A 133,197-nucleotide genomic window follows, 5' to 3' on the forward strand; every position below is an offset into this window, starting at 1 on the left:
GCTGGAGCTTAATCCATCAAAATTAGATCTTGTCATATGCCTGTCCTTTGCAAACGGGGGGAAATGAAAGTCAAAAGGAGCACCAAGAAATCATTTGCTGAAGAACAGAAAACATAAAGGCATCTGCACGTCTTTTTATGCGCTTTTATTTTTAAATTGCGGTAGGACAAATTAAAAATCTCAAGTCCACAGTTTAAAGACTTACAACTAGACTTAAGATTTTTAAAAAAGTCGTGAGAAAATTATTCAGGACACGTCTGGAAAGAAGTCGTTGGCGGATTCTTTTTATGTACTTTAGATCGCATGACTTATGGGGCCGATGTGATTATCGTTTTTTTTTTCACTTTCTACTTTGTTTTCTTCACTACTCTTCGCCCGTGACTTGACTTTTGTAAGAAGTCAAATGTTCGTAATTTTTTCAAATAAAAGAAATACCGTGCTTGGCAATCTTTTTGTTTTTCCTATTTGCATAGTTTTGAAATTAGAACTTAGAAGTATCATTTTAAATTTTAAATTTTGGAAGGAAAAATTACGATAATGTATCTATAAACGAAACATATAACTAAAATGACATTATCTTAACTATGTTAGCGCCATCTAAAATAGAGAAAATAATAAAAAAATCATATCCACATTATATGTCAATTAAATTGGATGAAAATAATGTAATGACTTGATTATATAAATTTGATAACTTTTAAGATTGAATTAAGTTTTATGATTTGGAATGTAGTTGAAAAAAAAAAAAAAAACAAGGAAAGAGAAAGAGGATTCGTACATAGGTTGCGAGAGGAAGGGGGCGTGGCAAATTTCACGGAATTTCAAATTTGCCCCAGCTAGACCCACCGTTCTGGGGGCGGCCGGCAATTAACCGGTTCAGCAGGGCCTCAGATTTGAAATAAAAAGTTCCAAGAAAATCCAAATCGCATTTTTTTTTGAATAGAATAACCAACCGGAGTAGGAGAAAAGCAAGAGAAGAAGAAGAAAGAAAGAAGCAAAAAAAAAAAAAAAAAAAGAGAGAGAGAGAGAGAGAGAGAGAGAGTGGGGCGAAGGATAAGCAGGCGAGCGAGCGAGCAAAAGGGGGTACCATCGGAGAAGAAAACGAAGATCACCGAACGTCGCTCTCGCCCGGAGAGAGACAGACGAAGAAGACGAAGACGAAGACGACGAAGGGGGAAGGAAGGAGGACGGCGGAGGGCGACGGAGGACGGCGGGGACTGGTGGTTTTCCGGTGCGGGGGATGACGATGGACAGGGAGAAGGAGAGAGAGATAGAGCTGGAGAGCGCAATGTACACTAATTGCCTGCTCCTGGGCCTCGATCCGTCCGTCATCGGCGTCGGCGCCTCCAACGGCGCCCCCCGCGTCGGCCTCTTCCGCCACTCCAACCCTAAACTCGGCGAGCAGCTCCTCTACTTCATCCTCTCCTCCCTCCGCGGCCCCGCTCAATCCGCCAAAGTAAATCTCTCTCTCTCTCTCTCTCCCTCTCCCAGTCTCCGTCGGACGCGCATTCGCGATTAGTCCCGATGTCCCCTGCTCGTGTGATCGGAAATCTCTTTAGTTTTCGTTTTGATCTCGCTGTTCCCGGCTCACTAACGGTCGGGATCTTCCCCCAGGATTTCGACAGGGTCTGGCCGATTTTCGATTCGGCCCAATCGCGGGACTTCCGGAAGGTGCGGTTCTCGTGAATGAATTGTGTTCCTCGTTCGCCTGTCGGCATTTTCGGATTTTTGGTTGATGGCTTTGCGGCTTGCGCTGATTTCACATGCTTAAACTATATTGCTGTGGTTAAGGTGGTGCAAAGTATAATCAGCGAGCTCGAATCGCAAGGGGCGCTTCCTAGGAGCAATTCCAGGGTTTCTTCGCTGGCTACATGTTGTGGGCCGAGGTAATTGCCTGGGTGTTTCGGATCTCCGTTCTCCATTTTTACCTGGGTACTTGGAGCACTAAGATTGGAGTTTGCATGGAATCTATGGAAATTGTTTAAAATTGCTTAGTTAAGCTTGCTTAGGTTGAGAATTTTAGTTTTCCCTTATTTCCTAGGAATTAAATTGACCTGCATGGTCATTTGGCTCACTTGAAATAAGTAAGTTAATCTCAAGGAGGAGTCTTAAATCTCATTCGAAAATATCCGTGGCATGTGTTTTGTTCGATGTAATTTTTTTTTTTTTTGGGTCAGATATTCACTATTAGTTAACTGGTGACGATTTATCAACAAAAGAAAGCTTAAAATCTAATCCAAATACTACCTCCATTATTTTGTAAAACGCATGCGAGTTTCTCCTAGACATGGGCTATTTTGTGTAAATATAAGCAGTACATCATTTTCATGACAATGAGTACGATATATGCTGATTATTCCATACGGTAGCGTTATAGATTGAAGCGAAAGATTATATTTAGTTTAGCAAAAACGAAGTAGTGGGTATGCTAGCTTTTGTGGTCATGCCATGTGGAACGATGACATGACACGTTCTCTACTTCTTTATTTTCTCATCACTGAGCAAGTGTTGATGATTGAAATTAAAGGACATGAATCGGAGTTTATGCACAGAAGTTATGTGCAAAAAGAAATGAGAGCAGTGGGGCTGCCTGGAGATTGGAAATTTGAAATTTTGCGATAGAATTGAGGATTTCCTTGTGAGTGGGCAGTTGACCCTTTGATAGCTTGGCATGACTGGGACGTGGTTTCTGGTGCTATTGTTGAGACCAGATCAGAGAACTATGATATTATGTGAATTTGCAAGGAGGGTTTTAGTGGTCATGGAAGATATGCATAGATGAAAGTTTGAACATTTGCTTCCCAAATGTAAATTTTGATGAACTTTTGGATCCCCTAAATTTTTTCGTATATTTAAGCCTATGTTGGGCCATAGACTTTTTTTTTTTTTTTGGGTTGTTGTGATAATTGACTATACAATTCTTATCTGGTGTTGCAGATTTGTCGAACTCTTATGGCAACTTTCTTTGCATGCTTTAAGAGAGGTTCATAGGCGGACATTTCCAGCCGATCTGGCTACTAATCCTTTACCAGCTTCATTGACGGATGTAGCTTTCTCCCATGCTGCCACCCTACTTCCAGTAACAAAGGTATAAATGGTTTTTGTGTATTACTTATTGGAGATACCTATTGTTGTTGCCATCATTGCTGGACTAAGGTTGTTATGATGTTAATAAGGCAGTTTAATTTAGCATTGGCCTTTTTGTATCCTTGTCTATGTGTCTCCATCTGTGTGCACTGGGCTATCTTTTGAAATATAGACACCACTTTACTCCAATTGACCCTCAAAGAGCAAAATAACAGTTAGGAAATGCATTTACTAGCATTGCCCTCCCCTGGTAATGTGAGTTGCTAAGGTTCCTTCCGGCTGTTTTTTTCTTGGTCGGTGCTTTTAAAAATATACAAGTAGATTTTTTTTACCAAAAAATAAAATAAAATATACAAGTAGATTTGGAGACGAGCAAACTCAAGTATGTATTAGAATGATGGACTCCATCGAAAAGAAGAATTAATGTTTTAGTTCTTTATCATGAGCCTTGGGTCTTATTCAAGATGTTCTACAATTTCCTTTGAAATGGCAACATCTGGCTTTTGTATTCCTCATGTGAATAGTTGGCAATAACTATGGGAGACAGCACGTATTGACAAATTTTGTGCTTGGTTTTGGTGAGATATGAATATTAATTTCAGGATGCAAGTGTTGAAATACATGCGATGGTCTCTGTAGGCTTTCATTTCTTGTTGCTATACGGTTGAGATTTTCCATTTTTACTATCTTAGACAAACATACTTTTACTTTGAGACTGATGAAATTGAATTTTAGGAGCTTGACTAAAATAATTAACTTTCCATAGGCTAGAATTGCGTTGGAAAGAAGAAAGTTCCTGAAAAATGCTGAAACAGCTGTACAGAGGCAGGCAATGTGGTCCAATTTGGCTCATGAAATGACTGCAGAGTTCCGAGGCTTGTGTGCTGAGGAGGTAAAACTCTAGCTCATGGACTAGTGACTCTCATGAATAAGCCATCATATGTAGGTCTTTAATGTGCTTAAGAACCTGGATCTCAGGCTTACTTGCAGCAAGAACTGGAAAAACTTCACGATTGGAGAAACAAAGTCAAGTTGGAAGGGGAGCTGTGGGATGATCTCGTATCTAGTTCCAGTCAGAATTCTCATTTAGTTTCAAAGGCCACACGCCTATGGGAGTCCATATTAGCAAGAAAGAGTATGTGCAACCACAAAGCTTTCTATGTAAAAGTTGTGATAATTTCTAATATTTAAATCTCTTGCCCAATTATTTAGGAGGTGGATTTCATGATTGAGATAAAACACTACAGAGATATTGCTTTGCATCATTCAATCTGAAAATACCTTCCCCAATTTTTTTTTTCTTTTTTGTTTTTGTCTAAGAATCCCATCCTCCATTTTCTTTTTAGTGTTGTTTGGCAGTTCGAATGTTGAGCCCATTATTGTGTAATTGATGTTGGTAGAAATCCTTGTTTTGGTATAGAAAGTACTTGCCAGTTTCTTCAAATCCTATGTAGACGCCTGCCATGGATATGTGGACTGAACCATTGATTGCATATGGCTCAGTTCTGTTGTTTTAGTTTTCCTTGCATGTTTGGCTTTTATTGAGAAGTTTTAATTCAGAGCTGCAAATGTTCTGTCACCTTTTGAAGACGCTGTTTGGTGTTAAAAATGGTGTATTTGGAATCGCTTTACTTGTTACTTTTTGCTTTTTGTTTTTTTAACTCATGCGATACACGTACTTTAACTAATACACTGGTCTTTGGGGAATTCTTCAAGCTTTAGTTGATGGGATCAAACTTATTTTCAAAGAGAATCTGACCCGAAACACACGAAACCTTTCAAACATTCAAATGTCGACGTGTAGATTCGTATCTAATGTTCTTTAGTTTCTGAAATTTGGATTATATTTTAGATTTTGGCATGAAAAGAAAAGAGTTAAGTTTTGCTTTTTTAGTTCCATGCAAATGCTCCTGTTGATATTCCTAAGCTTCTCATAGCTTTCACATTTCCAATATTAATGGTGTTTTTTCTATAATGTTCTTCTTGTCTCTCTATCATGATATTCATGAACTGTTCACAACCTAAGAGTTACAAGTTACAACCTTCAAGTGCAGGTCAACATGAAGTGCTCGCTTCAGGTCCCATTGAGGACTTGATAGCTCATCGGGAGCATAGGTATTGTTATCCCCCGTACTAGTTCTGGCTTACAATTATTTTCCATGGACTGGCTGATTTGAGATATAATTCTGCTCAGGTACCGGATCTCTGGATCATCGTTGCTTGCGGCAATGGATCAAAGTTCTCAGGTTCCTCATGCAGAGATCCTTTCCGTCCAGCCTAGTGATGTTGCTTCAGAACATTCTGATGACAAAGAACAAAATAATGGATCATTTGATAATATGGATAAAGAAAAGTGGAACAACAGCCTGGATGCATCCAATCCTGCAAATGATGAAACACATTTTCGGGTTGATGATAGAAGTGGAAGAATCCACCCGACTGTTGATGTAGCGGAAGTTATAAGACGCTGGACGCATGCTTTACAGCGGATTCATAAGCAGTCACTGCTTTTGGTATGCGATTCTTCATTTATGCTATGAAATCTTGCACCTTTCATTACATTGTTTGAGATTGAGATCCTTTTAACATAAAGATTGAGTTTGAGCCTTTAATGTTCATCACCAGTTGCCACTCATTAAATGTAAACCATGTTGCTTATCTTACCCAACACATGGTAAGATTTGCAATTTTCAATGCTGTCTCATTTAGAAAATAGACTACACTTGATGAACTTTGTCTTGTGAAAAGTGAGGTTTGAAGGGGGGGTGTTGTTACCTTGTTACCTTGGTAAGTTGCTCGTTCAGGATGTGACGGGCTTTGTTGAAGATCATTGGTTTCTGATCTTGGGGGAAGGAAGCACAGTAATTGTTGCTGGGTGCATTTTCTTTAGCAACCATGTGAAATTTCAAATGTGGGCCATATGTTCCAGGCTTCGGAGAACATTGTGGGGAATCTTTTGTTTAATCTTGTTTGCCCATTGAAGTTCACATGGAGAACATTACAGGGATAGAAAAAGATATAGTTTCTTATGCTCATAGAGAGGGTTTTTCAAAGTGTGATTCTTCCACCTATTCAACCTTTTGAATTGGTACATTAGGCTAAAGTCTACTATTGTAACACGAATTGTTTATTTTACACGAACCTGTATTTGTGGGTGCCGAAGTAAGGTATGATTTCTTAATTTCATTTAATGTTACTTCCCCCTACATATAAAGTCATAAAGTCTGAATGACTGGTCAATGCATATGAAGATAGATGCCCTTCCAGATTTTTAACTTAGGGTTTTACAGAAAGTTCAGGGTAAGAAACTTGTTCTTTTATGCTAGATATTTGACTGCCTTGAATATTTTTCTTGATTATCGCGAGAGGAATGTTTTTTTCACTCATGCTCATTAGAAAGGATCTATACTCTTCAAAAAGAGAAAACAAAATTCAGGCATTGACCTTATAAAGTGATATGAGCAGGCATTTATTTTGGGTGTGGTTGATTAAGAATATTTCAGTCAACTGATGTAAATTTATCTTTCAGTTTTAAAACTAATGCATTTGGCAACTTACAGTGTATTATTTCTCCAAGCCCTACAATATTGTCGAGTACATACTAGTTAGGCTGAGTGTATACAATATGCCAATAATTAATGTTGCATAACGTAAACTTGCTTCTTTGACATTGAACCTGCAAACATGTCTTCATTTTAACTTGAGGTTGAACTTTTGAGGTTTTCCTTTTCCTTTCTGTCTACATAACCCAAAATGTGGAATTGTCTCTTGCGTAGGCAAAAGCTAATGATGGGGAGGGTCCAGAAATATTACGAAGTGCAGACGATGGCAGTACAACTGGTCATGTGGAGTCATTAGCAGCAACTCTTGCAGAACATCAACAACACTTAGCTAGCTTTCAGGTGATTTTTTATTATTATTATTAGGATTATTAATTTGGATCGGGCCTTTCTGGTCCCTTTGCCTGCATACTATCGAAGATGAAACTGAAGATCATCTATTGTTATATTCACACATGTAGGTGCTTATTAACCAATTAAAAGAAGTAGCTCCTGCTATACAAAACTCAATCTCGGAATGCACGGATAATGTAAATAGTATATCTTCCAGTCTTCCTCCTATGATGAAACATCGTGCTCCATTGAACTCACCAAGCCAAACACAGAGCAGTGGAAGAGGAATAGTAAGTGTTCATGTAACACCCTGTCTTATGTGAGAACTGTAGGTGTGGCAACTGCCACATGTCTTCTTTATGATGTTGTATTTCATGAGCTAATTTGTTTTCCATTTGGATTTTTATAGGAAAGTAGTGCTGATGATATCAATGAGATCAGTTCAAAAATGTCCAGTGTTCAGCTAGACAAAGTTTCAGCTGCTCCTGCTTTGAAACTCCCACAGTTATTTACTTTGACACCAAATTCTTCTGGAAAAGCTGGAAACTTTCAAAAGAGACAAACTTTGGCTGCTCAGAATAATCAAGTGGAAAATGCATCTGAAAAAAAGTTGCCAAGCCAGATTTTTCCAAAAAATCATCCTGACCATCAAGCACAAGGTTTGTCTTTTTGATTGCCTTGCCTGTAAAGGGTTACCATAATTGGTGTGTGAATTTTTTTATTTTTATTTTATTTTTTATATAAATATAGAAAGGAATTTGAATAAAATCATTGGAGTTGTTCAAGTTTATTTCAATTTATGCAGATAGTGATGATTCTTACATTCAGAATTTGAAGAGATCTGTTCGAGAAGCAGCTCTGTCATCTCAATCCTGTAATTCGGAAGGGTCACGAGATAGCCATTCTGATGAAGGATCTGAGCATTTCTTTTTGCCTTTTCCTGTGACTGGTTTTTCTCATGTTGGCCCGGAAAAGAAGGATGCTTCGAGGAGCAATAGGTTGTTTAGATCTCATGTAGACACTTCCTCAAATGGCATTTCTGTGACTGATGATAACATTGGTAATAGGTTTGATGGATTACCCGATGTTATGAGTGATCTGGAATCCCTTAATGACTTTGATCAAGTAAACAGTTTTCTCTCGGCTTCTGTTTCTAAGCACACTCCTTCGGCTACACAAAGGTTGTTCTATGACATTGATGGGACTCAGGATCAGGTCTTTTCACCACCTTTGCTCATGGAAACGTCTCTGTTAGCTGATTCTTATGAGGACTTGCTTGGTAAGTTGTCATGCTATTATAATTTCAAAATTTAATTGCGATTTGTCTTAGATGCAACTGTTAGGGACCTTTGTTGTTCTGGTGGTTCTCTAGCAATGACAATTACTGGAGAGGATATTGTCAACCTTCATATTTTTTCACTGGAGATACTGAAAACAGGATCATATCTCCATTGAGAACACGAATTATGACTTCTTAAATTACAATATTTTCTTATCATGCAGCTCCATTATCCGAAACTGAAGCTGCTTTGATGGACCATTGAAGTTGCAGCGTTGCATTGGCCACCTTGCAACACACCTTAAGAAATGGGTTGGTAACTGTGATTAAGTCCCTTTAAATCCCAATTGGAATTCTCCCATATTGTGTTATTCTTCCACTGCCACGGTATTGTGCAATGCCTGCTTCCTTATTGTTGTATGCTCGGCCTATCTCACAAAGTCGACATCTCTGCTTGGAGGGCAATGACCATTAGGCAGAGTTTAACCACTACACAGGAGATGCATGGGACTTTGGGGAATATTAATCCGAAGAAGCTTCGATCTTGTATTTGGATGGCCGGTTAGCAATAGAAATGCTGTTTTGGCCTTCGGCGAGGTACTGAAAATTCTACTGACAAAGCATTCAGGACTCTGCTGTAAAATCTTTGGGCTTTTGTGGTTGTGCTTTGGGAAAAAAAATTTGTTCTCTTCCTCCAGATGTGTATTCTCATTGTTGACCATGTCATGATAGGATAGGAACGAGTTCGTGGAACTTCATGCTATTTGTATTCATCATCTGTCCACACACAGTTGTTGTCTTTCTTTTGCGTTAACTTAATGTATGGAAGCGAGTCCCCAGCGGCTACATGCACTGGCATCCTTCACATCTCCTTTTTCTTTGAATATTTAGCCTAGTCAATCCCAAGGGCTTCTTTGTAGACTTCTGGTTTTGTCTCTTCGGGGAAACGATCTCATGATATTGTGGAGATGTATCAATTGTTGCTTTTACTCGTTATTTTCTATTCTTAAATTGGCTGATGGAGTCTGGTTGATATAGTTGAGAAGAGTTGACATTGGATCGGAATTGGACCATTTCTTGGGTTGTTTTGTTTGGAGTCAGCTGACAGGAAAGTCACGAAGTCAGTCTATTTGGGAGGCCTAATAATTCAATCCAGCCGAAGTTGCCCGAGTCGAACCCTTCCGGACACGACTGTCTCTCCATGATTTGCAATCTTATCTTATAATATACTCTTCCCATACAGCTTGCTCTCTTTGACTCTCAAAATTGTTTATGTGCTAAGAAAAGGAATGGCCTAATCCTTAGGGGTCAAGTCACAAGGAGGCATTTCTCTAAAATCCCTTAATCTCGGGTGTTAAATGTCTCTTTTTGATCGGATTGGAGAGATGTATTCAGTACGATGCATCATCGAAATTCACCCACAAGCAAAGGGAAGAAAAGAAAAGATAATCAAAAGCTCCTATTGGCTATTCTTTTGTCAATGTAAAGATGATTATTTGAGAGGTGGGACATTGGGGTAAGACCAGGATTTGATTGAGTCTTATCTTGACCTGACATTGGTTCTTTGTTTATATTCTTTTGATTGGATGGAGCTTCCTTTCATCGGGACTGTAATGCTAATCACGCATTTCTGACTTTGCCTTGCTCTTCTTTTCCTCTTTTTTTTTTTTAATTATTATTATTATTATAAATTTTTTGGAACATTTTCTTCTCTTGCAACCTTGGACTACAAGTGCGCATGATGGGATCCCTTCACCTACTTCGAATTCCATTGATTAAACCCGAACTGAGCGTTTTATCCATACTCGGTTGACTAGCGGTCAAAAAATTTGAAGAAAGTCACACCTCCCATTATCGATTCTTGAAAAGCATCACGGGTTTTATCACAAGAGCCAAAGTAATTTTGTTGGTGGCAAAGAGATAATATAGAAATCGGCCAAGTAAAAAATGTGGGGAGTGAGCTGTGAAATTGATGGGAAAAGAAGACATTTTTTTTTTCACTGTATTCTTTTTATTATTATTATTATTTTGGGTAAGCTTGTAGGGCTTTTCATTTACGAGCTTAAAAAGCTCAAAGCTTCATATGGCCACACAAGGAGCAGGTGGGGATCCTCCTTTTGTCTTTTTTCATGGTTTGAACGTCGGCATTTCCTAGGACACCGTCGATTACGGGGTGGTCGTTTGTTGGTCGGACCGATTCATCAAACCTCTCGACAAAAAGGCCGTGCGCAAAACGGCATGAGGCCGCAGGTTTGAAAGTCGCAAGTACGTCTCGGCTTTGAAAAGAAAATGTGTTGAACTTCAGGTTTGCCCCACCCCACACTGTCTTAATTTCTGAAGGATGGGGTAGATTACAAAATTCATCTTTGGAAAAGCGATATTTTGAACTCTTATTTGAATATACTTTGAGTGTCATTATTTTAATAGTTAATTGTGATTTTTGATCACAGTACGCAATAACTTGACTTATAAAAGAGCTTGCTTACGTGATACTCGGAAAAGAAAAATAATAGTCAATGAGAAAACAAAAAATGCTTAATATCATAATCTCGATTAAAAATTTTAGTACAACATCCTCGTTCACTCGCATCGATGGTTCGGTGTCAAGCTTGATCGTTTCTAAAGAACTTAATTTTCTATTTTTCGGTTTAAAGCGACTAGGATTGCAAAAAAGCCCTAAAGAATTTTCAAGTCATGATGGAGTTGAATTTCAATTTTTTTTTTTGTAGGATGGTCGAACCATAAGTGGGGTCATTTTTGTAATTTTTCCGAAAACAAGGGTCGGAAATTGGAACTCTCGAGTTGCTGGTGCACCGCCGGCACGCGCGACTGGCGTGGCGCGTGAGATGCATAAAAAAAAACTTCCCCGAAATTCAGACAGGCACGGTTTACCGTTTTTAACCCCTTTCCATCGTCTCGAAGTTGGCGGAGGTGGTTCCTCGGGACAGCTCGAGGGGCAATCTCGTCAAATCGCGGGTTGAAAAAAATTGGAAATTCCCTTCGGATCGAGCGGAGGGGGAAGAAGAAGAAGGAGGAGGAGGAGAAGAAGCTGAACAAAAGTTTTTTCAAGAAAAGGAGATAAAACAAAAATTAATCGCAAATTCCAGTTAGAACGAAAACAGCAGCCAGAGACTGCTGTTCGTAAATACCCTTCTCTCTCTCTCTCTCTCTCTCTTCTTCTCTCTCTTGTCTCTCTTCTCTCGAAAGGAAAGGGAATATCGAGCTCGACTTTCTCTGTAAGCATGCGGAGGGGAGGAAAAAAATCCCATCTTTTTTCTATCTTATTGTGAATGAATTTCGACCCATCTCTTCCTTTCGATGCTGTGATTCTGGGTAGGTCGCTTTTTTCCGTTGTGGGTTTCGTTAGATCTGCTATCGTCTCGATTGTGGCTGGGTCGTCTGAGCTTCTCATCGATTCTTGGGTCGCCTGAGGGGAAGAGAGGGAGGGAGGGAGGGAGGGAGAAAGGTGTGGATTCTGTCTTCACGCCTTTCCCTTTCGAGCGGTGGGTGGCTGTACGGGGGGGCCGAAAGGCGAAGCGAGCTGGAAAAATTCGTTGTTTTGTCTCGTTCCTTTTTCTCGATTGAACCTTGCTGAATTGTGATGTTATCTCATTTGGAGTGCTTTTTGCTATATGGGTCGGTGTTGATAAGTCGAGAGGGCGTGTTCTCGCCGTCCTGGAGGAAAAAGAGGGAATACTCTGCTGGATTTTCCTGATGCGGGAAAAGTGAATTAGGGGCTTTGGTTGCTGATTCGATCGAGGGTTAGGTCGGTTGTGTGAAGTATTTGTCGCTAGGATGGCTTGGTGATCCTATTCCACACAAGGTAAAGCTGGCTTAAAGTACTTTTCTAGATAAAGAAGTTACTTTTCCTATCTGGATTGGAGTAGCTTTTCTCTCTGTATGTGGAGCTGGATGTGTAAAACTTGAAGCTTTGGGGTGGATTGTCTGTGGCGAAGAGAATTAGTCTCCTTTTTCAGATCATCATCAGAGGAGTTGTTGGGATTATATTGGCAATAGTACACCGGAAAGAGCTTCTTTCGTCATTTCAGCTATGATTAATAAGATATTGAATAGGCTGCCAAAGAAGCCATCTAAGTCTGCAGATAATCGTGAAGGTGGGGGAACCTCTACGTCCTCGTATGGTGCTTCTACAGTTTCAAGAAGCAATGATGGAGTGGGTAGCCAATACGGGAGTTTGAGTGGATCTTCTCATCCAGGTGTTAATTCCAATTCGGGATTGGGGTTGAACTATGGAAGTAAGCTCCCTCAGGTTTCGAACTTTAAGCTGAATGGCACATTTTCAGCTTCTTCATATGAGGCTCTGCCTAGTTTTAAAGATGTCGCCAACTCGGAGAAGCAAAATTTGTTAATCAGAAAGTTAAATTTGTGTTGTGTGAATTTTGATTTTACTGATCCTACAAAGCATATCAAGGAAAAAGAAATTAAGCGTCAGACCTTGGTGGAGCTGGTTGATTATGTTACTTCTGCAAATGGAAAATTTCCTGAAGTTGTGATGCAAGAAACTATAAGGATGGTGTCAATGAATCTGTTCAGGACATTAACTTCTCCTCCACGTGAGAACAAAGTCCTAGAAGCCTTCGATTTGGAAGAAGAGGAACCTTCAATGGACCCTGCTTGGCCTCACTTGCAAATTGTGTATGAATTCCTTCTCAGATTTGTGGCATCGCCAGAAACTGATGCCAAGCTGGCCAAGAGGTATGTGGACCACTCTTTTGTTCTCAGGCTATTGGATCTTTTTGACTCCGAGGACCCAAGAGAAAGAGAGTACTTGAAAACTATACTTCATCGCATCTATGGGAAATTCATGGTGCACCGACCATATATCCGGAAAGCTATCAACAACATCTTCTTTCGCTTTATATTTGAAACTGAGAAGCATAATGGAATTGCTGAACTTCTGGAAATTTTGGGAAGCATTATCAATGGTTTTGCTCTGCCACTGAAGGAAGAGCACAAGCTCTTTCTTGTTAGAGCACTCATTCCACTTCACAAACCAAAATGTATTCCGATGTACCACCAGCAGCTATCCTACTGCATTACACAATTCGTGGAGAAAGATTGCAAGCTTGCCGATACTGTTATAAGGGGTTTGCTAAAGTATTGGCCAATTACAAATAGTTCAAAGGAAGTCATGTTTCTTGGAGAGCTGGAGGAAGTTTTAGAAGCAACTCAAGCCCCAGAATTTCAGCGCTGTATGGTTCCTTTGTTTCGTCGGATAGCACATTGCTTAAGCAGCTCACATTTTCAGGTTCTCTCTCCCACTCTCTCTGATGAACTTCATCTTATTGCAAAGAATCTGGTTTTTAGGGTATTTATGTGTTTGCCCTTTTGTTTTTGGTCATCTTTGCGCACGCGTGCGTCCGACTGTGTAAAATGTTTCTTCCACCTCAAAGGAAAAAAGTATTATAATCTATAGAATTGAGGAGTATACCCTGTTTTCAAACTATAATAATAACTTGACCTATTAGCTAAAGGAAATCTGGATTATACTTGTGTTGTGTTATACGTATCTTACTTCTACTTGATTCCCCTTGAGCATATTGAGCTTTTGTAGTATTACATTGCCAGAAAGAGAATTCTACTATGTATTTGGTTCCAGCAGTTGTCCCTAATTATATTTTTAGACCGACGCTTGAACTTTTGCTTTATGGGTTTATGCACATGTGTTTGGTGCTTTATTGCCTCCTGTGATTATGCTCATGGGCACTAATTCTAAACTGATTGAGAAAGTGGTAGAATAATTCGTGAGGCTGTCTCTGATATTTACAGGCATTGATGGTACCAATGTTATTCCTATTGGACTGGTTGATCTTATAGGTTGAGGAAGTTGATAGACATTTTTACCTGATAGGTCCTCTAAAAGAATGCTAAAAGAATATTTCATCCGGTTGTCATGGCTCTCATAAGTTCTTAATAAAGTGCTCTTGTCAGGCTCTTGAACCTATCAGATTCATCTGGAAAGTGTGTGTTTGGAGAAGACAAGGGTTGCTGAAGTTTTATTTTGTTTTTTTGGGTTTGTGTTGGGGGGATGCTAAGCTTACATACTTGGTTGATTGTAGTTTGTGATGGAATCAAAGTACCCTTCCCCTTTAAAGTTCCCTTCACAACCATACTTTTGCATTCGGATGGAAATGTAACTGTCAAATTTGCTGAGCTTGCTTAGTTCCAATATGGATCCCTTTTCTAGGCCGTGCCGATTGTCTAAATGGTGGTTGATTTGATCTATTTTATGGGTGAAGAAGGACCTTTCTGTTATAGTCCCATTAGGCATAGGGATGGATATCGCCTAATTTGGAAAACAATATGGATTATTTGTGTATGTGGTCTTTTTCCAGACCAAACTGTACTACATTCTGTGTGAAATCAAATATAACCTAAGCAAGATGTTAGGTTGGTTTGGTTCCCTATTTGGTTGCTCATTGTTGCTTAAACTGTGATAAATATCTCTCTGAGGGGGAGTTCTTTGAGTGATGGTGTAAATACCATTGGCTTTGTCTTTTAACATGCAGTGTCTCCAACTGCCAAAAAATTAAAAAACCAAGTGAGAGGTTTTGGGTAACTAAATTAAACAGAATGATAATTTTTATCATTTTGGTGGTGTGATTACAAATGAGTCTTTTATGGCAGTCATTCCTGAAAATTTTAATCTGCAATGACATTTGTCTGGTATGTACTTTATGCCTGCATGATGTAAATTACTGGTTTCTAGCTGGTGCAGGAGATAGGGAGCAGCTACCAATAAACGCCTCATTGCATTAATAAGTAGTATTCAGGTTGCTGTTATAAAAATTTATGATATATCTGAGGTGGTTGGCTAGCAAAAAAAGAAATAAAAAGGTTGGATTTTCGGTTTGCTGTAGATGCCTATCTGTAGTTGTTTTAACTTAAGATTTAAATTCACAATAATTTGGTTTGGTTGTGAACTTGTGATAAATACTGTTGTTGCTGTCAGTTGCTATTTGAATGGTGAATGAAATTGACACTTGTGGTTTGAATGATGGGCATAGTGGGTATTACAGACTGGTTGGAAGTAACAGCTATGGATGTCAATTTTTGCATTCCAAACTAAAAAATCTCTATGTCCTTTGGTCCTCTGTTTCCTTTTTCATTTTTTCATTAATGAAATGAAGAGCACCTTGTTGACTTCCTACACCTATCAATTAATGGCATTCTTTCAAATTTTTATGGGATTGCATTGAGTTGGTCATCAAAACATGTTGTAGCTCATCAGAATAGGAACAGTAATCATCCCACTCATAGTCGTCGTATCATAATTAAATGCTTGGCTATTTGTAATGGTTCTTAGAATTCATCAATTATGAAAGTTTTATGCTTGAAATTAAGAATCTAGCTGTGTTTACATTCAATCTATTAAACTCATGTGTCATGGATTGTATTGGGAATGGCCATAGATTCCCCAGTTAGGCATCCAGTATGACTGACTGCTCCATAACACCTACAAAGCAACTGGTGCTGCAATTTAAGGAATTGGCTCTTAATATGCTTCTGTGAATCTCCAACTGATAGCCCTTGAGGGATCACTTCTGGTACTACAATCTCTGGAGTGAGTGCATGGGGGCATGCCCGTGCGCGCGAGAGAGCTAGTGTCCCATCCCATTTCTAATAGAAAATATCTGATGTAAACATGGCCAATGACATATCTTCTGTATAGTACGTAGCTAAATCATAATAGGGTAGAAAGGTCCCTTGGCTTCTCTGCCCTTGATAGTGTCAACCAATCTTTCATGTTCGGTCTTGGTAATTTTAACCTATATGGAATGCTGACAACGCTTGCATGTAATCAGTTATTCATTCTTCTTATTACATTATTTTCTGTGTGGGAAGGGCTTCTTTTTTAGTTAGGGTGCACGAAGGAAGAGTGAATGGGTCCTTGAGCCCAGTGGTAGCAGAGTGTATTATGCAGTAAATAAAAATAAGTAAATTTAAAAAAGATTGTAGGCTTTTCATCTTGACATTTGTATGCTTAATTTTTCTGGTTCTTTAGTAACTGCTTAACATAATGCACAATCGTGGGTATTCATGACACGTGGTAACAACAAATGAATGAGTTTAAATTTTGAAACAAAAGCATATTTTCACGCTGAATTGCTAGCATATGTGCATTCCAGCAAGAAAATATTCAAAACACATGGTAGATAAATTAAGCATTCTTGTTTGTGGTCTGTTGACTGTTATTGGCTGAATATCCCATATCTCCCTTGGTAAAAGATTTCTGTCTTTGCTTGTGGGTGAAAAATAGCACTGGTGATTTCGGATCAATTGGTGTTTTAAGGAATGCTGGAAATGCCAACATGGCTATTGGTTCAGCTTCATAAGGATGGTATCTACGCTATGGAACCAAACTTGAATGAACATGTGATTTAGTATCTTGAAATTCTGGTCCAGTTGATTGGTCTGATGAAATATGAAGATTTCTTTCTTTTAGTATTCGATGATGGTCGCTGGTTATCTTGAGCAGATGATGATGTTTTTGTCCCATTCTGAAAGCATGAGACGGACTACCTATCGTGCATTTAGAAATGCAGTCATTGAAACATTGTGATTATTTAGAGCAATTTTGGTACTCTTGTCCCGACAGTTCATCTTCACCATTGAGAGAACAACAATCTTGTGGCGTATCTGAGGTCATTTTGTTCTCCTCCCTTTAGTTTGATATATTTTCAAACTTCAAAGTAGAGGAGGAATAACCGTAATAGGAATTTGATAAAAATGCTGAATTTGGCACAATGATATCTTATTTGGCCGAAAAACAGAATGTCTTTCTGAGCATTGAAAGGGATCAAAGTTACCTAGGTATGAATGTCAGATTTGTTTTGTTTATATCTGCAGTTGTTCAGCTCAATCTTATTTGTTAAAAAATTGTTCTATTAGTGGATGATGTCTCGAATTGGTCATGGTAGGTAGTGAAAATTCGGTGTTCCAGGTTCGTCTTTGCAATGTCAACATTGTTGAGGTTTGACAATGTGAGCATTCCGTACCTGACCTTCTCCCTTTACAGGTTGCAGAGAGGGCTCTTTTCTTATGGAACAACGATCACATTGAGAATCTAATCAAGCAAAATCGCAAAGTGATACTGCCAATTATCTTCCCTGCCCTGGAAAGGAATGCTAGAAGCCACTGGAATCAAGCAGTTCAGAGCTTGACTCTGAATGTGCGCAAGATCTACTCTGACGTTGACCCGGAGCTCTTTGAGGAGTGTCTGGCCAAATTCCAGGAAGATGAGGCGCAAGAAAAGGATGTCAAGTTGCAGCGCGAAGCCACGTGGAAACGACTAGAAGAAATCGCTGCAATGAAAGCTGCCAGTAACGAACCTGTGCTTGTGCCCCGCAGATTAGCACATGCACCTTCTGGCTAGGATGGTCCATGATCTTTTCGAAGTTTCCGATGCAAGCTACTTCTGATCCTTGTGCGAGCCCCCTCTGTTTGGTCCCTGCAGCTTAACATGTGGAATACTCCCACACTGTTGCTAGATGCATGGATTCAGCAGCTCACGGTCCTCCTCTACATGCGATTTTGGCGGTCACTTATGGCCGTCAAATGAGGTGCGCAAAATGCCTCATTTTGAGCTTTGTATGCAGTTGCTGTACATAGCAGATTGGGTGGCCAAGACGAATGGGCTCACATGTTTGTGTGGTGCTCCCGTTAATAGTATTGGTAAGCTTGCTTCTTTTCCTCTCTTAAAGCTGTTATTAAAGATGACGATAGATAGCGCGTCGGAGATGATTGTTTGTATGTTGTTAAATTTGGTTCATTGGAGATTGGTCGCTCTCCGCTCAATTTTATGCCACCCTAAAGTTGTTGAGTTCGAGATGGGATTGCTGGTTGCTCCCATGTTTATGTATGAAGAAGCTTGGTTATTATTTTGGTGACATTACACTTTTCTACATTGTGAGAAACGTCTGATTGATTTCACTCTTGGTGATCAAGCTTTGGGCTAGTCGCAGTACGGACACGGTAGGCAAAGAGGTGCACTTGCTTATCCGGTGATATGCATTTGTGCACAAGTTATACCTATATCTTTGCTTGGTTATGCTTTGCCAAATGTTTAGCGCTCAGTGAGACTGAGCGACATGCGATTGATGAAACTGAGTTCCTTTCCTTGCAAATAAATCAGTATATCAAGTGTTGAATTGTTAAGCAGATTAAATCCTTTCAGGTACTTATCAGTCAAGAAATCTTTAAAGTAGTTTTCAGGAAAGGTGTTAACCTTACTTAACTTCACATTAAGCTCTGCGCCCCAAGGGATGCGATTGCCTGTGCTAGTTACTCATCTTTTGCTGCCTTTTCTGCTTGTGTACTCTACAGATAGAATGTCTTTGTATTTGAGCTGTTGATCCATCCTGTGCCGGATATGACAATCTTTCTCTTGCAACGCGCACTGTCGTGTTCATACCGCCTGGGTTAACCGAAGAAAGGATTAAGACAGGCACGTTCGAGCGTTTTGTTATGTTTGATGTTCATGTTATTTTTGCTTTTCTTGTTTGAAACTGAGTTGGGGGGTAGGTGAAAGAGTGAACCGTTCAACATGTTTCGTAATCGCATACTTGGTCTTGTCTTGTCTTGTCTTGTCTTGTCTTGTCTTGATTCTTATAGTTTGACAAATCTAACCTACTCATTTCCATTTTTATATAAAGCCTATTGCCGTGTTGCTTCTATCGATATTGCATGTCCGAGACGTGATGTCACTAGACAGGGGAAAAAACCAAATATTAAACCCAAAGCTATACATAGAAGACTATAGGGTGGCTCCATAATAGATGACCACCATAGTTAATTTAGCTTAAATTAGTAATTTATCGGTCACCCACGGCCCTATTGGCAAGTGCGTCGCTGTCATCTCGTCATAGTTATCCCGTGACATATGTGGATCATTTCGATTTCAATTAATATTTCGATAAATTCGAGCACCATGCAGTATGGTCAGTGGATCTATTGAATGAACCGAATTATAGGAGAATCAAAATCTTGTTTGTATATGCTCGTGCAATTTGTGATATGAGTTGTATAATAAGATGTGCCATCCAATCATGTCATGCCCCGTGTAAAATCCTAGGACGAATAATTTTAGTAAAGTTTCATTTGCTTCGAACACTAAATGGGACACAGGATGGGTTGATGCCCAATTACCAAAATCTAGATTTACGTGCGCAGCCTTTATTATATTACATATTCCAACTCAGCAAGCCTTGTCATAAAGAGAATTTATCACCAAATATACTCACTGACCTACCGACCAAAAAAAAAAAGAAGAAGAAAATACTCACTACCCTTAATAAATAATCTCGTGTCGTCAGAACACCTGCTCAACAAATACTTTAAAGTATCCACATTTAGTACCGAGTTATCAAGATCCAATTCATTCTAAAAAATATAGTAATTTAAAAATAGAGCGTTACCATAATGCCCTCGACATCATTTTATGTTTTTTTTACTAGATTGAAACAAATTTCATTATTCGAGTGAATATCACATCGCGAGTATTATAGATCTTCAAATTTTTTATCTCTTTCTAAATTGATATAACTCTGATTAACTAATTTTAAACTTAAAATTAGAATATGGGAATTACCAAAGACCTAATTCACCAGATCCTTGCCTTCTTCTCATCACTCGTACCTGGCACAGATTGGAATCCCACAATAGCCCCAATAATTAAACTAATTCGATAAAATAAACAAATATAAAAAACAGAAAAAGCGTAAATTTGAAAAAGAGATAAAGGCCCCTCACCAGTCACCACCCCCCCAAAAAGAAAAAAGAAAAAAAATCCCACCTTCAAGTTTCATTCACCTTCATGTTATGTCGCCATGCGATGCAACGCATCATCACCGCCATCATCATCATCACCACCGTCTTCATCACCTCCAACCTCTCCATCTCGCCATCTGAATCTCTCTCCCTCTCCCTCGTTGCAGACTCTCATGCCGTTGCAGCATTCCTCAGATTCGATCGATCCCGCAAGTGCCGTCGAGGAACCCTAATCTGGGCTCGCTTCTTCTTCGCTCCGCAGCTCGGAATCCGCATCAAAATGTGATTTTTGATCGGTCGCGAGCGCACGAACCGCCGAGAACTCCACGACCCACGATTCGATCGCGCCGCCGCATCCTCGTTCCCTGCGAATTCGTCCCTGTTTGAGAGAGATTGAGGCGGGAAGAGAGAGAGAGAGAGAGAGAGAGAGAGAGATTGGAAGGAGGTGGTGGGAGATGCCGAGTGTGACTGTGAAGCTCTACAGCGTCTTCTTCAAGCTGCTCCTGAAGCACCGGCTGCAGAACCGGATTCAGTCCCAACCCGACGATTCCGACCCGTTCGGCGTCACCTCCCGCCCCGAGGAGTCCGTCGCCGCCGTGAACCCCTCCTTCGCCGACGGCGTCGCCACCAAGGACATCCACATCGACCCCTTTACCTCCCTCTCCGTCCGCATCTTCCTCCCCGAATCCGCCCTCTCCCCGCCCGAGCCCGACCCCAAGTCCCAACCCCAACCCCGGCCTAGGGCTCGGATCCCGTCCAGGGCCGCCGATCTCAACGGCAATTCGCAGGGTAATCAACCTTCCCGCCGCCACAGCTACGGCACCCCGACCGCCGCCGCGAGAGATGATCCCGGGAAGCCCCCCAATCTTGAGGAGAGCTCGCAATTGAGCCTCGGGCGGCGCAATAGCTTCGGATCCTCCGCGACAGACCCGCACAATGCCAAGCTGAATGGTAATCATTTTAGAGGGTTTGGCAACGATGCAGAGAGCTTGAGTTTGAGATCGTCTGATGGCGGTGGTTTGCCATACCGAGGGTATTCGCCCTTGATGGGAAACGCGAGGAAATTGCCGGTGATGTTGCAGTTTCATGGTGGAGGTTGGGTGAGTGGTTCAAATGATTCGGTGGTGAATGATGTCTTCTGTCGGAGGATGGCGAAGTTGTGTGATGTGATTGTTGTTGCGGTCGGCTATCGGCTCGCGCCAGAAAATAAGTACCCAGCTGCATTTGAGGATGGGATGAAGGTATTGAATTGGTTGGCAAAGCAGGCAAATTTGGCAGAATGTAGTAAATCCATGGGTAGTTCACGTGGAGTTACCACCGAGTCTAAGAAATCTGACCTTCACAGGAATATTGTTGATACTTTTGGGGCACAGATGGTTGAGCCCTGGTTGGCAGCTCATGGAGATCTCTCCAGGTTACGTTTTTGATCCTCTTCTGATCTTCTTCCTTTGAATGATTTTTCAGTTTGTGAATTGGAGTCTGTGCATGGTATGTTTTTTATCCATCTCGATGTTATTATTGTACTGCTTCTTTTGCATATACATAGGGATCTGATTTGATGAATTTCATGGGCTTTATTTTTCAGTAATTGGCGAATGCAAAGAAAAAGAGAATTTAAAAGTTTGGTGATGCAGTGAGGAAGTAGGATGCAGATGATATTGAGAAAGAAAGCCAGTACCATAATTCCGTTGCCATGCCAAAAGCATATAAGTCATGTTCTCTTGAGGAATTTTGTAGATTTGATATTGTGATTATGACTCACTTTTGGAATGAACTAATTTCAAAAAAACTGACTCAAGCTTCTTACCTGGAGTGATTCCTAGTTACCAGTGTGAACGTGGAATATTGTAGATCGGGGAAGGACTTATTATTTTACACTAAAATCCGAAGACTCCATTTTCTGTAGCCAAAGTGTTTACGGAAATAGGCCTCGCTAGCTTCGTATTTGCTACCTTTGTGCAAGGACGGAAAATAACCTTATATCTGGCTCCAATTTGCTTGATTAGAGGGAATTTCCTATTTATATTACGAATTTCAATTGCAAGTCACGTTGCATAGAGCTGCTGTTTTAGATAATTGAATAGATTTATAGATGTACAAAGGCATCCTGATGGTTGTTGATTGGTGAGGTGGCAATGGCAACTGGAACCCCCATGAGCCTCCCCCTTATGCAAAACTTCATTCTTAAGCTAGTGAATTGCAAAGGGGAATTCAATTGCTTGTTGGAAAGGTGATATTGGTGCATTCTTTTCTGAATCTGCAAGATTAGCCTTTAGTGTCTGTTGCACTACTAGGAGGTTTAGTTACCATTTTGCCCTTATTTTTGCTTGAAGTTTGCAAGCTTGGAGCAGCTATAAAAAGTTCTGTTATCTGATTTATGGGCCAAACTGCCAGGTTCTGATATCCTTTGGCAGATATCTGAATTCCTGTTGTCTCCGTGAATCTTTGGTTGTTTAATATCTCAAGATCTGCTTTACTGGTGTTAAGGCCAAACTTGAACGGGAAAATCCTGTTACAGTGCCTGGGCACTGTAGCAAAACCTTTCTTTCTGCTTCTCTGCAACACTACTTTCTAGGTTAATGATGTCTTTGATGTATTTCTTAGAATTTGGATCTGTTGGAGAATGCAAGTTAGCATACGGTTCATTGAGTATGATCATAGAAATGTTGGATATGGATGAGTAGATTTTACTTTATTGGATCTTGATGAACTATCTTAGTCTGTTAATAGAGTCATGAGATGCATTTGAAGATATAGGGAGGTTTGAAGTGGTTTTTCCCCTTTTGGCGCTTTTCATAATGTTGCTAATAGAATCTTGCACTGTTAGCAACTTGGTCTTATTACACCAAGCTGAAGCATCCATACGCACACAAACAATGCAGCATATATTTGCTGCTTCACTTTGTATTTTAAGAGAAGCAGATTCCTTTCGTAGTTTTGCAGCCTTGTATTTCTTATATCCCCCCATTCTATTTGCAATGACAATATTTGCGGTGGAATGCTTCAAAATGTCCTACTCGCAGAATGGATCAGCAGTTGGCACCCTTTAATGCCATTAAAATGGAATCTCTTGCTCATCCTATAAAGTACACATACCATAGCTTTTGCTAACTTAACAAAACCTTCTAGAACGAATTCAGCAGCGCTGTGTTGTGTACAGTTATGCCTATTTTTGAAGTTAAGCAGCATAAGACATGATTGGGTCCAGTTGAGTTTTTCCCTTTTGCATGGCTTGCTATATGGTTATGTACACACACACACACACACACACAAATATATGTGTGTGTGTGTGTGTCATCTTTAATTTCCCTCACCCCAATAGATTACATCGATCCAATCTTTCTGCTGTTTTCTCACGTTGAATTAAAGCATTTGCAACAACAAATGTTGGATTTTACATGGGGGATGTCCTATTTTTATGAGATATGGCTTTTGCCTGTGGATGGCTTATGATACCTTTCAATGCGTTGTAGGTGACCAATTGTAACACTTATTAGGCCGTTGCATTGCCTATTCTATAGTTGTAGGTAAACTTCAGAGCTGGTGGCTTTTACATAATTATGATTTGGACATTTTTATGAGGTGTACATATTTTATAATTTTTGTTATAGTTTGTCCCTATTTGCAAGTGAGGTGAACCCTCCTTTGGAGCATGTTTTTGTTCGTGCATCAAGAACTCTAAATCTTTTTTTCCATCGTTGAAACAGATGTGTTCTCCTGGGCGTGAGTTGTGGTGCAAACATTGCGGACTATGTGGCACGGAAAGCTGTAGAGGCAGGTAGATTATTGGATCCTATCAAGGTTGTCGCTCAGGTTCTCTTATATCCATTTTTCATGGGAAGTGTCCCTACGCATTCCGAGATAAAGCTAGCAAATTCGTATTTCTACGACAAAGATACGTGCCTACTTGCCTGGAAACTCTTCTTACCCGAAGAAGAGTTCAGCCTGGACCATCCAGCTGCAAACCCACTCATCCCTGGCAGAGGACCACCCTTAAAGCTCATGCCTCCAACACTCACAGTGGTGGCAGAACACGACTGGATGAGAGATAGAGCCATTGCTTACTCAGAGGAACTTCGGAAGGTAAATGTCGATGCTCCTGTTTATGACTATAAGGATGCAGTTCATGAATTTGCGACACTTGATATGCTTATCAAGGCCCCCCAGGCTCAGGCGTGTGCAGAAGACATTGCTATTTGGGTCAAGAAGTACATCTCATTCCGGGGACACGAGTTTTCTTACTAGGCAGGAGATACAACTGGAATGACTTGTAACTGGACTCTTGGCAGTCTTGCTCGAGATGGCTGAAATAGCAAGTTCTTGCTGCCACCACCTCTGAATTTTGACACAGCAGTTGGGATGACAGCTCATCGATTTTAATACCTAACCCATATCGGGTTTATTTGTGAGAAATATGTAATGAGAGATTAGGATAGATTTGGGCGTGAGATGCATATGCTCCTGATATATAGCTAATATGCCTGATCAGAACATTGTCTTCGGCAACTTTTTTTTCCTGTGAATTAAGATGTACAATGCTTCATTTAATTCAGTTGGTACAATTAAGTACCTTGTACGATTTCTTTCCATCAACTCTCTTCATCTGCTGGCATTTCAGCGTGAGAGATTTATCTTAACTAGTCAAGGAAAGTGGTGAAATCTGAGTTCGATCTATTGTGAAATTTGAGATGCTCAATATTTGGTTCTAAATCGTTGCTGGCACCACATCTGTTAGGTATACGGATCCTGTTTTCTTGTCTATCTGGTGTTTGGCTGCACTTTACCCTGGCAAAAGGACATTCTGCCTCTTTATTAAAACTCATTTTGTGGAGACCATGAAACATCGTCATTTTACCTAGGTACCATAAAGTGGGTTGGCGGTGGCACTTCATAGCAACATTTCCATTGTCTTTATAACTTGGTAAACTTCTTATTTCCTTTCGACCAAGAAAAAAAAGACTTTCCTATTTCCTGCTAAATTCAGGGATAGTCTTTCCCGCTAAAACTGTCCTACAACTACCGTTCCTCTCGCATTTGGCTTTTCTTGGTGGTCCTTGCTGGTTAAGTCGTGATATAAATAATATGATGCTAGAGGTTGGTGAATCCGAAAAAGTTTTTCCACTCTCTTGAATGAGAAAGAATCAGAACAAATTTTTATTTAGTCGATGGAGAATTAATGATCTTACGCTCCATGACAAAATGATCCTTGCCATAAACCTCATGACAAAATTAGAAAAGCCTACGACGAAACCTTGAACCATAAGAAAAGCCAGCGGCTAGTCTCTAGATTTGCTGGCTTCTAGTCCTAATGTTGATGGCTCTGGAAGCCATGGCTCTTAAGTTTGCTCTGGCCGAGGATATTGAAGTCCTGGAACTCTCATTAATTCCCTGAAAAGCCTCCATGAACTCTTCTCTCTGCAACCTCAGAGCAAATGCGGCATCCTCATCCTGGCTCGGCAATCCTCTTCTCCTCCTTGGATACGCGTCTCTGCTTGTTGCAACTGATGGTCGAAGACTCCTGTCCAAATGGTTGCGACTCTCTCTTCTTTCTGGTTTTTGAGATTCAGGTTCTCGAGTTTCTGCTTCACTGGTTTTGGTGGTGGCCCTCCTTGTTTCGATCTCCTTCGGGAACAGAAGCTGTATTGTGTTCCACAGGACTGTGTTCACAGTGCAGGATCTTCCGTTGCTGCAAATTCAGAAACAATGTGTAACAGTGACAAGCCGTCCAAATCAATAGGTGAGCAATATCAGCCACTCTTTGGGGTTTAACTTGGGTGGTTTTAGTTCCATTTCAGTCCCCGTGAGTAATACGAAAAGCAGGTCAGCATTAAAATTATCATGCTGATTAAATCTGGCCAAATAGTCTCTTTGGAGATGTGGCTTCATTACCTGATTATCTGCCTGCACTTTGGGCATCGCTTCCCGCATTTGTCTGCAGCGGATCGCAGACATTTCTTGCAAAAACTACAGAAAAATATGAAGCATTCACTTAGCATCTGTTCATCCACCAAAAAATCAAGCTGAAGACACAAGCATTGTGAGCAAGCATTCTAAGCGAGTGGTCGAAGGCTGTTGCTTTGTTTACCTATGACCACAAGATGTGGTACTGGGTTCAAAGCAAACTTCCAGACAGATCTGCAAAATCAAGAACCACCCGATTAACACAAACAATTCCAGAATTTCGACTTGCAGGAATTAAGCAAAGAGTAACTTGATTTCCGCAGAAAACACGAGAAAGAAAGAGTTGGGTTACTTACTGCACATGAAAGTTCTTCCCTGAGTCGGTCCAAGCATGGAATGGCTGGACTCGGGTCACACGATCCTGGCTCGGGTATTTCGCCTTTCTCTTCGTTTTTTGCCGCTTCTTTCACTAAGGTTTCATTCTCCTTCCTCTCTGTCAATAAGGTTGATTCAAAAATAATTTTCCATAAGATTCAAAAAGCAAAACGGAAAATTTCAGTCTTTCCAATCAATCAACACGACAAATTTGACTGTGATAAGATACCGGTAGCTTTAGTTTCTTCATCATCTAGATCAAGAATGGTCGCGGGCAACGGAGCAGGACTCTTCCTCTGATCCCTTCGTTTCCTGAAACATACATAAAGATCATCAATCTAAGGATCTGTCTCTTTGGATTGATTAAATAAAAAACAAGGAATCAAAAGCCATAGAAAAGGAAAATCAAATGATCGTTCAGTACCTCCTCGAATTTGAAGGGGGAGTCTTGAAATTCAAATCCGACCGCTTCTTTTGCTTGAACTCACGAACTGGCGTGTCGTCAACAATGAGGCTCGCGATCATGAGCGTCTCCTCGTCCCAACCGGCCATGGCGGCCGCCGACTTGAGCCTGGGGCTGAACAAAGTTTCCTCCTTTGCGCCATTTTGGGACTGATTCGGATGTGCCCGCGGGTTCTTCGGGTCCTTGGGGCTTTGCTTTGGTTCCTCCATCACCATTTCTTGCGAGGGTTTTTCCTACTTTGTAGAATCGATTCGCTTCAAGATCGAGCAAGAGGACGAAATGGAGATGGGAAGGCGATCTCGTTGTTTTGATTATTTGGTCGCAAAGTGTCTCTGCCAAGACTCCAACGGTCGGATGTCATATTTAAAAAATGGTTTCCTCTAACGGCTATAATCTCGGGGATGGTGTACAACTGTGAAGGCGGGGGAGAGATAACGAGAAAACTTTCCTCAAAACAAAAGTCATAGTTTTATCTTAGTTAAAGAAAATCGTTAAAATAAAAAAATCAATCAACTTGAAATGCTAATATGCAGCAGTTTCCAAACGAGTTAATACCATGAAATTTTTTAAACTGATATACTTTGTCAAATTATTTGATTAAATAATATGTGACAATTAACATATATCTTAATTTAAGGTATTATTGTATAACAATTAGTGATTTCCCATTTTTACAAAAAAAAATTAGTGATTTCTCATAATATTAATTTAATTTAATGGAAACTAATAAAAGGTAAATTTATCATAAATATGCTAGTTTGAGGTTTTTGGTGGTTAAAAGATTAGTTTGAAATAAATTTGTGGCAGATGTACTAATTTGGGATTCTTTGTAATTAACCTTTTCCAAAAATTAAAAGTATTTGATATTTCATGAATACCCCATTACAATCCGTAAATACTAGTCGTACCAGCCAAAAATTTGAGTGAATGATCCTAACATTTGAACCAAAAAAAGAAAAAGAAAAAAGAATGGTCCTAACATATATTTTTTAAGATATGGAATTCTTCATAAAAATCACATGTATAAAATTGAGGTAAAACTAGAACACGCCCACCAAAATGTAACCACCGGTGTCGCTGAATTTTATTGCTCAATATCTACAAATCTAATCGAAGACCATCTCTAGAAGGAGGTACTCTACAACGTCAAAAAATGCACCAACCCACCAAAAATTGAGAAAGAGAGCCCAAAAAGAAAACCCAAAAAAAAATTCAGTGTCTCAACCCCGCCCGCTCATCCCACCTCCTCCTGCCACGGCAAGAGCCGCGTCCGCGGGTCGGCGAAGACGTGCAGCACCCGGTCCCTGAGGCCCGTGTCCTCGACCTCGCAGAACCGGCTCGGCCAGTCCGGGGGCTCCACGGCCTTGGTCCCAAGGCCCGGGGCCCGGTCCTTGGACCCGACGTTCTGCTCCTCCTTCCAGTCCGCGACGTAGGTGGCCACCCTCCGGTAGAACTTCTCCTTGAACACCTCCCAGACCTGGTACTTGTAGTGGTTGATCACCATCGCCCCTCGGTCCACGTTCGCGAAGTCGAACCCGCGCCTCAGGTGGAAATGGTGCACCACGTTGATGAGCGTGGAGTTCAGCGCCTCGGGCCGGACTATGCTCTTGTGCCGCTCTGGGGCCGCCAGCCTGCAGGTGTACCCCGCCATGACCCCTTGCCTCGGGGCGTGCTTGAGCCCCGACGGGCCGAAACTGTGGCATGAGACCCTCAGTTCGGCCACGTTCCTGGGCCTCGACTCGTTCCTCAGGATGTCATCCAGGAACAGACCTGTCGGCAAGTGAAAGAACTCATCCACGTCGATGAACCCGACCCACTCGCACGCGTCCCGTGCCCGCATCGCGCAATGGGCGAACCCGGCTTCCTGCGTCTTGATCCATGGCCACAAGTGCCTCGAGATGTTGTAATCGGAGCCGGCAAGGGACTCGATTACGTCGTCCGTGTCATCCTCGCTGTTGTTGTCGTAGATGAACCAGCGCTGCACCCCGATCCGGGCGTGGTACATGACCCATTCCCTGATGAACCGGCCCTGGTTCCTCACCATCGTGCAAATGCACATGTTATGAAGCTTCCTAGCGGTTGGCTTGAGCGCAGCCCGACAGCCCGGCCGGGCTATGGACCGCATCGTCCGGCCGCCCTTTACCCTGACCGAGACCTTGACGGCGGTGCCGTTCCTCTGCGGACTACTCAAGACACTAAGGGGAGTTTTACACCGCACGATCTCCTGCGCGATCGACTCGACCTCGGTTCGCAACAAGAACCTCGGCTTCCCGAAATCCCAGCCGAAGACGCACTCGAACCTCGATGCGTCGGAGACCCTCTCGGGCCGGAGATTGAGGCCCTTCACGAAGATGACCGTGGTGTTGTCGCGGTCGATCATGGCGTCGTACACCAGCGAGTCCCACCTATGGCTCGGCCCCGGCGGGACGTGCTCCTTCGACTCGAACGCAAGAGAGACCAAGGACCCGTTCTCGGCGAGCGGGCACCGCACGATCTGCTCGCCGGAGTCCTCGCCGTCCACTCCAGCCGGCGGCTGCCTGAGCCGCAGCTTGGTCGAGTCGGCGGCCTCTACGTAGACGCAGTGGATGTCCTCCTTCGTAAATAACCGGGACGACGGAGGGTACTCGAGGAAAATCACGGCCTGGTCGGGGAATATGACCATTTCCCTTATCGAGACCGACGGAGCGGGCTCGGAGTCGCCGGAGACGGCTCTCATCACCGGATTCCGCCATGAGGGGACGACCACCGGTTCAAAAGTTTCTGCACAGATATCGACGACGGCGATATCAACACATAAAACTTTCAATTGTGTAAAAGATGGATTTTTCTAAAGCACCGCGAGAATCGATTCCGACGAATTATTCAAATTAGAAGGTTATCCGCAACAGAAAATCGCGCAAAGCCCTCGATTTTACAGAAGAGTTCTGGTTACGCAAAATCCGCGCAAGAAGTGGGGAAACGGAATGGGCAAAATTTGGTTTTTGAGCTCGTTATCGCAGTCGACGATTACAAGAAATAGAAGGAAGAAGAAACCAGATAACTGGAATTGAACCACGAAATTCACACTCGAAAACAGAGCATCTCGTGGAATTCATTCGAGCATAAGAAATCCCACGCCAAACAAAGTCACAATCGGCGAAGTTAATCACCAATCAATCGGAGCTCGTAATGCAAGTTCTTAACTTTTTGCCCCACGTCGGCGATAATTGTCGATTCTGGATAGAAGTGATGAATTTTAAGGAAGGACGAGATGGAAGAGAGAGAGAGAGAGAGTTGATAACTAACCTCCGACGGAGAAGCGGAGGGTGGAGAAGGTGAAGACAGTGAAGAGAACGCAGGAGAGGACGGCGAAGATGGTGCACCAGAAGAACCTGCTCCACGAGACCGAGACGCCGTCCCCGCCGCCGCCGCCGAACCCCCGCCGCTGCCCCATCTCCGACGGTCCCTCGCCGCCATGGAAACAACCGCTTCCGCTTCCGGTCACGATGAGCGCACCGAACAAACCCCCCCGTCTCCGTTCTCATTCATGAAAACCACCTGAAAAATAAAGAAGATAAAAAAATCCCACCTTTCCCACCTTCTCTCTCCTGCCCCCTTTTTTTTCTAACTTCCACTCGAACCCTCCACGAATATCTTGGCTTTCGATAGAGAGAAAATCGCGGTTGAGATCGAGGGCAGGAGGAGAGAGGAGGTGGGAGGATCTGGTGTTTCGACCGTTCATGTCGGTTTACATGCGGTCGTTAGCTCGTCATCATGGTCGAGAGCTTGCCTTCGCCTTTGCTTTTTCATGCCTCCTTTTTGTAGCTGCGATGGAGAATCGTGCCCCAAATGGCGTCGCGCCACTGGTCGGTCGGTCGATGATGGCGACACTTGCTGTCGATTTACATTAAGCAATCTCGCGAACTTAGCATGCATGCATGCATGCATCAACATCGATTTCGATCGAGTCGATCCATCGGACAACTCCGTTCGATGTCATTACTAAGTTCGTGCAATGCATTTCTCTCGTTTTTCACTAGGTTTAATGTCTCTCTCCCACCCTAGTCGGCCAGATTAAGAAACTATGGAAAGTGTCGTGGTGCATAAAAGCACTTGAAAAAAGTTTTGATAGGACGGCCGAAAGCTTAATGTAGATTTTGCTAATTATCTGAGCCGATGGTCACCTTTGAGGAACGGTTTTTTCTTTTCCAAATTGAAGAATTGCCCTACCCAAGCCTTATAATCTAAACTGCTGTATAAGATAAGGAGGAGCTTCTAATTTTTAAAGCAGTTTCAATATTTTTCTTCTTCTCTAATCATCTTTAATTACTTGTTTTACAATTTTTCCATCATGGACAAATGGTAAGTTAGTAATTTTTCCATGCATGGACAAATGTCATGATATTAAAATATGAATATCTTCTATCTCACAACAATCTTCTTGAAAAAAAATTCAAATCTTAAAATATTTCTCTCTTTATACATGTACCGTATAATTTTTCTGTGTTGTTGTTTATCTTATCAACGATTTTTTCTCCTCGTTTAGCATTTTAATAAGTTATTTTTGCTCAACTTTTCAAGAGTCATTTGCACAAGCGTCACGTGTGCACATTTGCTAGTTAATAAGGACAGAAAGTAGAGCAAATAAGCTAGTAAAAGAAGATCAATTTCCGCAAATTAGGTAGCAAATATTTGACTACCTTGTATTATACTAGTTTTGTTAGCTCCATTATGCTCGTATTTCAAAAGACTAGATATGCAGAGAATATAAGGATTCATTTCGTATACTCTTCAAATTTGAAATATTTGATAGTCGTATGACAAAATAAGTGTTACATGAAACCTTAGATTAGCAGTCAATTGATTTAAAAAATAACTACGTGGGGTGCATCAACTTTAAAACTAAGATTTGTAGTATATTTTAGCCAAGAAAATATCGAATGGCCAACAAATATCGATCTAAAGTTTTTCCAGTCACTCAAGAAACGATTAATTAAAAAATGTATATTTTTAAAAATTATCAACATGTAACATAATTTTCAAGACACGAAGTGTTGTAAAGCGTAAAATTGATTTTTTTTTTCCTCCAATGGTTTAGAGCAATCGCCCCAGTTGGGCCAGTAATTAACAAAAATTAAAAAGGTAATATATTATAAAGTATGCGTACGGTACAAAAATTTTGACCATGCAAATCAATTGTTTTATTCTCTCGTCAATAAGATATGAGATCATTATGATATGTCAAACACATATAGGTGTTTCATTTATATATGAATTGCTCGAGTCTTCACTGAGGAAAAATCGGACGGAGGGTGGAAAATTTTGATTTGGAAACTAATCGATCATCTCATTGATGACGTCATATCTCCATGTGGTGTGGGACCCACCACTTTCTCCAATTTTACGAAAATTATAATAATAGAAAAAATATGAATGGAAAATCTATATTTTAATTATCAATAACGAAGGGGTCAATTTCTATGGACACGGGTGGCATGTGAGATGCGTGGCTTTGGCCGGGGCACGTCAAACTCATTTAGTCGCATTCGTGCGTCGCTCGAGCGCTTTCGATTTCGCTAGATCTCTCTTGAGATGTTAAGGTAAAACTTACTTATCTAATTCCTAGCTAAATCACACGTACATAATTTATACATATACATATCGTGGCAAAGAAGCAAAATCAATTACATAGTACATTTTGGATTATTTTGGAAAAAGGAGAGTAAATTGTTTAAGTCAAATAAAATATTATTTAAGTTTGGGATCTTGAGATAACATCGTTAGTATGCTTATCCTTTTAAATCAACATTCGTTTATTTGTAATACGTTATTATTATTATTATTATTTTTGTTGCATACTCGACATGAGCTTCATAGGAATTTTCTAATATAAGTTTCGAGGATGAACACTCACTTTGATTTCGACCCATGATTGGAAGAGATCTCGAGAGAGCTACTTATCATCGGGTTTATATTTACTCTAATTACTATATTTAGGAAAAATCATTTTCCAAATACCTATTTCGAATCTTTAAACATCCTCTCCCTCTCACGATTAAAATGCGCTTTTAGTTCCTTTTTCTTTATATGCAACCAAGTGTGTTAGTCGGCTAGTGATTATCAAGATTTTATTAAGAGAGCTACTTATCTTCTTTAAGATGGATATATGTCAACTTATATATCCACACAGATTTTATTCCAATAATCTTTTTTTTTTTAAATTGAATAATGCATTGTTTCCCATAGTTTTATTGACATCGATATGATGTGGTTGGCCATGTTTGCTTTTCCATCGATGAACAATGAAATCATCGATAAGTGCATTACTTTTATTGCAAACCATCATCCAAATTTTCCGTGACAGCACATTCAGAGTAAACGTAATTACATAAAGTAAAGAAAACCTTTTACTATTAAGGGATTATAAAGACATCATCAATTAATTATTTAATAAATGGTCTTCAATGGTTAAATGCATGAATTAATAATCCTATTGGATTAAATATTTATTATAATATAAAAATTCAATTTTTATCTATCTTATAAACAATCTTTGCACAAAAAAATAAATAAATTCAAACCTTGAAATAATTGTTTATTTTCACATATATGTGTGCAATTTCTTCGCGTCGTATCGGTAACTCTTTTGCATTCATTAATAGTTCAAAAATTTTGTAATAATTTTTTTTACGAAATCTCAAATTTTAAGAGCAATATTTGAAATTTTGTGACAAAATATGATGGGAAAATGACATAAATGATCTATGAACTATGAACCAATGTGTAATGTGTGACCTTTGAACTTTTAATTTGTTTAATTCGATGCCTTAAATTTAGCTCAATGTGCAATATTGTCTATGAACTTTTAATTTGTTCGATAAGATCCTTGAATTTTTTAGACATGTTCAAACCAATCCCTGAACTACATAAAATCGTTCAATATTGTCCCTAAACTTAAATTAATGTAAGGATGATATGAGGCATTTTCATATAGTTCATGAATTAGTTTGAACATTTTCAAAAAATCTAGGGATCATATTGAACCAATTAAAAGTTCAGGGAGCATATTACACATTTGGCTAAAATTCATGGATCATATTAACTAAATTAAAAATTTAAGGATCATATTTAATATTAATCTAAAATATAAAGATTATTTATGTTATTATCCCGGATATAATTTACAAAAACGGTTATCAACTCTAGTGACAAGGAAAAATACTGCTGTTGGGCTTATGCAACATCCGGGTCTTGTCATTTCAGGCCATACCCGGCCTGTTTTTTTTTTTTCCTGATGAAAAGAAGCAGCAGGTTCTGTCACATTTCTTTTGTGTTTTTAAGAATGCTTATGGTTTGTTCCATCCCATTTAATAAGATGTTCCGCTTCTAATTGATATGATACAAATATGATATTACTAGAGGTGTAAATGGGTCGGATATTCCGACCCGCGACAAATGAAACTTCCGATTGGATGCTCGAAACACATAGATCTCAAGTCGTTGGGTCGGGTTTCGGATTTCTTCTTCTTCTTCTTCTTTTTTGGGTAGAACTTATCTATAGTGCTCTGTGTTGTTTTTATCAAATAAAATACTAACTTCATCCATTTCTCACAATTCCTTTATTTATATTAGTCGACTTGATTGTCAAAGTCAATAATTTGGCTTAGTTTTTATTTTAACTTTTTAGCTTTATCTTTTGAAAAAAACGACTTAGTCTTTTATATTCAAAGATTTCTTTGATGGTTTGGTGGCCTCTATCATTTCCGACGAAATTGATTTGTCTTTGTAGTCGGTCGCATCATTGGTTGTATTGATCTCATGGATGAACTCGATATATCTAAAAGTACTCTTCTCTTTGCTTGCGTTAATGACACGAGTCTCTTGGTCATTCTTTACAAGATAATTTATATATTTTTTTTTGCACGCAACTTGTGAATAAATGAGTTGTGTATAAACAATAATGTTTGTGTGGCGTGTGCTTCAAAAAGATCACACAAGTGAGAAAGCGAGAAGAAAAAGAAAATAAAAGAAAAAAAGAAAATAAAACACGAAGCACGAAACCCGCCGAAGAACAACCCGAATTTTTTTACTTATTAACCGAACTGAAAATACCTGAAAAAAAATTGGTTCAGTTTGGGTTGGGTAATTTTGACACCTTTAGATATTACCCACTTTCAATTTCATTTAAACTTGCATGTGAATGATGTCCTTAACTTGTAATCCACCAATCAAAGATGGGTCTTAAGACATTTTCCTCTATTTTTATTGATTATTCGTTATGAATATAATGTTCGTATTCCTTAAAAAAGACTATCATTATGATATATATGAATCATGAGGGATTCGATAATTCTAAGGAAGCAATAACAAGAACAGCAACGTGGGAAGCATGGGGATGCAAGATTCTTCTACCGTAGAATTTGTCAATATCAATCTTTAATTTAAGTTATTGTTGGATTCGTCTGTTCATGAACTTGTCGGATCGACAAAGAACATGGAACGCTCATGTTGCCAGTTTCTCGATTCTGGAGGCGGAAGAGGTGCCAACTGAGGCAGCATTCATCTCCCTGCTCGTTTCACACTCATTCAAGGGAAATTTGATGGCGTGTTGATTTTGTCATTTAGTTCCAAAGCGGTATCTTTTATCTGCTGTGGTCATGAATGACATGGATCGGATCATCGTGATTCTCCTGATATATGATCTACTTCATCTACTCAACCGAGATTATGATGGATCACTATCGCCCGCTGTTGTCCGTTAAATCTACAGTCTACCATATGACGCAGAATTTTTTTAGTTGGTGGTTTGTTTAAACTAAATCACGATCCGAGAAAGTACACAAGATCGCATCAGTCCCGTATGGCTCTATTTATGACGACTTCGCATCAAGGAACAGATACACGGGGCTCACTCTCGTCATGTCCTTTTATTGAACATGAAGTGGCATTGGATTCTCCTTCCTTTCTTTGCTCTAATACTGTCAATTCTCTGTCACCCCTCTCTAATCGTAGTCATTATATTTTTCTCAAGTACTTAATCACACTTTGTCACTAATTGGTCCCTTCGTTTTCTGCCCTTAATTAAGCTTTTTCTAAATACATGAACTGGCCCACTGAATCATAGAGAATGCGCATAATGAGGCAGGCATGTTTCTTTCTGTAAGTTCATTGAATGAGAGACTTTTTTTTGGCTCTAAGGTCAAGATTGAATTATTTTCACATGACTTAAGTCAATGTCGTCCATCTTATTAAACTTTTCCAAAGGTCAAGTCATTCGTACGTTTCTCTGTCTCGCTGTTGAGTTGTTGTTTTGTCATGTTCCTAGTTCTGCAAGTCTTCTCAAATCTAGTCGCTCCAACTTCGAAGTAAATCCATTGATGGAATATTAACACGGGCATGAGAACTTGTTAAAAGCATCTCTCGTTTTCCTCGTTCATCACACGAGCAGTGACAACTGACAAGCCACCTCCAAACAGCAACAAAAAAAGAAGCAGAAAGAAACCCTAAATGCCAAGGAATCTCCTGCAATAAAGAATGCATGTCTTCTTGTCTTCAATAATTAAACCCAGTAAGAGAGGGCTTTGGTCTGCAAAAATAATGGACACACACACAAAGTGAAGATTGTCAATGGGAACACACCCACGTCTGGTTCGTCTTTACCATCACACATTAGGTCACTCGTTGAACCAAAAGGCGGTACCCAAATTGTTATCAATAATTTTGGAGTTATTGCCATTTCTTTATCATGCTTTGCCACTTAATCATGCTTCACCCCACTCGAGGAACATCCTAGTTTTATAATGCCGGGGTGATCTGTCGGAATCTTTGGTTGACTATAAATGATTTTGCAAGCTCTGGCTTGAATTTTTCAAACAAGCTCTGGCTTGATTTTTTCAAACTCAAGCTCGCTTGCAAACTCTTTTTCTCATTTCTGCAGTGCTTGAAGCATTGGAAAACCGAATAATGGGAAGGCAACCCTGTTGTGACAAGGTCGGGCTGAAGCGCGGTCCGTGGACTATCGAGGAAGACCATAAGCTCATAAGCTTCATCATGAATAATGGCATCCATTGCTGGAGGACGATTCCTAAACTTGCAGGTTAGTTTAGTCTCTCTCCAATTTTTTGTGAGAGTCAGATTAGTAGACACTGATTGGATGGTGTGATGAGTTTTATAGGTTTGCTGAGATGTGGCAAGAGTTGCAGATTGAGGTGGATCAATTACTTGAGGCCTGATGTTAAGAGAGGCGGTTTCACTGAGCCGGAGGAAGATCAAATCATTCAACTTCATTCACGTCTTGGCAACAGGTCGCTAATATACATTCAGTAATGCTAGAGTTACAAAGAAAAGTTCGTGATTTGAAATGAGCCACTTTTTAAAATATGCACTGCACGTTACTGTAGCAGCGTCCAGCAAGAAAGTTCTTGTATTTTTATCAAGTCCTGAAAGGTTTTGGAACTTCCTTTTTGCGGTTACAGATGGTCCAAGATTGCTTCGCATTTTCCGGGTCGCACCGACAATGAGATCAAGAACCATTGGAACACCAGAATCAAGAAGAAGCTGAAGCTTCTCGGGCTAGACCCAGTGACCCACCAGCCGATTCAAGAAGACGAAAACAATGCACAAGAGATCGTAAACGAGACAGACGTGGACCCGAATTCAATTACAGAAGGAAGCTCGCACAGTGATGATAAACCCACGGTATTAGAGGCTGATCAAGACAAGGTGGAGGCTTTTTCAATGGAGGATGAGATCGGACTAATGACGTTCGAAGAAACTGCCAACCTGCTGGAGAATTTCGAGTGGTTGTGTGGAAGCTTCAATGAAGATCAAGAAGGGTCACGGAGAAATCAGCAAGAAATGGACACCCATGTTTCGCAGAGTTCATCATCTTCTGTGGAAGATTCTCATTTGCTTCAGCAACATCAGCAACAACAGCAGCAACAATGGGTTGATAGCGGGGAGTCTGTAGTGTCATGGGATGGGCTTGATTACTTAGAACAAGAGCTTTTCTTCTTGGAAAATGGAGAGTTACCATGAACATACTACACACTTTTTTCCTTCTGTTTAGTGAACTTCGTAATTTTTCATCACGTCGTCGAAGATTGGAACACGTACCGATTGTGATAGCTACTAGTGTCTACTTTTTACTTCATTACGCTTCTTCATATCACGGGTCCTCTCTTTGTACTTGATTAAAATGCAAAATCTTTAGTTATGTACTCCAAGACTTTCGTTTTCTAATTTTATTACTTCAAAGCACTTGTTAAATCTTACTAAGTATACTTTGAAAATGTATAAATCCATCATGTTGATTTGTAAGAATATTAGTACTTTTAACTCGAATCAACGACTATAGGTTGAATGTACATACTTTGCTTGTTTTGCATTTGATGCACCAAATTCGCTCAATCTCACATGTGCAAAACTCTTATATCGAATTATGCAAGTAAACATGTACAAATAAAAAAAATCATGCCCAATACCAGTTCCCTTTGAATTGATAAGGAAAGATTAGATATTTAGTAATCAATCGACCAAATTAAATCCGCATCCATATCGAAGAAACAAGCAGTCTAAACCCTAACTAGAAGGGCAAACAATTCGTGAAACACCGCCTCCCCGGCATCTAAAACGGTCTCCCTCATGAACTGTCGTCGATCGATTTTTATGCAAGATTTGCACAATATCGTGAGGACATAACCATCCTCCAAATGGGTCAAAGTAAAAGGCGTGCCGAGCCGTGGAAAAAGATGTTGAGAGTCCATCTCTTCGCAAACGAAGGGCGATGTGGATTTGTCAACCACTAGTCTATAATTTTCTCAGGTACATTTCTCCGGCATCATAGTAAATGCAGCCGACTACGTAGATTTCCTCGAAGATATTACGCTTGCTTCGTTGGAGATTTGGAGCCGAAAAAATTCACGAAACACCGCCTCCCCGGCCGCCTCCCACATTTAAAACGGTCTCTCCTCATGAACTATCTTCGATCGACTTTTATGCAAGATTTGCACTATATCGCGAGGACTTAACCATCCTCCAAATGGGTCAAAGTAAAAGGCGTGCTGAGCCGTGGAAAAATATGTTGAGCGTCCACATCTTCGCAATCGAAGGACGATTTGGATTTGTCAACCACTAATCTATGATTTTCTCAGGCACATTTCTCCGGCATCATGGTAAATGCGGCCCACTACATAGATTCCCTCGACGATACACGCTTTGCTTGGTTGGAGATTTGGAGCCGAAACGGCAGGAGGAGTTAGGTCGTGCCTAGCACCTAGAAAATCGGAAGCCGCTCTCCCTTCTGAACGCAAAATGTCAATTCGCTCTTGATCACCTCCGCGTGCATGCACCTAAACCCTAGACAAGTAACATAGCGTCTCCAATAATTTGGCACGATCCCCCACCCCCGAAACCCCCGCGCAATCAGTCAGTCAGATTGAATGTACGTTAGAATACATAAAACCAAACAGCTTGTGCTGTTGTTATGCGCCATTGTTTAAAGAAGCACGGTGCCCATGTAGAAAAATGTTTTTGCAATGATTTTCCATCCTTAATAAGACGTACCAACTAATCCCAGGTTGTAACTGGACACGAGAAAAAAATAGAGGAAGAAATCAGTGAGCTGGTTCAGAATATTATCAACAGTTCAATTTTCCAATGGGCTCTCCTCGTCCCTCCAGATGCGACCGTTCAAGCAAATCTTCCGGTAGGTACTCCGGCTAATCATGTATGCGCAGCTTCCAGCTAATTTCACATATAGATGTATTTGACTTCTTTGCTTACATATATATTTTTTTCAGCTGAGCTATCTTTATTGTTCTTTCTACTTGGCTCCATATGGTTACAAACTTTAGGTTTTGTAGGATCATGTGAAATGGTCCCTTCCAATGAACAACTGACCGATTACACATGAACATTGTAAGCAATGCTTTCTATTTTACATGTGATGGGCTTTGTTTTGTGTTTTGTGCCGGTGTCGGCTGCTAAAGTGGTCATTAACCGTGGCTTTGGTAGCGTGAAGACTTGATGGCATCAAGTCAAGCATGCAATTAATCTAAAACACCCATGTGATAATAATCTACTATTGCCTGCAATTAATTTAAAATAAGGTAATGTTCAGGATAGTTGCATATTAACTAATATACACACCGACCCTAATGATAATTATTTCGATGTGGTTTTGGCTCTTTGCTAGCAGCAAGCAAGAGCAAACCCTAAATCAATGTATTGGACTATATATATATATATATATATTTCAGTTGAGCTATCTTTATTATTCTTTCTATTAGGCTCCATATGATTAGAAACTTTAGGTTTTGTAGGATCATGTATGATGGTCCCTTCCAATGAACAACTGACTGATTACACTTGAACATGTGAAGTAATGCTTTCTTTTTCACATGTTATGGGCTTCGTTTTGTATCGGTGTCAGCTGCTAAGGTGGTCATAACCGTGGCTTTGGTAGCGTGAAGACTTGATGGCATCAAGTCAAGCATGTGATAATAATCTACTATTGCCTGCAATAAATCTAAAACACCCATGTCAGGTTCAGGACAGTTGCATGTTAACAAATGTACACACCGACCCCAATCATAATTTTTTCGATGTGGTTTTGGCTCTTTGCTAGAAGCCAGCAAGGAAAGAGCCAACCCTAAACCAATGACAAAGCTCCTGCGAATGCGAAGATGCCAACTGCGAGATTAACAAGTGGTCCAAGAATAAGAAAGATAAGTGGGCAGGTCTTAATTTAACTTCCTTCCTTGTACTTGCTAGTGTTGTGATTACATAGTTCATTGCTGATGCAGATAATTTGACGTCACGGTGTGTAAGTAGATTTCGATATGACTGACATGATCATAACATGTGAGGGAACGACATCCTATCGAGTACCGGGTCATAGGTGAAGATCGTAATGGAATTCATTTTCGTTCGCATTAATTACTTGCACCGAAAATAGATTGTTTTCATCTGTACGCCTATCGACTACGAGGTCTAAGAGGAGGATTGATATTCCACTTAGGTCCAGTGTGTCTAATTTCCCGACAAATGCATTGTGGTATGATACGGGCATGATCGGTTCTTCAAACTCGACATAATTTCACCCGTTGGACGACAACAGACTATGCACCGACATACAACGAGGTCGACAAAGATATGGTTGATTTGATCCATCTATGGATTAAATTTGATTATTCTACTTGTTGAAGATGACTTATAAAAAATGAAAATAAAAAAGTTAGGGTAATCGTGACACATTTATTCTACACTTTTTTCTGTGGCACAAAAAATTTAAATTTATATGTGCATGACACATTTACACTACATTAAAGTTTTTTTTTTTAATGAAAACCGTCAAAAATCTGTCTACATAAATGCTAGAAAGCAAACGATATTGACATAGCGCTCATACGACTTAAGGAAAATAAAAAAACATTGTTTTAATTGAAAAATCATTTTAAACAAGATCTTGAAAGAAAGTAAATGTATTACATAAATACAAATTTGGAGTTTTTTATCATAAGAAAAATTTTAGAGTAATTGTGTCATGGTGAGCATAATTTAGGATTTTTGATATCACAATATAAAGTTTGGACAAATGCGTGATAGTAGGCATAATTTAAGATTTTTTATAACCTTTTCGCATACAAATTTAGCTGTTAGTAAATATGTTCGACGGCCTTTTAGGCTCTGTTTGGTAACGTTTCTATACCTCCCAATTTCTGTTCTTTTATTTTTCGGAACAAAAAAAGAATAGAAATCCATTTAGTAATGTCAATTAATTTTTCTACTCCTTGGAATAGAAAAGTGGATGGGGAATAGATTTGGAACAGAAATGAGATGTAAAAAAAAAATAGTTTCTTACTCTCGGAAATAATTTCTAGAAATAAGTTATTTTTTATTTTATTTTTTTTCTTTTCTTCTTCCTTGTTACCCCTCGCTTCTAGCCATTGCCCCTGTTATCTAGCCATCACTCCTACCGACCACCGGATGATTGCCGTCGGCTGACTGCCTATCGCCCTAGCCTATCGCCTTTGCCGTTCGCCGCTCGTTGGTCGATAGTCGACTGCCTCCTGCCACTCACCGATCGACCGTCAGCCACTGACCTCCCTTGTCGATCAATCGCTGTCGCCACCGCTCGCCATGGCCCACCGCCAATGACCATTGAGGCCACCGCTCACCAATTGGCTGACAACCAACCGTCGTCATTGTCAATTGCCGCCATCCACCGTCGATGATTGTTGATGCCACAACTGATTGTCACTGCCCACCACCAACCCCACCCGCGGATGACTCCCGACGATGCTGATCGCCGCCCATCATCATCGACAACTGTTGCCGATGTCGGCCTTTGGCCAGCCATGATCGGCAGTCGACTGAGACGGTTGGTGGCGGCAGGCGACAGTCGATGTCATTGGCAGCTGGGTTGGCGGCGGGTAGTGACAATCAACGATGGTGGCGGCAGCGGCGATAAGGAAGAATAAGAAAAATTTAAAAGAAAATCTACATTATAATTCATATAAAATACATTCTTATTATTTTTTCATTTCAAAAATATAAATTTTATATAGTTACAAAATGTGTTCTTTTATTGAGAAATTGTTATCGGAAATAAAAAAAATAAAAAATTATTTTTGTAAAGAAATTATTTCCTGAAATAGAAGCGTTATCAAACGGAGCCTTATTACTATGAGACACGCCTACATGAATTAATTGATCGGTCAGCAGACCTGCTGCTCTGTTCATGGGCCTGGGCCTTATGTTGGGCCCGAAGATTTGATATCGGGCATAGTAAAGTACTCTACACGTGTGGACCCGGCCCGTTCACTGTTTCGCCTGGTTCGACCCGATCGGGCTCGTTCGGTTCGGCCGCAGGTCACCAGGCAGCGTTCGCCGTTCAGCGTCCGCGTTCCTTGGTCCCTCCGACCGAATTCCGTCGTCGGGTCGTCTGCAATTTCGAAGCTTTTTCCAGTTTTAAGCTCGCCCATGTCGGAATCTTTCCTGCGCCGACACTGACATCGTAGAAACCGAACGCGGAACACGGTCTTCGAAGCGTGGAACTTTTGAGAGAGAGAGAGAGTCGTGACCGAGGAAAAGCAGTATGATATCCCTGCAGCGAGCGGCTAAATCCATCCACACGGCCGTCGCTGCCCCGCGCCTCTCTAAATTCTCTCTCCACGTTCCTAAATGCGTAAGCTTTTTTGCTCACCTCGTCCTCTCGAAATCTCGTTATTCTTGATCTCGCGTTCTTGGTTTTGAGCATGTCGTCTGATTGTTCCGAGTTCCATAGCTGTTGGGTCGATTCCATTGTGTGGTGGAGATGGGTTTGGGTTCATCCTTTGTGTTCCACAGAAACGTAAATGGGCCATAACGTGAATGTTGGTTGAGGGCAGATTTTATGTAGGGACCTTGGACCTTGATTTATAAGGTGGAATCTTGTGAAATGAGCAGTTGGTGGATTGGTGAACGGTTCGGGACTTTGTTAAGATCAGTGGGTTGCTCAAGTCATTGTCCTTCTCGGAGGGCACAAGTCATATAATCTCGGGTCGCCTTCATAATAGAGGATGTCAAAACTATAATAGTTTGGTGCCACATCGAGAGAAAGTGATAAGTAGTAAGCTATCATAGTTTTATTTCCCGGAAAGTTGTGGTTTAGGTTGTCTCTGCTGAATGATGAATAATAAGCATTTGAAGCGTGGTTTAAGCATTCATAAACTTCTCTAGGTGTTTCTGTGGAAAAAAAAACAGATAGCGATTTGCTAAGCTTTTATTGCTACACAAATGTCATACAAACCTGGACTGCAAGCTATCAGTAATCTGTCACTTATGGTTCAGTAGTTCGTGTTTTTTTTCCTGTTACCCCTGTATCATATCCTTAGACTTGTTGTAAGGTGTTGCACAACAATGCACAAGCAAGCTTCAGTTTATATGTTAACTAATGGTTGAGGATTGGCAGAAATGCATCCTATCAAGCTGCTTATCACATCAAGTAAACTTGCTTATACAAATTTTATGTAGTGTGTTTTCACTTCAAATATGCTTGTCCTATTTCAGGTGGAGGTGGAATTCACTAATGGTAGCACATTTAGGTTGTCTGCTGAATTTCTCAGAATTTGCAGTCCTGCTGCAGATGGCAAGATGAGGTCTATAGGAGGTGAAAAGGTTGATATTCAAAATATATGCATTAATCTCTTGTGTATTCAGCAATGCAACAATCTACTTTCGTTTACAAAAAGAGAAGAATACATGCATGCATTCTCTTAACATGAGAAACTTTTTTTTTTGCTTGCCACGTGAAGGGTTACTGCAAAATTAAAGTGAACAACTTAGCCATATCTACCTCTATGATGGTTGTTCATCTCGTAGCCTTAGTTCGTGTTCACATTTGTGGGGTCAAATTAACTTCATCACGAGGACTAGAATGATGGATTCAAATATTCTGTCTTGTGGATCAGATAAGTTTGTTGATAAATATTACAATCGTTTACTCGGCAGATGCTAGTATTGGAATAAGTTCTACTGTTCAGTATGTTCTCTGTTCAGATCTGCACTGGAAAAATTGAACTTGATGGGAAAGGCTATCCTGTGTTGCTTGCACTTTTCTTATAATAAAAAAAAACCGGCAGTGCTACTCTGGAGTCAACAGGAACTTGTTCTGATGTCTCTCAACTGAGTTAACTGAACCAAATCTGTTCTTCTCCTAAGATCATCTCACAATTTGGAAATTCCTGACCCTTTGGATAACTGATTTCTTTGTTCTCAGATTCTAGGTGTTTCCTGAGCCACCAATTCCTAAGATGGTGCTCATGTTAATGGGAAAAGTATGAAAGGCTTTGATTGCGTACATAGTTAGCTGATGGACCAGTATCCTGGGTTATGGCCTGCATGCAAGGATGGATTTAGTGGGAAGAAGGGTTTTTACCACTGTGCTAAGTGATGCACACACCTTTGGACTTCAGCAAAGTAGAGAGTCTTTGCAACCTAGGCATATCGAGTTGCTAATTTCAGTTAACTTCGATTAATTTCTGTACATATGTTGTGTTATACCATAGGGAAATTGGCTATCCTATTTGCCCATAAATAAACAAAGAAATGTCAAAAGTTAGCTAAGATTGTAGTAGGAGACCAACCCATAAAAGAAAAAGAAAAAAAAAAGATCACAGTAAGAAATCTTCCCTTATGTATTGGCCTCCTAAAGATCAGCATTGAATCTGTCCAGAGCTGAACTGATTTTGTTTTCTTTGATATCATCATTTCATTTAATGTGTTCCCTCTTGAGTCTCACAGTTGATATGATTCTTATGTGGCTAAAAAACATGCCTGTTGTTGTTCATGCTCTAATATTATTTGGCTCAAGCGCTTCATGTTCCTCATCAGGTAATATTTGGGCGTCGTCATGTTGGAATTATGAAAGTCGAACCTATAGGAAACTATGGGGTGAGGTAATTTCAGGATGGTTCCTCAAAAGGAAAAATTGTTACAGCTTGAACGTCTTGTGATTTTCCTACTAAACCTAGATTCTGTAATCTTAATGATGCAGGATAATTTTTGATGACTTGCATAAAACTGGGATCTATACATGGGACTATTTTTATCATCTTGGAAGCAACAAATTTACCCTCATGAGAGATTACATTAATACGCTCAAGAAGCATGGACTTAGCCGGGATCCTTCCAGAAGAAAATGATAGCGACTTTTCTTCCTTGGTTATAACTGGTAGTTTTCATGGAAGTGGTAATTTCAGCAAGGGATAAGGTCAACTCTTCGATTCAATTACTTGCATGCGCTGCTCAAGAGTAAGAGCTGATTGCTTGAAAATGGAAATGGAAATTTATTAAATAGACAAGTGAAGATTGTAATTTTAGGCATGTTGGGCTTCAGTCTGCACCGATGAGGTATCCGAAACAGGTTCTTTCAGCTTGTGCTTCTCTGGCCTCTTGGTTGGTGTGGTTTTGAAGATTTTTAAGTCTTCTCTTAGATTCAAGGGAAAATCTCCCAGTTCTGAATTTTGACAAGAAAGCTTGATAATTGTTCTGATTCAGTACAATTGGAATTAAAAATGGTAGTAGATGAAATTGGATCCCCTTGGAGCCATGGAAAATGTAAAGGGATTGCATTGGCAGAAAAGTTCAAGAAGATTGAAGCAGAGGTAATAAAAATGGTGTATTGTCTGTAATATCATAGAAAATTATGTCTACAATCAATGCAATTTGTGTACTATATTCTCAAATGCTAATATAGATTTTGCAAGAGAATGTTGTCGTCTAGTTTGTTAGAGCATTTGCTATGACTTTCCTTTTCTCAGAAGAATGTAGTGATAAACTAGCAGTTTGCACGGTTACATCACGTTTCAGTTCATGGTCTATGTTGTAGTGGAGGTAACGTAGTTTATATGTAGCATTCAACAGATTGATGCATTCCTTATGTTTCTTGGTGGAAGTTTACGCTTCAAGGAAAAGAAAATTTATGTGCTTAGGTCCAACTCACAGACTAAATCGGGAAAAAATAAAAAGAATCAAGTTTCCTTCTTAATGCATTGGCCGTTCAAGAATTTAAAGATGTTGGGTACGATAAATGCGTAACTTACTTCCAGATCTTTGGTAGTTGGTATAATCGCCAAAGGCCTTTACAGATTAAACTTGTGCAAATCCTCACGAACAGAATTAGCTCCAAAGTATAACAGTGGAGGATTGATGGTCCTTGTTCTGTTATGCGGAGGTTGACATTTCAACTGCTGGTGGTTCAGCCGTTGACATCTTTGTCCCCTGAATCAGCGGTGCTGGCCATGGCCATTGGGCACCCACATGACTTTAGCCCGCAAATGAGTGAGAAAAGTATCGCTTTAGACTAATCCTATAGATGATGCGGGCGGCGAATCGAGTTTAACCGGCGAATCGAGTTTAACCCTCGAGCAAGATGTGCATGCTTGCACGGGGAATGTGTTTTTTTGGGCGGGATCTCGCGTGGAGATCCCTCTGCTTCCTAATTCGAGCTAAATACATGCAAACTCTTCGACCGAGTTCTGGCGCGGACTGCCTGATCCTGGATTTATGTCTCTTTTTTTTTTTTCTTTTTTTTAAGCATTGTGAATGAGATAACAATTTCGTCAACTTGGGCAATGTTTGTAGTGTGGAACTGTCAAGCATTTGCTTCCCTGATCCGCTACTTTCTCCAACAGCATGACAAATACATTCGGTGGGGGCTCCAGAAAGATTAGCACCAGTCAAGCCAACAGCTTTTTTTTTCTTTTGCCTTGAAGGAAAATACTTGAAGATGTTTGATGATATTAATAAAGTTTCTAACGTTAACGTCAACTAAGCGGGGCCCAAGCAAGCCGAAAAAGAGAGAAGCACTTGAAAACTAACCGAAGCTTGTTGCAAATGAGACCCCACTTTTGTGGTGATATTAAAAAAGAGCACGCTTCACTTTCATCCCCATTGACAGTAGACACATGATGATGAGGTCTACATTGAGAACGTGGGCTGTGCACCTTTTGCTTTACTTTTGAATTTCAAATTCAATTCAAACAAAAAAAAAGGAAAAAAAAAATATCCGAAGAGAGGGGAAACGTCAATCTTGGTGTTTCCAGTTCCGAGTTTGTATCTTGTCTGAGGTTTTGCAGCATTGCTTAAGCCCCAGCCATGGGAGATTCAAGCTGTCTCATGATGCAGCCCCTGTCTCACCCTTCGGTCTTCACCAATGATGCCACTGAGGTAACTCCAGGAAACTGCACTGTGAATTTATCTTCCTCCTTTACGTTCTTTTTTTCTTCTTTTGTATTCAGATTGTTGTGTTTCATGTCTATGATCAACTTCATCTGATCATTGCATGATCAAGATAAACTTAGCTGGAGGGTTGGTGTAAAATGATGCTTTTTCTACTCATCACACATTATATAGATAATTCTTCGTGACTCGTGTTCGTTCGGGTAGTCTGCTAAAATTTTTGTCTGCTTGAAATGAATGAGCAGGTACTTGATATAGGAGAACTTTATGTATCTGTGGTTATTGGGAACATTTGGATCTGAACTTTGCATTAAATGTAGGAAATCTTCCTTGATGCAGGGGAACCCAATTCATGCTCTCGGGCAGTCCGTCTCATTTGGCAGGTTCGTGTCAGAAGAGTCCTTGTCATGGGAGAAGTGGTCAAGCTTCTCTCGGAAGCGCTATGTTGAAGAGGCTGAGAAGCATTCCCGGCCCGGATCAGTCGCAGAAAAGAAAGCCTTTTTTGAGGCTCACTACAAGAAATTGGCCGAGAAGAAAGCAGCAGCCTTGCTTGAGCAAGGGAATGCGGACTCAAGCGATGTTGCAGACTTGGAACGTGAAGGTGATGTCTTAGACTCTCAAGAAATTGTCAATCCTAACCAAGAGGTGAAGAATTTAAGGCAAGTGCATAATCTGGGTGGTGAGATGGAGAAAAATGATATCTGCGAGGATGGAGGATCACAGTTAACTGATAAATCCGTCGTGATTGTGGAAGATGCCAAGGATGAATCATTGAAAGAGCTTGGAACGGACTCTTCCCCAGCCAAATCCTCTGAGGTGAGCTTTGCTACTTCTAGCAGTGACGAATATGGAATGAGTGATTTAAATGAGAAGGGCCTCAATTCACAAATAAATTCTGTAAGTGACTGTCGCAACGGCTGGTCATAAGTGAACTCGAGGCTCATATGAAACTCTAAATATCAGCAGAGGCAGAAATTCTTGCGGGCACTTGCTCTAATTCTTATGATAAGTCGTGTCGATTTTTCTTATTGCCCTGTATCACAACAATGAATACCTTATTTGTGGACTGCAGGCAGTTAAAAGCACAACATCGGCATACCCTTCAGCCACTTCTTTGTCCAGGAAGAGGTACCCTGTTTATTTTTGTTTGCAGGGTGCAAATTCTGTTGTTTTGGTTTTAATGAATTCGATCATTAAAGCATGGCAATCTCCAAGATCCATTCAACATTTTCGAGTTGTATTGCAGGATACTGGGGGATCACTTAGCCACTAGAAAGAAAACCGGCCAAAAAAGGGGCTCTCTTGCTGCCAAGTAAGAAGTCTTGACTCTCATTCCAAATTTTCACGATCACATAGCATTTCATTTCACCTCAGGTTCTGCAGAATAGGATTATTGGAGAATTTAACTGTGTTGACCGTACTTGGGTGGAGTCAGATATTGGAATGTCATCTCAAGTCTCAGCTTGTCTTACTGAGTTCTGTATATAAAATACTATGATGGCAAAAGTAATAGTTTCCGCTAATTGCATCCTCACAGATGTTCTGCGACCAAATTTTCCTTTTCTTTTGCGAAGTTGGAGGCCAAAAACATGTTCAAATTGGTGCTCATGTTTCCATATAGGCTAAATATTGTGAGACAGGATCAATTCTCCTGTTGTGCACATTGGAATTCTTAATCATTAGCGAAAATATATAAGGCTATATTAAGATCATCTTAGTCACATTTTTTTCTTATAGAAGCATCAACTGCTTGGGGCACATCCCCATCCGAGTCCCTGTTAAAGTAGAACACAGTTATATTGACTCTCTTATTCTTTTTACCAGGTTTTCAAAGTTTCTGTCTGCATGCAAAAGCAATTCACAATCATTAAAGTCATCTCCACCCAGATCGAGCACCAAAGGAAAAACTGCAAAAGGCAAGGAGGTAACGCAGCATCTGTCTCTGTCTCTCTGTCTCTGTCTCTGTCTCTGTCTCTCTCGTGCCATTTCTAGAAGGTGGAGAGCAGGGCAAAATCATGTAGGCTAGGAAAATAATGAAAAGATGTAGCAAGATTAGAGGTCATCTTCTCTAAAATGAGACTTTATTAATCTTGAACATTTTGTATGAAAATCATGCGTAGTAACTTGATTGCATAAAAAAGCCAAGCTAAAAATATCCCATTCTCAAGTAGTAGAACTTGCCTTGGCCTTTCTTTTCATATTTTTTCTCATCTAAAGCAACTCGGCTCGGCTTGCGACACTTACATTTACTTACACAGGACAAAGCAATTAAAGAACCAAGTAAATGGAGTCCTGGCTTTTGTTTTTGCGCGGGGAACTCTTCAAGTATTCACAAAGGCAAAGAAAGAGCAGAGCATCAGATGAAAAGTGTATGTTCCCAGTTCATGTCGAACGATTTTCCTTACTCCAGTCTAGACAGTAGACAGATCTATTTGGAGCTACATTTTTCCTTTTCCTCTTCATATCTAATTTTGCAGGTCCAACACTCCTTCCCAATCCAGCAGGATAGGAAGAAAGCTCATGACAACAACGATGATGCAAAGCACGATCTCTCCATCTCCTCAAAGATCTTTGATGAATGATGATCACCCAAGACATGTCAAGGGAAGGAAGGGTCAAGCGCCAACCAAGTCCCGATGCTTTGGAGGCTTGTTAATATACTATGTCCTAAAAAATATTCAAGTGTAAAGATGTGTAGCTACAACTACTGCCAGAGGAATTGCACCGAACGCTGTTCAGGAGGCTAAATTTCTGTCGAACAGATAGAAGAACAATCTCTTATTGTCGTGAAGCAAATATCAACCCGAGGAAAATGCATGGGCATGGACTGGATTGATTTGGAGAGCTCACTGTATGCATAGCCTCATTTTGTTAGTAGTCAGTAAGCTGTAAAGATTTGGATTTTTCTGTTCCCAAAACCTTGTGATTCGTATGAGAATTGTCATCCCTAGTGATTCAATCAGAAATAAAGAGAGAATGAAAGAGTACAAAGCAAAAATGCGCACTTACTCTTGCCATGTTCGGATCGATTGAGGGAAGTGAACAGAAGCAATTACTAAGATTAATATCAAGACTATAATCCAAGTAACGCAGTCGGATATTTTCGTGGGTATCCAGCATGACCTGCTCCCTTATTACATTCACTCACAGTCCACCGCATCGTTTTGCGAATTAGTTCCTCTGAGCACAAGAGCTGACTCAGTAGATCAAAAAGACTTCTGCAGAATTTAGGAGAAGAAGATCAAGGTGTCTGCCGAGAAGTCAACAGGCAGACACAAAACTTATGGGCAAGTGTTGTTTGTTTCATTCTCCTGCCCATGGCCAATGGGCTTCAGCCAAACCAAACTCGAAACTTGAAAGATTCTTGCAGATCCAGGCCCGGCCTCATGCTCTCCCGGTCCTGCTCTCTCCTTTCTGTCTCTGCTCAGTGCCGGATGCGTGCTACTGCGCAGGTCCCAAACCCCCCGTTAAAACCTTTCGCTGCTTCACATAGCAATCTTGCGGTTGTTCTTGGTGCACCCCGATAATCCATCCATGGCTAATCCGTCGCTGCTGATGCGCAAGACCCTGAAATCGCTTCGAAATCCCTCCATCTTGGCATCCCTGTCGACCTCCCATTCTCGGCGGCTCAGCTCCGCCGCCCCCGCCCCCTCTCCCGCCCAGACCCAAGCCGACGGCGGCCCGTCTTCGTCCTCCTTCGAGTTCTCCGGCGGCGGCGGCGGTGACAAGGCTGACGACGCGATATACGTCAGGGCCCCGAGCCCGAAGCCCGCGTCCGCCTCCGACCCTTCTTCGGTGACGATGCCGATGGCGTTCATGACGGGGTCCATCGTGGGGAAGCGGTTCTACAAGCAGGTGACGACGAGGGAGGCTGACGACGGGAACGGCTGGACCGTGATGCTCGATTACCGGACCCTGAAGACGCCTTCCAAGAGGCCCCTCAAGCTTCCGACCCTCGCTCTCGCCAAGGCCATCGCTGCTGAGTGGGAATATCAGGTGCTTAAGACCCATCATTTGTCTCAGCTCAAGTTCATTCCTTTCCATGGATTTTCTTGAATTTGAAATGATTAGGGGGTGTTTAGCTCGTTTCGTCTGTGCAAAGTTGATCTGGCGTTGATTCCTTGTATAGAAGTCTCTAGTTCTGAGAGTGTGCTTCAAGCTCATATGGTTGGGGCTGTGTAATGAAATGTTGATCATTGTAGCAAACAGATGGGATAAGGCCTTTCACGATGCCTCTGATGAAACTCGCTTGCACGGCACTGGAGAGAGTTCCGCTCACTCGGCCGAAGATCATCGAGCACCTGATGAAGAAATTCAATCAGGACCTGGTCTTCTGCCGTGCGCCAGAGGACAATGTCTTGACGAGTGATGTTCACGGTATGTTATTAGTGAATGAGGCTTGTGAGGTCTGATTTGCTCTTGAGTATGTTTTTCAGTTGTTCGATTTTGAGTTGGCAATTACATATGGAACTTCATGAGTTTATGTTCCTCTTTTAACCAAAACTAACATCGTGCTGGAGCTCGGTGAAATCTCTGCTGATGCATTTCAACCAAAATGAATCCATAGGCCTCGTCCGATGTTTCAGGGATAATATGCAGACTGTATCTCTCTGAACTCTTGAGCGACATATTCTGCAATTTTTTGTTTGTTTAATGTATTTTTCATGTTAACTTAGCACAACCCAATTAGCTTTGGCTTTCCATAGCTATGGTGACTGACTAATCTGTTGCATAAATTTATTAGATAGACAGGTGGAGAAAATCGATCCTTTGCTCAATTGGTTGAAGTCAGAATTTGGATTTCAGCCTGTTCTGTACTCGAGCTTTTTCGGCGGCAAGCAGGACGAGGGATTGATAAAGGCCATAGAGAACCTTTTGAAGAACACTGATGACTGTGAACTGGCGGCGATTGATGCAATGGCTGCAGCAGCACACTCTCTGGTTATTGCTCTTGGAATTTTTCGTGGGAGGTTGCAGATAGAGGGAGCTATTGAGTTAATCAGACTTGAAGAAGACTTCCAGGTACTTCTATTTGATTTTTTCTTTGTCATTGCCCTGTAACTCTCTCGTTGTCTCTCTACCCATATACTACCCATCCTCGCCCACTTTCATATACTACTCATATGGAGGCATCGCATATAATGACCGACATATGCCTCAGATTGAGGATCGCACAGTGAGCCAGACAGCGGCACTTCAGTTCATGGTGATATATAGCTTTCGAGAGTTAAGTCATCTTATATGTCCTTGCAGGTGGACAGGTGGGGTCTAGTTGAAGGCGGGCACGACGTTGATATTGCAGATCTCAAGGTGCAGATATCATCTGCAGCTGTTTTTCTTGCACTCTCGAGAAGGATCTAGTTCTCGTACTCCCAATCCTTGCCCTCTCGGATTTTGTTATAACTTTGTAGTGTGAGGCACAGCATTTGTCGGTTTAGTTTTTTATACTTGTTCTGTTTATACGTCCATGGGCAGCCAAATAATTTGTAACAATAATTTTTTTGCCTGGTTTGCGAATTGAGATATTATGCTCAAATGGTCAAATCTCCCTGATCACATTGGCGCATGCTTAAGACTCCTATTGACGTAAAGCACTTGTGCAAGAGACTTCTTTTTGTATCTAACGACTGTTCTCTCTGTTGATGGAACTAGAGTCCTGAAAATCCAAAATGAGGAAGAATTTGAAGGAAAAGAATCGGCATTCTGCCGTTATACACTTAATTTAACTATACTCGCCTGCTGTTATGAGATATCCATTAGAATTATGTAACCTTGAATTCTCTCCCATTCAGCATTTGGTGAGTCTATAAGCTAGGAATTCTGTATATAGAGGATTCCCTGCCTTTGGCGAGGGAAGAAGTTGAGCTCTAGATTTAATTCTCAACTTTTCTGGCTATAAGGACTTCTGCTACACGACTCAGCTGACCAGAAGTGCCGACTGCCTCGAGTTGAGGCGCAAAAAAGAATCATCCAAAAGAAAATGAGAAGGCGGGGAGCGTTGTAATTCAGGGCTCCTCTTTACAGCACTTGACGCATACAGGTGGCTGCTTCGCGATGTCACAGTCACAGCATGCTGTATCACAGTTATTGTTGCATCCTGTCAAAGGACAGAAATTTGAGGATCAGAGATTGCAGTCCGTGCTTCAAATATGGCTCATCTTAATTAATGAAAGTGCATGCACGAATTGGAAACTCAACATGGAAGTGTAATGGACAAGAACTGGTGCATTACCTGTTACAGTGACATATCGAGTTGTCTCATAGTCCTGGTAATTCACGAATAATTGGAGCCGAGGACTCGACTGGACAAGATTCGTTCTGAAATAGACGGAGATCAAGAGAACCGCAAAACAGGATCTTATGACATTCATGATTTTGAAGATTGTAATCTATTAGCCTGATGTGAGTTAGCAATTTGGTGGGTGAAGTTGCCGTCATTCTCAGAGTTTATATAGCACATAAGAGGTGTAGACATTATATTCAAACATTCTCTTTTACATCCATCTGCAATGTCATCCTAAATCTGTGTGATCAGAAATAATTCGGATGATGCTCTTTCATATTATTTTAATCCTAACTGGAGCTCAGAAACAGGATCATTACAAGGATGTGAACGGCCTTGCTTACTAAGTTTTGGATAGATAATGCCCTTTCGTGTGCTTTTATATAAGAATCTGCTTTAATATATTGTGAATGCTCTTCATTGCATTCCTCCATTTCATCATATACTAGAGATGGTTGAGCAACTTCTCTACTAACCAAGCATTCCAGAATGATCCTAACAACTTTCTCGAAAAGGTTTCCATTCCCTAATGCAGAAGAAATGAGATACTGAATTGATACTCAAAACTTCCATGAAAGGTAACGAGGAGATAAAAGTACCAAGTAAAACAGAGGCTCATTCTTCTCATCATCATATTTTGTGGCTTAATGATAATCATCCATTACCGAGAGATCCAAGATTCAAGAAGTTATGACTTATATTCCTAACAGGTAAAAACAAGAATTATGATGAGGCCATTCATATGCCCATACAATGCCAAAACTGGTTTAGTTTCTATAGGGAAACATTTGAATCTAAAGAATGATCAGTCCAACTCTTGCTTCCACTTCCGAATCACTGGATAAAAGCCGATGACCACGTAAACACTGCTTGCCACAACTCGGTGAAAATAATCCCAACAAAGTCTAAAACAAGTAAAAGAAAAGCGCAAGGGGCTTGAGTAGTTTGCAGAGTCCCAGGAAAATGCAGAGATATAGCACCAATGTCCCTGCCATATCCAGGGGAGTTAGAACCATGCAGGTGGATCTTCAAGAGGATTTATTCCAAAAGAAGAGGAGCCAGAATCTTCTGGAACTGGATGATCGAACAAGCAAGCGCTTCCATATTTACAGAGCCCAAACTGTGCATAATTCCTACAAGTTCTCCTATCCTGCAAAAATGACCGCATAGTGCTAAGCAATCAATTTTTCAGAGCACGGCACAAGAATGAAACTTAAGTTTGATGGGAATAGTTAGATCAGAATATATAAAAATGTCAAAGTTCTGGTAAAGTCATTTGATTGTGGTCCACTGGAGATGAAAAATCAGAAGAGATTTTAGCCTAAATAGATAAAATCAATGCATGAAAACCGAAAACCTTTTAACTTTAAATAACAAGTCGCACAGTTCTTTTGGGCAATGCAGTGACTTACTGATCTCGAAGGAAGCGCCTTATCAGTTTGATAATAGGAGGGTACCATCGAAACTCGATCCTTTGGATGGTGAAATTTACAAGTATGTCTGTATTTGCAATAACCTGTCTTCATGAAATAAGCACACTCAGGTTGACCGGGTCGTTGAGGGTATTCTTCAGGAGGTAGCAGCCCTTTGCTGTGCCCTGCCCTTTCTTGTGGATAAGCCAAAGCCTATAAAACAACAATTGGTGCAAAATTACTCATTTTGCAGATAATTCAATCCTTCTTTCCCAAGTTATAGCACTTCGAAACATTCTTGAGGTAGCAATGGCGATAGCATACACTCAGAAAGATGGAAAGCAGGAATATATATATAAAGTAGCAATTACAGGACCAACAAGAAAGAAGATGCAGAAATGGAAAAATGGATCAACACTCATTAAAAAATATACAAGAACACAAAAGCATAAACTAATCAAATAGATTTGTGAACTCTTCTGTGTGTAGAAAAATGCACCTTTTGGGAACTTTGAGAAATCCCAGGGACATGGGACAGTCCATTATCCCAGTAAGGCTGGGTCCCAGAAGCCGTGTTCAAAGACCGGGATGCTAAATATTCCTGTAGAATTCCATTGTATCTCAGATAATCAGAGTCTTCCATAGGACCCTCCTTAGGATACTTCGGTTCCCTTCCAACTGGTGCAAGATTGGCTGAGGTCTTATCAGGACTGAAGTCCCCAACCGTTGTAGGATCAGGATGGTGAAACCTGCAATCAATTCCATATCGACACGTGCCATGCTGCATGTAGAAGGGGCACTCTGCTCTTCCCTGAAGTGAACCATGAAAATCATGTAAGTCGCACAAATTACTATTTATGTGTGCTTCAAATGGAGCTCATAAATCAATTAGTCAATGGAGGGAGAAAAAGGCCTAACAAGTCAACAAAATTGAACTTGTGAATTTGTAGCATGAAAGAATGTACTCTTTACCAATCGTATTGGCAGGCCAACGAAATTAAGTTGTGGTTGGTCTGTGATTTCATTTCTTTCTTTGGAATGGCTATATCTGCAAGCTTCTCCAAACTTGCACCCTCCAGCAATCGAGTAATACTACAAATTAAGCAGATAACTCAATTTTCAGGACAACACATGTGCATACATGTGTGTGCACAAAAGAAAGAAAGAAAGAAGCAATCAGACGTCATTTTGAGCCTTTGAGGTAAATGTAGGAGGCTGCTATATTGCACAAAGCCAAAAGGCAAGTAATTGCTGTCACTATCAGATATATGAAGCGCATTTCTAATCTAGCCCTCATATGCCTAGACAGATAAACTGAAAAGGATCTTATATGAAGGCCATTTGTCACGAAATACATCTCCAGTTGTGGGTGAACGTCACAGCATCATTAGGACATAAACCGCATAACTACATATCTAGGGAACAAGCAAACATTGACTAGTGATTATCAAGAAAGTCCAGCCCCAAAAGGAGTAGTCATTAAGCAGCCATTCAGATGTCGCTAACACCTGCACAATGCTGTGAGTTTTGCAAGTAAAACCGGTACATTTCCTATTTAAATTTCCTTGAACTCCTTACCTACTACATCATCGATTTATCATGCCTCGGCTTGACTGAACTAAAGACAGAGCAACACAACACCGTTAAAACGAGTGGCACAAATCCTGACCTTGCACTCAATCTGCTTGGTAGGCTCCAAGAACTCTCCTCTTTCCCGCTTCTCCTCGAAAACCTTCAAGAATCACGCCCACAGGTCAACCGGTTCATACATCAACCCACCGTAAATTCCCAAGAACGCAAAACACACACACACACACACAAAGGAAAACGAACGAAACTGACGAAAAGCCCAAGAACACATACCGTCCTCTTGACAGGGTGACCGAACCTGCAATTCGCGCCGAACTTGCACCACCCGTTCCGGAGATAAAACTGGCAATCCCGCGCGTAAATCCCAAAAGGGTAGTGCGATTTCGGCCCCCGATCGTCGAAATTCCCGTCTTTCTCTTCGCCCGTCCCGTCTCCCGCCTCCCCCAAGGCCACATTCCGCATACCCTCCACGAGCGCAGATTCCACGGCCGGGCCGACGGCGGGCGGCGGAGAGGGAAAGAACGGCGGCGGCTGCTCATCCGGGTCGGGCCGCGCCGGCCGGTGCCGCTGGAGGAGCTCGAGGGAGGAGGGAAAGATTTCGGCCTCGCCCTCGAAAGTTGCCATCTTTCGTCCCCTGTTCAGAAGAACAAGACGCAGAGTGAGCGAGCGAAAGCGAACGTGCTTCTCCTCACTTCCGCTCGCGCTTGGTACGGTCTCGCCTCGTCAAGCAATCGCCGTCATACATTCACTCATCAATGCGAATGCAAAAAGTAATCTTTTTTTTTTTTCTTTTTTTTTTCTTGTAATTCTTTTTGCTTGACGACGCAAGAGAATTCCCAAGAATCGAGAAAAGACGCACTAAATTTCAAGCTGCAAACGTGCACGGCGAGGAGAGCACCTGATTGAAAAGAAGGCTGCAACTTCCGAGAGATTGAATTCACAAAATATGATTCGAAGACGACATGACTTGATATGTTTTCGTCTAAAATATATGATATGATGCAATACAAGTTTGTTGGTTTTACCTCAATTTCACGAATTTCCGACGAGTGGCGGAGTACATGAGTTAATGTTTCTGAGATTACTCCAGAATAATATATAGGAATGGTGATTCAAATCCGAGCTTTGAATAGAGAAGTCTCACACCGAGGACATTTGCAATTTGTTCAGTATAAGTACTAGTCTCCTAAGTCTCGAGAAAAGGAAGGATATCATTATCGAATCTCTTACTTTTGCAACTTGATTGACTTCCTTTAAATTTTATATTGAGATTTAGATTTACTTCGATATTTAGAATCAATCATTTATCGCATGATACTAAAACGGAAATGGTAAAACTTTTAATACAATGGTGACATGGCATTTGTGTTGAAATCGTTAATTTATATTAACCGTGTTTAAATTATATGTTAAGGTTCAGAGTTTTTTCGATATTTGGAATCGACCCTTTGATCGCATTGTACTTAAATGGAAATAGCAAAAAAAAATTTAACATGGTGGTGGTGTGGCATTCATGTTAAAATCACTAATTTATATTAAGCATGTTTAAACTTAAACCGGGGATAATTCAATATAATTCAATTGATGTACTGTTGTACGTGTTGAATTGTAATCGAGGTCAATCTAATGAGATCATTGACCAAGTTGAAATTTTATAAGCTACTAATCGCAAGAACAGACCAGAAAATAGGCGCATAACCCCCTCGGCCAGGCCACAGGTGAGAGCTTGAGAAGTGAGAGGTCGTATCTTATAACGAACGAGTCGAGTGTCGAGTTTAGAAAGCCTTCTCATAAAGATAAGTTAGGTGCAAGGAGGCTTGGCAGATCGAGCGGGCGATCGGAACCCTGACTAGCTCTGCAGATGACAAAGTCGATGTTGGCTTAGTTCAATCGTTTAATGCAGTCACAACTCCAGGAACAGTTATAACTATGCATCTCTTTAATGTTACCTCTTCATTGGCATCTTGCTGCATAATTTTTCATGAGGTTACAATTACAAGCTCTGATCTGTCATCAGAATTCGTCTATTTCCAATCTCTTTGAGAAACAAAGAATAGACTCACTCTACAGAAAACTAGAAACTACACTTGATCCTAACTGAAATGGGCCGGGGAAGAAGGTAGGGAAATATTACACTCGTGAAGGGTAAACATCGACCAGTCGCATGGTCATCATGCAATATCAACGTCTCTGGGAGCGTGTCGTGACTCTTGAACGGACCCGTCATTAGACTTTTCAACCTTGAAAGATTTTTGGCTGAATATTCGTACAATGGCGCTCTTCGATCTTGAAGTGCTAATGCTTCGGCTCCCGCCATTGGATTTGTTTCCAATATTCTTCTTGGCAAGATCCTCCAACAATATCTTTATGAGAGCATCGAATCGACGCCTGAATGTTGGATACCTCGATATGGACTTGGTGATCCCTCGGAGCCTTCATTATAACATCAAATTTATGGAACATGCAAACAGACTTAAGTGGGAAAAGTATTGAAATCCAAATATAAACATTGCAGGCAAGTGATCTCATTCTGCTTACCTTCGAGCTAAAGCTTCGAGCTCAGCTCTTTTACGCTCGGGTTCAGGAGGTGGGCCTATATATGAATTCTTGAACCTCTCGGGGTCAGCACCTAGCAAAACAAGCTTACAAAGATAGTCCTCCTCGGCCACATTGAGGTTCTCTGCTTTAATCTGCTCCTTGATAATCAAAAGGGGATTAAGGAACCATTCAAATATTGCATTTTTAGGTCTATTGGTGCTTGTTACTTCAGTATTATCACCTGCATTTTCACAACATGATTCCAGCAAATATTCAAATACCTCAGATTATAGCATGCAAAGGAAAAAAAATTAAAAAGAAAATTGCGGAAAATCGTAAAAATCCTATCCTTTTAGGAAAGAACTTACGCAGTAAGATGCCCATAGAATTGGCTTTTACTGAACGCAAGAGCACTTGTAGCAGGCAATAAGTTGGCAAGCCTATGCTTATCACTCCACTACCTCTGCTTGCTTTGGCATCTTCAATGTCTCGAGGGGTTATCAATCCCTCAGATACCATGCTTTCTCCATGGCGTTGACACTCGTCAAACAAGCCGTCAAGTAACTACACGAACACAATTTTCTATTCGCTTGGTGAAAGCAATTAAAAGAGAGTGAGAGAAAACAGCGTACAGAGTTTATTCAACATGGATCTATGGAGGCAGCAGATGTGGATGCCCATTTCTTGATGCACACATGAATGCTGCAGACATTCATTCCCCAAATATGAGGTCCTTGAAGCAAAGAGGGATATGACAAGCTACCTGAATTGGTTTTAACTCGATAATGGTGTCTTTTATTGAATCTGCACGAGCTGGGGGCCTTTTAAAAGAAGCAGCACGAGAGGAAGTCTTTGACAGCTCGGCCTTTTGTCTCCTGTAGTTTGGCCTGATGGACCAAGATTTCAATAAGCATGTATGGAATCCACGATTCCATCAAATTGGATCTCAAATCAGAAAAAAAAAAAAAAGGTAAGTACCTAGGAAAGCAGGACCCTTCTCGCATGTCAAGAATGTCATTGCTGTATTCGTCATAGATCGACAAGGATGCCATAACATAACAGAGCCCCAACCAGAAGGAGGACTCCTGTAATGTAATTCCATCACCAGATGAGTTTGACCACACAGTACATACAAAACAGTTGTTACCGATCTCCAGATTTGCTTTTCTTAAGGTGTTCCTTGAGAACCCCCAAATGACTCTTTATTCTAGTCAAGATGTCCTCTTGACTGGGCATACTATGAAGAATTTAGGGAAAGACATGCTACATTTAAGTTGAACCACTGAGCTGCAATATCAATACCATGACATCCAACTTTCCTCATGCTATATGTATTCAGAAGATCTACCTTGACAACTCTTAAGACTCCATTTTGGTCATATTCAACATTAGTTTCACTGTTAACCGAGCAGAAGAACCTCGTAATCCTGGTTCTGCCAACTGATGAGGTGCATAAACAGGACATACTCCAGAGGCCAGAATGGAGGAATTTAATAGTAGAAAGAAAGAGGAATTTAACCTGATAAACAACAACTCCTGCAAAGGTGCCAAGGAAGATGCTGGATAGCATGGAGGCCAATACGGCTCCAACCACCGCCAAAGGCCAGAGTATAATGGCAAGACCCGCGAATGGAACACAAATCGTCTCCAGGAATGGGCCTTCACGACCAATGAGATCGTGAAACAAACGGTGCCATCCCCTGAAGAGCATGTAAGGACTTTTGTATAGGGCAATGAGTGAGATCATAAGCATGTCAACCATAAATCCAAACACTCCAATTATAACAGTACCCGGAAGATATAGCAACCTGCAAAGAAATTTCGCATAAATAAATAAAAATAAGTAAAAATAATTTTAGGAAAAACTTGCTAATGATGTAAAGTGGAAAACTCCAACTTAGAGAACAAGTTGTGTGCATTATATTTACGTGGATGGGTGACCACATGCTTTTTTCAGCTGCTCAGGGCTTATATCAAAGGGACTCGTTCTAGGCAATGATCTCTCAATAGTGAGTTCAGAGTTCAATGGGATCCACACGAGCTCAAAACTCCTGAAACGCACTATGTATCTTCATCCTAGGAGATATTTGTACTTCAGAGAAATTATCACTGTATAAATTGTCATTCTTGACCCGAAATTAGAGCCTTTGATCTGCACACTGTTTATTTACACTCTTAAATCTTGGAATACCCAAGTGTAGATGCTGAATATATTGGTTGATGTCTTACTTAATAAAGCTAAACATTCAGTGAGAACAAGCTCAATGTGCCTACCTGTAAGAGTTGTAACAGAGACTGAAACATTGGCTCTAGGCAAGCACTATTTATGTGCACCCAGGATATATATATATAATTTTTTTGGCCTTTGTTGCTCAAGGAATTTGACTTAGCTCAAAATTGAAATACAGGAACAGGCACAAAGATCAGACCTAATCTCATAATATTTCCCTTCCGCAGGCCCCTGATGCCACAGGTCATTCATATAAGATAAGTAAGAGTGGAAGCAAAAATCCCCAAAATCCCGGACAATAGTGAAGCTCCCTTTGATTGTGCTCCAAGTTCCATCCTGGGAAACATTGGAAAATTGTCAATATTCTTGGTCCAGGCACAGGAATAGCAAAACAAAGACTTCATACATAGAAACAGTGGAAAAACTTATCGGTCTTCCCCTCTCCAACAGCATCAAAAGTGGCAAATATTGGTGAAAGAAACCCATACGCTATCCCACCAATGATGCTGCCAGCAATGCCAACCACTGGCCACAACACCAAGGGAATAGGCAGGCACAGTACAAGGACAAGCTTCAATCCAGGCCCTAATTGCTTTGATCTGCTAAATAGACAACAGTTAAAATAGAGGACCTCCAATTATGAATGAGGCAACTTTCAGTGATAGGTTCAAGGAATCACCTCAGGATACAATGACAAGTCCAGAAACAGTGAATGGGCCAAAGACCCAATATAATAGCAGAGTTGCCAATTGTTATGATAAGGCACGCGAAGGGACAAAATATGACACCTGAAATACAAGAGACATACATTCAACTTCCAGCACTAAATATCATATTCTTATGCATTGACAAGAGAACTTAGAAACCAGGGTTGGGGTTCATGACCTAGAAACTACGGTTGCCATCATCTAAATAAAAGGCTTCTTCACAGTTTAATCAGCCCAGGGAAACCAGGAAACACAAAACAATGAGTTGATGCAGGATGATTATTCAAGTGGTCTAGTTGGGGAAACACATTGCAAGGGGCTCCTGCCTCCAATCTTGTATTCAGCAAGTCACTGAGATGTCCCGTCAATTCACAAGAAAACGCCACTCAACAACGTCTAGCCAAAGAAGAGTTACGTACTTGCCAATTTAGCATGCCGAACTAAATCGAGACAACATTATCGCCAACATTCTATAATGATGAGAGTTGAAGTCGAAACATCAGCGAATTAATTGTTCTTTCCCGAACGACTGTTTCTGACATTCGGATCGGAAACAAACCCAGTGCACTCACATTCTTCAATATCACAGGAGAAAAACGGAAGCAAACAACAAGCAAAGGAGGCACGGATTTCTGACCTTTGAAATTGCCCAAGAGCAGCAGCCCAATGAAGTAAGGCAAGAAGCAAATGAAGTTCCATATCTTAGCCAGAGCCCCCCTCGGAGGCTCCATGATCTCTCCTCAATCCCACAAGATCTCCCTCAATCAATGCCCACCCACTTCACATCAAGTCCCAATGCCTCGTTCCGACCCAGAAAGACAACAAATTTCCAACCCCGCAAAACAATCAATTCACGTCGCGCAAGGAGGAGACGGAAAGAAAACCAGCAAACGAGACCCACAAAAGAAAGGCGAGCGGAATTCACACTACCTCTTCGATGCAGTCATCCCCTGACTTCTGGCGTTGGAATAAAGCAAAGGATTGAGTAAAGTTCGATATTTTGCAGCTCTCGGTACTGGGGAAATCGAAGCTCCGGATGAACAGAGAATGCGAAAACTTGGAGGGGCGGTCCTGGAGGATAGAACAGAAGGGAAGGAGAGCACGAAGCACGTTAGCAACCGTTGGAAGACTCCCAAAACCCGGAGCGACGAATTGCAGATAGAACAGTTACTGTCGGATTTCCGGAAAGGAAACAAATCTTCTACACCCTCCTCAAGCCAAATCTCTCTCTCTCTCTGTTATTTTGGCTGGAACCCTCGAATTTTTTATCTTCAAAAATCGGATCTTTCGCTTTGGAACCATTTCAACTATGTAAATAAACGCTAAACTCGAAACGACGCGCCTCGTCCGTGTCCCATTTCACTGTCGTCAAGCATTGAAACATTGCGTGGGAATCAGGGAAAAACCCCACTTTGAGGACGAGGAGGAGTTCAATGTTCATCAACCGATGTCGACAGCTCTCGTGTGGGTTTTCTTATTTGTTTCTTCTTTTTTGGCAATCTTTTTTTTCGGGGGTTTCTTGAGAAGATTTAAGGTGAATACATTAGTTTATAAAACAAATTCGTACGAAAAAACGTGATGAATTATGAATGGACCAAGTGAAACGTATTCAAAATAATAAGTACTCTGTAATGGCTCGATTTAAAACAATTCCGAATTTCTCTTTTATGTTCTAGGAAATGATGTCAAGTTTTGTTTAGTAACATGACAACCGATATAGGAACGTTTGATTTTTGTCGCCATTGATGACGATGAATGGTGGTTACTCAGTTGTTTTCAGCCTGCAAATGGGAATAGCAACTCATTCTTTTCATGTCATGCTTTATTTTGAGTTGCCAACTATAGTCATTTCTTGTATGTAGAGTCAGATCGGGTAGTCCTTCGTCTTTGTTTAAGAATAGGAAGTGATGAGAATTAGGTTAGAAAACGTAGGGCTAGACCACAAATACTTTGTCAAATCATAGCATAGACAAAAAGGGTTTCATCAAAAGCGACATTTCACCGCTCCATCAACGGAAGTGGAGCGTTATGCCGATGTATTCAATCATAAGCTTGGAAGATCCAACGATATTGAATTTTGAATCTAGTTTTTCCGATCACGGCAAAAGACGGAAACCAATAGGTCAAGTAGTACCCTACGCGGTGATGATGAGTCAATTCTAGCTAGTGTAAACCATTGTATATTTTTTATTGAAGCAGTCGTCAAATGAATTAGTAAGGACTACTCAAGATACGTGACCGTGTCGGCATCGTACTTGTTGACTGAGGTCTTCATCGCTGTCCAACTTTAGGAGATGAGTGCGGTAGGTGGAGCGTTATGCGGTAGTAGCTTGTCGGGCATTAATATAATAATAATCAACTTTGTTTTGCCAAGAGGTTTCAATTTAAGACAAGGGCGGTGGGGAAGATAACGAGCGGGTGGATCAAGATGCGAAAGGACTTATTTGCTCGAAAGAACAAGTGATTGAAATTATTTAAGAATATTTTTCAAGCCATTCATTTTCTATGAAACTAATTAAGCCTTCGGAAAAGATATTTTCCTTATTTTTTGGCATTCGAAATGCTTAGGAAATTGAGTTAATGGAAAATCTATACTTAAATACAAGAAAATGATTTTCTCTTTAAAAAACGAAAATCATTTTTTAAAATATGATTAGACATTAGTGCTTTAATTAAAAACTTTGTGTTTGGGCACGGGAACTCTAATGCTTGCTCTCAAGTCATTGGTAGCAAACCCGAGTCTAGAGAACACGGTTGGTTCCTTCGGGTTTCATCGAGATGAAGCCCGAGTTCTAAGTCCTAGTGCCTAAGCCGAGGTCCACAGAGGTTGGGCTAGAGACACTCACACTAGTGGCTAGGCCTAAGACTCTAGTACTATTGTTCGACTCCCTAGCGGCCCGGCCCAGGTCCACAAATGTTGGGTCCAAGACCTTGATGCTTGTGCTTGGGCCTCTAGTACCCAAGCAAGTGTCCTCAAGCTTAGGCCCGAGATCTTGCACTAGGTCCATCAAGATTATGCCTTGGATCCCAAATCCCATGCTTGGTCCATCAAGACTAGACCCAAGATCAATGCCCATATTCTTTTCTAAGACCCAAGTACTTGTGCCTGAGTCGAGGTTGATCAAGGCTGAACTTGAAGCCCTAATGCTCATGTATAATTTTTAAGCTGCCAATGCGCAAGTCACTAAAGCCCGAATAAGGTACTTCTATTTAGGAAAAAAATTAGATTTTTCTAAACAAACAACATAAACTATTTTCCAATTCATTTTCAGATTTGAGCTAAATACTATAAATTATTATCATTATTTTAGAAAATGACTTATTGGAATTTTTTTTTTTCAAAATCGTCACATTTTTCATGAAACAAATGAAGTCTAAATTTCAATTTTCCTTTATCTCCTTTCTTTTGAAAATTTTAAAATTTCCCTTTTTCTATCTAGATTTTCTTTCTCCCATTTCCTTTTATTTTCCACATGTAATTGAAGACAAGTGTTCATGCATTCTAAATGAATAATAACATAAATAACTCATAAACTTTAATCTAATATACAATTTGATCCTCGAACTTGAATTAATGAAAGAATAATATTAAATATTTAGGAACTACATTGAATACGTACCACACTTTAAGCGTATTTCTATTTGTATAAATATTGTAAATGATTTAGTAGTCTCTCCAACTAAAGTATCACTTTTCTTAAGAAAATGAAATTTTCCTATGATTTTTAAAATTTTTGTGAAGAGTTGATCAAATGTTGATTTTTCCATGATTTAACACTAAATAAGCCAATTGATTATTCAGACTTCGATTTTTTTTTCTTGAAAATACAAAGTGTAAATGACTAATTGTGAATGAAAATGTCAAATTGACACTTATTTAGGACTTTTTATGCAAAATGCCAATTTCTTCACTGAGGGTTGACCAGAGTTTGCTGAATTCGATATGACAAAGTCATGTGAGTACCATATGGGGAGAAAGGCCATTATACCGACAATTGTCTTGCCCTGAAGATCAAAGTGCAAAAACTTGCTTCACAAAGGAATTCTGTCTTCTAAAGACGTCGCTCCTAATGTGCAAAAACCCTTTACCAAATCATCTAAAAGCTATCAATCTAACTTTCGAGAAGGTTGATAAGAACTAGCAAGCCTTTTATGGTAGATGCCACGAAATTATCACAACCCAAATTGAATAAACTTGAGAATCAACGAGAATTAGTTGTTTGGTGTTAAGAACATAATGTTGATACAATAATAAGTATAGACATGTAATTTCTCAACTTATATTACTATTGGAAAGTGAGGAACTTGACTTTTCAACTTATTGGATTAGCGATTCCTCCGTCCGAGCCATTAAGATATCACTAAAACATATGATGAAAACATTTTGCACATAAAACCTAGAGAAATTTCAAATAAGGGCCTAAAGTGTCCTTATTTTCTTAAATGAGGACTTGATACAAAATATTCTAACCGATAGGTGTATTTTCATTGAACACATTTTTAATTTAAATATTAATTGAATAAGAAGAAGAAGAAAAAATATAAGCCACTGCCCCCATCAAGAAGGGAGAGGGCAATGACCCTCTCCGAGATTTGGTTGAGGATCACCTATCCTCACCTTGATTTGAGCAAGAGTTACCAGCCTTCACGCAAGTTTGGCTGCCCTCACCTCGCCCTTGCCCTCGTCTGGGGGCTCTTGCCGAGGTGCCAATGACCCCGCCAGCCATCGTAGCCACCACATTGGCGATGGGGCAATAGCCATAGGTGGGAGGGAGCCTTCCCCCTGTGCGTGTGGGTTTATTTATTTATTTATTTATTAAATATTAGTTTTATTTTAGTTTTTTTATGGAAAGAAAAGGCAAAAAAAAAAAAAAAAAAAAAAAAAAGGAAAGAACATATAAAAATACAAAATTACCCTTAACCAGATAAAGAGTTCGAGCCACTTTAAGTTCTTATTTAAAATAATGTTCATTTTGACCCTTATTTAAGCAAATCAACATCTACTTCATACATTTATTTGATAAAAAAAATATATTTCATGCCTTTATTTGAAGTTTTTCCTAAAACCTATAACTCATCTCTATAATACCACAATTTTTTTTTATTGTTGGGATTGAATCCTCTCAATGTTCTCGCGAGTGGATTCATTGGGCCATTGTGAAATTAAAGGGCTCACTTGTTAACAATTGATATAAGTTGAGGCCCCGCTGAAGGTACCGAACAAGCATCCCGATTGAGATGGGCGGTTCATCGACTGGGGTAGCGACTTGCTCATGTCGATGATGCGGCCCATAACACCCCGTCGAGCCATTCGTCATTGAGAAAAAAAGGAAATTCTCATGTTTGGACTGTCCAATTTCAACCCTAATCTTGTGATTCCATGTATGGAATCTCTCATGTTTTTGCAATATTATCCATGCCGTGCGATATTAATTTAGTCTTTATGAAAAGTAATGGAAGATTCAGAAAGCCAAACGACACACCACTTCACAAATTTTAATGCAGAAAGAAGAGCTGAACAAACTTATTGATAGCTTACATGCATCGACTCGTGCGAGTAAGGCTCACCAAAACACGACAGGAACGGAACACAGATTCAACAACTATTTCACACGCGCAGGCACAAGAGCAAAATACAGTAGATCGATCTCTCTCATCAGTGGATCTCAACCCTCTTGACCTCGGGCTTCTTCTCATCCGCCTTGGGCACGATCACGGTGAGCACCCCGTCCTCCATGCACGCCTTGATCCCCTCCCTCTTCGCGTTCCTCGGCAGCCTGAACCGCCTCGAGAACTTGCCCCGGAAGCGCTCCACCCTGTGCCACTTCTCGCCCTCGCCCTCGCCCTCCCCCTTCTTGCCCTCCCCGCCCTTGGCCTCTTTGTCCTCCGGCACCTTCCTCTCTCCGCTGATGATCAGGTACCCGTCGCCGTCGACCTCCACCTTCACCTCGTCCTTCTTCAGCCCCGGGAGGTCGACGATGAACATGTGGGCCTCCGGGGTCTCCTTCCAGTCGGTCGGCGCGTTGAGCACCGGGCACTTGTTGACCATCGACAGGAAGGGGTCCAGGATCTCGTTCCCCATGAGCTGAGAGATCACAGACATCGTCGGTAGCTGAAACTGGCGATGATTCAGACAATGATCGGGTTGGTTTGTGTGCGTGTGTGAGTGCGTGTGTGTGCTGGAGTGGTTTGGGCGAGGAGGCTTTGAGGGTTTTTAAGGGCGAGCTTGGATGCGTTCTTGAAGTTTCTTGTCTGTTCAGTTTGGTAGAAATTTTTTGTTTGTAGGTTGACGTGATTATTGGAAAAGATAAGGTCCCATCGAGGGTGGTTCTACGACCTTCCCGCAGGCTGTGCTGCTTGAACCTTCTCCTGCGTTCCACGCACTGTTTTAGCATCATTCCTTTTTTTTTTTTCACCCCGAATTAAGCTGTCGCCTATGTAATACAATACGAATCTATTTAGGTAATATGTGAAAGACCATAAATGATTTGAGTCTGTTTCTCGCTTAATCTCATGGGTCATTTTGGCAAGGATTTTCACAAGAGATGTTACTCATGCGCATCGACTGCAATCATGTGCATAAATATATATATATGTCACTTGATCACATGACATGCAATGAAGTTACATGTGACACTCACCCCAATTTAAAATACAAACGAACAAATTTGATAAATATGCACATTTGATTCATAGAAAAAGTACTAAAAAAGTCATAAACCTATTATATTAGTATCGATTCAATCTTAAACATCTTTGCATTTTGTTAGTTCAGTCCATCCGGTCAATTTTGACCAAGAACCGCTTACGTGGATGTTAGCTGTCTTACGTAATACGGTTGGTTTTGGCTTGGATAATTTGTACAATTTTTTTAAATGAATTTATTTTTTTCTCTCTTTTTTTCCCTTTGTGAAAGGAAAAAAATAATAATAAAAAGTCCATGGCAGTGCTAGTAGTGGTTTCTTGTCAAAATTGACTAGATTGACTCAATTGAAAATTGTGAAAATGTTTATAATTAAATTGACCAAATTAAAAAAGTGTAGGACTTAATTGATACTAATGTAATAAATTTAAGATTTTTTATGAACTATGTAATTTTTAAAGCATGTAGGTAGATAAAATATAATTAAGATTAGATGTGCCTTTATTTGTTATATGGAAGTATATGCGAAACATACCTTAAAATTGGATGGGTCAAAATTGGGAGAAACGTCTCCATGATCTATATTTACTATTTATTTATGCAATAAATATAAGGCACTTTTTCGGAGGCTGGTCATAATGACTTTGTTGATATTTATTTCAAGATTGTTTCAAAATTTAAGAGATGATGGCTACATTTGGTAGTCAGAATAAAATTTATCTTACCTTGTATCTTGTGTATGCTTGAGATAGGATAAAATTAGCTATCATAGAAATATAGCCTAGATAAAATTATTTCACTGGGGAGGTAGGAGAAATGTGGATATGAATTGTAATATCCATAATATAAAAGTTATTGTATTGAATAACAAACTTCTTAAATTAATAAAAAAAAAAAAAAATATTTGCTTATAAATAATATTTGAATTCTGATGTAAAAAAATTCAAAATAAAAAAATAACAACAATTTTGTTTTATTTATTCCTATTTTTATTTATATATTCGAATTTCTTTCAATCTTATAGTATAAATTCAATATATAAAAATAGATATAATATTTATATTTATTGCAAGTTTTAGGTATTTTAGTATATACTATTTAATAAAATTTTAGTAGAGAAAGATGGAAGGAGATAAAAGAATTAAAAAGAATTAAAAAAGAGGGAAAATAATAAAAAAATAAGCAAATAAAAATGAATTTGCCTAGAGTGTTATGAAAGATTCTTACTATCTCTATTTGTGCAATTTTTAGGCTCATTTATCATTTATATCATATAGAATGTAAAAATATCTGATTTTATTAGTGTAATTCACCAAACGGTGGATATGATTTAGCAGAATTTATAAATTTCATATCTTATTCAGTCAAATTCTATTATGAGTAGAAATTTAGATAGCCAAACATGTGTCAAATACGGATAAGGTTACATCAATGGCCATGGCGCATAATTTCCATTGCTTGAAATGCCCCTGAAGAATGCGGATTGAATTGCTACAATAGGACTAATTTCAATTGTCCATATCAGTAGCTGCGCGTCATCATCAATCATCATGGCATATGTGGGCCGCCCTTGAGCAAAGGTCTCCGACCCCAGCCAGCTCTACTGAAATTTGATGGAAACCCAGCACATTTGATGTCGCCTTGACATTACTTTACTTCGATATTTGTCCACAATATTAATGGCCTAGTTCAGAGTATACGTTGAGGAAGCTTAGGCTCGCCGAGTTAATTAGTATAAACTCTCTAGTTTGATCATAAATAAGATCATTTATCTCCAGTCAAAAAGATTTCCAGGAAATTAAACTGTCAGTCAAATATCAAAATGAGGTTCGCGTGTCGGGACGGGAATCAATTAAACCGTGGTTTATGGCAGACTGAAGCCAGAGCCAGTCACACTAGTAAATTGTACATTATAAACAGGCATATGGGATTAGGATTTAGCTCGCAACCTCTTTACCTTCGAGCTATGTAAAGGACTCGGAAACTTTTAATAATAATAATAAAAAGAAGCAAGAAACAAACGACGCACATCGAAACATTATTCTTCCCTTTATTGCTTATCGACTATTTGCTATACATAATCATATGCGCGAGCTTCGATTAATCTTCGCAATCTCTTCTCACAAATCGGCCCTGCAACATAAGAAGAAAAAACGTCACATTCCACCAGAAGCAGGAAAAACAATCTCGGGAAGAGGCCAAGAAAAGAGAGAAAAGAGAGGGGAAACGATGCGAACCTTGATACGGGGCCGTTTCTGGGCGTTGAGCTTCCTGACTTCGTATCGGATGCGCTTGGAGAAGAGCCTGCTGTGCCTCTTCTCCTTGTACCGCAGCACGCTCGCCTCTCTCTGCCTAATCTTGTCGCTGAACTCGCCGCCGTCCTCCGCGATCGCGTCCCTGTTGATGGCGGCGGCTTCGCTTTCTGCTGCTTTCTCCGGGACTCTCCACACGTTCTCCCATACATCCATCGGCCCCTGCTTGATTTGCAGAACCGATGAGCTATTATCGCCTTTGAATACCCATGGGCATGCTTCTAGTGCAGAAACAAACGATGCAACAAGAAGGAAACGTGGGATGATGGGAGTGCATCGGTGGGCATTGGGATTGGGATTGATCTTTTTCGAACCTAGATCAGCACATTCTCTTAAGAGTCTACAACATGAACACTTCTCATGTGGGTAAATTTACTCTGTCGAGACAGAGTAGCTAGACTCGTGTTACCGATGGAATGCAATGGACAGAGTTAATTTCAATGTACCGACTGCGTGAAAAGTCACATCTTTTCCATGACAATAATATTTTCCTGCAAACCTGGCTAAAGGAAGCTTCTTCCAACCATACCTCTTATTGAGGGTCACAACTGTCACTTACATGTAAATTTAACCAGAGTAACAGGTGATTTACATACTTGTATCTCACCGATCAAAATTATAGTTGAAATATAATTGGAAGGACTTTCCTTCAATTGCAATTATAGAAATACACGGACCCTTGTGGCATTTCTTTGGGCATAATCATAGGAATTCCACACTTGCAACGGAATATTTGATTGGGCTTTGCTAGAATAATAGTCATTAGAGTACCATGAGAATACCAATCTATTGTGAGTCATAAATTCTTGAAAAAGTAGGTTCCACAATAATTTATAATTATTTGTAATTTGATATTTTGTGGTCAAGAATAAACTGTTATTCTGATCAAACCTATGCTATAGACGAACCAAGGCCTTTTAAGGTCAAGGTTGGATTGAGGGGTTTCACATCAATGACCAAAAGGCCCCTAACTATTTGGGAGTAATCTCTACATAACGGGATCAACAATCGTGATCGTGCGCTCCTCAACCTCCTCAAAAACTTCAATAATATCACCGATCGATATCGTGCTACCATGGGTCCACGACAACGCTCGCTCGGTGAGCAAACGGTCCCCCCATTAAATGAAAGCATTGAAGAAAAAGGTGATAGAGCTTTTAGATTCCTGTGAACTCACCCATCGATCTGAAAAAGAAATGGGATAAAATCTCTCTGCATAATCCAAACCCGAAGCTCCCTACTTCGCATTTAACACGCGACAATCTCAAAAAAAAAATCTTTAGGAAGAATTTTTTTATTAATTTCCTTTGGCAATCACCGTAGTTCATGAAATAGATCAAGTAGAGAGAGATAAAGGGTTAACACATACAAACCTAAGCATCTCAACAATAGAGAAAATTCACTCGTAAGTTCTCAAATGCACGCTTTTCAGGATGCTAGTGGTGCCCAGAAGCCCCGGACTAATGGGGCTGAAATTAACTAATGGATTCATGTCAGTTCCGCTTTTCGACTCGACTAATTTTCATAGATATACGAATATCATAACGATGGGGTGCATCGACGCTAGGGCGAGGGTGTGACATGTGCCCGTCGGTGCAAATGTTAAGAAGTGATTAGGGATGATGAATGAAGATCGACTAAATGGAGGGATTGGCGAAGATGGTCTTACGCTGTCGACCCGCATCAAGTCGGGCACGGTCTGAGGCGTCTCGTGATTCGCGTCCCCGCCGTACACGAAGAGCGAGCCCTTGTCGGACCAGGCGTCCAGGATCTCCTGGTAATCGAGCTTCAGCGACAGCATCGTCGTCCCCTGCGGGTGCGCCCTCCGCCCTCCCCGCCACGCGTCGGCGGCGCAGCTGGTCACCTCCTCCATCTCCGCCTTCTTCTCCGCCTCGACGATGACCTCGCTGTAGCACACCCACCGCTCCTCGCTGCCCCCCCACTCCCTGCTGCTGCTCTTCATGGCGCACCGTATCAGCGACGACACCGCCGACTCCTCCTCCTTCGCCCCGGAGGAGGCGGCAGCCGCGCCGGAAACGGCGGGGGCGGGGGCAGCGGGGTCGAGGAGGTCGGTGAGGGTGGCGGTGTCGGCGGCGGCTGCGGAGTCGAACAGCAGGGCGACGTCGTTCTCGTCCTGGAGGTGGTGGTCTTGATCCCGACCGCCCGCGGCGTCGTCGCCGCTGGCCAAGTGGGCTCCCGGGCGGAGGGGGGACGAGCTCGGCCGGTGCTTCTGGCGGTGGCGGCGGACGGCTCTGCGGTGGTAGGTGAGGTTCATCGGGGCGGCGCCGGTTCGGGAGGTTTGAGGAGAGATCTGGAGGCCGAGGCTCAAGTACTTGGGCTTCCGGGTCTTGCTTCTTGATCTGCGAGACGGGGCGGCGAGAGACGACGGGGTTTGCTTCTTCGGCTTGCCGGGCGCGGAGGAGGACCTGGACATGGACCTGGACCTGGTCCTCATGTTTGCAGCAGGAGGAGGGCAGTTCTTGGGGCACATCTCCCGGCGATCGTCCCTCTCTCTCTCTCTCTCTCTCTAGGTTGCTTGAGCCAGTCATTGGTCCCTGCCTGAAAAAGCGAGAAAAAGTGCATGGGCTTTTTTCAGTGCGGGACCCGCTCTGGGGAGAGAGATGCTGACGCACACGAAGGGCGGAGGGAGGGAGGGGGGAGAGAGAGATGAGATGGTGATGGTATCGACACGCGGCGCTCTGCTACTGGAGGAGAAAGTGGATTGTGCTGTGTTATCCAGATTTCGCTTGGGTTCGGGTTGGATATTGCACGGATTCTTTGGTCGCAGCGGATGAGCCGTGAGCCTAATGACGCATTTACCCCTTAAAATCACGCAGGTCTCGTATTTTAGTTATCTACATGAAGGATTATTTAGGACATTTATTGAGCTCACGTGTACATAGGTCGACTGTATTTCTTTTCTAAATTTTGGACCGGTACAAAATTTGGAAAGTTGAAGACTTGTGGGTCGGTGAGACACTAAATTCTCGTTCAGGATAACAAAATCAAGTGAAATAGGCAACTGGAATGATAGCTCTAATGATTTTGTTTGGTGAATTTCGAGAATGGAAGAGAACAGTAGTTTGGGGAAAAATGTTGAATTGAATGGGAATGTTCTAAGAAAAGTCAATTTGCATTGAAGTTACAAAAATAATAATTAAAGTATATTAAAATACATACTTAAATTTATGTTATTTAAGGCATGATCAAGTGATGTTTCTTTTTTGTAGTACGATAGTATACCAATTGATTCTTTATAATTTGGAATTATTAGCCGTCTCGTGTATTATTGGTTCTTTATAATGGTGTTGTAACTTGCTAGCTACCATTAAAAGTTATTATTTGCAGTCCATCATAGATTCTTAGTTATATATAATATCAAACATTTTATGATATATTAAATATAACATAGAGTTATCAATTAGATTTATTGTAGAATGGTGATAGTTTAACGTAACTAAATATTCAATGTGAATCGGGATTTTCTTACTTATATTGAAAATTTTAATTTCTTTTAAATAAGTTATATTTCTTAATCGACTACTGTTAACTAATCAAATAACTATTTATTTATTTTGAAATAAGGAAAGCAATCGTGGAGAAATCGCGATTCCTTTGATTAGTAAATGGGAGAAGGGCAGCTTGTGCAGCTGGGGCACTACATGACTACGTGGGTCTCGTGTTGATTTCGTCAAATCTTATGATTAAAATTGATCTTAGCAATTGAGTTTATATCTTTCTTTCAAATTTGACAGAATAAAGAGAAGCATTTTAATTTACTGTGTTGAAATTTAAAAAGAATTATTTTGATTTACTATGTTTACATTTTACCTGCCATGCAATCAATGGACCCCACCGACGCTCCATTTCACCAGTACTTTAAAAACTAATAATTAGCCCAAAAGAAAAGCAAAACCGAAAAAATGAAAAATAAAAAGGAAAAAGGGGGCATTCCGAGAATTGAACTCGGGACCTCTCGCACCCTAAGCGAGAATCATACCACTAGACCAAATGCCCATGACTGCTAGCTTGCTCTAATTTTTATTATTTACTTATAATAAGCGGAAATCCTCTATAAATGCTCGTTAAGGAGATGTACCGGGAAGACGATGTCTATCATTTGCACAGGCCCGGATGCATCTCTTTCCTGTCGATCCTCGTCGCGCTTTGTAACGTGTAATCTATTTAATCTCAAATTTATATGAATTAATTAGGCATGCCTTTGAATTGCGTGTGGTTATATTATATTTCAGACAAGGTATATATAGGCTCACGATTGCTAAAATGAGGAGCTATTGTTTATGGCAACGGAACTGATAAGTTTTGCTTCCATCTTACAAATCACTCACCAAGTCAATTTTATCCTGGCCGAGTAGATTCTAAAATTCAACTTCAAGTGGATCAATGGTTGATTTGAAGGGCTTCCAAAATTTCCAAAGTAATCTATCATGCAGTCAATTCTCGTAATGGAAAATACGAAAGTTACGAATGTCGAAGGTGTGTAAGGACCTTGATTTCTATCTTTCTAAAAAGATAGAACGCGGCTTATCATCATTTCATGTGTTGTTTTTATGGCATCAGACGGGAAAGAGAAGGTCGGTATTTATATGAAGAATTATCAAACGACCAAGAAAATTTGAAAGGAAACTTAGATGAATGGACACATCGATCCAAGGAAAACAAGTTTTTTGAAAAAATATATGTTACACTAGAACAAATTATACCATGAGACTTAACTCACAAAACGAAAACGAAAAAGATCCAGAAAGAATCTTCTCTCGAAATGGACGCTTTTCTCTTAAGCCCTACAACTTAAAAGAAAAATAAGGCGGCGGCAGCGAGAGCAACCGGGGCCGAGATCTTGACGACGGTGGCACTGCCCTCGGCAGGAGCCTCGGCCGGCGATGACAAGTCAGAGGCATCGCCCGCTGGTGCAACGGAGGCCTCACTGGAGGGTGCGGGTGGGGACGACACATCGGCTACGGGAGACGACGCCGGTGTCTCGACAGTGGCATCATTGGATGGGGCGGCGGCAGGAGAGGTGGTGGACGAGGCTTGAGGCGCCTCGGAGACAGGTGGGGGTGTGGAAGCCTCGGGGGCGGTCGACGCGGCAGGGGACGATGCCTTGGGGGATGAGGCGGTCGGGGAGCTGGCGGAGGACGACGACGACGAGGAGCCTTGAGGGGCAGCAGCAGGCGTGGCAGCAGGCGCCTGGGCCGAGACTGACCCGACAACCGCCGCGATAGCTAGGGCAAGCACCACAAGTCGACTAGCCATTCTTTCCGCAGTATAGAACTCCCAAAAACGAAACGAAAAGAAGAACTTCTTCTCGTCTTTTCTTGTTTCGAGGTTTGATTGCAGAGGACGCAGCTTTCTCTAGGGAACGTAGAGAAACACTGCGAAAGCTTTGAAGATCTGAGAGGGGAAGATTTACGACGAGAAGGAGAGGATTTAAATAGGGATCCGAAGGGTAGATTAAAAATAGTAAGAGCCAATTTGGAATTTTGAGGTGTTTTGGAGGAACGAACGTGCGTGTTTTGAGAAGTGATCGAGTTCTTACATGCAAGCCAACGTGCGTGGTGGGGAGGGATTTGGTTTATTTTTGGCAGGTCCTTAATTAGAGAGAGTGAGAGATTTTCTTGGTGTTTGAGGTTATGATTGAATATTTATATTAAGCGATGATCATCACTTCTTATCTAGACATAAAAATAGGTTTGATCTCACGTTAATTTTGTATGCCTTTTGACAAAACAGAGCGAACAGAGACAATACTCGATAAGACTCTCTTTAATCTCTCTTTCCTACACTTTTAGTAATCTGCTAGCAAGAGAATTTGGGGAATGTCCTCTCATTTTTGGGGGACAGGTTCAATCACAATCCGACAATTTTAGTCTTCGTTATAATCCCCGTCGTTATATCCAAACCATACCAATTTGCAAAGCTCTCTTATTCTCTCCGTGACAATTCAAACCCTTTTATCTGGCTCAAACATCCACGCCGTTCCACTTATTTAGTGGTAATAATGTCATTTCAATAACTTCAAGGTATTCCGTCCAATGAGAAATGATGTCATTTTCATTAAATATGGTAGAATGCATTATTTTGATTGATTAATAAAGTCACATCCACTGACATAGAATTTGCCATTTGCCGGGCCGTCATTTTCATTAAATATGCCTTGTGTCCTGAAGTTATCCTCAATGCGATAAAAGTCCCATCGACATATATTTTGGGAAAAATTATACAGCGTCTAAAATTATTTCTAGATAAGCCATTCTTTTCACGTGAAAAGATGGACAATTCGACTCTTTAAATTCTCAGAGATTTGAGGTGTAATGAAGATGTTTAGGACGTGTATGATAATCATTTTATTTCTATTAAAAAATTATTTTTTATTATAGATTTATTTTTAGAACATAAATCCGCTTAGCAAAATTATTATTATTATTATTATTATTTTATGTTTGGAATAGAGTTTTACTCCAAAAATAGATTTGGAATTAAAATAAGAAGTAAAATTTTTTTCTTTATATATTTTCAGAATAAAAATAAGAAATAAAAACTCTTTTTTATTATTTGTCCTTGTTACTAGCCGGCTGCCCATTTGTCAGTTCATTTTTCAAATGAAAAGCTTTTGTGACAACCCGATTTTTCAGGGACTTTTTACGTTCGAAACTTTTCAATTGAAGAAGTCGGGCTTTTCATCGATGCGCCTATAGTCTTTTTCTCTGAACTGATCACTCAAGAGATAACTAGTCTATTTGATGAAGACATTAAGGGATTTTAACGCAATAGACTTGAGAATTCGATCAGAAATCGACTGCTTGACCGTGCTAATCTACAAGTGTCATTACGGCACAGTTAAAAATTGATTAGAAACCGGAGATAGGTTGATTCAACAGAGCCATGTGATTAAGGGTGGGTGATTCCACCTAATTGTAAAATTGTCGTCGATCGATACTAGACCAATTTTTTTGTCGTTTTGGTATCTTGTGTTTGTATTTGAAATCTTGAGATTTTCACGACAACTGAGAGTCGTCAATGTGTCGAAAATATACAATGTGGCTCGAAAATAATCGAGTACGGGTCAATTGCATTAAAAATTCCTAAAAATTACCCGGTAGGTTAGGTCACGCTAAAATCGCGTCTAGTTGAAATTAATTGCAAATTAAACCCGATTTCAGAAATTGAAAGTTCTGTTATGTCATAATTCATTTTAGAAATAATGATGAGATTTTTTTTGCAAACTGTGATTTTCGGCGAAAATTCAAAATAAGGTTATTTTGGACTGGGAAAATTAGATGATTGTTTTTTGTCGCATTTTTTAAATTCAAGTTGGTTCAATTGATGAGGAAAAATGTTGAATTTGACGGGGACACTTTGGTTGGATTTATGGACATCAAATTGGGTTCAATTTGAGGGGAATTGAAGTGGATTTCGTCTAAAATTTGTAGGCCAAGGGGGAGACAATATTTTGGACCACTTGGGGAAGCTTCTAGGGGAATTTTGGTGTAGCAAAATTGGCTGAGGATAGGGCTAAAGTGGTGGGGGCATGTGTGATGAGTAGAAGAGGATATGCGAGGACTTGGGGTCAAAGGGGACCCTCCAAGCTACAACTGGCTTCATCTTCTTTAGCAGGCCCACTTTATCTATTGTTGATCAATCTTTAAGCTTCAAAAATCAGAGAGAAACCAGAGAGAGCCCCTGGCCCGTCGACCACAGCTGGAGCCCCCTGTCGCCATCGCATGCCCGTCGCTTGCCGTTGCACCGTGCGCCAGCCTGCGAGATTGTCCTGCTTGCCTCGCTCCTCCTCACTGTCTCTCGAGCTGCCCAAGCCATCGTCGAAGTCCCCTAGCCACTGTCCAAGCCGCCGAAACCGCCACTATCGTCCTCCTGACCCCACAACAGTCTCACCATCTCGCCGTGCCCCTTTCCTGAGTCGAGCAGCTCTCTCAGCCTGTTTCAAGGCCCATCCGGACCTTCGTTGGTGTCGCCGCAAGCTTGGTTGTCGCCCTCCTTCACGTCGCCGTCGCTGTGAACTCATCGGAACACTAAACTTGTGAATTTACTTGCTAAACTCTGCTTAGGGAGTCATGATGCTTAAGGGGTGATTAGTTTATGCTAATTAGGGATTATGTGGTTAGTTAGAATGGATTAGTGATTTAATCGCTTAATTATACATGTTAGGTGGTTAGAATAGACTAATTAAGGGTTAAATAGATTGTACTATTTATCTAGATAGATTTAGAAATTTTCTAGGTCCATTTAGGTGGTTAGATTAGCATTTCCGGCCTAAGTTTGCATTTATTGGATTTGTTGGTATTTATTTAATTATTTAATTTTTTCGAAAATTATATTGGGATAACCTGAGATAAGAATTTCGTGATAATTGCAATGGTGTATTTAGTTTATTCAATTGAATGCTAAATTGTGCAAATTGAGTAGTAATTGTAATTTTGGATATTTATTCCAAAATTGTGAAATTTGGATATTTAATTAGAAAAATCCTGAATGTCAGGTTTTGACACCGAAAATGGTTTTAAAGATTGTATCAGCTTGTGTAAGTAATAATCTATGTCAGCTTGTGTAAATAATAATATATATTAGCTTGTGTGAGCTTGCCAAGACATTGTCTCACCCCATCATTGGCTCATTCTTTACAGGGCAGCCCCACCAGTTTGTTACAGTCAACCTCGAAGGGTTACTGAGTAGGTGATTGATTTCCCTGTTCTCGTAGGCCATGGGGTTTGGGTCTACGAGCTCGTAATGACTATTGTTTGGGTCAATGAGGGCTTACTTGAGAGGGTACCTCATCGATTTAGGGCGTGATTTCGCTGCAGGCTCAATAAATACAGAGTTGGTCCCCTCCAGGGTTTTGAGGTCCCAATTATGTTAGTAGACACCGCTTTTGGAGAGGTTACAGCTAACCATCCCGATGGTGTTGTTGTGGACCCACCGCCCCAAGAGCCTGCGGAGTCCGAAGGATATGTGAACGTGTCCTTAGTGGACCATTAGACAGTTTCCTTTTTTTGAGGGCATAGGGTGCGTTTGGATGGGCATTTAAAAAGCCCATTCAGCCCCCAAAGCCCCTTTAGCCCAAATATGGGTGTTTGGCAACCAATCTCAATGAGCTTTCAAATGAAAGCCAGTCCTTGGGAACGCTGAAAACATTTTTTCTCTTCCTAAACTACCATAATTAATTTTTCATATTTTCGTTATTGCCCCCGTATTTATTTATTTTTAATTGAAAAAATGAGCGTCCCTTTGCCGACCGGTGAAGGGCAACGGCCGCCGACGCAGCCGGCTCGCCGGCGAAGGGCCAACCCTTAAAAAAAAAGAATATATATAGGACCGGCGAAGGGTTTAGCTGAATTTAAAAAAAAAAGAATATATATTATACCCACCAAAGCCCTTTGCGAAAGTTTTCTTTACCAAACGCACATTCAACTCAAAGTTCATTTGCAATTTTTTTTTACCAAACACAATTGCATACCAAACACAATTGCATTTTCCCCAAGTAGCTTTGGGTTTTCGGCATTTGCATTGGACTCAAAGCCCATTACAAATCTTTGAACCAAACGCAGCCATAGACTTTTGGTTGTGGATCTCTGTATATAAACCGATGTGTATATAAAAGTGTTTTGGTTGTGAAATTGTTCCTGCCTTTCTATCCCGTGTTGGTTGTTGTCAGGAGTATTGTTTCACTTTCACATATGCATTAAAATGAATGGGTTGGTGACGTGTCATGGAATGTCGCAATTTTATTAACCACCGAGAGATGTGCGTGCACTCGATGATTTGGGGTGTGACAATAGTCGTTGCTCGCCATCGTCCGCCACCACCATTGGCGACTATGTGAGGAGATAAATTTTGTATCACTATCAAACGAATTTATAAACGAATTTCTATTATCGAAATAAAAATTTTGTATTCTCATTAAATATGTATTTTTGCTTAAAAACTCATCTACTAATAGAATTAGAAAAATCTATTTCTTTTATAGAAATCAATTTTCTAGTCAGAATGTTATTATTCGCATCCTTAGCTTTCAATTTTGGGGTCCGACTCTTATGCTTTACAGAGAGGTAGGTAAAAATTTAAAAGTGAATTGACCATTAGAATTGGACAGATAAAAAAAAAAAAATACTTCGGGTCAAAGTTAACTACCGGATGACCGTTGATATTTTGTTATGCGACACTTGAAAATTGGGGCCAATGTTCTTCCGGACAACAATTTCGGACCTGCAAATTTCTCGTTTTCTCCTTTTTTATCTGATAAAAAAAAAAAAAAAAAAAACCCGTCAAATAGCACATAGCAAATTTCGGACCTGCAAGTTGACCCGAACACAAGAGGCGAGAGAGACAGAGGATGGCCGAGGAGCCTCCGCCGGCAGGTTCCTCCTCCTCTGCCGCCGCCGCCGCCGCCGCCGACGGCGGCCGAGCTGTGAAGGAGTGCGAGAAGATGATCCAGAGGAGCCTTCGAAGTAACGATCCATCCCCATGCAAATTTGCCATTTCCCACGCCTCGTTTGCATCTCTTCATTTTCGCGCGTCGGGATAAAAATCCCACCTTTATGCGCCGAGTAGGGTTTAGGGTTTTAGGGATTTCGCCTGTCTCGTTCCTTCGCCTTGATTGCTCGAGATTTGACGCATTGTGAAATAGGGAAGACAGCGTCCTATTGCCATGTTTTGTGTGTTCCATTTCCCTTTTATCGATCCTTGTCCGTTTCGAAGTTGGGAGCTTGAGGTCTATGGAATTGCCTTGTCGTCTTTGGATCTACCGTTTGAATTTCTCTCCTTGTCGTTGAGCAGCTCCAATGGTGAGATTCCTGAAGGAGCAGCTGGAGAAGGCGGGGTGTGCGTTGGGGGACAACTTCATCAAGGCCGTTAACTGCGACGGGCAAGTCAGCGGCGGCTACATGCCGGGCCTAGGGGTATGAATTTGAATTACCTGCATACATCATTTGGAAATGAACTCGATCCGTGTGTGTACGCCTGTGCTGTTTTCTTGCTACTTTCATTTGATGGGTCTAATGCTAAACTCTCAAAGTTCTGTTCGCATATGATTCGGTGGATCTGTTAGATAATCACCTTGGTGGTAAGAGCAGAGGAGTAAAGAGGCTGTTGTTGTTTGAGTTGGTCAAGCTTATAGCTTGTATCATATTTCAAGCTTTTGAAGTCTGATGAGCTTGTCGGGTGAAATTTGGTTTTCAGTTTTCATCCTCGCGTGTTTCTTTGACCCTGTTCATCGGAATCTCTTTTTTCTTTTTCAATTTTTTGTATTCCTTTGTTTGATGTAAAGAGCTGTCATTCATGAGTGCCACACTGCTTTCTAGATAGTCGTGTGTAGTAACCACATGGAACTCCAAGATGATGTAAATCAAGTAGTCATACACGAACTCATTCATGCATATGATGAGTGCCGAGCTGCAAATTTGGACTGGAGTAATTGTGCCCATCATGCCTGTAGCGAGGTACGATAATCAATTCTTGTAACTGCCATTTGATTTTTGGGAGATGGAGTCTTTAAACAGGACTGTTTATATCTTTGGCGAATATGTCCGATGATTAGATACGTGCCGGCCATTTAAGTGGTGATTGTCACTATAAACGGGAACTATTGCGGGGTTACATGAAGATACGTGGTCATGAGCAGGTAAATTGAAATTTACTTGTCTTTCCCCAAAAATCCATTTCCTGATATAAAAAAGCCTGAAATAGGGAGTACAATGTGCTCTTTGTCAGTTTTTAAGCATTTGGAATGTGTATGTGTACCTGGATGCAAATTGCTGTATAGGGCCTAATTGCCTTTCATTCTAGTGAAGTGAAGGCCCTTGGATTCTCTACTAGTTGCAGTGAATCTCAGGCATCTGAGCAACTTACCTAGGCCTATACGTCTCCACACTCTATCATTGAAGGACTGCTGTCTGTCAAGTCTTACAATATCTAAGTGTGCCATATGCGTTTACAGTATACTTGTGTGGTTTTATTTGACGGTTGTGTAACAAAACATTCTTTCTCGTTTGTTTCTCTGATTGGAGAACTTCTTATGGAGCTTTACTTCAGAATTTTTTGCAATTAGGAAACATTATGGTCCAGGCCATGACAACGGTGATGCTATCAAATATTTAAGCAGAGGCAGCATAAAAGGAATTTAGATGATCAAGGAGGCTTGCATTTTCTTAGTTCAATTTGGGACTAGCAGTCAGGAAAGTCTGTAGAGAATCAGATCACATGAAAAATATAAGCAGTGGGGATCTTTCAATTAGTTGCCTATGGACCAACAAAAATGCTGTTCATAATCTGAGTCCAGCTCTCATGTTCAAACCCAAAAGGAAAAAGCAAAGCAAATCCTCATACTGAAACTTGTGCAGTAAATTTTCCTAGCCTATTTACTTCATTGAAATCTAGAAATCCATTTGACTCGGGTCAGGTCGTGACCATTATTTTCTCGTTAGTTACTGTCTTCTTAGACAGCTACTGAATGGTTAGCAAACTATGCTTTGCAGTTTAGTTTTTCAGCACTTTGCACAGTGCTCTTTCAGATATGATCTTCCCTTTCCATACTGACTACATGAGCAATGCTTTGTACTTTTTGAGCGTTTGATTGATTATGTTTGGTCATGCTCATCTTGTCTTGATATTTCTAAGGAATGTGTGAGGAGAAGAGTAATGAAGTCGGTTACTGCAAACCCTCACTGCTCAGAAGCCGCTGCAAAGGATGCGATGGAAGCTGTGTGGGATGTCTGTTACAATGATACAAAGCCATTTGACAGAGCTCCGTGATTTTGTGGTTTCTGGCGCTTGTTGATGCCCATCAAGTGGAATTACCATTCTTAGAATCTTTCAATGGACACTGGTGCATATCGGAAGGTGGATCGAATCTTTAGTCATAGAAGGGTAGAACAACCAAAATAAAGTCTCCATGGTTTCCATTGTCTTTACTCTTTTTTCTTTTCCCAATCAAATTGTTGCAAGATGAGCATCCCACAATTGTCTATTGTTTACTGCTTTCACCCAGCAGCATTGGTGCCAATTTTTTAGGTCAAAGGATGACACAGTCTTTTGTCCATGAGTGTGCTGGAGTAGAACATATCGAATTTTGTTTATTGTACTGAGAAAAGTTTTTACTCTTTGAAGAAATTGATGCTCTTGCTCATTCTGAGCTTATATTATCTTTATGGCGTTAATTATATTCTGAAAACTGGATCTGTGCTGGTTGAGGGGTTCATAGAAGCAAACTAACTTCACAAATTCTGCGTTTGCTTGCCTCAGTTTTGTTGCATTATCACAGATTATGAAGTTCAAATCATGTTTTGGTTTGAGAACACAGACATCACTCAAAAAGACTTTTGCCGAGGTCTATATCATTTACCAAACTCAATGGTAAAATTAGAATTCATGCTAAGGAATATACTTGAGCTTGACGCAATTCAGATAGGGAAGACTTTGTGGAGTCCATGGCGACTTGGGAAATGAACAAGGAAAACCAGCATTGGGGTCACTGGGTGTTCAATTAACGACAAAAACCTCTTTTCTTTTTGCCATAGTGATATAGAGATTCCAACAGCCAGAGCCAACTACACAACCAGAGAAAAACATAATCCAAGAGATAAATCAATAATCCCCACACAACCAAGGTCATGCATAAAATTATACAATGGTATTATATGGCAAGATGGGATGATCGTGTCATCGTGTTTCGCTTCTGACATCTCGCTTTTAAAATCTTTATCCATTCCGTATCCGATCCAGCCGGTCGACGCTCTTCCGTGCCTTTTCCAACTGATGATCAATGCTCTTTCTGGATTTCTCGTGGCAATCCACACTTCTCCGGGACCTTTGCATGTGGTCAAAAGAGATGCGTAATTTCTCTAGCTTATCAGCGCTGAGACCCTGATTTTTCAGCTTCTCAGGCCTGTCTGTGCTCTTCCTCGGCTTCTCTCTCCTGTCGGTGCTCTTTCTAGACACTTCGTACACATCAGTGCTCTTGCGGGGCTGCTCGAACTGATCTGTGCTTTGCCTGGAGCTGTACCTCTGGGAAGGAGACTTCTCGACAGTAGTTATGAACTTTTTAAGATGCCTTATAAATTCAGGATAGAGCTCTAGATCACAGTGATTTCCACCTTTAATCCATAAGGGTTCATACTTCTCCTTACACAGTTCCCACAGTTGCTTCCCGTGGGAGCAATCAACAACTTCATCAGCAGTTCCCTGTAAATGGTATAAATTACTTTAAGCATTCTTCTGTACAAACATGAGAGTAAACTAGGTCTTCAACTGCAAAAGAACAGAAAAAAGGAAGCACGCAAGTCGAGCAGGATAAGCATGTTAATGGTATCTCCAATTTCATATAGAGGTCCCATCACTTTCTTCACTATGATATGCCTACTCCTATAAGTATTGCCTTAACTTAACATTCTCTCGCTGCAATGTTTTTATCCTCCTATTACTGAAACGATGACATTCTGGGAATTTCTTCATAAAAATAGAAGGGTCTGGAGTATGCTTTCTGTTTCAAGCAAATGATATAAGAGGAAACAACCAACCGAATGCAACTTTCAGCTGGTGTTGTATAATTTTCCACTGCCACAAGACCAGACTAGACCTGCTAATTTGCATGGGTACTTGCTTCCAGAGTACTGTTTACAGAAGGTACAGCCACTTCTCTTAAATAAATGAAAACTGCACAGAAGTCATGTCTAGATCATCTGCAGGAATTAGATGGACCACAATGCGTGTTCTGACAGTGCATCTACTCTTCAATTCTCTGGTTTGTTTTCACCGCATTATTAGCTAAATTTTCAACGGTGTCAGATCAGAGATGACACGAAAAATGTCCCCTCATCCCCTCCACTCTAATGGACCGTAGGTTCTACATAACGTGTGTAGAATATTTTATCCTCGAGAAGGAAATTTCATTGACATTACGGTACCAATGAAACTTCTCCAAACAAAGCATTCACATTTTTGTGAACCTCCAAAAGATAATGGAGGGGGGCGTTCCCCATGCAGCAGTTTTTCGTTACAGGCCATAATATTATCATCCGACTGTCAACACCAAAGCAATAACAGCCAATACGAGAGCCATTCTTCCACTCGAATATGGCTCCCCTGCACATGATGACATGGAGAAAGCATTGGGTCAGCATGTTATGGGTAATACATCTATACCATGGGATCCAGTGGAACCCACCATACTCAATGGTCCATATGCACATTAGCGCCTCTACCAAACTCCCTTAACAATTTCTGAACGACCTGTCATGTAGAAAAGTATTGCTATTACTTGCTTATGATGTCAGCACTGAAGGTCAGCTGACAGGACAGTATCCAAACATGATGTCTCCAGAGGCATGCTGTGGATCTTACATTCCTGGAATACTAAAGAAAGGGTAGCAAATTCCCGATGAAGAAGAAACATGATTACATGTTTGAGAACTCAAGCTTCAAAGAACAAAGAGAAGCAGCGAAAGGGTGGTATTAGAATGTGAGAAAAGACTAAAGAAATTATGGCACTTGGTTAGTTGTCTTCACACAAAGAATTTTTGCATAATTTATAAAAACCAAATCGTTGTCATCCTGATTCCATGGAACATAAAGAGAAGAATTTGCATTAAATTAATTCACGCATATGGTGGTTTGCCAGTCAAGCACAATATAGCCATATGAAGAAATATATACTCACATGAATGATGAGGACTGGACAATTAACCAGTGGAATTTTGTCAACATTCTGCCAAGCAACAAAATTGTCACTTCAAGTGAGCAAAAGAATTAATCCTTGAGCAGGAGAAGAAACAGAAATATTAAACCAAGAGTATCACTACCTTGTATATATCAAACCAGTATGTACGCTTTACAGGATACATGACTCTCACGCCAGAAAGTATAGGGCTATGCAAAACGACAGCTCTTAGCTGAGGCAGTCTTGCAGCAAGTTCCACAGTGGGGCCACTACCAACAGATTGTCCATAAAGGATAATATCTTCCTGCTTAACACCATAACTCTCTTCAAGACACTTGTAAGCAGCTTCTATATCTGCATAAGTATTCTGCTCACTTGGCTGCGACAATGAAAGGGATTGGCTTCAGAAAAGCTTCTCTCTTCAAAATAAAGCTTTTAGCTTCCACAGAAAGCATATTAAATGTACATCATACTTATTTACTTGATAAAATTTTCTTCAGATTCTAACACACCTTTCCAGATGATTGTCCATACCCTGAATAATCATACCTGCGGAAGTAATGTTTTTCATTAGAACTAGCATCATTCATTGGAAATTAAATTATGTATTCTGCGATACATGCTTTTGAACATGGACATGGAGATCAATATTTTCATATCCTAGAGAGGTTCATGAACAAATTTGAAACCTCTGAAGGACTCAAGCTTAGATGTTCAGTGCAAAGAGTAAGACTTCAAGTTGAAATAGAAAAGATTACTTCAAAGCTACAACGGTGCAAGCTGGCAAATCTCACATGACTTTTTCTGTTCATATGCATTCTTCATACAGAGTTTACATAAAAAATCAGTTGAATAGAGCTTATCAAAGTCAGATTCCAAGAGGCAGGTGTATTCTAAATTTACTGAAATTAGTTTAGCTACTTCTAACTTTAAATTATTTCCAAAATATAAATTTTCGCAATTATGAATGCCATTAAAGTTAAAAAAAGTATGTCAGACCTTTATATTACTTCGACTGCACAATTGATGACTTTAACTAAATCGTCTGGCTATATACATATCTCATAAATTAAACAAACGACTGACTTGAATGACACTTCTATGGACTGCTTGCACATGTAGACATTGCAGGCTGCAGAGAAAAGACATTGACTGACTTTCTGTGATTTAAAAACTAAACTAACCTCTAGAATATTTTCACAATTTTTTTTTTTTACCTAACCTCTAAGAGAGTCAATTGTTAATGTAAGACACGGGAAAGAGGTGTTTCCAACTGGACAGAAGAAAAACTGAGCTTTGAGTGAGCCCCTCCTGATTACAGTGAAGACTAGTCCATTGCCGAAACACTAAAATAGTCTCACCATTCACTGTAAGCTGATGATAATAAAGTAAAAGATCAAACGTAGCTATACTTCTAAATCAGGTAAGCAGAACAAGAAAACAATGGATAGGAACCCAATTATCCAAGCAACATCATCTTCGAAATTTGAATCCACCAGTGGACAACGAGTCTAGCTTATCGTTTCTCCAAATACTTCAATCAGCTCAACTCCTCAACCATCGAGGCCACAAAAGGGCTCTAAACAAGAGCTAGATACCAGATCAACTGAATCTCCCATAATTACCAGCTCAAAGCTCAACATAATCCCCCGCAAATTCTCCCTGCTTACAAAGAAAACCACCAGCTACGCAATTCCACACAACAGCAAGAACCAGAAAAAGGGGAGCCGCCCAAAAATGGAAAGAAATGAAAAAGAAGAAGCGAAACCCAGATTCAGGAATAGCCCAAGAAGTCCAAAAGCAGCAACCACCCAGCTCAAAAGATCACACACCAAGAACGAGAACCGTCAAAAAAGAGGCCAGCGAGCTACGAATATTATACCCCATGAGATTGACGCGCAGGTGGATGCTCAATTCGATGAAGAGCTCGTACATCTGGCCCAGATCGGCGGCGTTGCCGTGGGAGTAGAGGAGGGTGGAGGTGGCCATGGGGTGCCGCACGTACACCGCCACAATCTCCGTCCCCCGCCGCGTCGGCAGCCGCAGCACCTCCACGTTCTCCCGGTGCGGGAACGGGCTCAGCAGCAGCAGCCCCGTCAGGTCGTCCGTCACCAGCTTGTACGACGGCGGGCTCGGCGGGAAGAAGGCGAACTTGGCCGCCATCGAAGACGTCACGCCCCCCATGACGACGACGACGACGATGATCGCCCAACGATCACTCCCTCACTCCCTCACTCCCTCACCCCCTCACTCCCCCACTATGCTCTGCTCTTTCCACACCAAGAAGAAGGAGGAGGAGAAAAAAAAAGCAAACTTTCCGCCTTTCCCGGCTGCACAACGAGTCATAAAAAAACGGGCTTTTCTTTTCTGGCGAAATTCAGATCGACAGCCCTCCGTCCCCTTTTGCCTTTTCCATGCTTTGCTTTTGAGCTGAACTTGCGAGACAGAGAAGAGAGAGAGAGGATGAGGTTCGTTTCTTCGTTCTTACTTAGAAGGAGTAAGCGTTCGGTGCTGTTGGGTTGTTAAAAGAAAGATTTTTTTTTTTTTTTTTTTTTTATTTTTTTAATATTTTTTTAATATTTTAATATTCTTATTTTCTAAGCTGCCTTCCATTTTTTATATTTTTTATTTAAAAATGTAGGTCGGAAAGGGAAAAGGAAAGGGGACGGACCATTATTCAACGCAGGCGTTTTGTTTTAATAATTTATCTTTTTGCCCTTTTGGTGGGGTCCATTTTGCAAGATGTTTTGATTAACTTCACTCCTTCACGCCTTTAGGCTTGTAAAAAGGAAATAAATGAGGCTCCACTCCTAATCGTTATGCACCGAAATGATGCAGAGTACCAGCTCCGGGACGTCTTTCCGATTCAGGCGACGGACAGCGACACAATAAAGCAAGCGTCGATCGAAGAACAAGATCGAGTCGTCGGATCACGACTTCGACGTTGAATTATCGAGATGCGTAGACGAAATTCGCAAGGATCCGGATTGTTAAACCGAACAAGCAAAGTATATATATGCTTGAAACCGTCACCAACCCATTTTGACATGTGCCAAATTTCAACTTGAGCCGGACCGGGATTTCATAGTGAAAAACAAAATTCGGATCAAACCCTTTTCAGAGGATCCGGCCAAAAGAGATAAAGAGGAGAAAAACAAGGATTCCTAAGCTCTATCTTAAGACAGATTAGATGGCTGGCAATTAGACTGTACTTAATTTGTGATGTTGTGTCCTTAGTTGTGATACAGCACGCAAGTGACTTTTTGGGCTGAGTTATCAAAGGGGAGGGAGTGGCGTGTGCAAGAGAAATTAACAGTTGAGGGCAAAAGAAAATTCAAATGGAAGTGGGGATCTGCGCAAAGAAAACATGATTAATTTTGTACTATGATTGCGATGGACCCTCCCTTTGTCAATTACGTGGATTAGATTTATCGACCGAAAGGGATGGTTAAGTCTTACGGGTCCAGCTGGAGCAAAATTGGACCTCGTATTCCACTCCGATCCGACCCATGCCTCTCCTCATTTTTTCACTTCTCAAAGGTATTCCCTCGTTTATATATTATAAGGTATAACCACCTAATTTATAAATTTGATTTGCCGATTGTTAAATGACCAAAACGAAGATTTATTTGCAATTTTTGATATCTCTTATCATCGTGCTATGCACAATTGATGATTTGAAGATCGAATATGTCTTCATTAAATATGTTTAACAAGAATTTCAAAAGCGCATCATAATTGATGATTTGAAGATCGAATATGTCTTCATTAAATATGTTTAACAAGAATTTCAAAAGCGCATCATAATTGATGATTTGAAGATCGAATATGTCCTAATTAAATATGTTTAACGAGAATTTCAAAAGTGCTCATTAACAAAGAGTTTGTAACATACGTTCACCCCTAGACAACGGCACTTCAAGTAAAGACCATAGCTTTTAACATATTGAAGGTTTTGCTGTCCCTCTCGACTTTATGCCTAATTAATCAACTTTGAAAAACAAAAAGGGCCGCCTCTAGACAGAGATGTCCGAATGTGCTGATCCGCAGTTTGAATGTAACTCGGTTCCACGGCTCCAAGCATCGAATACTTTCCTTTACTGGCGAACTGAATTCCGTATACTTCTCCGCCTCTATTCCTCTATTGTGAATTTTGTCTCCCCGATTCTCTAGGACGTGAATCAAGTCGATTACTTTTGGAGAAAAAGAATCGAATTCATCCTTTCCTTTTTCCTAACGAGCGAATTCTTCTACACCGAAAAGCATCATTGCATTAAAGAAATGACAAGAATAGGGAGGAAAACACCGAGGCTTGATGAAGACGGTTTGGCAGAAACAGAAACACCCATTGACCGGGAAGCTCAACAGTCGCCATCCCAAAGGTCGTCAAACAACGTTAAAGGATTCTCGTTCCCTTTTCATACTTTTCAACTTTTCCCATCCCAAAAGAGATGCCAAAGAGACAGCACACACCAGTAGCAAACAGCATTTTCCAAGAGGTGAAAATCCCTGTACTAGACCATGGGTAAATCATCATGTTCTTTTGTCTGGTCCTCGAAAAGAAGATCTGATGGCAGTAAAACTGCCAAGTCTTTGACCGACCCACCTCATGTATCTACATATATAGTTACTGCTCCATATGTGTACAGCACATGCACCCCAACCAATTCTCCAATTCATCATCAAAGGCATTGAGATTATCAATCGTCATCGTCAATCACCAAAAATCGTCCCATAGGCTCAATTTCAATCACGAGATAAGAGGACACGCGAATCCCGCATTTGCCTTATCAATGCAGCAACTGAATAGCTGTCTATCTCATTGAACAAATAACCGATGTACCCATGTGATCTCCACCGGTTCTAAGCTAGCTCACAGACAATTTACCTTTCGCTTTTGATCAGTGCAGGACTACTATGCGTGGGAAGACGACACAGCAAATTTACCTCGACATCTAATCAAGAACATGATAAGGGAGATTTCATTTATTAAAGACGTATCAAGACAAACAGAAAGGGGATTGCGAGAAAGTAACCGGATCGCATGTGCTACATGTTTAGTCAGTCAAACTAACCTGGTGGACCTCATGATATGAAAACATTTTCTACTTGAACCTTTCTGGTGGTAGGCCCTGTCTCCACAGTGCAAATGCAATGCATGATCCCCCACAACTTAGGGGACCCAAATTCCCGGACTAAGGTCGAACGCGGGTCATTGGCAAGAGCACCAATTATTCCCATAGAGAATGTGACTAAACAACAACCAACGTAATTAATGAATAACGAGGAATGAGAGCAGGAACAGGAGGAAAGCATGTTCATATCATCACGGGTCCCAGAAAATTGAGGCAGGTAAAGAGAAAGGAACGGGGCTCACTGCCACCTTAATCCATCTTCTCGTTCTTCCACTGATGGGATGACAAGACATGTCCCTCAGCAGAAACATAGATGCAGATCTGAGTGGTTCATATTGTTACCATCGTAGTATAGATATGTAGATTCAGCTCCTTTCAAGTACTTGCAACCAACGATCCATCGAAAAGCCAGAGAATCAGCCAAACGGTTAAGCATTCTCAGGTAAAAGCTATTTCTTTGAATTGCTTATTGAGCTCAGATATGAATAACTACGGACAGATGCAATAACATGGCTGGCAGTGGACCAACGGATAATCATGCAATTTTTTTAAACTAATTCTTCCACACAAATCCCCCATAGTAAAGTCACATGGCCGATAAGTAGGAGCATCAGAAGGAACTGATAAAAGTTCATAATACTCTTGCGGGTATGGAAGCATGATATCAGCAGGTTGTTGTTCATCCAGCGATCAAAGACCTTTTGCAACCATACAGCTCAGCTCAGCTAAATCAATGAAGGTATGCCCTGGGGTCAACGGTGTTTAATTACCTAAACCTGATCGAAGTATTCCAACTAGAGTTGATCGGTTCCGGACTTGAAACTTAAAATTTATCCCGTTAGAACCAATTCTCAATTTTTGAAACCTGGAACCTATACTATATGTCCTATAACCTATCCTTTTTTTCCTGATCCGGTTCTAGGGTCTACCCAGAAATCGGTTTCTCATCCTTTTTACTTCAGTTTCTCTAAAAACCGAGACAAGCAGTAGTTACAACAAAATGGTATGAGCAACAAAACGGCTCAAATTAAATTATTGATACAAAAAAAAATACAAATATAAAGCAATAGACAAGTCATGTTCATTCAAGAAAGGTAAATCATCTTCTTCCAGCATCATTAAAAAAAAAAAAGGTTCTAATCGTTCCTGGATGGGCGCGTGGGTGCAACATCAGATTTTTGGAATACCAGTTGCACAACCCGAATTCCAACACTCTTTCAAGCTTATAGGGCGAGAAGTTTATCAAAGAAGCAATCATGGTCAATGCATAAGCATTTGTCCACTTCATCTAATCAATACCCTATCTATGGCTCTTTCTCTACACTTTTGCAAGCAATCCACGTAAACAAGACAGCTATAAGAGAAAAGGACCAGCAGTATACAGTATAATCTTTAGGTAAAGGGCACTCAGGCAACCACCATCTCTCCACCAATTTAGCTGACAACTATTTCATCTTCCCTCAGTCTAACTCTTATGCCTTAAGTTATATAATCTTTTAATCTTCTGAATATCCTCATCATTCCGCAACTCCACTGATATTTCCACGATTTTCCCAATCATATCTTCTACTGATAGCCTGATACACTGATCTACTAAGGAAATTTTCAAGCAATCAGTCTAAGTCCAAGCACCTGCCTTGGCCTCCATACTGCCACAAAGAGTGCTGTGAAAAGCCACTATTCACATGTACGATACAAGTATATTTGTGCTCTTGCAGGCAAAGTACAGCCAAACATCCATTCAACACACTGAGCGACTGACAAGCTGACCTTCAAAGATCCAGGAAACACATCTTGGATACTTCAAAGGCAAATTAATGTGCTCATCATTGTCTTCTTAGCATTCAACTGAGGTTTGATGATTAAACTCATTCCGAACTTCAGCACCTTTTAATCCACTATGTGTATGCACTCTCATGGTGTCATGCATTATAAGGTAATGAACCTTCCAATTGTTAACAATGTGGCCAATCTGATCTTGTAATACTGAGTCTTTTACAGTGGCTATCTCATGTTGTCAAACTCCCATTTGAACTGACCATGCTGATACAGAACTGCCCAACAGCCACTCATATATTAGTATGCACCAAATTAAGATGCAGTATAGACGTCCATTCCGCCAGTATTACAAACGATATGTACTCTTGGGTAGAGTGCAGTGCACTATTTATGAATGAACATGTTACATACATGAGCATGGCATGGTCAACCCATCGGCATAAAACTTGGAGTTCATTAATTCTAATCCTTAAACTATCCAACCTTAACTAGGGAACTCTATTCCCACCAATACAAAGCAAGGACGTGAACAATCGTGTAACAATTACTCAGCCAAGCACCACCTACGTTACCATCTGAAGGAGCACACCTTCAGGCCCATAAGATTTGCCATACCACTTAGGCAAACTGACCACGGCCAGACCAAGTAGCCACAATGCTTCATTTAATAGAGACACCAAGAACCCACGACAACAGATGCACGATGCACATTCAGAAGAAAGATACACAAATTTCTTGCCTTGGCAACAGGATAATGCAGAAGAAAGAGTGGAAAAGCTGATGCACCTGAGGTAAGGCAACATTCCCAACGGCAGAACATGAAACAAAGCACAAGAACCTTACAAACCGCGCACGAAAGATTAGGCAATGGGTGCAGATCAAGATAGAGTATACTCAATGGTGAAGGCAGGCGCAAAATTAAGAACGAAAAACTTATTTTCTCCGCCCAAAATCCGTCCGTCATACAAAACATAATGTCTCAGAAAAACCTCTAGAGCAAAAATCAGCTCAGAGCCACCCAATTTCAACATCGAACGATCTATTCCACCCCTCAGAAGGATTCAAAACAGAGGATAAACAAAATCTAATCAAGTCATGTGAATCGTAATGGCCTAATGATCCAAGTACAATTCCCCCGGAGAATACCTAGGTCTGCCTCCTAAGCCGCTTCCGGAGCTTCTTATACTTGTGCTTGTTCATCTTCCTCTTCCTCTTCTTCTTCACGCTGTCGGCCCACACGGCGTTCGCGTCGCTCGAGCCCGCGCCATCCTCCTCTTCGCTCTCGACGGGAGAGCCGGAGGGAATCGGTCCTAGATAGAGCCCGAAGGGATAGGACGGGAAGACCGGTGGGGGAGGAGCTGAGGCCCCGCCGCATTCTCCGTCCGACCGGAAAAACCCCAGAGCGGGCCCAGGAGAGGGGTTTTCGGCGGCGACCCGTCGACCGCCGGCGGCGGCGGCGGCGGCTGGAGTTGGCGTGAAGTGGCGGCGACCTTTGCGGAGAGCGATCTTCTGAGGAGTCTCTGCAGAAGAGAAGAAGAAGAAGAAGAAGAAGCCGCCATTGAAGTAGCAAATCCTGGGGTTCTCTCTGTCCCGATGCACGGCGATTTTGAGACGCGAGAGGGAGAGCGGGGATGCCTAAAACGGCAGTCGGTCGATAAGCCGCACGTCGTTTCGGTCGTCCGTGTATTGTCTCTGGGCTGACCACGTCGTCCTCCTCGGACCATAGTCAGTCATCGGTCCACACTAAACTTTTGGTAACATTATATCCAATTTTTTGTCCCTAATACTACGTTAAACCACTTATTTGAGCTTCCTTAATTTTGCTTCGAGAATGCAGGCTTTTGGAGGCAAACCTGAATACTCTTCTAATTAAGTATGGCTTTAGAATTGTCGATATGATTTGATAAGAGTTTTCCCAATGTTTAATTGTATGGAATTGCGGTCTCAAAGATGTGTGTTGAAAATTTTGCTTGAAGAAGCGGCGGTCAGCCCGGCGATTCTGTTGTTTCTCGACCCAATTTGTTGAAGGGTTCTTTTTAATGTAACCGAGATAGAGCACATGTCACGTGATTCATAGGACGATAACGATGACAATGACAATTTCGAGAAGACTACAAATAGGGATAAGTGTTCTACAAATCGTAAAGCTTATCATGAAAATATAATTGAGTACTCAAACTTTTAAAAACTACAATAAAATATTAAAACTTGTTATAATAATGTAATCGAGTTCTAAAATTTTCCAAAAATCTTATCAATGGAATGACTTAATTTGACAAACTTAACAAGTTTTAAGACTTGATTGTTGATTGTACTTTTGTAATAAGTTTTAAGATTTAATTGTACTTTTTGAAGATTTAAGTCATAGGATTTCAAAAGCGCTTAATCCTAAAGATATAAAAGAGGGAAGAGAAGAGGGAGTGAAGAATTAACTCAAAAGAGGTTCACGCTCCCTGTTCTTATTTAATCTCAAACATCAGATGTCGATCAATGGACATCATCCTTCACCTTCCAAACACCAATCAAAACAGGCGAATTCAAGCACACGCATGGCTTTTTTTATTATGTCCCGCAAGACGATTCATATATGCCCCCTCCATAGGAAGGCTATTGACCGATTGGTCACTCAGATGGTGGGAACAACCTCATCATGGCAGCAGGCGAAGGTGGTGAGCTTCTCCATGCGCCTCTGGCACTCGGGGCACCGCATGCCCTCCGGGATCCTTCCCCCCGCGCTCTGGAACTCGAACCTGCAGCACGGGAGTGTCACGTCGCGGATCTTGTCGTGGTGATCCTTGAACGCCACGTCGTACCCCTTGGTCACCACGTGCTCCTTCCACAGGTCGTACTCCACCAGCGCCGGCAGGACCGTGGTCCCGTGCCCGTTCACCGCGATGGCTGACCCCCGGCTTAGCAGTGCCCACCCCCCGGTCTTGTCGAAGCTGAGTATCCTCTTGATCTGCTGCATCATGGGGTCATCCTCATCCGCCTTCCCAAGTTGGATCTTCGAGAAGAGCATCGAGTCAAGCCGGGTCCAGAAGTACCACACCAAGGTCAGGTCCTGCCAGGTGGAGCTCAGCTTCTCAACGTTGATGGTCGCAATCACTTGCCGCACCTTCTCTCGCTTGCTGCTCTTGCCCACATAGATCATCTCCAGCGGAATCCTTGCAGCTTGCGCGGACCTGGCGTGCCGCCGCGGTGAACTTGCGGATCCACTCGATGTCATCGCCACCGTACAGGAATATGTACTTGCCATCTCTGATCTGATGAGGGAAAAAATGAAGATCTTAATGTCACAGACCATTGAATTACTATGATAAAAATGCTAACTTGACATGATAGTGAGTTACCCAATTCAGAATTGTTGGATCCATGCCATCCACAAGAAGCTCAAGCCTCCATTTCTCTTCTTTCCAAAGAGCCTCCTCTCTCAGTGTAGTGAAAGGGAAGGCATTGCTTCCCCAAATCCACATCATGTGAATGGCATTGGGGGACACAACCTTGCCTTGTGGGTCAAGCACCACGAGGATCGGCTTGTTCCTGAAGTGCCACTTCTCCTTGACGAACCGGATCACCAAGTCGTCGATCAGGCTTGGGTGGTACACGGTATACCACGGCATTGAGGACTGCAGGGCCTCGAACTGCTTCTGCATTGGACCGGTCCACTCGACCGACCGGTCCACCATGGGGATCCACACCAACTCATACTGGTGGATCTCATGCCGGATTGCATGCAACTTGGACTCGCTGTGGATCTGCTCCAGGATGGACAGCTCCTCCTGCGAGATGTCCACCCCTGAGATCAGCAGCAATACGTTCTTCCTCCTCAGGACTTCGAGGTTGACCTGCATGTGGCAAGATAGAACAGAAACTCGTGGTCAAATCATTTTCGATATGAAGGGTTCACGGTTGTTGCATGATGGTGAGATTGGCTATAGAGATCGAACCCGTTGTCTTGTAGACCCCTCAACAAGTGGCAGAACATCGTCCTTGGGATAAATCAGAGCCTTCAGAATCTTCATATTGTCAATGTGGATGGTTTCAAAGAGGTTCAGGAGAGACTTATAGGCGTCGAGACGCCGCTTTTCCTCTGCGTCACCGTTAACTTAGTTAAGCCTTCCTTGAAAAGGTTTCTCTCTCTTCAATCACTATACAAGAAAATAATAGAGGGTCTATATAGATCGGTGGCTCATTTATTACCAATGTGTTGGTAACATATGCCAATTTGCTTCTGCAAATGTTCATATATGTTCGTCAGTTTGTGAGCCAAGGTCGATAGCTCCCATGCCTCAGTTGTGGATGTTATGTACCTGCAGATTCTCACTTCCATGTTATGATTTCATGTGGGTGGCATCTACATAAATCCTCATTCAGAGATATACTTTCAGTACTATGATTAACTCTGCTGTTAACCCATCAGCTATTTAATGCTTTCTATCTATGCCTTATAATTGAGTGCGACTAGAGAAGTTGAAATAGATTGAGAGCGCATACTCAAGGCCATAGCTAGTGAGGCTGGTGATCTGGCCATAGCAAGCCACAGCGCTCCTTATGGTCCAGTAAACGGCAGTTGGGACGTGATTCATGGCAGCTGACAATGCAGGGAACTCGCTGGAGATGTAAGCTGAGGGAAGCTCCTTGAGGTCGACCACGCACTTCGTGACTTTAAGCATGGCCTGGATGAGGCTGTTGAGCGCGTCGAACCGGGACTTGAGCACGCTGGAGTACTCCATGATCATGGGCAGCTGCTTCAGGGTCGCCATCAGCTTGGCGAGCTGGTTGGTGGAGGAGACCTGGGCCAAGAGCCAGAACTCGCCATAGTTGAAGGCAAAGGCCGCCAGTGTCAGCACCAGCTTGGCGTCCCACGAGAAGGGGGCGAGCATGTTGCATATGGCGAGCGTGGTCGAATGTGCCTCGCCCCCAGTCAGCGCCTTCGCGTGTAGCTGGGGATCGGTCGCCAGCCAGCAAATGTCAGTAAATAGACTTGATTTTCAAACAAACAATTCGACCGCTCTTCATTTAATTTCGTGGCAGAATTCGAAATCAATGAAGCACAACATAAAATTTTTCATAGACTACCTCGCTGGAAACCCGTTCGATGATATAGGACAATGCGTCGAGTAGGTCGGTGTCGCTGGCCCGGTAAGTCTGGTCCTCCATGTTTTCTGTGTGTGCTGGTGATCCCTATACCCAGCAAGAGCCATGCATGCGTGATTTGGAATTAGAAACGAGAGATTATAGTACTCTTAAAAAATACAGATAATTGAGATTAATTATTTTCGTGATTTTGCTCGTTCTTCGTCAGAAATATGGCGAGTGATACTAAACTGGACAAAATCTCTCCTAGGTAAATAAAGGCATATCTGTAAATTGTCCTCTAAGCATTTGATCCAGCACACTGCAAGAAGGTAGAAAAAAAAGATTATTCCTACTCCATTACCTCGGCGGCAACAGCGTCAACATTCAAGGTCGAGCGGTTGAGGATGTCCTTCACGAGATGGAGGAGCGGCTTCACATCAACCTCGCGGCCATCCGGGGCGTGAGTCTCCTTGATCTGCTTCGTCAACACGTCCTCATCGGACATGGTGATCATGCTCCGATCCCCGCCCTTGATCAGCCTCTGCATGGAGGGCGGCATCATCTGGCCGGTCGTCGTCATGGCCATGACGGGGTATGTAAACTCAAGAGAAAATACAAAACTGGGGTTTTATGAAAGAGGAGGAGATGTAATTCTATCTGGGTTTTGGGTGATTGATACAGCCCTTAGTCGGGTCTATTTATTGGCATGATAGGTGGAGTAAAGCCTGGGGATGAATCGACTTCCTTGCTTCCAATTGTAATTTGATGTTTTTTTAAGTTAAACCGAAGCTTTGGCCTCTCTTTACACTTTGTCCAGCCTGGAAGATACTTGGGGACCATGCATGGGGCTTTTCTCTGTGGCCATCTTTGTGGAAATTTGATTAATTTCTTCCAATAATTAAATAATGAACACGGATGAGAAGTGATTGGGGAGAGTAAACTTGCTCAAAAGAGTAGTGCAAATGTAAGGTTTACATATTAGCTTTTCGTGCCAAAAAGTAGTCCTCCTTAGCATATAGTCAGGGTATGATTTTATTTAATCAAAGCCCCTTTTGCTTTCCTTGAAGTAGATTTGAATAGGCAATATCCTTTCTTCTTCTTTTTCAATCTTTTATGACAAGTCTTCAGTAGATTTATTGATACGATAATAAATTATGAGGAAATTTTTTTATAAAAAAAATCTTGAACTTACTATATAGATGCCAATTTGATTTTATTTTTTTAATATGACCAATTTAATCTTAAATCTTTTAACGAATTGTTAATGTATTCATTTTGGCTAATTTTGGCTGGTAATTGCTGATGTAGATACTAATTGTCCTACGCGGCATTAACGGCATTGACGTGGACAATTTTCACATTTTTTGAATTTTTTATTCTTTCCTTTCTTTTTTTTTTTTTTTTCCTACCGTGGCTTGGCTACTAGACTTAGCAGAATGAAAATAGGAAAGGAAAAGAAAAGAAAAGAAAAGAAAAGAAAAGGTAAAAAAAATTATGGAAAAATTGTAAAGATTGTTAACATTAGTGCCGACTTCCATGTAGGACAATCAACATTCAATTTATCGATTTTCCCGTCAATGAAGGACTACATTGGCAAAATGTTAATAGGTTTAGGATAAAATTTGACAAAGTTGAAAAGTTTTGAATTGAATTGACATTTATATGAATCACTGGGCTACTATTTATTGATTGGTGACAAATGATTATTTGCTTCTAAAAATGTTCATTTATGTTCTTCAGTTTGTGATCCAAGGTTGACAGCTCCCGTGCCGCTGTTGCGGCTGTTATGTACCTGAAAATTCTTAGTTCCATGTTGTGATTTCTTGTGGGAGGCATCTATGCAAATAATTATTCGTAGTTACATGGATTAACTCTGCTGTTAACCCATTAGTAGAGATGGCAAAATGGGTCTTTGACCCATATATGACCCAATTAAATCATAAATGGGTCATATATGGGTCACTTGTTTTTTTGACAAAAAGTAGTTAAATGAGTTTAACAATTAAAAACTTTGATAGGTGGATCTTAAGTGGGTCTTAAATGGGTTGGATTTAGAACCCATTTTCAACCAAAACCTCACAATCTCTCTCTTCCCTCTTTAACTTTATAAAATATTTTTTTCTAGTGGTCGTGACAGCTAGGCGAGCCTCGAGGCCATCGTTGGGCGAGCTCGATGACTAGCCAGGCGAGCCTCGAGCTCGCCATCGTTGGGCGAGCTTGAGCTCGCCAAATTTGGCGAGGCTTGAGCTCGTGGCGAGCCTTGAGCTCGTCGAATTTGGTGAGGTGGAGGCCTCGCCAATGTCTGATGAGGCTTGAGCCTCGCCGATCTTGCGAGACTCGAGCTCATCGGTGTTGGGTGAGGCTCAAGCCTTGCGATTTGACGAGCCTCAAGCTCGCCGGTGTCGGCGAGCCAAGCGAGCTCAAGGCTCACTTATGGCCGGCCGTCATCGTGGCCGGCGACCAGCCAAAGAAGAAGAAGAAAAAAAAAGAAAATGAAAAAGAAATTAAAAAATATATTTAAAAATTAAAAATAATTAAAAAAATTTTTAAAAAATAAAAAATAAAAATCGAATTTTTAAAATAATAAAAATTATAAAAATTGTCCATTAAATTGGTGTTGTATAAAAAATATATATATATATATGAAATAAGCTTTCTTAAGTTTAGTTAAATGAGTCGGGTATGGGTCAAAAATTTTGCATTGTAATAAATGTGTCATAAACGAATTAAATGGGTCAATTTGGGTCGGACCATTTATGACTTAACCCACCCATTTAGCGGGTCTACCCATTAGCTATAGAATGATTTGTATTTGTGCCTTATGAATTATAAATGAGCGCGAGGAGAGAAATCGAAATAACTCGAGAGCGCATACTCGTGGCTGAAGCAAGTGAGGTTGGTGATCCGGCTAGCGCAAGACATGGCACTTCTTATGGTCCGGCAGACTGCATTTGAGACGTGGGCGATGGCGGCTGACTGGGCGGGGACCTCGCCGGAGATGTAAGCTGAGGAAAGCTCCTTGAGGTCCACTACGCGCCTGGTGGCTTCAAACATGTCCTGGCTGAGGCTTTTGAGAACATCGAGCCTGGACCAGAGTGGCGCACTCGAGTTCTGGTAATTTGCAACCTGTTTACAACCCAGCCCCAAATATATGAGTCAAAAAATGGGACCCATTTTTTACTGGTAATTTGGACACTTTTCTCGTGATGCATAATTTTCAAATTGTCAAAATGTGATCGGTATATTTTAATGATGTATAATTTTTAAATTGTCGAAATGTGATCGGTAAGTTTCAATGAAAGTTCTCCTTGTTTTCAATTAAATTGGTTAGTGTTCTCAAAGGCTTATGCTAAACATAGGCTCAAAGAGAAGCGCTTGGTGCGAATACTGTTTCTCAATCTAGCTTGATGAAGGATTCTCCATAATGTATTTCAATTTGGGCTTTTCGGACTTTGATTTAGGATATCAAGAAGTGATAAATTCTACAATTAATGACAATACATCTTGAACCGAGGACTGGCAAGTAGTGATGATTTTTGGAGCAGCATAATGGTTCCGTTCAAGGCCATGACAGACTACCTGGGCATGCATTTGATGAAGTTGCTTCTTGGTCCTACATGACTAACGGAGTGATGAATTGTTCGTCCAACAGTCGGTGAGGGAGCTCAAAATCTGGAATTAGCTTCGCTATGTTTGGCGCAATGGGGCCGTCTTTGGTCGATGCAAAACGAGTCTTGTTTAAGCTTCCCAGGCGAATAGGTTCAGAACTCCAGAAGTAGCAGCTAAGATCAATGCGGCGGTATTCAATCCATCCCCGAGATCACCTTCTTCTCCTACCTGTCCTCCTAAAATCTCTCCCTTCTTCTGATGCAACAAGTCAAATCGCCTCCTCCACTGGATTCTCCAAAGCAGGAAAATCGCTCGTCCGGCAGAAACTGATTCCGAATCTGCAATACTTAAGATTTTGGACCAGTCAAAATGAAGTGGTGGGCCCTGAAGAATTAAGAAAGCAATGATTCAAAGATAAATTTCCCAGAAGCAAAATGTTCTTCACTGAAAGCCATAAGACACTTTATTTCTACAGTACATACTACCATTTATATTAAGAAGACAACCGGATTTTCTATTCTATATTCCGAACATCTAATCTTACGGATTGATTGGAAGAATAATCAGAATCAAATCATAACTCCTACTCTAATATAAACTTCTGATAATTAACCAATAATATTATCAACCTTATCAGCCTCAAACTTGAATTAGGTGGAAAACCTAGTCCTAGTTTGTATTGTAACCTGCAATGATCAAAGTGTGGTCAAGCTTTTGTAAATATGTCAGCAATTTGATGAGTTGAAGGAACATAGTGGACTTCAAGTAACTTGAGAGCAACTTTCTTTCAAATGAAATGAAAATCGATCTCCTCGTGCTTTGTCCTTGCATGAAGGACTAGATTTGCTGTCAATGAAATGGCTGAGTGGTTATCATCGTAAAGCAAAGTCAGACCCATGAGTGGAATACCCAAATCTCTCAATAGAAAAGAGGCCCATGTAAGATCCGCCATGGTAGAAGCTAAGGACCTATATTCAGCCTCCATTGATGACCTTGACACTATCACTTGCCGTTTTGTAGACCATGAAATAATATTCAATCCTAAGAAAGTGCAAAAGCCGGTCATTGACCTTTGAATCTCAGAATAGCTAACCCAATCAGAGTTCGCATACCCGTAAAAATTCAATGTGCTATTAGAGTGAAGACAAAGCCCAGTTGCTAAGTTCTTTTCATATATTGCAACACCCGTTTTAACAGTTTGAAATCGCCATTTGTAGGAGAATGCATTTTCGACATATTTGATTTACTAAATAAGAGATGTCCGGTCTTGTGATTGTTAAATATTGTAATCTGCCCGTAAGACTTCAAAATGAGTGAGGATCATGAAAAGATTTCATGTCTTGTATCATTGGATGAGTTTTTATAGGCATTCAAGTCTCAGGCCCCGTTTGGTTTGGCTTTGGGAGAATGTCCTTGGGGAAATGCAAAGGCCTTTAGTCTAAAGGGGTTTGACGAAATGCAAATGATGTTTGGTAAACAAAATTAAAAAGATGCCTTGAGATGCAACTTGGGGAAAATACTGTTTGGTAAATACATTACATTTGGAAAGTCATTTCATGTGCCAATTATTAAAATTTTGCAACTTTAAATTGTTTAAAATTAAAAACAAAAATCAATTACCTTAACTTTTATATATTATTTTCAAGTTGAGAATAATGTATAAGAGACATATTAATAAAATTTTAAATAAAAAAATCACATCAAACTCAACTAAAAATAGAGTAATTTCATTACAATAAACATGACAACAACATATGTTCGAAAGAAAGAAAGAAATAGTTAAATATTACAGACATCCTTAACTATTTATCAAGTTCATAGCTATTTCATCACGTAAATGTGCCATGTCAGGGAATGCATTATTATTTGAAGCACTTGTCTCCTCATTTACAACATCATGATCTATTGAATATTCATACTCGGGATCCAAATTTGCTGTTTCAAAATCCATATCAGTTACGGCATTTTTTCTTATAAAATTGTGCAAAGCCATTGTAGCTATAACAATTTGCACTTGCTTTTCATAAGGATAATTTGACATAGTAGTTAAAATCTTCAACTTCATTTTTAATACGCCAAAGACTCGTTCAATTTCTAAGCGAAGTGAAGAATGTGCATAGTTGAACACTTCTCGATGACCCGTAGGTGTAGGACCTTGTCGAAATTCTGGCAAATGATATCTAAGTTCTCTATATGGCCCCAAATAACCTGTGAGATTTGGATATCCAGCATCTATTAAATAATATTTTCCTACACAAATATAATATAAATTTAATTAACATATGTCACATAAATATATATATGGAAACCATTAATTAACCAACTTGGAGGTGGATGGGGAAATTGTGCATCACGTCTTCCAATGGCATCATAGAAGACACAAGTATCATGAGCTTATCTCTCCCAACCAGCACAAACGTAAATAAATTCCATATTAAAATTACATACAACCAACACATTTTGCGTAGTCTTTCCTTTTCGACCAATAAAACGAATTTGATCATACGTCGGTAACACTGCTTGAATATGTGTACCATCCATGGCTCCGATGCAATCCTAAAACAAATAATGCAAAAATTACATGATTTAAATTTGCTTTTTCGTTTTTATAATACAATTATAACTTACCTTAAAATATGGATAAAATCGTCGATCTTTCTTAATCTTCTCTGGAACTTCCCGAAATTTTCGATCAATTGGTTGGATCAAATCTTTTCCCATATTGCATACTTTATTTAAAACTAAACTAAAATGCCTACTTATGGTTTCCCCAGAGCATTGAAAACGTTCTTGTGCTACCCTGTTGCCTATACCATGTCCCAACATATAAAGAAACATTCCAACCATTTCTTCAACATTAGTATTTCTAGATCCTTTAAGGCCATAGCGTGTTACTAAGTCACGTGTTAAATTATTAAATACATCTCTATGCATTCTAAACATGTTATAATATCTTATTGGATTAGTATCTTCAGCCATCAACTCTCTCATTCATGCATAACCTGTATATGATGAGGTCATAGAAGGTTGTTTGCTAAGGTGCATTGCTTGATAAGCAATTGAAGCATTAGCAATTGAAAGCAAATCTAAGAATTCATCTTCCTCTTGTTCACAATTTTCCTTTAGTTGAGAATCATCCATAATTACCTAACGTAACAATTGAGTTAGAATAAGAAAAATAATGAATAATATTGACAATCCATTAAGAAAAATAATAGTATCAATCAACATATATATGCAAAGTCAACCACATAAAGCGAACGCCAATTAGAAACAATTCTCACATTAAAAAAATTAATATAAATTAGGTCCATACATAATTTAAATAGAGTTCACATATAAAAATAAAATAGCATATTCAAGAATTCAAATAAGAAACTATAACAATATCTTAGTTATGATTAAGTTCTTCCATCTCAAATTTGAGATACTTCACCCTCGAGTATCGGTACTCAAGCTCATGAAGACCTGCCTATTGTCCACCATGTCCTTAAAATGTTTAATTGCAAAAAAGTACAGCTTTTCATCTTGCACAATCTCCAATATGGCATCCAACATAGATATGAGGTCCTTGTAAGGACCGAATTCCTCATATGCTCGAGAGGCAACAACATCAGCACTCCTATTAGCACTCCTACTTTCAACTGCAGAATAAAGCCTGTTAATTTGAATTCCAAGCAATTGTGCCGGGCTCAAATTCTTGGCTTTCTTTCCTCGAGTTTCCCTCGTTGGAGTTTGTGTTACTCTTTTACAAGCTTAAGTTTGAATTGGTTCATCAATATTTTCACCCACATCACATTCCAAATTATCATCAGTAGATCCTACGGCATTATCAATATTGGGTTGTGTGACATCAACATTTTCATCAACACATAAACCTTGTGCAGGATTCCAAGTGATTCCTCCAGTAGCAATCGTATCCCTGAACATTCTATCTAGCAACACTTCAAGATCAGGAGGTATGTCTTTCGTCCTAAAAACCTAACCTTAGGATTGGCCTGTTATAAAAAAAACGTTTTCAGTGAGTTGCATATAATAGAAAATAAGAACTTAATCAAAAAGTAAAAGAACAAATGATAAACACTTGGATTTTGCTCTCCCACCATTCATCACTCGCATCGATGGTTTTCTTCCTTGGATCCCATCCTAATCCCGTTTCACTATAAACCAATGTCCTTTATCTTTTCCATTCTTCCTTAAGATTATCCCACTTACTTTTCATTTTAGTTTTATCGTACTTTTTGCCCCTCAACTCATCGAACTTATTAATTATGATAGTCCATCCATCTCTCTTGCTGGTTGCTAGACGATTACCCTTATCAATTTGTTCAACACACAACTTACAAAATGTTTCCACGTCTTCAGCTGTCCAATATGCCTTTTCCTTTGTTGAACTCGTCATCTTTCAACAATATGAGCATGCCATATTTGAGAGATATATAATAAAGAAAAAATTCAGCAATTGAATTAGAGCCAAATAAATGCGAACTAGTAAATAACAAATCAATATTATATTGTATTAGGTATTAGCCCAAAAAACAAGAAAAAAAACCAACAACATATCAGTCTAGGGCTGTACAAGATACAAAGTGGTGGTTTTCCCACTATAGAGGCAGATGATCCATCAAAAAAAGAGAAAAAGTAACATTTGGATGTAGAGATAAGATCAAGAAACAGCTTCACATCTCTTCACACCAGAAAAATATTAATCGAGCCCCAACATTAGAATTTTGTACAACCCTAGACTGATATTAGAATTCAGAATGGGCTCAAAATAGCCAATCAACCACCAAACTCCCATCAAATTCAGAATTTTGTACACTGAAAATGCAGTTAAACTGACTGGAAGACAATTCAGTTCGATGGGCAACCGTGGATTAAGAAAATCTGACCTGGATAGAAGCAAGCACGAGCGCGAGCATGGCAAGAGAGCTTGAGGGCAGCGAGCATGAAAGGAGAGCTTGAGGGCATCGAGCGTGAAGGAGTAACGCGAGGAAGAGAACTCAAACCCCTGCACATACAATAAGGCACCAAATCTTGAGAAGTACTTTTTTTCACAAGCAACAACCATTCAAATGTGCATTTGTATGTTAGTGAAGAAACAAAATTTTAGGTGACATCTGCTGACTGATTACCGTCCTCCAACAATTATCAAAGACTGGCATGTTTTCCATGCTCTTGGACGGACTTTTTCATGAGATTATTTAACTCCCAGATGTGAATTTTGAACTCAAATTCTGCTTCATGATTTCATGAACTGATAATTACTCTTTCTGTCAAATTTGTTAATATAAAGTAATCTATGTATCAAATTAATGGCCATCCACAAAAAGAGAAGAAATAAATTCTCTTTTATTTATAATCTCAATTCCTTTTTCTGATTAGAAATTGCACTTTCGAATGGCAACATCAGCTATGTAGCGAGCCTTCACAAGTCTAGAGTTGTTCTTATTTTCTTGGTTGCATAAAAGCAGTCTTATAGATACTGAATTGCTATTCAAAAGTCAGATATCCTCTACCAGTGTACCTATTTAGGAAGAATTTCTTTATGAGCTTTGAACGATAGAATCACATTCCAAACCAAAGCAATAACATTAGCAGCAAGGATCTGAAATTATATTCGTAAAATAAGATCTGAGATACATTCAATAAGCAAACTTATGGTAATAGATAAGAACTCTATTTTCCATCCATTCCCTTTTGCTAATATCATCCGAACATCACCAGCTATTCATAAAATCTATTGAAACTCGAGAATCAAAGTGCTAATCTTTATGCAGGATAGACCAATTTAGAGCAATTACTTTCTGTCGGTGAAGATAAAGGAGCTTATCAGTTTGAACGTGGAGAGCAGGACCTCCTCTTGTCCTTACTTCCCAATATCATAAAAGATTTTGTTATATATAAACACCACCATAGACAAATTTATAGTCACAAACTATAAAATGGAGCACATTAAATATTGTGTTTCTATTTCAATATTCCAATTCCAGATTCCCTGTGAGTTTAGATACTGATTGATTCATATATGTGGCACAAAAATTTCATCTTTTCTGCCAAAAATATGTTACTTTCTTCATCCCCAAATACTTTTACAAACAAACTTACAACTAACAAGAATCTTTTCACTCTTACTGGAGAAAATTAATGAATTCTAAATAAGTCGGTTTGGTTCAGCCGATGGAGGGGACCAAGAAAAGCCAGTTTGGTTCAACCCGCCCCGAACAAGCAACGAAAGGTTCGGACTGAACTAAGTGTGAAAGCGAACAAAATCGACAGTTGGTGATTGACCAAAACACAAAGGCGAACCGAAGCCAACCTGAGGCCGCGACACTATAAGGCGGCAGCACTTAGGAAATCTTACCTAGAGAGGCAAGTGCGAGAGCAGAACAGCGAGGGACGATGGTGGAATCTTCAGTGGTGACTGCGAATCGGATGAACGAGCGATGGAATCGAAGCTTCTGAGCTTACCCAATTGCCTTGCTACGAGCGCGACGCGAGCGCGAGAGCAGAATGGCAAGAGGCGATCTTCAAGCGTGAGAGAAAAACGGCGGGAGGCGATCTTTGAGGTTGGGATGGTTGATCTCGGATGGAAACGGTGAGGGACGACTGAGAGAGACGTGTGAGAGTGCAAAAGAGAGGAGGCATGAGAGTGCGAAGGGGAGGAGTCGTGAGAGTGCGGCGGAGAGGAGGCGTGAGTGTGCGACGTGAGTGCAAAGGAGAGGAGTTGTGAGAGGCTTTTAGGGTTTTTTTAGAAAAGGGCAAAAACAGATTTTGAATAATAAACGAGGGTAAAATTGGCAACTGACATATTTTCATTAAACAAAGCCCCAGCATTCCAAAAATGCTAATCTCAAATGCACCTTGGACCCTCCATTCCCCTAAAGCCCCTTCAAGCCCTTTGGAGATGCAATTGCATCTCCCCAAAGTCCCCAAAATATTGAACCAAACACCACCCGCTTTTTCCCAAACCCCTTTATAGGCATTCAAGTCTTAGTCAACTTATTGTCTTGCATTTATGCTTTTTACAACAGATCACCAGCATATTTAGATTGTATTAGAAATATATCCTGGACCAGTAAACTTTGCTTCAAAATTGAGAAAATAGTGAAGTTGTCCGAGATAATTCATAGAAAAATTTATGCTTAAAGCTTTTGTTAATTCTCAAAGTAGAGATGATGAGTTGCCCATCAAAAGAATGTCATCAAAGTATAATAGCAATACCAATGTGCACTTACCCGTGTGAAGAACAAACAACGATAGATCGGTAGAGCTACAATGAAATCCCCATTCCAGCAAAAAGTTGTTGAATTTTTCAAATCAAGCTTGTGGAGCTTGTTTTAAACCATATAATGCCTTTTTGAGTAAACAAACCGAATTAGGCATCGTTGAACTGACAAAGCCTAATGGTTGTTCCATAAACATTGTCTCATTCAATGACCTATGAAAAATGCGTTCTTCACATCCAGTTGATGGATAAACCATCCTTTAATAATTGCCACAAAGAGGGCAATTCTCATGGTTGTTGGTATAACCATTGGATTGAAAGTTTCAATAAAATTAACATATTCCCCTTGATTGTGTTATTTCGCCCCAAATCGTGCTTTCAATTTATCAAGGTTTCCTTTCGCATCCAACTTGGCTTTGAACACTCAAATACATTCAACAATGTTCATATTTGAAGATCTAGTACCAACTTCCATGATTGATTTAATTCGAGAGCCTCCGGTTCTTCAATCATAGCTTTTCTCAACCCGGATGACTTAGTGCTCCTTTAACTATTTTCAGCTCATTTCGAATCTCACTGGCTGTAGAGAGAACATACTTTGGATTGGGCTTCCTTATTCCTGATTTTAACCTTGTTTGCATTGGATAAGTAGACTGTTGTTGGTGGATAAATTGGTAAATCACTTGAGGTGGAGATTATTGCTTATTCATGTGTTTCACAGTCTATTCATAGTTCTTATGAGCCCAACTGTGGTTGCTGCACATTTGTCTCATTAGGCAGCTCATAATTTTGTTGTCCAGAGCTATTATTATCAAATAGAAATCCTATGCTCGTGTGTAGTGATGTTTCACCCTCCACTCACTATTGTTTCAGATTGATTTAATAAATAATTTCACCCCTTGTAACCAATTCTAATACAATTGTGAATACCTAGGAAAAATGGTCCCCAAATTATTTAGAAAAAGGGAATTTCGTCTTATCAAATATCACGTGATGACTTACATATACCCTTCATGTAGGTAGATAAAGACATCGATAACCTTTATATCTCTAACTATACTTAGGAAAAACACAGGGTAATAAATGTTAATCAAACTTTATTGCACCATATGGTCTAGGGTGTGGATAGTACTCACATCCAAATACTCGAAGAAATCTATAGTCAAGCTCTTTACCAAAGATTTTACTAAACATACTACACATTCCCAACACTACTAATGGTAGCAGATTAATGAGAAATGTGACAGTTAGAAATAATCAACCCAATAAATTAACAGTACTCATGCATGATTGAGCATAGAAAAACCCAACTCAATGATGTGCCGATATTTCTTTTTGGCATTTCCATTCTGTTATGGTATATGTGGGTAAGATACCAACATTTCAATTTCTTTCTCATTCAAATGATTAACAAACTGGCTACTATTAAATTCTTCTCCACCGTCACATTGGAAAGATTTAATTCGACTTTCAAATTAGTTCTTAACAAGATTTTGGAGCATGACAAAGATGGAAAAGAACTTGGGCTTTCTCTTCATTGCATACACCCATGAGAATTGTGAAAAGCTATATATGAAGACTACATAGAATTTAAACCATTGAAAAGATTCTATCGCATCAAGCCCCTAGACATCACAATAGATTTTTTCAAATGGTTTACTAGCTAGAGACTCCGAGATATTGAAAGGCAACTTGTTGCTTTTTCCAACTTGGCAGCTTTCACAGATTCTTTTTGTCACATTTGTAGAAATGATCTTATTTTTGTTCTCCAGAAACTTTATTATTTGAAAGTTTGAGTGCCCAAACTAAAGGTGCCATACTTCACTACTAGCAATCCGTTGTCTTTAAGAGTACCATGCTTGCGTTTGTGCTTGATTTACATTGTAAAGATTTTCGTATTTCTTTCTCAGATTGATTGTAGAATCCGTCAGATGGTCCTCAGTGGATACACCAAGTTCATTAAAGATTAGTGAGTAGGGTAATCATCTATCAACTTAGACACCGAAATTAAGTTTTTCTTAATCTCCAAGATCACCAAAACCTCATTTAAAGGAAATGAATGCAATTCAATTAATAAAGATGTTGAGCCAATATGTTTTAATGGGCAAACAAACTCCATTCCCCACCATTACCATGTCTAAACCATAGTAAGAAGAGAAATAATTGAGGTTACTAGTTGATGACGTGATATGAGCTGTTGTCCCAGAATCTAGGAAACAATCTCCTCCTTAATCATCCTCCAAGTGAAGAGTAGCTAAGGCATTTGGTATCGGCTCATTTTGATAAGAATTATCAAAGCGATAACACCAACGTAGAGTGTCATGTCATGGCCTCTTGCATATGTGACATTGAAGCTTTGTATTATCCACATAAAACTATTTGTTCGAAGTAGGATTAGTACCACAGGAGGATACTCCTTTAAATTAGCAACCTTAGTTGGAGTGTTTGTATAGGGTCGGAAGCTTCGATTTTGAGAAAGTGAATTTGGTCTATACTTTCCATCAAATTGATAACCACTAGACTAATAACTACCAATTAGATCACCAAAAGTTCCTGATGGTCCATCGTTATGGAATTTGGGATAATTTTCAAACCTCCTTCCACAAAAACTATAGCCTCTTCCTCTATTGTTAAACTTGTCATTCCTTATTTCAAAACTCTATTAAAATTTCTTTGGCCTGCAAAAACAAATGTTGAATTAAATGAACCCGAATCAACCTCACTGCTTACTTTAGACTAATTAAACTTTTCACCAATAAATGCCAAATTAGGGTTTATTTGATTCAACAAGTAATTATGATGTCACACTTCATATTTCTCGAGCTAAGCAATAACGTCTTTGTGGCTCGGTTCGGGTTTTAGAGAATACATAGTTATCTTAAATGTCTCATAGTCACTTTCAAGACCTCTAAAACACCAAAGACCTTTGTGATTTCTTTGACCACTTTTCTAATCACGTTTAATGGGTCACAAATCAATTTGAACTCACCCAAATACTCATTTAATGGCCTATTACGCTTTTGACAAGATTGAAGCTTACTCCTTAATTTGAATTCTTTGGCCACAAATCTTTGAGTAAAATGATTACACAATGTATTCCATACCTCAGAAGTCGATTCAAGACTAACTATGAATCCAAGCACATCCTTTGACAAAGATCTAGTGATCCACGGACGACATAAGTTGGTTGTGTGATACCATTGTTGATACTCTGGATTAAGGACATATTTAGAATTTTCCCCTTTTGTGCGTGAGATTTTGAGTGGTGGAGGTTGAATTTGACCATTGATGAAATCCAATAGCTCCTAGCTTCTAATGAAGCAAAGAAATTTTGTTTGCCATAGAAGGAAATTTCTTTTGAAAAGTTTGATAGTCACAAATTTGAGAGGTTTACGTGTATAGGGTATGGGTATCTCAGATTTGGGTTTTCACCATGATTGTGTAAATGAAGAAGAGACAAACTCAAGGAAAAGGATGAAAACAAATATGATAAAACCAGCTCTTAGTATAAGGCTTTGATACCATGAAGAAAATAAGAGGAATTAAGAAGTCAATTCAAAGGTAAATTTCCAAGGAGAAGAATGTTTCTTCATTGAAAGGCATAATACACAATTTGCTTCTACCGTACATATTACTATTTATATTAAGAAGATAACCAGATTTCATATTCTATATTTCGAATAAAGATTACGGATTGACCAGATCAATTAACCCGCAATTAGAATAATCGGAATCAAATCATATCTCATACTCTAATTTAATCTTCTGATAGTTCACCAATAATATTATTGACCTTATCAGGACCCACCCAAAAAGAAAAAGAAAAAAGAAAAACTCAAGTGTTGAAAAGTCAAAGAGAAAAAGGAAAAGAAGGGGATGCTTGGCTTGTTTTAAATTAAAAGCTTTAGGATAGAAAGAAAGAGAGAAGGGGAAGGAAAGAAAAAAAAATGAAAGGAGAAGAAGAAAGGAATGGTTATGTGTTTACTCATCATGGGGACTTCACCAAGCCGAATCAACTATGTATTGCAATATCCGGTAAGTACTTGCGCCCCTCGTTAGTCTATTTGGGATAGTTTTCAAAATTAGTGCTTAAATTCAAAATTATGTGAAAATTGACTTGTGAAGTCCGATCTTTGAATTAAGGAGCTTCGGAATTTCATGAAAATAATGGATCATGTGTTGTAGAGCTGTGGGGATTGATGGAGGCTGATTTGAAGTAGCGGTTTGGTCCAAGCAAAATATTGTAGTTTCACAAGCAAGTTTCGCATTGAGTTTAAGCTTGAGTAATCACTTCAGGTGGGTGATTTATTAGAGCATATAAGTTGTTTTATCGGTATTTAGGCGTAGTTTAGTTGTTTCATAGTTGAGATAAAGTTTTATTTGGTTTCAACATTGATTCTCATTTAATTGTTGGGATTACAAAATCATTGGCTCATTTAGCTACGCGTTGTTTGATTTGGGCATTCCTAGGTGAATGGTGCCATATTGTCTTTGAATTTGAAAACTTATATTTTGAAAATGAAAAGTATGAGATATGTTATGTGCACATTTAAAATTGGCTAAAATGCAAAAGTAATGTTTATAGCATATTTGATGTATAACTTTAGATCATGCATTTACTACTTTTTATTCATTTGAAAATGATTTGAGAAATGTGTTATGCAAAGTGTTGTGAAAGTTTAAATGTATGTATTATGATGAGAACTAATTTATGGAATGGATCTTTAATGATTGGGGAAACGTTTAACGAGAGAGACATTTTGATATGTTATTGGGTTATGAAATGAATTTAAAAATGCTATGAGAAATGTAACATGAAATCAAATCATTTTATGTATTATGTCTGATAAATAGGTAAGGAGAGATGATGTATTTTGAGTTTGTGAAACCTTTTTATAAAAGAATTACGTTGACTTGAGTATGGTATATGAAAATTGATTTGATTTGGTATGTGAAACTAATTTATGATATGGATTTTGAATTGGTTTTATGGAGGGAATTAATTTGTGAAAAGTTATGTTTTGGTTTGCGAAGCCAATTGTGATATGGATTGGTAAAAAACTAAGTTTTACACGATAACGTAATTTTATGATAGCCATCTTTAGAACTTTGTGATCAAGAGCTAAGTGCTATACGATATCGTAATTTCGTGGGAGCCACTTCTTGAGTCTTGTGCTGTTGATATATATTAATCAAGGACTAAGTATTACATGATAACATAATTTCATAAGAGCCATCTCTAGGGCTTTGTACTACCCAAAAGCTAAGTGGAATACGATGACATGGTCTTGTGAGAGTCACCTCTAGAGCCTTAAGATATGATGTACTATGATATTGATCGATGGAATAGACCATCAATGTGTGATACAAGTTCCATCAATGGAATGTACAATTGACATGTGATAGAGATAAATCAATGGACTCAGCTATTGATGCTTCAATTGTGTATGGATTTAAATGAGCATTCCTGACTTGTACCAGCTTTGTTGAAATGAAACAACTTATATGGGATACAATATGATTTTATACTTGAGTTTGAATTATGAAGTTCCGGTATTACTTTGTATACATGCATAGTGGTTGCTCAATGTACTTAAGAAATGTACTACTCACTGAGTTATAATTGCTCACGTCTCTCTTTCACAATCTTTTTAGGTTCCTTGGTTAGCAACCAACAGTGCCAAAGAGCTATAATGGGGACTTTTGGGAGTTATACCTTGGATATAGTTTAAGGAGGTTGCATATGTGATTGTTGTTAATTTATTGGGCTCACTGAATTCTAGTTATACATATTCTTTTTGGTAGATTATAGAAACTTTAATATTTTAACCAACCTATCGATTTATCTAATATATGTATATATATAAGGATTGAGACATATATGTTGATAACGGGTTGTTAGTTGTTTGAGGTAACGTCCTTCGTGTAGAAGGACGGTCGTGTCTCCCCTCATTCCTTTAGGATTTGGGATGTGACAAAATTGAAGCCTCACCTGTGGCTAGTAGTGTTGCAAAGGCCATGCACAACCCAATACGGCCTCGTAGTCACAGGCAAAGAAAAAAATGATATAAATTCATTTTTTTTAATGTCAACTCAGCGCTGACTATGTCATGTAGGACAAGTGGCATTCTTGTTGATAATTTTCAACCAAAATTGGCCGGATGAACTCAATTGATAAATTATCAAAATGTTTAAAACTCAATTGGTAACATAAAAATGTTTCAGATTGAATTAGCCAAAATGTAATAGATTTAGGACTTTTTGGACAATTGTTTCCTAATGGTAATGACAATTTTAGGAAGGCCATAATCATAGAAGATGGGAGGAGAAGAGGGAGAGCAAAATTGTGAGGGGACAAAGAACTCATGAGAGGTTCACATTCTATTCTTATTTAGTCTCAAACATCAGATGTCATATGTTGACCATTGGACATCATCCTTCACACTCCAAACGCAAATCAAAACAAGGAAGTTCAAGCACACACGTGGCTTTTTATTATGTCCCGCAAGACATTCATATATTCCTCCTCCATATAAAGGCATTTGATTATGATCACTCATAGGTGGTCGGAACAGCATCATCATGGCAGCAGACGAAGGTGGTGAGCTTCTCCATGAGTCTCTGGCACTCCGGGCACCGCATGCTCTCCGGGATCCTTCCCATCATGGTCGAGAACTCAAACCGGCAGCAAGGGTGCGTCTCGTTGTGGATCTTGTCGTGGTGCTCCTTGAACGCCACGTCGAAGCCCTTGGTCGAGACGTGCTCCTTCCACTGGTCGTACTCCAGCAGCGCCGACAGGACCGTGGTTCCGTGCCCATTCACCGTGATGCTTGACCCCTTGCTCAGTACCGCCCACCCACCGGCCTTGTCGAAGCTGAGCAGCCTCTTGATCTGCTGCATCATGGGGTCGTCCTCGTCCACCTTCCCGAGCTGGATCTTCGAGAAGAGCATTGACTCGATCCGTGTCCAGAAGAACCACACTATGTCCAGGTCCTGCCAGGTGTAGCTCAGCTTCTCATCGTCGATGGTCACGATCGCGTGCTGCACTTGCTCTTGCTTGCTGCTTTTGCCCACATAGACCATCTCCAGGGGGATCCTTGCAGCCTGCGCGACCTGGCGTGCCGCTGTGGTGAACTTGCGGATCCACTCGATGTCATCGCCACCGTACAAGAATATGTACTTGCCTTCGTTAATCTGATGAGGGACAAAATTGAAGATCTCGATGTCATAAAACTTTGACTTAATAGGATAAAAATGCTAACTTATGATCGTGAGCTACCCAAGTCAGAATTGTTTGCTCAATGTCATCGACAAGAAGCTCAAGCCTCCATGTCTCTTCCTTCCACAGAGCCTCCTCTTTCAGTGTAGTGAAAGGGAAGGCGTTGCTTCCCAAATCCACATCATGTGAATGGCGTTGGGGCACACAACCTTGCCTTGAGGGTCAAGCAATACCAGGATGGGCTTTTTCCTGTAGTGCCACTTCTCCTTGATGAACCGGATCACTGCCTCGTCGATCAGGCTTGGGTGGTACACGGTATACCACGGCATTGTGGACTGCAGGGCCTCGAACTGCTTTTGCATTGGGTCAGTCCACTTGACGGAGCAGTCCACCATAGGGATCCACACCACCTCATACTGGTGGATCTCATGCTGTGTCGCGTGCAACTTGGACTCGCTGTGCATGTCCTCCAGGATGGACAGCTCGTCCTGTGAGATGTCTAGCCACGAGATCAGCAGCAACACGTTCCTCCTCCTCAGGACTTCGATGTTGACCTGGATGTCGCAAGATAGAACAGAAAATCGTGGTCAAATCATTTTTGATCTGAAGGGTTCATGGCAGTTGCATAATGGTGAGACTGGCCATAGAGATCGAACCCTTTTCTTTGAGTTGCCCTCGACAAGAGGCAGAATATCATCCTTGGGATAAATCAGAGCCTTCAGGATCTTCATATTGTCATTGTGGATGGTTTCAAAGAGATTCAGGAGGGTCTGATAGGCTTCGAGATACTGCTTTTCCTCTGCATCACCATAAACTCATTTAAGCCTTTCTCGAAAAAGGTTTCTTTCTCTTCAATTACTACATAGGAAATAAGAGGGTTTATATAGATCATTGGCTAATTGATTACCTATGTATTGGTTACATATGTCAATTTGCTTCTGCAAATGTTCATATATGTTCTTCAGTTTGTGATTCAAGGTTGACAGCTCCCATGCCTCAGTTGTGGAGGCTATGTACCTGCAAATTCTCACTTCCGCGTTATTGATTTCTTGCAGGAGGCATCTATATAAATCATCATTCATAGATTTACTTCCAGTAATATGATTGACTCTGTTGTTAATCCATTAGCTATAGAATGATTTGTATCTATGTTACGAGTGGAGAAATCGAAATGGCTCGAGAGCGCATACTTGTAGCCAAAGGTTGTGAGGTTCGTGATCTGGCTAGCACAAGCCACAGCGCTCCTTATGGTCCAGTAGACGGCAGTTGTGACATGGGCCATGGCATCTGACAACGCGGGAACTTCGCTGGAGATGTAAGCTGAGGGAAGCTCCTTGAGTTTCACGACGCACCTCGTGACTTCAAGCATGGCCTGGATGAGGCTGTTGAGCGCGTCCAGGGATTTGAGTTCGCCCAAGTGATCCATGATCGAGGTCATCTGCTTCAGCATGGCCATCGCCTTGGCAAGCTGGTTGGAATAGCGGGCCTGGGCCAAGAGCCAGAACTCGCCGTAGTTGAAGGCCAAGGCCGCCATGGTCAGTACCAGCTTGGCATCCCACGAGAAGTGGGCGAGCATATTGAATACGGCGAGTGTGTTCGCGTGATCGTCGACCCCAGTCAGTGCTTTCAAGTTTAGCTGAGGGTCGATTGCCGGCTAGAAAATGTCAGTAAAAGGACTTGATTTTCAAACAAATAATTGATTGCTTTCCATTTAATATCGAGGCAGTATTTGAAATCGATGAAGCGCAACGTAAAATTTGTTCGTAAACTATGTTGTCGAAAACCTGATCGATAATCCGGTTCTCCTCGAGTATGTCGTTCACGATTTCCCCGTGCACTGGCGATCCCTATGAACAGCAAGAGCCAAGCATGCATGATTTAGAATTAGAAACCAGAGATTATGAAACTCATAAGAAGAATATATCACTTGAGATTGATTATTGTCGTGATGTTGCTCATTCTTCGTCAGATAAATGCTGAGCGCTATTAAAATGAACAAATCTCTCCAAGCGTTTGATTCCCGGTCAACACGAAAGGGCAGACAAAAAGCATCATTCCCCCTCCATTACCGCGATGGCACTAGTGTCAGCATTCAAGGTAGCGTGTTTGAGGATGTCCTCGACAATTTGGAGGACCCGCTTCACGTTAACCTCGATGCCGTCGGGGCGGTGCATCTCCTCGACCTGCTTCATCATCACGTAGTCGCCAGACATCGTGATCATGCTCCGATCCCCGCCCTTGATCAACCTCTGCATGGCGGGCGGCATCATCTTGCCCGTGGTCATCATGACCACAATGGCATATATGGGGTCTAGAAAAAATTTAACACTATGGTTTTGGGCAAGATAGGAAAAATATTGTTGTCTGGGTTTTGTGCGATTGATATAGCCCTAAGCCTGGACTGAATTCATAGGAATGATAGATGGAGTAAAGCCTTGGAATGAATCGACTTCCTTGCTTCAACTGTAGTTAAATGTTCTGTACGTTAAATTGAAGCTTTGGCCTCTCTTTTTTTACACTTTGCCCTGCTGGTAAGATTCTCAATTTCTCAGGACCATGCGGGGAGCTTTTCTCCGTGTAATGTCCGAAGCAGAAAGTGATTTTTGTGGAATTCTGATTAATTTCTTCTAATAATTAAATAATGAACACGGATGAGATGTGACTGGGGAGAGTAAACCTGTTGCTCAAAAGAACAGTGCAAGTGTAGTGTGATTTAGTCATCGTTAGCATATAATCAGGGTACATAATTTTATGTAATAATAATACTCCCTTTGGCTTTACTTGAAGTAGATGCGACAAGGCAGAGTCCTTTCCTCTTCTTTTTTAATCTTTATGAAAAGTCCTTATTGTATTATTGATAGGATCGCGGTTATTGAGAAGGTTAAAAAAAAAACCCTTTATTTATTGTGTAGATACCAATTCAATTATATATATATATTTGATCAATTTTATCATAAATATTTTAATAATTTGTCAATATAGTTATTGTAGTCAATTTTGGTTGGTAGTTGCTAACGTGGGCAATGATTGTCCTACGTAGTTTGACCGATATTAATATGGCTTATTTTTACATTTTATAAAAAATTTCTAAAAAAATTTATAAATTTTTTGATGCTCTTCTTTTCTTTTATTTCTTTCCTCACTGGCCCTCACCGGACTTTGTACAACAAAAAAAAGGGAAAAGAAAGAAAGTAAAAATAATTATTAAAAATTCAGAATTTTTTTATAAAATTACAAAAATTGCGTCATAAGCATTTGACTCCAGGTCACCGCAAAAAGGCGGAGAAGAGAGAGATCGTTCCTCGTCTATTTACTTCTGTCGCACGGCTGAGGAAGCCGTCGATGATGGAGAGGAGTGGCATCATGTCGAACTCGCAGCGATCGGGGGCGTGAATCTCCACGGCCTGCTTCATCATCACGTTGTCGTCCGACATCGTGATCACGCTCCGATCTCCACCCTTGATCAGCCTCTGCATTGAGGGCGGCATGGTCCTGTCGGCCGTCGTTACGGCCATCAGGCCCATTGCGGATATAAACTCTAGAGAAAATATAACACTGTGGTTTTAGGAAAGATTGGGAAAATGCTGTTATCTGTGTTTTGTGCGATTGATATATAGCCCTAAGTCTGGTCTCTATTGAAAGAAATGATAAATGGAGTAAAGCCTTGGGGATGAATCGACTTCCTTGCTTCGACTATGGTTAAATGTTTCGTACGTTTAATTGAAGCTTTGTCCTCTCTTTTTGTTAGTTTTGGTTCAGCCTAGGAAGATGCTTGGGACCACGATCCATGATTCTCCTATACTCGTGAACCCCTATGAGTGGAGCTTAGGGTTATCTAATGATGAGTGAGTGATGTAAAAGAAATGAATACAACTGGCCTGTGAGAGTGTCGTCAGGATGATTAATGCAAGGAGTTCTATGATGGAACAAATACATCTCTATATTGCTTTGAAGACGGGGTAAGTCTTTTGTGCACAAACTAGTTAAGAGCCGATGCCACTCTCCTGATGAAACCATGGCAAACCGAAATCAATTGTTGAGCCTAAAGTGATATGCTATCTTGCTTAATGGACCAAACACCTGAGTTAAGCTGAACGTGATACAATCCGATTTGAGAAAATTATTCGTCAAATTGTTCTCTAGAACAACTATAAAATGAGGGTTAGTTTGGTGTTGTTTGCTCATTAGGCGCCACACATGTTCTTTGGCGGTCAAGAAACTATGATTGATATAATTCTAAGTCTAGTCTCTATTAAAAGAAGGGATAAGTACAATAGAAATCCTAAAGCTTGTAAAAAGTGTAATCAAGTCCTAAAATTTGTTAAATTTGTTCAATTAAGTCCTAAAGTTAACACCGTCAAACTTACTAAAGGAAAATGTTGATGTGGCATCGACATGGCATTTTAAATAATTTTCTTTTTCCACGTGGCTTTTTTTAATTATTTTTATTCAAAATTAGGTTTAAAAACTAAAAAAGAAAAGCTAATTTTTATTTAAAAAAACTGTTAAAAAAAAAGAAAAAATGGTAGCTCCTCTACCGTTGCCCATCGCCAGCCCCAGGCAAGGGTTGGTGACCCTCGCCAAGCGCAGGCCGATGAGGCCTCACCTAGGGCGGGCGACGAATGCCGACCCCTAGTGAAGGCCGGCGAGGCCTTGCCCAAGGCAAGCGACAATCGCCGGCCCCCCGTGAGGGTCGGCGTGCCCACATTTGGGTGCCCTCACTCGTGCCAGGCGAGGGTCGCCAGCCCTCGCCTGGGGCTGACAAGGCCTTGCCTTGGTCGAGTGGCACCAATCACCGGCCCCTTTGGCGATGGGTGGCCGTGGCGGAGGAGCTACCATTTTTTTAAAAATAGTTTTAAATCTTTTTTAAAAAATTGAATATTTTTTTAAAAAGTCACATGGAAAATAAAATAAAAAATCATTTAAAATGCCACGTTCGTGTTACGTCGGCATTTTCCGTTAGTAAGTTTGACAATATTAATTTTAGGATTCAATTGAACCAATTTGACAAGTTTTAGGACTTGATTGTATTTTTATAAGTTTTATGATTCAATTGTATTTTCATAATAAGTTTTAAGATTTCTATTACACTTATCCCTAAAAGAAATGATAAATGGAGTAAAGCCTTGGGATGAATCGACTTCCTTGCTTTAACTATGGTTAAATGTTTCGCACGTTGAATTGAAAGCTTTGGCCTTTTCTTTTGTTATTTTTGGTCCAGCCTAGGAAGATACTTGCGACCATGCATGAAGCTTTCTCCGTGTAATGCCCGATAAGATATGGTTAGAAGAGTAAACCTGTTTTTCAAAAGAACAGCACAAATGCAATACGGTTCAGGCTTTACATTTTCGCTTTAAAGGCTGAAAAATCAGGGCATGATTCACATGATCAAATTCCCTTTTGCTTTACTTGAAGAAGATGTGATTACGCAAAGTCATTTCTTTTTTTCTTTTTTTTTGATGACCCAGGAATCCCCGTACATCGGCAGTCGGAGAGATAAACCCGGGGAAACGCTAGCGAAAGACCTATCACCTCAACATTCCACGTAAGACACCAAATGCTTTCACTAGGTTTCGAACCCCTCACATTTGGGGAAGGATCAATGGAGCTCTTATCCAATGGAACCACCACGGCCAGTCGTTTTCTTCTTCTTCTTTTTTTAATCTTTACGAAAGGTCTTTACTGGATTTATTGACGGGGAACATCGATCTTTTGTAAACGTTTGGTTACCAAAAAAAAAAAAAAAAAAAAAAAAAAAATCCTCCTCTCGGTCTAGTCTTGGAAGGTATAACCGGGTGCGAGCATGGTTTGCATTTTGAAAGTTCATAAATATGCTTGATATGCATTATGGGTCAATTCCGTCATAAATGATCATCTCTCAAGGGTTATCAGATTTCGAATTTCTTCCGCTTTTCCGTTTTCATACGCTTTATCTACCTATCAATTTCAGAAGAAGGAAATTAATGACATCATAACCTTCATACAACATTCTTTCAATATCATAATTTTTCAAACAATCACTTAAGAGTCGTACTTTCTAAAAATATCATAATTTTGCTAATACATCTTGAACTAAGGAATGACAAAATAATAACTGCGATAGAGCATATGGCATATGATTGATCAGTCAATCACATGATGATAATGACAATTTCATGGAAGACCAGAAACATAATAAAGGTGAAGAGAAGAGGGAGTGCAAACTATTGAGAGGACAAAGAGCTCATCAGAGGTTCCCTCTCTCTCTTCTTACTGAATCTCAAACATCACATGTTGACCATTGGACATCGACCTTCACGCTCCAAACACAAATCAAAACAAGGAAATTCAAGCACACACATGGTCTTTTTAATATGTCCCACAAGACAAGTCATACATCCCTCCTCCATACAAAGGCTTTGACTGATTGATCACTCGGAGATGCGGGGAACTTCCTCATCATGGCGGCAGAAGAAGGTGGTGAGTTCCTCCATGAGACTCTGGCAGTCCGGACACCGCATGCTCGCCGGGATCTCCCCCACCGTGCTCTGGAGGTCCAACCGGCAGCACAGGTGCATCGAGTCCTGGATCTTGTCATGGTGCTCCTTGAACGCCATGCCGTACCCCTTGGTCGCCACGTTCTCCTTCCACAGGTCATACTCCAGCAGTGCCGGCAAGACCGTAGTCCCATGCCCATCCATCGTGATGGTTGACCCCCGGCTGAGCATTGCCCACCCCCCGGCCTTGTCAAAGCTAAGCAGCCTCTTGATCTGCTGCATCATGGGGTTGTGCTCGTCCACCTTCCCCAGCTGGATCTTCGAGAAGAGCATCGACTCGAGCCGGGTCCAGAATAACCACACCATGGTCGGGTCCTGCCAGGTGTGGCTCAGCTTCTCATTGTTGATGGTCGTGATCACGTGCTGCGCCTGCTCTCGCTTGATGCTCTTGCCCACATAGACCATCTCTAGGGGGATCCTTGCACCCTGAGCGACCTGGCGTGCCTCCACGGTGAATTTGCGGAGCCACTCAATGTCATCGCCACCGTAAAGGAATATGTACTTGCCATCTCTAATCTGATGAGGGAAAATATTGAAGATCTCAATCTCACAAACTTTGAACTACTATGATGAAAATGTCAACTTGACATGATTGTGAGTTACCCAATTCAGAATTGTTTGATCATTGGCAGTGACCAGAAGCTCAAGCGTCCATGTCTGTTCCTTCCATAGATCCTCCTCTCTCAGTTTAGTGAAAGGGAAGGCAATGCTTCCCCAAATCCACATCATGTGAATGGCATTGGGGCACACAACCTTGCCGTGTTGGTCAAGCACCACCAGGATGGGCTTGTTCCTGAAGTGCCACTTCTCCTCGACGAACTGTATTGCCACCTTGCTGATTAGGCGCGGGTGGCACACGGTGTACCATGGCATCATGGACTGGTGGACCTCGAACTGCTTCTGTTTTTGCTTGGTCCACTGGACCGAGTGGTCCACCATGGGGATCCACACCATCTCGTGCTGGTGGATCTCATTTGTTGTCTCGTGCAGCTTGGACTCACTGTGGATCTGCTTCAGGATGGACAGCTCGTGCTGTGAGATGTCCAACTCTGAGATCAGCAGCCATACTTTCTTCCCCTTCAGGACTTCAATGTTGACCTGTATTATTAGAAAATCCAATTCAAAACTGTCAAGCAATGTGGGATAGATGGACACATATGTCGTAAGATTGAACAGAAAATTGCAGTCAAATCATTTTAGATATGAAGGGTCAATAGTTACAAAATGATAAGACTTGGTATGGAGATCGAACCCTTTTCTCTGTAGTCCCATCCACAAGAGGCAGAATATCATCCTTCGGATAAATCAGAAACTTCAGGATCTTCATATTGTCAATGCGCATGGCTTCGTCAAACCGCTCAGTTGCCACTGCATCACCCTGAACTTGGATAAGCCTTCTTCGGAAAGGTTTCCTTCTCTTCATTTACTATGAAAAAAAATAACGGGGAGTCTATATAGATCATTGGGCTACCTCTTACTAATCGGTGACATATGATAATTTGCTTCGGAAAATGTTCATTTATGCTCTTCAGTTTGTGATCCAAGGTTGACAGCTCCTGTGCCCCAGTTGCGGATGTTATGTACCTGCTAATTCTCACTTCCATGTTATGATTTCTTGTGGGAGGCATCTATTCGATTAATTATTCATAGTTGCGTGATTAAATCTGTTGTTAATCCATTAGCTATAGAATGATTTGTGCACGTGCCCTATAAATGAGCATGAGGAGAGAAATCAAAATAACTCGAGAGCGCATACTCGTGGCTGAAGCTAGTGAAGTTGGTAATCTGGCTAGCACAAGACACAGCGCTTCTTATGGTCCAGTAGACGACAACTGGGACGGGGGCCATGGCGGCTGACAATGCGGGGACCTCCTTAGAGCCGAAAGCTGAGGAAAGCTCCTTGAGGTCCGCCAGGAACCCAGTGACTTCAAGCATGGCCTGGATGAGGCTGTTGAGCTTATCGAGCCGTGACTCGAGTGCACCCATGGACTCCATGGTAACGGGCAGCTGCTTCAGGATAGCAATCGGCTTGGCAAGCTGGTTGGAGGAGTAGACCTGGTTCAAGAGCCAGAACTGGCCATAGTTGAAGGCGAAGGCCGCAAGGGTCAGCACCGGCTTGGCATCCCACGGGAAGTGGGCGACCACCTGGAGTATGGAGAGCGTTGTCTCGTGCGCCTCACCCCCAGTCAGCGCCTTCTCCAATAGCTGAGGATCGGTTGCCAGGTGGCAAACATCAGTAAAGAACTTGATTTTGTTGCAAAGAATTGATTGCTTTACATTTAATTTCGTGGTGGAATTCGAAATCGATGAAGCACAAAATGGAACCGTTCATGAACCACCTCGCCAGAAATCCGACTGATGGTAGAGGACAACTCGCCAAGCATGGTCGTGATGCTGTCCCTGTAAGTCTCGTCCTCCATGTATTCCGTGAACTCATAAGAGAAACAAATAATGGAGACTGATTATTGTCGTGATATTGCTCATCCTTCGTCATAGAAATGGTGAGTGATATTAAACTGAACAAATCTCTCCTAGCCAAAATTACTGTAAAATGTGCTCAAAGTCAAAGCATTTGATTCCAGGTCTCCTACTCTATTACCACGGGGGCGAGGTCAGTGTCAACATCTGTGGTGGCGCGGACGAGGATATCCTCAACTAGATTGAGGAGCGGCTCCACTTCCAACTCGCGGCTGTCAGAGGCATGAGTCTCCTCGACCTGCTTCCTCATCAGGTCCTCGTCAGCCATCATCATTATGCTCCGAACCCAGCCCTCGTCAGTCGCCGTCATCGTCGTGTTCGTAACGGATATATGAACTCTAGAGAAATTTAACCACCTATGGTTTTAGGAAGGGAAAGAAGTATAATTTTATCTGGGTTCTGTGTCATTGATATAGTCCTAAGTCTGGTCTCCATAAAGCGGAATGATGGATGGAGTAAAGCCTTGGGATGAATCGACTTCCTTGCTTCAACTGTAGTTAAAATGCCTTGCTACGTTAAATTGAAGCTCTGGCCTCTTTTTTGGGTCAGCATTGTTCCAGCCTAGGAAGATGCTTGGGACCATGCGTGGAGCTTTCTCTGTATGCAGACAATGATTTTTATGGGATTCCTATAAATTTCTCCTAATGATTAAATAATTACCACAGATGAGACGTGTTTTTTTAATGTCTAATTAAATGCTCGTTGGCAACATTATATCGGGGTACGATTCGTATAATCAAAGTCCCTTTTGCTTTGCTCGGTATGACCAGACGAGCCCTTCCTTTCGTCTTCTTTTTTAATCTTTGTGAAAATCTTTGCCGGATTTGTTGACAGGACCATCGATTTATTGGGTAACCTTCCAACAGGGCTCATGTTCGGTTTCACACCGACGCCTTGGTAAACAATCTGTGCAAATTGAAACTGGAATCCGGCAATAGGTTTGCTCATAAGAAAATTAAACCTTATTTCTCAATTTGGGGAAAGATTTTGGGTTTAGGGTTTGGTTTATGGAGCAAATTGAACATAAATTTTCCATTTCAAACAAACTTATGCTGCCCAACAATGTGTTTAATCTATATTTTGAGTGTTGAGCATCTTTGGCGAGTTACATCAAATAATTTCTTGTGAAATAAAAACACATGTAATTTTCGAGGTGGGGATACCTGAAGTACCAAAACTTAGCACGGGGATAATTGAGTATCAAAAGTTCGGAAAAGTACACTGAAGTGCCAAAATCGGAAAAAATGCATCATGTAAGTGCCAACAACGATAAATTCCATTCAAAATCTTGACATGGTGTTTTTCCAGTGAGACGAGTACAAAACGGCGTCATTTTACACATAATGTGGCTAAATAAGCTTAAAGGAAAACGACATTGTTTTGCTTCGGATTTGAATTTTAATATAAATATTACTTTAATTTAAAAATAAATAAATAAAGAGGAAGAAGATTGCATAGCCCATTTTTGCCAGCTTTAATGTGAACAAGTTTTAATAATATTTTTTGTTATCTTTTTCTTTTTCTTTTTCCTTTCTATTTTCCTTTTTTTTTTTCTCTCATTCATTTCTTCTTCCTTTAGGTGATGGTCAGCCTGGCCATGGCCAAGTGCGACCAACTTGCCTAGCCATGGCCAATGGTTGGCAACTATCTAAAGGAAGAAGAAAGGAATGAGAGAATAGAAAATAAAAGAATAAGAAATTCAGAGATTATTAAAAACTGTCTATATCAACATTAACGATAAGGGTATGCAAAAGAATTAGAACCACTTGGACCGTTGGGAACTAAACTGGACTGAACCTGAACCAGCAATTCCCATGGGAGCCGGTCCGGTTCCCAGTTCCAATTTAATGGAACCAATGAGTACCAATTCAGTTCCTGGTTCTAGCCATGAAATTGCCCACCCACCCTCCCACCCGTACCGGACTGGTATATATAAAATATTCTATCTTAATTACTGAATTATTTTGTAGTTTTTTGACCAATAATATATGAACTTATAGATATTAAGTGATGGATGCAAGTAGGGATTGGAGACTGGTTCCATGGACCCACTTAGGAACTGGACTAGTGGATCCATGGAACTAATGGATAAGTCTCGATTCTAATTTTTCAGAATTGATCATTAGTTGGCGGTTCCCGATTCTAAGGTGGGAACAGCTCACCCTTAACCGATAGTGCCATGTAAGCCAGCCGATATCTAGTCAATAATATTCTACTAAAATTAGTTGGAAAGATTGAATTTGCACAAAGTCAAAAGGTTTATGACTAAATTAGCACAAATATAATAGGTTTATTTATGACACTTTTCCCCAAGTGTACTCTTTGTAACCCTTGAATCAATCACACAACCTAACATTTTTGGCAAATTTATCTTTATCATTACATTTCCATAATTTAAATGGCTAGCCATGATTGTTTTCAGTTTTCGTACCTTTAAATTTCTTGTCATTTACATTCTTGTCCAAAATCATGAAAAGACCCTTCACAGCCTTTGTTAATTCGCTCATTGGTCCATGTATATTCGAAGGATATTTCAACGTTGATTCAATTTTGGTGAACATCTTTTTGGACATATGGAAAAATATTCCATCATTAATTAAATTTTGGATTAAATTTTGGTGAAATGGGTTGCCAAAAACGGCGATGAGAACTGGCTTTTTGTCGGTTGATCAGGGTGCATTTCCCTCTGGCATATTATTGTTTGGGTACGACCGGCCCCTCATCTTTTTGCAAAAAGCCGCTCCACGGTGTCGTTTGGGTCTTTCATGTATTCTCTGGGTTGACCACGTTGTCCTCCTAGGATCATAGTCATCCATCCACGCCAAATTTTTGCTGATATCACGACTAATTTTCACCTTAATACTATGTCAAAAGCACTTGTCAAGTTTCCTTAAATAAGTTTTGAGACTGTAAGTTTTTCCTGGTAATTTGGATACTTTTGAGGAAAATTACAATTGTAGAATTGTCAAAATATGAGAGGACAGACAAGTCAATAAGAGGTTCAAACTCTCTGTTTCTTATTTAATCTCAAACATCAGATGTTGATTGTTGGACATCATCATTCACCCTCCGAACGCAAACTAAAACAAGGAAATTCAGGCACGCACATGGCTTTTTTATTGTGTCCCGCAGGACAGTTCATATATCCCTCCTCCATATAAAGGCTTTTGATTGATTGATCACTCATAGATGGTGGGAACAACCTTCTCATGGCAGCAGACGAAGGTGGTGAGTTTCTCCATGAGTCTCTGGCACTCGGGGCACCGCAGGCTCTCCGGGATCCTTCCCCCCGCGCTCTGGAACTCGAATCGGCAGCACGGGTGCGCCACGTCGCGGATCTTCTCGTAGTGCTCCTTGAATGCCACGTCGTACCCCTTGGTCGGCACGTGCTCCTTCCACAGGTCGTACTCCAGCAGCGCCGGCAGGACCGTGTTCCGGTGCCCGTTCACCACGATGCTTGACCCCTTGCTCAGTATCGCCCACCCCCCGGCCTTGTCAAAGCTGAGCAACCTCTTGAGCTGCTGAATCAAGAGGCCATGCTCGTCCACCTTCCCCAGCTGGATCTTCGAGAAGAACATCGACTCGAGCCGGGTCCAAAAGTACCATACCAAGGTCAGGTCCTGCCAGGTGGAGCTCAGCTTCTCATCGTTGATGGTATCTATCGCGCGCTGCACCTGCTCTCGCTTGCTGCTCTTGCCCACATAGACCATCTCCAGGGGAATCCTTGCGGCCATCGCAACCTGGCGTGCCGCCGTGGTGAACTTACGGATCCACTCTATGTCATCACCACCGTAAAGGAATATGTACTTGCCTTCTCTAATCTGACGAGGACAAAATTGAAGATCTCCGTGTCACAAACCTTTTAGTTAAATATGATAAAAATGCTAACTTGACATGACCGAGAGTTACCCAATTCAGAATTGTTGGATCCATGCCATCGACAAGAAGCTCAAGCGTCCATTCCTCTTCTTTCCACAGAGCCTCCTCTCTCAGTGTAGTGAAGGGGAAGGCATTGCTTCCCCAAATCCACATCATGTGAATGGCATTGGGGGACACAACCTTGCCTTGTGGGTCAAGCACCACCAGGATGGGCTTGTTCCTGAAGTGCCACTGCTCCCTGATGAACCGGATCGCCACCTTGTGGATCAGGTTTGGGTGGTACACGGTGTACCACGGCATTCTGGACTGCAGGGCCTCGAACTGCTTCTGCACCGGGTCAGTCCACTTGACCGAGCGGTCCACAATAGGGATCCACACCACCTCATACTGGTTGATCTGACGCTGCGTCGTGTGCAACTTGGACTCGCCGTGGATCTGCTCCAGGATGGATAGCTCGTCCTGCGAGATGTCCAGCCCCGAGATCAGCAGCAACACATTCCTCCTTCTCAGGACTTCGAGGTTGACCTGTATGTCGCAAGATAGAAAAGAAACTCGTGGTCAAATCATTTTCGATTAGAAGGGTTCATGGTCGTTGCATAATGGTGAGACTGGCTATACCCTTTTCTTTGAGGTGCCCTCAACAAGAGGCAGAATATCATCCTTGGGATAAATCAGAGCCTTCAGGACCTTCATATTGTCAATGTGGATGGTTTCAAAGAGATTCAGGAGAGTCTGATAGGCTTCAATATCCCGCTTTTCCTCTGTGTCACCATTAAATCGGTTAAGTCTTCTCCGAAAAGGTTTCTTTCTCTTCAATTACTACACAGGAAATAAAAAAAGGTTCATATAGATCAGTGGCTAATTGATTACCTATGTATTGTTTACATATGTCAATTTGCTTCTGCAAATGTTCATATATGTTCTTCAGTTTGTGATCCATGGTTGACAGCTCCCATGCCTCAGTTGTGGAGGATATGTACCTGCAAATTCTCACTTCCATGTTATGATTTCATGTGGGAGGCATCTACATAAATATTCATTCAGAGATAAACTTTCAGTAATATGATGAAGTCTGCTATTAACCGATCAGCAATTATAATGCCTTATAATTGAGTGCGAGTAGAGAAATCGAAACAGTTCGAGAGCGCATACTCAATGCCATAGCTAGTGAGGCTGGTGATCTGGCTAGCACAAGCCACAGCGCTCCTTATGGTCCAATAAACGGCAGTTGGGACGTGGGCCATGGCGGCTGACAATGCGGGGGCCTCGCTGGAGATGTAAGCTGAGGGAAGGTCCTTGAGGTCCACCACGCACCTCGTGACTTTAAGCATGGCCTGGATGAGGCCATTGAGCGCGTCGAACCGGGACTTGAGGGCGCCCGAGTGCTCCATGATCATGGGCAGCTGCTTCAGGATTGCCATCGACTTGGCAAGCTGGTTGGTAGTGTAGATCTGGGCCAAGAGCCAGAACTCGCCATAGTTGAAGGCGAAGGCCGCCAGTGTCAGCACCAGCTTGGCGTCCCACGAGAAGGGGGCGAGCATGTTGCATATGGAGAGCGTGGTCGCGTGCGCCTCGCCACCAGTCAGCGCTTTCGCGGATAGCTGAGGAACGGTTGCCAGCTGGCAGATGTCAGTAGAAAGACTTGTTTTTCTAACGAAGAATTGATTGCTCTTCATTTAATTTCATGGCGAAATTCGAAATAGATGAAGCGCACAAAATGACATCTTTCATAAATCACCTCGCAGGAAATCCGCTCGATGGTGTAGGACAGCACGTCGAGCACGGCGTTGAAGCTTGCCTGGTAACCCTTGTCCTCCATGTTTTCAGCGTATGGGGATCCCTATACACAGCAAGAGCCATGCACGCAGGATTTAGAATGAGAAACGAGCGATTATAATACTCATAAGAAATACAGATAAAATGAGATTGATTATTGTCGTGATATGGCTCGTTTTGTCAGAGATCTGGCGAGTGATACGAAACTGGGCAAGTCTCTCCTAGCTAAATAAAGTATATCTGTAAAATGTCATCAAAGCATTTGATCCAGTACACCGCAAGAAGGAAGATAAAAAAGATCATTCCTACTCCATTACCATGGTGGGGCCGGTGCTAGCAGTCAAGGTAGCGCGGTTGAGGATGTCCTCGACGAGGAGGAGGAGTGGCTTCACATCAACCTCGCGGCCATCAGGGGCATGAGTGTCCGTGACCTGCTTCATCATCGCAATGTCGTCGGACATCATGATCATGCTCCGATCCCCACCCTTAATCAGCCTCTGCATGGCGGGCGGCATCATCTTGCTGGCCGTCGTCAACGTGGCCATGACGGGATACTATGAGCTCTAGGAAAATTCTAACACTGCGGTTTTAGGAAAGACGGGATGAATATCGTTATCTGGGTTTTGCGTGATTGGCATGGCCCTAGGCCTGGTCTATATAAATAAGAATGATGGACGGCGTAAAGCCTAGGGATGAATCGACTTCTTTGCTTCAATTGTAGTTTAATGTTTTGAACGTTAAACTGAAGCTTTGGCCACTCTTTCTTTACACTTTGCCCAGCTAATAAGATTCGTGGGACCATTTATGCAGCTTTTCTCTGGGTAATGTCCAAAGCAGACAGAGATTTTTGTGGAATTTCTGATTAATTTATTCGAATAATTAATTAATGAAGACAGATGAGATGTGATTTGGGGAGAGTAAAACGTGTTGCTCAAAAGAACAGTACAAATGTAGTATGGTTTCTTTTTTTTTTCTTTTTTCTTTTTAGCAAAAGTATGGTTTAGGGGTTACGTTTTAGCTTTTCGTGCCCAAAAGTAATCATCCTTAGCATATTGCTTACTTGAAGTAGATGTGATTCGGCAAAGCCCTTTCTTCTTCTTATTTTAATCTTTCTGTAGAGTATTTACTGGGTTCATTGATAGGATGATTGATAATTGGGAAAATTATTTCAAAAAAATCCTAAATTTATTATACAAATATCCTTTCATTTATAAACTTTTTAATTTGGCCTATCGAATCCTAAATCTTTTGATGTCAATATAATCATTCTAATAAATTTCAGTTGGCAACTAAAGTGGACATATTTTTGCATTTTTAAAAAATTATCTAAATGTTTTACAAAAGTTTCTTTTCTTTTCTTTTCTTTATTTTTTTTTCCATTGACTCGTCGACCCTTACCAAACTTGGTAGAACAAAAAAGGACGTGAAAGAAAGAAAATAAAAAAAAATAAAATAAAAAAATATTTTAAAAAAACTTCTAAATTTTTATAAAGTTTTTTCGTTGTTTTCTTTTTTTCCACTAGCTTGTTGACCATCACCGGACTTAATAGAACAAAAACAGGACAAGAACGAAAAGAATATTAAT

The 133,197-nt window shown here is 40.7% G+C and overlaps 18 protein-coding genes and 2 non-coding genes across 25 annotated transcripts; 8 read left to right on the forward strand and 12 right to left on the reverse strand.

The window, feature by feature from the left end:
* The first annotated feature begins 990 nt into the window (after positions 1-990).
* LOC104419174 (AUGMIN subunit 6) lies at positions 991-9,255 on the forward strand. The gene is made up of 13 exons (XM_010030743.3): positions 991-1,456; positions 1,615-1,671; positions 1,792-1,886; positions 2,938-3,088; positions 3,854-3,979; positions 4,066-4,222; positions 5,142-5,202; positions 5,282-5,600; positions 6,864-6,989; positions 7,109-7,270; positions 7,390-7,639; positions 7,786-8,259; positions 8,484-9,255. The coding sequence occupies exons 1-13, from the start codon at positions 1,241-1,243 to the stop codon at positions 8,522-8,524; spliced, it is 2,235 nt and encodes a 744-aa protein (XP_010029045.2). The 5' UTR covers positions 991-1,240; the 3' UTR covers positions 8,525-9,255.
* A 2,069-nt stretch (positions 9,256-11,324) lies between these two features.
* Positions 11,325-18,213, forward strand: LOC104419175 (serine/threonine protein phosphatase 2A 57 kDa regulatory subunit B' theta isoform). The gene is made up of 2 exons (XM_010030744.3): positions 11,325-13,528; positions 17,300-18,213. The coding sequence occupies exons 1-2, from the start codon at positions 12,311-12,313 to the stop codon at positions 17,654-17,656; spliced, it is 1,575 nt and encodes a 524-aa protein (XP_010029046.2). The 5' UTR covers positions 11,325-12,310; the 3' UTR covers positions 17,657-18,213.
* A 1,845-nt stretch (positions 18,214-20,058) lies between these two features.
* On the forward strand, positions 20,059-24,642 carry LOC104419176 (probable carboxylesterase 11). The gene is made up of 2 exons (XM_010030746.3): positions 20,059-21,463; positions 23,757-24,642. The coding sequence occupies exons 1-2, from the start codon at positions 20,505-20,507 to the stop codon at positions 24,292-24,294; spliced, it is 1,497 nt and encodes a 498-aa protein (XP_010029048.2). The 5' UTR covers positions 20,059-20,504; the 3' UTR covers positions 24,295-24,642.
* Positions 24,643-25,180: 538 nt separating this feature from the next.
* Positions 25,181-30,581, reverse strand: LOC104419177 (glycosyltransferase family 92 protein RCOM_0530710). The gene is given in 8 exon segments (XM_039302212.1): positions 25,181-25,735; positions 25,939-26,013; positions 26,135-26,184; positions 26,307-26,443; positions 26,555-26,637; positions 26,750-27,024; positions 28,032-29,548; positions 30,074-30,581. Coding segments are annotated over 8 exon segments (2,688 nt in total). The 5' UTR covers positions 30,222-30,581; the 3' UTR covers positions 25,181-25,332.
* A 6,071-nt stretch (positions 30,582-36,652) lies between these two features.
* LOC104419178 (myb-related protein 315) lies at positions 36,653-37,958 on the forward strand. Its single transcript, XM_010030748.3, has 3 exons — positions 36,653-36,863; positions 36,942-37,071; positions 37,243-37,958. The coding sequence occupies exons 1-3, from the start codon at positions 36,731-36,733 to the stop codon at positions 37,802-37,804; spliced, it is 825 nt and encodes a 274-aa protein (XP_010029050.1). The 5' UTR covers positions 36,653-36,730; the 3' UTR covers positions 37,805-37,958.
* Positions 37,959-42,608: 4,650 nt separating this feature from the next.
* On the forward strand, positions 42,609-46,129 carry LOC104419179. 2 transcript variants are annotated; one of them, XM_010030750.3, is made up of 4 exons: positions 42,609-42,956; positions 43,820-43,927; positions 45,143-45,202; positions 45,306-45,455. In XM_010030750.3, exons 1-4 carry the CDS (start codon positions 42,867-42,869, stop codon positions 45,315-45,317), a joined length of 270 nt encoding a protein of 89 aa, XP_010029052.2. In that variant the 5' UTR covers positions 42,609-42,866; the 3' UTR covers positions 45,318-45,455. The 2 variants fall into 2 exon arrangements, with proteins under 2 accessions (XP_010029052.2, XP_010029051.2); XM_010030749.3 differs by having other exon boundaries at positions 42,612-42,956; positions 45,143-45,207; positions 45,306-46,129.
* A 1,060-nt stretch (positions 46,130-47,189) lies between these two features.
* On the forward strand, positions 47,190-50,489 carry LOC104419180 (protein WVD2-like 7). Of its 4 annotated transcripts, none has more exons than XM_010030754.3 (7): positions 47,190-47,479; positions 47,812-48,307; positions 48,564-48,619; positions 48,738-48,803; positions 49,316-49,415; positions 49,750-49,860; positions 49,969-50,489. In XM_010030754.3, the coding sequence occupies exons 1-7, from the start codon at positions 47,466-47,468 to the stop codon at positions 50,071-50,073; spliced, it is 948 nt and encodes a 315-aa protein (XP_010029056.1). In that variant the 5' UTR covers positions 47,190-47,465; the 3' UTR covers positions 50,074-50,489. The 4 variants fall into 4 exon arrangements, with proteins under 4 accessions (XP_010029056.1, XP_010029053.1, XP_010029054.1 ...); XM_010030751.3 differs by having other exon boundaries at positions 47,831-48,307; XM_010030752.3 differs by having other exon boundaries at positions 47,191-47,479; positions 47,831-48,307; positions 49,993-50,489.
* Positions 50,490-50,741: 252 nt separating this feature from the next.
* LOC104419182 (ATP synthase mitochondrial F1 complex assembly factor 2) lies at positions 50,742-53,047 on the forward strand. Its single transcript, XM_010030755.3, has 4 exons — positions 50,742-51,487; positions 51,694-51,868; positions 52,236-52,513; positions 52,745-53,047. Exons 1-4 carry the CDS (start codon positions 51,026-51,028, stop codon positions 52,850-52,852), a joined length of 1,023 nt encoding a protein of 340 aa, XP_010029057.2. The 5' UTR covers positions 50,742-51,025; the 3' UTR covers positions 52,853-53,047.
* Positions 53,048-54,384: 1,337 nt separating this feature from the next.
* Positions 54,385-57,522, reverse strand: LOC104419183 (zinc finger CCCH domain-containing protein 12). The gene is made up of 6 exons (XM_010030756.3): positions 57,050-57,522; positions 56,856-56,918; positions 56,159-56,278; positions 55,686-55,997; positions 55,187-55,399; positions 54,385-54,924 (listed from the first exon to the last, which is right to left on the reverse strand). Exons 1-6 carry the CDS (start codon positions 57,398-57,400, stop codon positions 54,781-54,783), a joined length of 1,203 nt encoding a protein of 400 aa, XP_010029058.2. The 5' UTR covers positions 57,401-57,522; the 3' UTR covers positions 54,385-54,780.
* A 1,188-nt stretch (positions 57,523-58,710) lies between these two features.
* Positions 58,711-63,632, reverse strand: LOC104419184 (uncharacterized membrane protein At3g27390). Of its 2 annotated transcripts, none has more exons than XM_018862875.2 (11): positions 63,423-63,632; positions 62,889-63,322; positions 62,224-62,332; positions 61,951-62,143; positions 61,744-61,880; positions 60,834-61,122; positions 60,293-60,399; positions 60,078-60,201; positions 59,683-59,878; positions 59,315-59,555; positions 58,711-59,209 (listed from the first exon to the last, which is right to left on the reverse strand). In XM_018862875.2, the coding sequence occupies exons 2-11, from the start codon at positions 62,980-62,982 to the stop codon at positions 58,948-58,950; spliced, it is 1,752 nt and encodes a 583-aa protein (XP_018718420.2). In that variant the 5' UTR covers positions 62,983-63,322; positions 63,423-63,632; the 3' UTR covers positions 58,711-58,947. The 2 variants fall into 2 exon arrangements, with proteins under 2 accessions (XP_018718420.2, XP_018718421.2); XM_018862876.2 differs by having other exon boundaries at positions 62,889-63,050; positions 63,182-63,632.
* A 4,080-nt stretch (positions 63,633-67,712) lies between these two features.
* LOC120288296 (18.1 kDa class I heat shock protein-like) lies at positions 67,713-68,463 on the reverse strand. Its single transcript, XM_039302133.1, has one exon. The coding sequence runs from the start codon at positions 68,352-68,354 to the stop codon at positions 67,908-67,910; it is 447 nt and encodes a 148-aa protein (XP_039158067.1). The 5' UTR covers positions 68,355-68,463; the 3' UTR covers positions 67,713-67,907.
* Positions 68,464-70,728: 2,265 nt separating this feature from the next.
* Positions 70,729-73,800, reverse strand: LOC104419187 (zinc finger protein CO3). The gene is made up of 3 exons (XM_010030763.3): positions 72,876-73,800; positions 71,132-71,368; positions 70,729-71,027 (listed from the first exon to the last, which is right to left on the reverse strand). Exons 1-3 carry the CDS (start codon positions 73,695-73,697, stop codon positions 70,995-70,997), a joined length of 1,092 nt encoding a protein of 363 aa, XP_010029065.2. The 5' UTR covers positions 73,698-73,800; the 3' UTR covers positions 70,729-70,994.
* Positions 73,801-75,151: 1,351 nt separating this feature from the next.
* On the reverse strand, positions 75,152-75,223 carry TRNAP-AGG. Its single transcript has one exon. It is a non-coding gene; the product is annotated as a tRNA-Pro (tRNA).
* Positions 75,224-76,018: 795 nt separating this feature from the next.
* On the reverse strand, positions 76,019-76,483 carry LOC120288501 (early nodulin-like protein 2). Its single transcript, XM_039302520.1, has one exon. The coding sequence runs from the start codon at positions 76,481-76,483 to the stop codon at positions 76,019-76,021; it is 465 nt and encodes a 154-aa protein (XP_039158454.1).
* Positions 76,484-81,515: 5,032 nt separating this feature from the next.
* Positions 81,516-84,381, forward strand: LOC104419188 (mitochondrial inner membrane protease ATP23). Its single transcript, XM_010030764.3, has 5 exons — positions 81,516-81,690; positions 82,019-82,140; positions 82,543-82,680; positions 82,779-82,862; positions 83,858-84,381. Exons 1-5 carry the CDS (start codon positions 81,576-81,578, stop codon positions 83,990-83,992), a joined length of 594 nt encoding a protein of 197 aa, XP_010029066.1. The 5' UTR covers positions 81,516-81,575; the 3' UTR covers positions 83,993-84,381.
* Positions 84,382-84,682: 301 nt separating this feature from the next.
* LOC104419190 (alpha/beta hydrolase domain-containing protein 17B) lies at positions 84,683-89,391 on the reverse strand. The gene is made up of 5 exons (XM_010030765.3): positions 88,777-89,391; positions 87,407-87,443; positions 87,037-87,273; positions 86,895-86,942; positions 84,683-85,420 (listed from the first exon to the last, which is right to left on the reverse strand). The coding sequence occupies exons 1-5, from the start codon at positions 89,076-89,078 to the stop codon at positions 84,938-84,940; spliced, it is 1,107 nt and encodes a 368-aa protein (XP_010029067.1). The 5' UTR covers positions 89,079-89,391; the 3' UTR covers positions 84,683-84,937.
* A 6,845-nt stretch (positions 89,392-96,236) lies between these two features.
* Positions 96,237-99,549, reverse strand: LOC104419194. The gene is made up of 7 exons (XR_005546569.1): positions 99,249-99,549; positions 98,888-98,992; positions 98,303-98,751; positions 98,009-98,118; positions 97,756-97,898; positions 97,159-97,653; positions 96,237-97,071 (listed from the first exon to the last, which is right to left on the reverse strand). It is a non-coding gene; the product is annotated as a protein SIEVE ELEMENT OCCLUSION B (transcript).
* Positions 99,550-116,826: 17,277 nt separating this feature from the next.
* On the reverse strand, positions 116,827-119,329 carry LOC104419193 (protein SIEVE ELEMENT OCCLUSION B). The gene is made up of 7 exons (XM_010030767.3): positions 119,013-119,329; positions 118,728-118,790; positions 118,134-118,579; positions 117,851-117,960; positions 117,600-117,742; positions 117,004-117,497; positions 116,827-116,918 (listed from the first exon to the last, which is right to left on the reverse strand). Exons 1-6 carry the CDS (start codon positions 119,229-119,231, stop codon positions 117,084-117,086), a joined length of 1,395 nt encoding a protein of 464 aa, XP_010029069.2. The 5' UTR covers positions 119,232-119,329; the 3' UTR covers positions 116,827-116,918; positions 117,004-117,083.
* Positions 119,330-123,353: 4,024 nt separating this feature from the next.
* On the reverse strand, positions 123,354-126,267 carry LOC104420628 (protein SIEVE ELEMENT OCCLUSION B-like). The gene is made up of 6 exons (XM_039302521.1): positions 126,079-126,267; positions 125,236-125,684; positions 124,951-125,063; positions 124,732-124,862; positions 124,083-124,577; positions 123,354-123,995 (listed from the first exon to the last, which is right to left on the reverse strand). The coding sequence occupies exons 1-6, from the start codon at positions 126,265-126,267 to the stop codon at positions 123,354-123,356; spliced, it is 2,019 nt and encodes a 672-aa protein (XP_039158455.1).
* Positions 126,268-128,946: 2,679 nt separating this feature from the next.
* LOC104419192 (protein SIEVE ELEMENT OCCLUSION B) lies at positions 128,947-132,228 on the reverse strand. The gene is made up of 7 exons (XM_010030766.3): positions 131,930-132,228; positions 131,575-131,676; positions 130,989-131,437; positions 130,707-130,816; positions 130,455-130,597; positions 129,867-130,361; positions 128,947-129,778 (listed from the first exon to the last, which is right to left on the reverse strand). Exons 1-7 carry the CDS (start codon positions 132,155-132,157, stop codon positions 129,137-129,139), a joined length of 2,169 nt encoding a protein of 722 aa, XP_010029068.1. The 5' UTR covers positions 132,158-132,228; the 3' UTR covers positions 128,947-129,136.
* Between the last annotated feature and the right edge of the window lie 969 nt (positions 132,229-133,197).

This window comes from Eucalyptus grandis, chromosome 9 (genome assembly GCF_016545825.1).
Source record: "Eucalyptus grandis isolate ANBG69807.140 chromosome 9, ASM1654582v1, whole genome shotgun sequence".
Taxonomy (NCBI): Eukaryota; Viridiplantae; Streptophyta; class Magnoliopsida; order Myrtales; family Myrtaceae; genus Eucalyptus; species Eucalyptus grandis.

Excerpts from the sequence above, each read along its gene's own strand:
- LOC104419174 (XM_010030743.3), top strand. The coding sequence starts at position 1,241 with ATGACGATGGACAGGGAGAAGGAGAGAGAGATAGAGCTGGAGAGCGCA. Across the intron at positions 7,271-7,389 it reads AGAGCAGTGGAAGAGGAATA|GAAAGTAGTGCTGATGATAT; the intron begins GTAAGTGTTCAT and ends GGATTTTTATAG. Across the intron at positions 7,640-7,785 it reads TCCTGACCATCAAGCACAAG|ATAGTGATGATTCTTACATT; the intron begins GTTTGTCTTTTT and ends CAATTTATGCAG.
- LOC104419175 (XM_010030744.3), top strand. The coding sequence starts at position 12,311 with ATGATTAATAAGATATTGAATAGGCTGCCAAAGAAGCCATCTAAGTCT. Across the intron at positions 13,529-17,299 it reads TAAGCAGCTCACATTTTCAG|GTTGCAGAGAGGGCTCTTTT; the intron begins GTTCTCTCTCCC and ends CTCCCTTTACAG.
- LOC104419176 (XM_010030746.3), top strand. The coding sequence starts at position 20,505 with ATGCCGAGTGTGACTGTGAAGCTCTACAGCGTCTTCTTCAAGCTGCTC. Across the intron at positions 21,464-23,756 it reads GCTCATGGAGATCTCTCCAG|ATGTGTTCTCCTGGGCGTGA; the intron begins GTTACGTTTTTG and ends TCGTTGAAACAG.
- LOC104419178 (XM_010030748.3), top strand. The coding sequence starts at position 36,731 with ATGGGAAGGCAACCCTGTTGTGACAAGGTCGGGCTGAAGCGCGGTCCG. Across the intron at positions 36,864-36,941 it reads GACGATTCCTAAACTTGCAG|GTTTGCTGAGATGTGGCAAG; the intron begins GTTAGTTTAGTC and ends TGAGTTTTATAG. Across the intron at positions 37,072-37,242 it reads CATTCACGTCTTGGCAACAG|ATGGTCCAAGATTGCTTCGC; the intron begins GTCGCTAATATA and ends TTGCGGTTACAG.
- LOC104419179 (XM_010030749.3), top strand. The coding sequence starts at position 42,867 with ATGATATCCCTGCAGCGAGCGGCTAAATCCATCCACACGGCCGTCGCT. Across the intron at positions 42,957-43,819 it reads CTCTCCACGTTCCTAAATGC|GTGGAGGTGGAATTCACTAA; the intron begins GTAAGCTTTTTT and ends GTCCTATTTCAG. Across the intron at positions 43,928-45,142 it reads GGTCTATAGGAGGTGAAAAG|GTAATATTTGGGCGTCGTCA; the intron begins GTTGATATTCAA and ends GTTCCTCATCAG.
- LOC104419180 (XM_010030751.3), top strand. The coding sequence starts at position 47,408 with ATGGGAGATTCAAGCTGTCTCATGATGCAGCCCCTGTCTCACCCTTCG. Across the intron at positions 48,804-49,315 it reads AGGGGCTCTCTTGCTGCCAA|GTTTTCAAAGTTTCTGTCTG; the intron begins GTAAGAAGTCTT and ends TCTTTTTACCAG. Across the intron at positions 49,416-49,749 it reads AAACTGCAAAAGGCAAGGAG|GACAAAGCAATTAAAGAACC; the intron begins GTAACGCAGCAT and ends TTACTTACACAG.
- LOC104419182 (XM_010030755.3), top strand. The coding sequence starts at position 51,026 with ATGGCTAATCCGTCGCTGCTGATGCGCAAGACCCTGAAATCGCTTCGA. Across the intron at positions 51,488-51,693 it reads CTGCTGAGTGGGAATATCAG|CAAACAGATGGGATAAGGCC; the intron begins GTGCTTAAGACC and ends TGATCATTGTAG. Across the intron at positions 51,869-52,235 it reads CTTGACGAGTGATGTTCACG|ATAGACAGGTGGAGAAAATC; the intron begins GTATGTTATTAG and ends TAAATTTATTAG.
- LOC104419183 (XM_010030756.3), bottom strand. The coding sequence starts at position 57,400 with ATGGCAACTTTCGAGGGCGAGGCCGAAATCTTTCCCTCCTCCCTCGAG. Across the intron at positions 56,919-57,049 it reads GTCACCCTGTCAAGAGGACG|GTTTTCGAGGAGAAGCGGGA; the intron begins GTATGTGTTCTT and ends TGATTCTTGAAG. Across the intron at positions 55,400-55,685 it reads TTTCTCAAAGTTCCCAAAAG|GCTTTGGCTTATCCACAAGA; the intron begins GTGCATTTTTCT and ends GTTGTTTTATAG.
- LOC104419184 (XM_018862875.2), bottom strand. The coding sequence starts at position 62,982 with ATGGAGCCTCCGAGGGGGGCTCTGGCTAAGATATGGAACTTCATTTGC. Across the intron at positions 61,123-61,743 it reads GGGAAATATTATGAGATTAG|GTTGCTATATCTTCCGGGTA; the intron begins GTCTGATCTTTG and ends ATTTCTTTGCAG. Across the intron at positions 59,556-59,682 it reads TTCTATGGGCATCTTACTGC|GTGATAATACTGAAGTAACA; the intron begins GTAAGTTCTTTC and ends GTGAAAATGCAG.
- LOC120288296 (XM_039302133.1), bottom strand. The coding sequence starts at position 68,354 with ATGTCTGTGATCTCTCAGCTCATGGGGAACGAGATCCTGGACCCCTTC.
- LOC104419187 (XM_010030763.3), bottom strand. The coding sequence starts at position 73,697 with ATGTGCCCCAAGAACTGCCCTCCTCCTGCTGCAAACATGAGGACCAGG. Across the intron at positions 71,369-72,875 it reads ACTTGATGCGGGTCGACAGC|GGGCCGATGGATGTATGGGA; the intron begins GTAAGACCATCT and ends CAAATCAAGCAG. Across the intron at positions 71,028-71,131 it reads AGAAACGGCCCCGTATCAAG|GGCCGATTTGTGAGAAGAGA; the intron begins GTTCGCATCGTT and ends CTTATGTTGCAG.
- LOC120288501 (XM_039302520.1), bottom strand. The coding sequence starts at position 76,483 with ATGGCTAGTCGACTTGTGGTGCTTGCCCTAGCTATCGCGGCGGTTGTC.
- LOC104419188 (XM_010030764.3), top strand. The coding sequence starts at position 81,576 with ATGGCCGAGGAGCCTCCGCCGGCAGGTTCCTCCTCCTCTGCCGCCGCC. Across the intron at positions 81,691-82,018 it reads GATCCAGAGGAGCCTTCGAA|CTCCAATGGTGAGATTCCTG; the intron begins GTAACGATCCAT and ends GTCGTTGAGCAG. Across the intron at positions 82,141-82,542 it reads GCTACATGCCGGGCCTAGGG|ATAGTCGTGTGTAGTAACCA; the intron begins GTATGAATTTGA and ends ACTGCTTTCTAG.
- LOC104419190 (XM_010030765.3), bottom strand. The coding sequence starts at position 89,078 with ATGGGGGGCGTGACGTCTTCGATGGCGGCCAAGTTCGCCTTCTTCCCG. Across the intron at positions 87,444-88,776 it reads CTGCGCGTCAATCTCATGGG|GTATGATTATTCAGGGTATG; the intron begins GTATAATATTCG and ends TTACTTCCGCAG. Across the intron at positions 85,421-86,894 it reads GTCCAGTCCTCATCATTCAT|GGAACTGCTGATGAAGTTGT; the intron begins GTGAGTATATAT and ends TACCATTTACAG.
- LOC104419193 (XM_010030767.3), bottom strand. The coding sequence starts at position 119,231 with ATGATGACCACGGGCAAGATGATGCCGCCCGCCATGCAGAGGTTGATC. Across the intron at positions 118,791-119,012 it reads CTGACACTAGTGCCATCGCG|GGATCGCCAGTGCACGGGGA; the intron begins GTAATGGAGGGG and ends TGCTGTTCATAG. Across the intron at positions 117,961-118,133 it reads CTCACAACCTTTGGCTACAA|GTACATAGCCTCCACAACTG; the intron begins GTATGCGCTCTC and ends GAGAATTTGCAG.
- LOC104420628 (XM_039302521.1), bottom strand. The coding sequence starts at position 126,267 with ATGACGGCGACTGACGAGGGCTGGGTTCGGAGCATAATGATGATGGCT. Across the intron at positions 125,064-125,235 it reads TTCACTAGCTTCAGCCACGA|GTACATAACATCCGCAACTG; the intron begins GTATGCGCTCTC and ends GAGAATTAGCAG. Across the intron at positions 124,578-124,731 it reads ATGGGACTACAGAGAAAAGG|GTCAACATTGAAGTCCTGAA; the intron begins GTTCGATCTCCA and ends CTAATAATACAG.
- LOC104419192 (XM_010030766.3), bottom strand. The coding sequence starts at position 132,157 with ATGGCCACGTTGACGACGGCCAGCAAGATGATGCCGCCCGCCATGCAG. Across the intron at positions 131,677-131,929 it reads CTAGCACCGGCCCCACCATG|GGATCCCCATACGCTGAAAA; the intron begins GTAATGGAGTAG and ends TGCTGTGTATAG. Across the intron at positions 130,817-130,988 it reads CTCACTAGCTATGGCATTGA|GTACATATCCTCCACAACTG; the intron begins GTATGCGCTCTC and ends GAGAATTTGCAG.